The 144179-nt window shown below is 32.9% G+C and overlaps 2 protein-coding genes and 2 long non-coding RNA genes across 5 annotated transcripts; all 4 read left to right on the plus strand.

Annotated features, from left to right (window-relative positions):
• The first annotated feature begins 20634 nt into the window (after window positions 1–20634).
• Window positions 20635–88421, plus strand: LOC114387425. 2 transcript variants are annotated; one of them, XR_003661309.1, is made up of 5 exons: window positions 20635–20696; window positions 21094–21186; window positions 21286–21405; window positions 87888–87947; window positions 88345–88421. It is a non-coding gene; the product is annotated as an uncharacterized LOC114387425 (long non-coding RNA). The 2 variants fall into 2 exon arrangements; XR_003661308.1 differs by lacking the exons at window positions 20635–20696; window positions 21094–21186; window positions 21286–21405 and adding an exon at window positions 87643–87761.
• On the plus strand, window positions 29318–30137 carry LOC114387424. Its single transcript, XM_028347613.1, has 2 exons — window positions 29318–29676; window positions 29758–30137. Exons 1-2 carry the CDS (start codon window positions 29423–29425, stop codon window positions 29819–29821), a joined length of 318 nt encoding a protein of 105 aa, XP_028203414.1. The 5' UTR covers window positions 29318–29422; the 3' UTR covers window positions 29822–30137.
• A 6605-nt stretch (window positions 88422–95026) lies between the features above and the next one.
• On the plus strand, window positions 95027–95634 carry LOC114386862. The gene is made up of 2 exons (XM_028346918.1): window positions 95027–95338; window positions 95422–95634. The coding sequence occupies exons 1-2, from the start codon at window positions 95027–95029 to the stop codon at window positions 95494–95496; spliced, it is 387 nt and encodes a 128-aa protein (XP_028202719.1). The 3' UTR covers window positions 95497–95634.
• A 107-nt stretch (window positions 95635–95741) lies between these two features.
• Window positions 95742–97471, plus strand: LOC114386760. Its single transcript, XR_003661179.1, has 3 exons — window positions 95742–95998; window positions 96836–97074; window positions 97156–97471. It is a non-coding gene; the product is annotated as an uncharacterized LOC114386760 (long non-coding RNA).
• The last annotated feature ends 46708 nt before the right edge of the window (window positions 97472–144179 follow it).

A 144179-nucleotide genomic window follows, 5' to 3' on the forward strand; every position in this document is an offset into this window, starting at 1 on the left:
CCATTCATGAGACCATTTGTGTATTTCGAGTAATATTTTCAAATTCAGAAAAACAATTAACTAAACATTCTTTACCTTGGTTGGGTTTAGAAATCATGTTTTCTTATAATGTTTTGTTGTGTTATGCATTACCATGCATGTTTCTCCTTCTCTTTGACACATATAGATGTATGATACTAATGATGAGATTCAAAATGACTTGACTTGAATGGCTTAAGCACTATTTTCTATTATATTATTTTTTTAGTTGTACACTACATTATAAGAGTAGTATAAATTATCTTTTCAATCAAATAGATTGCATCAGTTGATCTAAGTTTAGTAAATATGGTGTGCACAAGCATGTAAAAGCTTGGAGATGCAATAGTGCTAAGGTTTCTGGTTTTAGTTACTCCATATTGTCGACAATTAACTTGGGGTCCTGTCTTTATGATATTTAAGTTTAATGTGCCAACCTGTTTCAATTAACTTAGGCATGAAACAACACTAGCAATAATAACACAATTTTAGTAAAAGGCTATGTCAGTTTTTAAGAGTGTTACTTTGTTACTATGAAAAATGTTGTCTTTGGGCGCAGTGATGCCCACACACTACTTAGAAACCAAATATCAATAAATGAGGCATGGAACGCCACTAGAAATAACACAGTGTTGGCAAAAGACCAACTCAGTTTTAATTATTGTTGTTCTTTTAAAGGGAGGTCAAATGGCAGATGCACAAAAAATAATAAATTTAAATGTCTTTTATTTAATAATTATTTAATTTTTAGAAAAATTATTTCAAATCAAATATATAATGTATGAAATTTTAATACTTAGTTGGCCTTCAGCCAACAATGCGTAATTCTAAGAGTCATTTCAAGCACAAGTTACAGGTCTTTGCTTTCAAAGTAACATGGGGATCACTGCTCTCAACAAAAACATTATTGCATAATGATAACACATGAAAAAGGATATAGTAAGCATGGAAATTAACTAAACTTGGTTATTCATTAATCAAAACAAAATTGGCTTCAAGAAAATGAGCTCTCCCACAAGGCCATACGTAACTACCTTCAACATCTACTCAAACAACCAACCTATCCGTAAAGCCTCCTAAACTATTTAAAAATTAACATATTAAAGAATTGAAACTTTCAGTTTTCATAGTGAGGTCTGAACAACCAAAAATATATAAAGTGATAGGAACTAACAAAAAAGAATCGACCTTTTTATTTGAATTCTTCAATGTAAGAGACAATACAATTATTTGAAGATAAGTGTCTCTTTTCTTCTTGTTTATTGGAATCTTTATAGAACCATGATATTAAGGAAATAAACCTTTCAATATTTGAATTTTTTTAAGCAAAACCCCTCAATTTCCCAAGACTCTATATCATTGATATTGGAGTAGACATCATTGAGTTAGCCTTGCATCATATTAAGAAATCAGCAATTTAGCAATACACCAAAAGTCTCTTCATATCCTATAGGTGTTGAATCTTTCCTATTAATCAGCGGGTCATGAATATCTTTGTACACACTTGCCAAAGACCAAACTTGAAACAACTTAGCACATTAAACTTAAAAATCATGAAGACAGGACCCCAAGTTAATTGTCGACAATATGGAGTAACTAAAACCAGAAACCTTAGCACGATTGCATCTCCAAGCTTTTACATGCATGTGCACACCATATTTACTATACTTTGATCAACTGATACAATCTATTTGATTGAAAAGATAATATATACTACACTTCTAATGTAGTGGACAACTAAAATTAAAATAATATAATAGAAAATACTGCTTAAGCCATTCAAATCAAGTCATTTTGAATCTCACCATTAGTATCATGCATGTCAAAGAGAAGGAGAATCAGACATCGTAATGCATAACACAACAAAACATTAAAAGAAAACATGCTTCCTAAAGCCAACCAAGGTAAAAATGTATTCATATTTCATGAACTTTTTCAAAATTATAAGACACATATAACCATATATAAAAACATGGTGGAACAATCTCACCACATGCACTACATAGACCACACATTATTTCAGAAAATGTGTGGTAAGGAAAAATAATAAAGCACTGTTAATAAAACCGTAGGTACACTAAGATAACAAGGGTGTCATGACAAAAGGAACACATTGTGATTTTTAAAATTAGAAAACCCAAAGTTTATTAGGGCATTTCACCAAACATACAACTCGCAATCGATCTGGCAAAAGAAATAGTGAGTAGAAAATGGAACTTGTAGACAAAAAACAAATAAAAGAAAGATGATTTTCTCTTTATCATTCACAGAAAAGAAAAATTGAGGAAACACACTGCAAACAAATGTTTAGATTTCCTTATGTGACATTATACTAACTAGTGAAAATTTAGTAGTTAATTTAAAGTTAATAGAGATGCAGAATGTAAATAATTAAAAAAGGAATTATGCGGCTTTGATGGTGTTGTTATTTTCACCAAAAAGAATCTAAGTGAAAATTCCATGGGACCTCCATTCCACGATGCATACCTTCATGAAAACTAAAGAAGATTAAGAGTGAAGTAGTAACATAATGAAACTACTTCAAAAAATGCCAAGTCGATCTGTTGCAAAAATATTGTCCATACATACTTTTCAATAATTAGAAAGTTCTTGAATAACAATTAAAAAAATTAGTTTGAATATAATGGATGGGCTTCGTATGCTAAGAAATAAGAGCAGAAACACCAGAACTTAACCACAATTACATTGATGATCTCCTGTCTTCTTTTATATTATTGTCTGCAACTTTTTCTTTATCATTGCATATTTTAATTTGTTTTCTTCCATTACAAAATGCAAGGTTGAGAAGAGGTTTTTTATTTTTTAACACATTACTAGTTAGTTTTTGTAGTTAATCTAATTTTTGTTTACTTAGCAAAAAAATCTTAGAGTACATTGAAGAATTTTGAGCCTTTGTTCTCAATTATCAAGTTGGTAATATCAGAGAGGTGGTCTTTATACTTTCTTCAAGAATTGACAATCGATTTTGTAAGTAGAATAACCTTCCTAAAGATATGATAGAGAGGGTTCACATCAATAATGTGGACTTATCATATGCTAAAAGTTTTAGGATTCCATACAATCATATACATCTTGGATACATGTGGCCATGTACATTTGAATTTTGCTTTAAAAAAAACTTATTTTTTATCAAGAAGTCCCATATATGCAATACAATTTTCCCAAAGAAAAATCATATTTTTGTTATATTAGTTTACTAAAAGAAACTTTCTTATAAACTATTATGAATAAATCAAAATGGAGATTATTGTGTTTATCTATTTTTTTATTTTTCAAAATCCTTTATGTTGAATAGAATGAATGAATGACTAAAGATCAGTAAGTCATTGGAAAAAGCCAAATGTACTATGATAAAAATCCTAAGAATGATAAACATGACTTTACTAAGCCAAATGAACCAATTTTGCACAATAAATGAACATGGAGATGTACCCACTTGTAGAGGTTCTATATGCATGTACATTATTTCCATTTTAATTTATTGTGCAAAAATTCATTCTTCAACATCAGCGAAGCTATGTTTATACCCTTAGGATTTTTATCAAAGTATATTTGGCTTTTTCCAATAACTCAGATCTTGAGCGATTCTCTCATTTTTATTTAGCATGAATGATTTTGAAAAATGAAAAAATAGTTAAACACAATCTCCATATAGATTCATGCATAATATTTTATATGGAAGTTTCTATTTGAAAAAAAAAAATACAAGCATGTAACTTTTGTGTGGCTTGCATTGCACATCTAAGACATCTAGGCTGAAAAATAGTCTTTGAAAATTGAAAGTCAAATGCGCACCAAACCACATGCATCCGAGATGTAATATGGTGGTAATTTTTTCATGTACGGAATCCTCACACTTTCAACCAATGATAAGTCCACATTATTGATGTGAACATTCTCTACACACTTTCATGTATGGAAACCATTGTACTTACAAAATAGTTTGTCAATTTTTGAAGAAAGTATAAAGACTCCTTTCATCATATTAGCGGCTTAATCGTTGAACCAAAGCCTGAAAATTTTTCCCATGTCTCTATGTCTTTTCCTATGAAAATAATATAATTGAGATTAACTGCAACCTAACTGACAATATTTTAAAATAATCCCTTCTCAACCTTCCATTTTGTAATGGAAGAAAAGAAATCAAAATATGCAATGATATAAATCAAGGAAAACAACAACTCCATATAGTCTTAATTAAATTAAAATCAATCAATCTCTGCAAAATAATGTTTTGGTGCAAACAATAAAAAATACAAAAGAAGTTTGATTCATATGCTTTGAAGCAAAGGAACTATGTATGGTTCTGTAACAATGAAAGGAAGGGCAGAAAGGACAATTGGCCAAGGAAAAGGGTGAAGAGCACATGATGGAAGAAGCAAGGGAATTAAGGAGAGGGGCCCAGCCCAAAATACCAAATTCCAAATTGAAGGATTTCTATTGGCATGAGGAGTAGTATTTATATTAGGCATTTATAGCAGAGTGGGGGTGGAAGAATTATCGAATTCTCTCTCTGGATCATCCTTCTTTTTAGCATTCTGTTCCCTTTTGGGGCGGTTACTGTTTTTTTTTTCTTTTGGTGGCTGTAATCCGTGGTTTCTTATGTTAATGGAGGATAATTCCTAACTATCTCTTGTATTTGTTTTCCTCTGCTACTAAATTCCTTCCATTCTTGCCTTCATTAATTTGCCTCCATTACATTGGTGCTTTCATTGCTTCATGGCGGACAACACACGCATGAAGGAGCTTACAGGGGATGTCAAAAGGATCCTGGAGATGATGGAAAACCGCAATAAAGAATATGCTGCTCGGTTTGAGACCTTAGAAACAACACTGGAGATGACACTCAAGGATAAAACTTGAGATCCTGGGAGTATATCACTGGCTATGAACAATCACCCTTTTCAGGTTAGGAATGTTAAGATTGATTTTCCCATATTTGATGGATCAGATATTTTACAATGGATATTCAAGGCTGAATAGTTTTTTAACTATCATAAAACACCGGGTGAACAACGATTGATTATTGCTTCAATTCACATGGATAAAGAGGTTGTGCCCTGGTACCAAATGATGACTCGTGAAAATTCATTCAAAACATGGATTGCTTTTACGCGAGCCTTAGAGACAGAATTTGACCCATCACCGTATGAATGTCCTAGATCTCAGTTGTTTAAACTCACTCAAATTGGTTCAGTTCAGTCATATTATGTGCAGTTCACGGCTTTAGCTAATCGAGTACAAGGGATTACACAAGAAGCTCTATTGGATTTCTTTGTGGGAGGATTAAAACCTGATATCAAAAGGGATGTCATTGCACAATCACCTACATCACTCCTCAGAACAATTTCGTTGGCCAAACTCTATGAAGAGAAATATACACCAAAACCCAAACCTTTTTCTTCGAGTTTTTCTTCCAAAACACAAACCTCAAACACAAACTCAAACCTAAAAACAAACCAAAACAGCCCACAATCCCTAAAATCCACAAGCTTACCCCCACTATTACCCACAACCACCCACCAAACCTATCAATGTTAAGAAAATGACATCGGCAGAATTGCAGTTGAGAAGAGAAAGGGGCCTATGCATTACTTGTGATGACAAGTTTTCCCCTAGCCATCATTGTCCTAATAAGCAATATTTTGTTCTACAGTGGGAAGAAGAGGATGAACCTGCATTACAACCAGATCCACCAGACGAGGTTGAGACAGCTGATGACCCCAGTTTGCAAAATCATCATTTGTCTTATAATGCTTGAAAATGCTCATCAGGTCTTGGAACAATGAAGTTTCAAGGATCAATAAATGGATTGGGAGTGCAGATTCTACTAGATAGTGGGAGTTCAGATAACTTCCTCCAGCCTAGACTAGCTTAATGCCTGAAGTTACCTGTAGAACCAATTCCTAATTTGTAGGTTTTGGTTGGAAATGGAAATGCCTTGACTGCTGAAGGATTAATTCAAGACTTGGAGGTGAAAATCCAAGGTCATACACTGAAGCTACCAGTGTACCTACTTCCAATTTCTGATGCTGATCTGGTGCTCGGGGCTGCATGGTTGGCAACAATTGGGCCTCATTTTTCTGATTATAGTAGTCTGACATTGAAGTTTTACTTGGGTAATCAATTTATCACCTTACATGGCGAGAGACCCTCCCTACGACAACAGGCTCAATTTAATCACATGAGAAGAATGCAGCATACGCATGCCATTGCAAAACTATTTACTTTACAACACTCAAGGTTGGATGGTCCACAGGATCAGTTATTAGATATACCGGTTGATATGGAACCAAAACTGGCCATGATACTTTACACTTATAGAACAGTCTTTGATGTGCCATCAGGATTACCCCCTAGCAGAACTCACAATCATTCAATCCCATTGGTTGAAGGTGCTGGACCAGTAAAAGTCATATAGGTATCCTCACAGGCGGAAGGATCAGATTGAAGTAATTAATGATAGCTGACATGCTCAAGGAAGGGATTATTGCCCCTAGCACAAGCCCTTTTTCAAATCCAATCATTCTTGTCAAGAAGAAGGATGACACTTGGAGATTTTGCACAGATTACAGGGCCTTGAATGCCATCACAATCAAAGATAGCTTTCCTATTCCCACTGTTGATGAACTAATTGATGATCTACATGGGGCAGTATATTTATCAAACTTGATTTGAGATCTGGTTATCACCAAATACTAGTAAATGAGGAGGACAGGCATAAAACAGCTTTCAGGACACATCAAGGGCATTATGAATGGCTTGTCATGCCATTTGGGCTCACTAATGCCCCTACTACATTTCAGTCTCTCATGAATGAGGTATTTTAGTGCTATTTAAGGAAATTTGTACTAGTCTTTTTTGATGACATACTTATATACAGTCCAAACTGGTCAGCTCATTCACAACATTTGGAAACAGTGCTGAAAGTGTTACAACAACATAAGTTGTATGCCAAATTATCCAAATGTTCATTTGGGTTACAAGAGATCAATTACTTGGGCCACACAATATCAGGCAAGGGAGTAACAATAGATCAACACCCCCCCCCCCCTTCCCCCCTAATATACAGGTATTGTGTTTTTCCTTACCTTGGTGCGATCACCATTGGAAGCAGCAAGAACCATTGCTTGGGATTTAATGCCATTCCTGGTTGCTGGCTTTAGGTCGCAAAGAACACAGACTTTTCGGTTCCGAGGAAAGTTATTAGCATTAATTAATCAGTAGTTAAAATAGTACCTGCACAACTTTATATCAACAGAATATGGAATTTCTGATTATACAAAAACATGCACAGCCAATCAGTACACACTTGAACAGAGAACTGATGAAAGAGTTCAACCAACCTGCAGGTTTGGCAATAAAGCTCAAAACTCGGTTGATGAAGTTGCCCAAATTATTCAGTAATTCACCATTTAGTTTTGCTTGCTAGTCAGGCCACATAAATAACGTATCTGATACCTACATTGCATAATCATATTCAAAGATTTAATAAATGGGGAGAGAATAGAATATCCATTGATGTTCAACAAGAGACAAGACAGGTAAAATAGAATTGATAAAGTATGTCTAAAATAGAATTACCTCAGGCCTGTTTGTGAGCAAGTAATATCTCTATACTTCAACTGGAATATTAGTATCTTTTGCATCATTACCAAATTGCTATATGTAATTGCAGGTTCCACTCCCTACATATAATTTAATCAGCTTCTTTGCTGATATAAAAAGACTAAACAACATAAAGATGTGAGGTACACCATCTAAGAATTTACAACAACTAATTCTGTAGGTTATTGCTCACTAACACAAATTAGAATCTTTTATATGCATGCACAGCCACATCATGTTCAAATCGTTAATGTTGGTATAAGAACATGCAACTAACAGTGTAAACTGGATTAAATTAAATTACCATGAAAACTCACCTATCAGCTTCATCCAGTATCACTATCTTGTGCCTCCCCGGGCTCAGCGTGACTTTCTTCTGAGCAAACATCTTTGATATCCCAGAAGCAATTTCCAGAGCAAAACAAGACATCGTGAAAAAGAGCCGTGTGCCTCAAAGCGGAACGAGTTCAATAGCATAGTACAAAAAGCCAAAAAAGCAAAACAAAAATATGGTACTTGTGCCAGCTCCCCCTCTCCCTGATCAGGAACACAGATAGAGCAAATCTTAAAAGCGCCATTCCTTCAGCACAAGAACGGGGAAAATAGGAAGAAGTGTGGGACAGGTTCAGCTGAAACCATAATAAAACACACCAACATTGGTTAGTCCATACAGTACCAAACTGCCAATGCATGCCTTTCCTCTTCATAAACATCGCTGACAAGCAAAACTAAAAATCATTGAAACAAACGGTGTATACTTAATAAATAGCTCTGCCAGGGTAAATTTTTAATTGTAATGTAACCTGAAGATACAACTTACTAAATAATCAACAAGTTCGAAGAATCCGCAATTGCAAGAGTGGCAGCTACGTCTGGAGTTCAATCACAATTGCTTCCCATCACTTGCATTGCAATCTGAGAGCTTGATAATAATCAGTGCTGTGTCCATTGAATGTCCTTGATGTTGATTCCATCCTTGACAAATTCATAAAGTGGACCCATTTCCCTCAACTTCTCCACCTGTTGAACAGTGAGTTCAACCATGGAGCAAATCATCTATAACCAAAAGTGAAAGGATAAATTAACAGAAAATAGTCCAGAATTGAAAACTGAATCGAGAAATTACAAAAACGTACCTATCATCGGAAGCATTTAGTTTGAGAACAGCTTGCTTTCAATTTGGTCCTCCAAGAAGCTCGTGCATGAGAGCGAGAATGCTAGTGGTTTTGCTGGTTCTGGGAGGACCCTAAAATGGGAGGGTTAGAAATTAAGATAAAAAATTGAGAAAGTGGAAATAGTTAGTTTAAGGGGTGAAATGAGAGACGTACAGATAAAATGAGATTGGGCATGTTGTTGTTGCGAGCGATGACTTGGAGCCTGGAGACGGCATCCTTGTTGACGACAATGTCGGTGACCTTGATGGGACGATACTTTTCTACCCATGGCACGTTGTAGGCATTGCTTGATGATGACAATGACATGCTTCTGCCGACGATGAACAAAGGGTTTCAGGTTTCAGACGAGAGCGGAGAATAAACCTTCTAAAGCCCAAACCCGATTTGCCTAAAACCACTTCAAAGGTTCATCACTTGTTATTTCAAACGGCATGTTCGCTACTGGTTTCTTTGCCATTGGCGAAAATCCATATTCCTTTGGGTCCTCAGCTTTCTACTCTGTTCTTCGACAATGACAACATTCTCCGTGTTCTTTACGATGGTCCTGAAGTTTCTGCCTTTACTGGCCACATCCATGGCTGGCATCTTGGAAAGCTCATTAGGACGCAGTGCATGCTCGACGGAGTAGTTAAGTGAGCCTTACAACTCTTGTGACATTTCTTCTCTCTCCCTTTCACTCTCTATGACGCAATGAGAATGGAAGAATGAGCGAGGGTAGAAGAAAAACTGAGATTTAGGGTTTTCCAAGCTAGCCCAATTAAAACGTGTCACGTCAGCATGAGAGAGTGGGAAAACACATGTTTTCTAAAATGGTTTTTAAAAACCGATGTAGTAAAGCATTTTTAAAGTAATTTTTGAGAAAACCGCCTTTAAAAGGTTACAATTATTTACAAAAATGTCACCACTTTACTTACGACATCGGTTTTTGTATAACCATCGTAAAACCAGTGTCGTAGAAGGCTTTTTTCCAGTAGTGCAAACATGAAATCATAGTTTACCATTTTAATATTCCCGAGAAACTAAAAACTTTCCATTTATCAAACTTCACCTAACAAAATAGAAATAGCTAAACAATTAGTATTTTTTTTACATTTTTAACATCAGGGACATGTCTTCTCAAATATATTCATTCATAATGTTTCTAAGGATATACTAATAGAAATTTTGGTAAATAATTCTTTTTAATTTAATATTTTAAAATATAAGAGGTATTCACTTCTTTCATCATTAAATATTTGATTTGAAAGAATTTTTCTAAAAATTAAATAATTATTAAATGAAAGACTTTTAAATATCTGATGTCGTTTATTGCATGAGTTATTTATCCCTCCTTTCTAAGTACCGCATGAGGGTCACCACTCCCAATGACAACATTTTTTCATAATAACATTTGACGTTAATTTGATATGGAGTATGAACACATTTTCTTACATAGTTGTACTAAACATAATTTTATTGGTAAAAATTAATTAAAAAATATAAAAGTATGTATATGGTTTAACTAATAAGGAATGACATTCACATTATTTTGAAATGGCAATAAATTTCAATTAATTTTAAAAAATTTATTAACATGAATGTATTTAGTATTTTGCTATTATTTTTAAGATTTGAAATGTGTCTTCTTCAAACAAGTTCATTTGTGATGTTTTTTCTTGCTACTTTAATAGGAATTTTTGAAAATAAAAATTATTAAATTTATTATATTAATATATAAAAGGTATTTATGATTTTGATCATTAAATATTTTATCTGAAACAATTTTTCCAAAAATTAAATAATTATAAAATGAAAGACATTTAAATTTAGTGTTTTTCGAGTATTTACCATTTTAGTTTTCCTTAACGGGGAGTTTGGTATAGGATAATTTTTTTCATTCCTAGGGCATATAATTCCTTGGAGACATGTTTCCTAGGAATGTGTAAAATACATTCAATTAGTCTTAATAAGTTTCTTGAAAATTAAAGATTCATGCAAAATATGTAACTAAAACTTTCCCTCCACTTTGCAAAGTTGATTGCCTGCCCCCTCTTTGGCAATGTTTTTGTGAAAAAATGAGCTATCGGGAATCACAGTTTCCTGGTAATATTTTTTTATTAATTGCATAACAAACATGAAAATGATAGTTTACCATTTTAATATTCATGAGAAACTAAAAACTTTCCGTTTTATCAAACTTCCCCCAATAAAATAGAAATAACTAAACAACAACTATTTTTTTTACCTTTTTAACATTAGGGATATGTCTTCTCCAAAATATTCATTCTTAATGTTTCTAAGGATACACTTATAGAAATTTTGGTAAATAATTCTTTTGAATTTAATATTTTAAAATATGAGAGGTATTCACTTTTTTCATCATTAAATATTTGATTTGAAAGAATTTTTTTAAAAATTAAATAATTATTAAATGAAAGACATTTAATTTTATTATTTTTTGTGTATCTGTCATTTCACCTCCCTTTAAAAGAACAACAATAATTAAAACTGAGTTGGTCTTTTGCCAACGCTGTATTTTTTGTTTCTAAGTATTGTGCGAGTATCACTGCTCTCAAAGAACACATTTTTCATAGCAATAAAGTAACACTGTTAAAAACTGACATAGCCTTCTACTAAAAACTGACATAGCCTTCAAGAAAATGAGCTCTCCCACAAGGCCAGACGTAAGTACCTTCAACATCTACCTCCAAAAATATTTAAAAACTAACATATTAAAGACTTGAAACTTTTAGTCTTCATAGTGAGGTCTGAACAACAAAAAATATAGAAAGTGATAGGTACTAACTTTGTACACACTTGCCAAAGACCAAACTTGAAACAACTTAGCACATTAAACTAAGAGATCACAAAGGTAGGAACCCAAGTTAATTGTCAACAATATGCAGTAACTAAAACAAATAAAAGAAAGATGATTTTCATTTTTTCATTCACAGAAAATAAAAATTGAAGAAACACACTACAAACAAAAGTTTGGATTTCCTTTTGTGACATTATACTAACTAGTGAAAATTTAGCCCTTAATTTAAAGCTAAATGGAGATCCAGAATTTAAATAACTAAAAAAGGAATGATAGATCTTTGATGGTGTGGACATTTTCACCATAAAGAATGCAAGTGAAATTCCACGGGACCTGCATCCCCCAATATATACCTTCATGAAAACTAAAGAAAATTAAGAGTGAAGTAGTAACATAATGAAACTACTTCAAAAAATGCCAAGTAGATCTATTACAAAAATATGTGCCCTTACATACTTTTCAATAATTAGAAAGTTCTTGAATAACAATTAAAAAATTAATTTGTATATAATGAAAATTTGATGTAGTATAATAAATCTAACACGACACAATGATAATAATTTGGTAAGTAAGTCTACAGAAAGTTGAGTTAATTGTTTTTTTAATTTGAGAATATTATTACTTGAAAAACACCAATGGTCTGATAAAATGAATGGACTTCCTATGCTAAGAAATAAGAGTTGAAACACCACTACTTTACCACAATTATGATGATGATCTCCTGTCTTCTATTATATTATTAGCTGCAACTTTTTCTTTATCATTGGATATTTTAATTTGTTTTCTTCCATTACAAAATGCAAGGTTGAGAAGAGTTTGTTTTTTCAACACATTACTAGTTAGCTTTTGTAGTTGATCCAAGTTGTGTTTACATAGCAAAAAAAAAAATCAAAAATAAAAAGTTAGTTAAGCACAATCTCCGTATAACGCAGATCTTGAACCATTCTCTCACTTTTATTTAGCATGAAAGGTTTTTATTCAGTTATTGAAAAATCAAAAAATAGTTAAGCACAATCTCCATATAGATTCATCCATAATATTTTATATGAAAGTTTCTATTTGGAAAAAAAATACAAGCATGTCACTCTTGTATGGCTTGCATTGCACATCTAAGACATCTAGCCAGAAAAATAATCTTTGAAAATTACAAGTCAAATGCACACCGAACCACATGCATCCAAAATGTAATATGGTGGTAAATTTTTCATGTATGGAATCCTCACACTTTCAACCAATGATAAGTCCACAATATTGATGAAAACCTTCTCTACACACTTTCATGTACTGAAACCATCGTACTCACAAAATGGTTTGTCAATTCTTGAAGAAAGCATAAAGACTCCTTTCATGATTTTAGCAGCTTGATCGTTGAACCAAATACTCAATATTTTTTCATTGTCTCTATGTTTTATCCTATGAAAATACAATTGAGATTAACTGCAAGCTAACTGACAATATGTTAAAAAACCCATTCTCAACCTCCCATTTTTTAATGCAAGAAAAGAAATTGAAATATGCAATGATATAAAACAAAGAAAACAACAACTCCATGTAGTCTTAGTTAAATTAAATTCAATCAATCTCTGCAAAATCATGTTCGGGTGCAAACAATAGAAAATAAAAAAGAAGTTCAATCCATATGCATTGAAGCAATGGAACTATGTATGGTTCATAGAAGAAATAAGCAATCTTAAATATCGTGTGCGATATTTGTACATATAAATGTAAAGAAATAGAGAATCTTTTAGTTTTATGCTTCAAAATGTGATTATATACAAAATATTATATATAATCTTAGAGTTTAAGTTTGAGTTATCCTTCAATATGATTCCAATGAAATGGAATGAGAGAAAAAAAAAACACAACAAAATAAAACATCTAAATTATCTGGAAGAACGAAGGAGTGAGGAAAGAGAAACAAACTTAAGTTTGGAGGCACAGTTAGTTGTTTTCTTCACCATGAATGAATCAAAAGAGAATGAGGTGAGAAAGTAATGAAGAGATTAAATTAAACAAAGACACTAAATAAGTGTAAGGCTCTTTGGAAGTGAGTCTGCCTTCTTCTAGCACTGCAACATTTATAGTGTCATGTCATAACACAAGATGTATATGGTGATAATTTTTCCCGGTAAGTACAATAACTCTCCTAAATATATGATAGAGAGTGTTCACATCAATAACTTGGACTTCTCATTTTCCAAAAGTATTAGGATTTCATACAAGGAAAAATTACCACCATATACATCTTGTGTTCAACCTTCTTTGATACCACTAAATGTGACATTCTCTATCCCGACATACATATAAATAAGAAAAACATATATTAATGTAGAATTTAATTGAACCAATTTTATTTAAATCACATACACAAATTCATGTGGGTAAAAGGATCACATCGGCTTCACCATTACCAAATAAAACTTATTAAAAATGTATCCGGCTCAGAATAAGGCCGTCAAAGTTAACAAAAGAACTCATGTTAAGCAGTGGAATAAAATAAATTAAAATAACATCACTAATTGAAATAAAAACTTATGCCCCAATGTCACATCCTATTAGAGCATTGTGTCTCAGTGTTCTCAAGCAAGAGATTCTTTAAAGCCATCCACCTAACCATCTGCTCCCACGAACACAAAGTTTGAGATAAATATAAATGAAAACACACACACACGCACAATATAAGTATAACAGGCTGAACTTAGCATAATTCACAACATTTTACCATTCATTGCATAACATCACTTGTCCCAAAGATTTAATCACAAAATCATATTCCACATCTTCACATTAATCATGTGTTCAAAACAACACATCTCAAGCAGAACACAACATCTCACACTCATACCATTCATTACACATTATCACGAACAAGTCACAGATATCATTGCACATACGTTATGCAACAAATACGCTAAGACTCAATTGTATATGTAACATGGTGCAATGTCAATGAAAAACCTCATCGAGTGCCTAGGAGTACATGACAGGAAACACCACATGGGGTAAATCTTGTAAATCCCAATTTGATCCTCTAAGGATCCCTACAGATGTTCATTCTAAACCCAATTGCGATAAACTCATCCCTTACATCTAAGTGGACTCTCGTGTGTAGTCCAACAACAATAGTAGTGTCTCTAGTTGTTTCTTATGTTTTCTGAAACTTTTGCTCTGATTGTTCTGCTAGGGTTTTCAACCATTAGAGAGTAGGAGAAGGGATATGAGGCATGTTTGAGTATTCCGGAAAAAGAGAGGGATTTGAAAGGGGGGTAGGAAAAACGAATTTGAGAGCATGATAGAGCGTAGAGACATATGGTAAATGTAAAACTGACCTAGTATATCTCTATTTAGAACTATTATACTCTCAACCTATTATTTTCTCTATTTTCCTTATTTTAATATTTTATAAAAAGAAATATATTTTACTCCCTATCAAATAAATAAATAAAATATTCATATTATTTTATAAGAACATATAATTATTTTATTAACCTTAAATTCATTATTTTAATTAATAAAATTATTTTTTCTTATTTATTTAATTACGAAAATCTCATTATTTTCCTAAAACTATATTTATTTTTAAATAGAATCTTTTTTAATTTATATTGTGCAAAAATTGGGTGTTACACAAGATGTATATGGTGGTAATTTTTCCTTGTCTGGAATCCTAGTACTTTTAGTAAATGATAAGTCCGCATTATTGATGTGAAGCCTTGATCATATCTTTAGGAAAAACATTGTACTTACAAAATGGATTCTCAATATTTGAAGAAAGCATAAAGGCCACCTCTATGATAAGACCAACTTAATCATTGAGAACAAAGGCTCAAGATTCTAGAATATAGTCTAAGCTTTTGTTTTTGCTATGTAAACACAACTTAGATCAACTACCAAGGGTAACTAGTTATGTGCTAAAAAAACAAACTCTTCTCAACCTTGCATTTTATAATGGAATAAAACAAATTAAAATCTGCAATGGTAAAGAAAAAGTTACCTTCAATACTATAATAGAAGAAAGGAGGTCATCATGGTAATTGTGGTAAAGTAGTGGTGTTTCTACTCTTATTTCTTAGCATAGGAAGCCATTCCATTCATGAGACCATTTGTGTATTTCGAGTAATATTTTCAAATTCAGAAAAACAATTAACTAAACATTCTCAAGACTTACTCACCAAATTAATATCATTGTTCCACCATAGGAAGCCATGCTATTTCATGAAATATGAAAACATTTTTACCTTGGTTGGGTTTAGAAAGCATGTTTTCTTATAATGTTTTGTTGTGTTATGCATTACCATTCATGTTTCTCCTTCTCTTTGACACATATAGATGCATTACCATTCATGTTTCTCCTTCTCTTTGACACCTGTGGGGATCACTGCTCTCAACAAAAACATTATTGCATAATAATAACACATGAAAAAGGATATAGTAAGAATGGAAATTAACTAAACTTGGTTATTCATTAATCAAAACAAAATTGGCTTCAAGAAAATGAGCTCTCCCACAGGGCCAGACGTAACTACCTTCAACATCTACTCAACCAACCAACCTATCCGTAAAGCCTCCTAAACTATTTAAAAATTAACATATCAAAGAATTGAAACTTTCAGTTTTCATAGTGAGGTCTGAACAACCAAACATATATAAAGTAATAGGAACTAACAAAAAAGAATCGACCTTTTTATTTGAATTCTTCAATGTAAGAGACAATATAATTATTTGAAGATAAGTGTCTCTTTTCTTCTTGTTTATTGGAATCTTTATAGAACCAAGATATTAAGGAAAGAAAACTTTCAGTATTTGAATTTTTTTAAGCAAAAACCCTCAATTTCCCAAGACTCTATATCATTGATATTGGAGTAGACATCATTGAGTTAGCCTTTCATCATATTAAGAAATCAGCAATTTAGCAATACACTAAAAGTTTCTTCATATCCTATAGGTGTTGAATCTTTCCTATTAATTAGCGGGTCATGAATATCTTTATACACACTTGCCAAAGACCAAACTTGAAACAACTTAGCACATTAAACTTAAAAATCATGAAGACAGGACCCCAAGTTAATTGTCGACAATATGGAGTAACTAAAACCAGAAACCTTAGCACTATTGCAACTCCAAGCTTTTACATGCATGTGCACACCATATTTACTATACTTTGATCAACTGATACAATCTATTTGATTGAAAAGATAATTTATACTACTCTTCTAATGTAGTGGACAACTAAAATCAAAATAATATAATAGAAAATACCGCTTAAGCCATTCAAGTCAAGTCATTTTGAATCTCACCATTACTATCATGCATGTCAAAGAGAAGGAGAATCAGGCATCGTAATGCATAACACAACAAAACATTAAAAGAAAACATGCTTCCTAAAGCCAACCAAGGTAAAAGTGTATTCATATTTCGTGAACTTTTTCAAAACTATAAGACACATATAACCATATATAAAAACATGGCGGAACAATCTCAACACATGCACAACACAGACCACACATTATTTCAGAAAATGAGTGGTAAGGAAAAATAATAAAGCACTGTTAATAAAACCGTAGGTGCACTAAGATAACAAGGGTGTGATGACAAAAGGAACACATTGTGATTTTGAAAATTAGAAAACCCAAAGTTTATTAGGCCATTTCACCAAACATACAACTCGCAACTGATCTGGCAAAAGAAATAGTGAGTAGAAAATGGAACTTGAAGACAAAAAACAAATAAAAGAAAGATGATTTTCTCTTTATCATTCGCAGAAAAGAAAAATTGAGGAAACACACTGCAAACAAATGTTTAGATTTCCTTATGTGACACTATACTAACTAGTGAAAATTTAGCAGATAATTTAAAGTTAATAGAGATGCAGAATGTAAATAATTAAAAAAGGAATTATGCGGCTTTGATGGTGTTGTCATTTTCACCAAAAAGAATCCAAGTGAAAATTCCATGGGACCTCCATTCCACGATGCATACCTTCATGAAAACTAAAGAAAATTAAGAGTGAAGTAGTAACATAATGAAACTACTTCAAAAAATGCCAAGTAGATCTGTTGCAAAAATATGTGTCCATATATACTTTTCAATAATTAGAAAATTCTCGAATAACAATTAAAAAATTATTTTGAATATAATGGATGGGCTTCGTATGCTAAGAAATAAGAGCAGAAACCCTAGAACTTAACCACAATTACATTGATGATCTCTTGTCTTCTTTTATATTATTGTCTGCAACTTTTTCTTTATCATTGCATATTTTAATTTGTTTTCTTCCATTACAAAATGCAAGGTTGAGAAGAGTTTTTTTTTTAAAAACATTACTACACTACTACAAAAAGCAGTTTTAACATTGGCTTATTAACATCGGTTTTGGACAAAACTTATGTTAAGTTAAACGCGGTGGCCTATTTGTAAATAAAGTATCCTTCTAAACATCGGTTTTTCAAAAATTGATGTTAACTAATGATGTTAACATCGTCTTTTCAAAAACCGATGTTAACGTATGATATGTTAACATCGGTTTTCCAAAAAACTGATGTTAATGCATACACGTTAACATCGGTTTTTCAAAAACCGATGTTAACGTATGATATGTTAACATCGATTTTTCAAAAAACCGATGTTAATATAAACTTTTTTTAATTATTTATATATTTTTAAAAAAATCATATATTGCGTTATTAATTATATTTTAATTAAAAAAATATAATAATTAATAAACAATTATAAATTCAAAAGGTAAGCATTTAAAAATTAAAGTAAATTTTTAAAATGAATTTCGTAATTTTAATTTTATTATTTCATGATTATCATTTAAATATAACACACATTTATATAAATTATTTGATATTAGTTAATTTGAAAAAAAAAAAACTGTTTTTAATAATTGAGTTTAACTTTTATAGAATGTTGGTAAAATTAATTATATCGTAAAAAAATTAAAATTTATTATTAATATATTTTTATTTAATTATTATAAAAATAAAAAAATTATATTTCTTTTGATTGTTTTACATATATTTGTAGGATTTAAAAAAAATGATATTTTCATTATTTTTAAACAAATTTTTTAGAACAAAAATAAAAATATTTTCATGACACGAAAATTATGTTTTAAGTCTTTAAATTTAGAGTTAATTATAATCCACATTTAATTTATTTTTATTACATTTGTCATTATTATTATTATTTTTAACCTCATTTGTTAATTATGTGAATTTTTTGTTAATAAATTTAATAAAAAAAATATTTAGGAATAAGAAACAAAGAAAAAGAATTATATTTAAATAGTGATGAATTTTTTTTGTCAAAAGTTATTTTAATACTCAATTAAATATATTTTAATACTCATTTAGGAAAGAAGAAACAAAGAAAAAACATTTCGAATTAATTATTTTCAGTCTCTATTTTTTTTAAAATTCTAATTTTAATATTTGAACAAATATTTGGCTTGTCAAAGTCTTCAAACTTTTCTTTATTATCTTTAGATTTTGCCGTCAACTTTATTTGTGTGACAAAATGATGTTATGATAAACATTGAGACTATCACATGTTAGATAAAAAAAATATATATTGAATTTTATTATTAACTTGTGTGAAAAATAAAAATCTCTAAACATGAATTATATCACCCAAAATCAAAATCAAATATGCAAAACCAATTCCATTTAAAATTAATTTTGTAAATGCTGATCCAAATTACTATCTAAAAATTGATTATGTTGTGATGAAAATTCTGCATAAAGTTAACTCAAGGATACGTTGCAAATAATGGTTAAAGTCGGTCAACTTTTCATACACATACACGAAATTTTATAATTAAATGACAATATAAAATTTTAACAAATTCATTAAAAATCATCAATTTTTTATGACTTATTTTTCATCACGTAATGATTTTTTCTTTTTCTTTCAATAAATTTTTTGAGTCTCACTTGTCTCCTTCTTTAAAAGTGAGACCTACTAAAATTATAAATTTTAACTAATTATAAAAAAAGGGTATGGAAGAATGTGACTAGCATTTCTCCCTTCCTCTATTCAAACTACATTTAATTTTTACATTTTATCAATACTATTTTATTCATTCAGTAAAACCACCGGCTACTTTTTGTTATAATTTTTTGTGTCAAATTAATTATATTAAGATTTTTAAATAAAACATGTTAAAAATTAATTTTAAAATTTTTATATAAAAAATAAAATACTACACTTGTAGTATGTGGGTTATACAAACACGTAGTAACTAAGTTTCCCTAGTATTCTATAAAAAAAAGTATGAAAAAAGAAAATACATTTAATGTGTTTAAAACAATCTTTTTAATTTAACAAGTATTTTAATATGTGCATTACGTGAGATGAATATTTATTGTTACATAATTAAAAGTCATAATGATTAAATAAATATATATTTTTATATATAATTTATAGTAATTAATTTTATTAAAGAATAAAGTACTTTTAATATGCTTTGATAATATCCTCAACATAAATTTTAATAAAAATATTTATCAATTACTTGACTTACGCTTACTTTCGTGAAAGAAAAAACAATACGCTGACATAGTTTGTTGGCAACATAATTTTATAAAATTGATTTATTAATTTTATCAAATTAAACTATTGAAGTATGCAAACCGAAAAAAAATCAAGGTAAAAGAGAAAAAATCATATTTTTTTTGTAAAAGAAGAAAAAAAGTGCAGATAGAGAATTAATTTTAAGAGGATAAATTTATTTTCAATAATACTTTCTCTACTTTGATTGGAAATTCAAAATTCAAAATCACAAAATTATCCCTTAAGTCCTTACAAAGGAATCGCTTCTTCTTCTCTTCATCTGTCTCACTCTCACTTTTAATTTTTTGCCCTAAAACCCTCGCGTGGCCACCCAAGGTAAGTCTTCGTCTTCGCTGAACTGCATCGTTGCTATTGTCATCTAAATTTCTGCATTTTTATATTAATTTGTGCAAAAGAAAATTTTCACTTTTTTTTTTCTTCTTCTCTATATTGCTTCACAGAAAAGAGAATAGAGAGGGCAACCGAGTCTTCATCTTCGACTCACCATGAAGCTCATCAAGGTTGACTGTTTATATATGTTTTTCATTTCTTAGTTTAAAAACAAAGAACACATTTAAATTTAGATTTTTTCATTTTCGTTCTTTCTTGGTGTCTTTGCCGGCCCCAAAGGAAGGATAGTGGAATACAGTGTTAGAAGTTTGAATGATGAAGCATTAGGCCACATTGTCCTCTGGTAGAGCTATTATTGGCTTATCGATTTGAATGATGAAGCATTAGGCCACATCTAATTGGAACTGAATTTAAAAGTCTTAATCCTTTCCTAAACTCTGTTCAAAGCATAGTCTTGTTACTCGTCATGGGTTACTCGTCGTGGGTGATTACGACTTCCTTGAATGAATATGTATTCTTTTCTATGAAAGTATTTTCTATTAAACTCGATATTATATTTTTGCACAGTTCAATTCTAGCAACATTACGCTCATTTGTCAAAGTGTATTTTACTGATTAAGATGGGGGCTACTTAGTACCAGGTTGCCCTCCTATTCTCAGGTAAGCTCTAAACAAGTCAAAATTGTGGTACCAAAAAATCAAATTGAATGCAATAAATGAAGTTTCTGACTTGTGAAACCAACTGTGTTGCACTTGCAGCCTCATCAACTACACGTGTTCATCTAACAAACATCTCAATGTGACCAATACGGGTTTCCTCTGCAGCCTACACCTGTCATCACTGCCAATGAATTAATACAGTGAGCATATCTATATAAGGTGCGTTTGGACTTTGGATCATGTCTTATCTTGAACTTAGGATGGGTTAAACATTATTTTTTATTAACTATGATATTTAATTTAACATTGTTTTAAAAACATGATTCTAAGTTTTAGACTTTTCATTGAATATAAAGCTCTTAGAAATAGCTTTTGAATCAACACTAACTTGAGTCGTATTATTAGTCATGCTATTTGTTCAATGTGTACTCTTGAACTCAAGTCATTTTAGTAATTGCCCACAAAATCAGTTTTGGTAGCAAATTTCTAAACAATAATCATATTATATACTACAAACTTATGTTTACTTACAATCAATTCTATAGAACCATGTTAATTCAAAATTAATTCTACAAACACCTCAATTCACTTTTAATATGAATAAATGCGCAGTTATTGTTATTTGGGATTTTTTTAAGAGAATAAAATAGAAAATGCCGAAAATATATGGAACAAAGTTGAAACGTAAATAATGACTAGAACTTCAAAGCTTAACCACCTAATAAATGTATAAGTTATCAAAGTTTAACCATCAACAATAAATCACTCTAGACAAAAGCTGAAACCAGAAGTCCAATGATTAACCACCATATAAGGCAGAAATTAAAACTATTAAAGTCAACAAGCAAAACTTAACCACTAAACAAAAGCCACATCTTAGCACTTAACCACTTAACAAAAGAAAAACATGCCTAAAAGAAAGAAGAAAAATAGCTTAATGTATCGTATATTTTAACAATATTTTTTAATGTATGAAAATGAAAGCAAGTAATTTTGGCGATAAAAAAAAAAAAATTGTTTTTGTTTTTATTTGAGCAATCAAACCAGAATATGAAGCTATCATTACGCCCTGTTTCATCTTACTATTGTCCATTATTACTTCCTAAATCTTAACAGAAAAATTCAAATGAATTTTGCATACAAATGGCGTGCTACCTTCATGAAGTCAATATGATCAAATTAATTCGTCATATTTCACATCTTTCATATTATTTCGTCGAGTTAATAACGATAACCAGCAACGTAGGGTATACTAGCTTGAATGCATGTACGTACGTTTTGTCCTCCCTCCATTTCTTTTCTCCAACTTTTTTTATAATACTTTGTTTATAACATATCTTTACTTTATTTTTTTTCACTTTTTATCTTTCTCCTTAATTAACATCATATTTTATTTTTCAAGTCATTATAAACATACATTTTACTTTTTTTATAGTTCAGTTATATCTCATTTTTTTTTACCTCTATTTACATTTCTTATTATATGATTTATTTATTTCACATATCATATCAATTATATTCTTTCTCTTTCCTTTGCTCCCTATCCCCTCCAACATGGGGTGGACATTTATATATTTTTTTCTTTTCTCTTTTCATGTCTTATTAGAATTGTTGTAAAATATTATGCGATATTATGTAACATTCAAAAGAAAAGGTCATGAGGTTTATATTATACCACCGACAAGCAACCCAGATATGCTGTAATTAAATTGGACCATCATTAGCAGTAGAGAAAGGGAATATACAGGGAAAAACACAGGTAAATTAGAGAGCCCAATAAAATTATACTGCGTCACGTACAATACAACCTTCAATAACCCAATTAAATAATTTAACGAAATTGCAGTTGAATGGTTCCTTGAATTCATTTCCAAGTTAGGTAAATAGACTAGGCAATTAAAATTTAGAGCATCGATCTTATTTTTTTTTTATTTTAATGAGATAATTTAACAAAGGTTGGAGACAGGCCAATTCCAAGTCAAAAATTGTGAAGTAATGTACTTGTAACTCTATCACAAAGCCAACGACTCAGCCATATCAAAACTACAAAGTCCACCATTATAACCTTCACAAGATGGAGCGGTTTAACAAACATCGTACACTGCCCCTCAATATAAGTCAATTCACATTCTCTGTCGTGGGAAACTTTACAATTGCAAAACCAAATACAATATAAAATTAACCTTGAATAGAAAACAGAAACCACACATAAACTCTCTGATGGAAAACCAAATAGCAAGAGATGCAACTGGGAAAATCGTTATTGTTATTTGGGATTTTTTTAAGAATAAATGTTTACTTACAATCAATTATACTAGTATATACTATGAATCGTTATTTGGGATTTTTTTAAGAATAAATGTGTAGAATTGTAAAAGTTTTTTACATAATTTTTTTATAATAATAACTTAAAAATTAAATGTATTAAAAAAACTTAAAAATTAAATTAAACATGAATTTAATAGATTGACAATGTAAAATCTTACACTAACCATACATATTTACTAAACTCTGTTTTTGGATACTAAAAAAAGAGTACTGGTTGGGCCATAACAAATTAGTGTATTTCCTTTAGACTTAGATAATAGTAAAAAATAAATAAAATTTATTTTGATCAGCACCTATTTATTAGTTTTGCTTCTGAGTGTAGCATTCATATCGATATTTGATTTTCGGAATGATGATTGATGTAGGTGTTCATTCAGTTATTTCTTTGATTCTTGCTTTCATTTTGGACCATACTGCTCATCATCACAGGTACAAATGTTTGTTACCAATAAATATTTTTATTACGTGTTCACTGCCATTAATGACAATTGATATATGCTATATAAATTGTGTTCATGATGAGTGAACCTTAGATTCCCGTTTGAGATTAGATGCAATGATTCTTGCGGACAGTTCGCATTAATCATTGTATTCAATCTTGAATTGTCCATTTGGACAGTTTGGGGAGACTAATATTTTTACGGTAGATTCATGTGTTAAGGTTAAAATTATTTTGTTTAATTTGATGAAATTTCGGTAATGCATTTCTAGTTGTTCTCTGAGTGCATACTTGATTATCGGGAAATTAATTTCACTGATTTCATGTCGTGTACTTGGAGACCAATGCGAAATGCTGCCAAAATTTTGTCAAATTTAACAAAATAGAATTAACCCTGATGTATGAAGCTACCATAAAAGACGGTCTTCCCGAATGGGATAGGGCCACACCTATAATAAAAAGTGAGATTTTCATGCTTCGAATAACTTTGAGAGTATGACCGAGTTATTACTTAGATGGATCGAAGTTGGATGAATGAAAGTGGCATTAGCCTAGAATATGAGGAAGGCGTCGAACAATTCTTACAATTTGCTTCAGAAAGAGGTCAACCGGATGAAGATGGAAAATATTATTGTCCTTGCATCAATTGTTTGAACGGAAGACGACAAATACTGGATGACATATGAGAGCATCTGTTGTGTTACGGAATTAAGAGAAATTATACGACGTGGATATGGCATGGTGAAATGACAGACATGTAGAGTGGGCAACAATCCGAACCGTTTGATGTAGAAATGGGAGATCGCTTGGAGGATATGATTCGTGACCTTGGACAAGAGTCTTTCCAGCAAGCACATGCCCCTGTGTATGAAAGATTGCAGAGTGACTCAACGAAGCCTTTGTATCCGGCGTGCAACAATTCCTTGACGCTATTGTCAGCGGTGTTAAGTCTGGTTAATTGTCAATGCCAGATATGGATGGAGTGACAAAAGCTTTACTTCATTGCTTCAAATAATGCACGATCTGCTTCCACAGGATAACACATTGCCTAAAAGCTACTATCAGGCCAAGAAGATATTGTGTCCGATGGGTATTGAGTATCAGAAGATTCATGCTTGCCCTAATAATTGCATACTGTACAGACATGAATTTGAAGAAATGTCGAAATGCCCTAGGTGTGGGGCGTCACGGTACAAGGTGAAGGATGATGAGGACTGCAGTTCTGATGAAAACTCAAAGAAGGGCCCTCCAGCGAAGGTGTTGTGGTATCTTGCCATCATTCCAAGGTTTAAGCGTTTATTTGCTAATGAGGATGACGCAAAAGATCTTACGTGACATGCAAATGGGAGAAAATTTGATGGAATGGTCCGTCATCCAACTGATTGCTCCCAATGGAAGAAAATTGATAGTTTGTATCCAGATTTCGGCAAAGAGGCAAGAAATCTGAGGCTTAGACTAGCCAGTGATGGAATGAATCCATATGGCAATTTAAGAACTCAACACAGTTCATGGCCACTTCTACTAGTAATTTACAATTTTCTGCCTTGGTTGTGCATGAAACGAAAATACATGATGTTGTCTATGATGATATCGGGCCCAAGATAACCAGGAAATGACATTGATGTTTATCTAAGTCCGTTGATTGAAGACCTGAGAAAGTTGTGTGATGAGGGGGTTTTAGTGTTTGATTGGTTTAGCAAGGAGACTTTTCAAATGCGTGCAATGCTTTTTTGTACCATTAATGACTTTCCAGCATATGAGAATCTTAGCGGTTACAGTGTTAAGGGTCATCATGCATGGCCCATCTGTGAAGAAGACACAAGCTACATACAACTAAAACATGGTAGAAAAATAGTGTACACTAGACATCGCCGTTTTCTAAAAGCTCATCACCCTTACAGAAGATTGAAAAAAACTTTTAATGGAAGTCAAGAGCACGAAACTGCGTGGATACCATTAACTAGTGAGCAGGTCTTCCAGCGGGTTGAACACCTTAATACTATATTTGGAAAGACCCAAAAGAAGGATAAAAGTAAGAGTTGCATATGGAAGAAGAGGTCCATTTTCTTTGATCTTCCGTACTGGTCTGATCTAGATGTTAGACATTGTATTGATGTTATGCATGTAGAGAAAAATGTATGTGACAGTGTCATTGGGACACTCCTTAACATTCAGGGCAAGACGAAAGATGGTCTAAATACCCGTCAAGATCTAGCTGACATGGGCATACAATCGTTGTTGCATCCAAGGTCTGATGGTAAAAAAATATACTTGCCTCCAGCTTGTCATATTTTATCCAGAAAGGAGAAGATCAGTTTGTTCCAGTGTCTGCACCGGGTTAAAGTCCCACAAGGATACTCTTCAAATATTAAGAGCCTTGTGCTGTTCAAGGAGCTTAAGCTGGTGGGGTTAAAGTCTCATGATTGTCACGTGTTGATGCAACAATTGTTAGCCGTGGCCATACGAGAAATTTTTCCTAACAAAGTTAGGTTAGCCATAACTCGCCTGTGCTTTTTCTTCAATGCCATATGAAGCAAAGTCCTTGATCCGGTCAAGTTTGATGACCTGGAAAACGAGGCTGCAATTATACTATGCCAGTTGGAGATGTATTTTCCTCGTGCTTTCTTTGACATCATGGTCCACTTAATTGTTCACCTGGTCAGAGAAATCAAATGTTGTGGTCCTGTTTATCTGTGCTGGATGTACCCGGTTGAGCGCTACATGAAGATCTTAAAAGGGTATACCAAGAATCTACATCGTCCAGAAGCATCTATTATTGAAAGGTAAATCGCAGAAGAAGCCGTTGAATTTTGTTCAGAGTACATTGAAAAGGCTAAACCTGTTGGCCTTCCTGAGTCTCGCCATAATGACAGAGTGGGCGGTAAAGGTTCAAGAGAACTGCATGTTATCACTCCAAGTGCAGAAGATTTGTTACAAGCTCACTTGTATGTGTTGAACAACAACAATGAAGTTTTGCCATACATAGTTCAGCATGAATGTTTAGTCAAACAAAGTAATCCAAAAATGTCAAAGAACTGGGTCTTGAAAAATCATAACAAGACTTTCTCTGATTGGTTTAAAGATACAATCTTTGCTGACAAAAATGCTTCTAAAACATTAAGAAAGCTAGCTCATGGGCCTAAGAGAAATGTTATAACTTGGCAAGGATACGACATAAACAAGTATTCCTTTTACACAAAAGCACAAGACGACAAAAGTACAATGCAAAACAGGGGGGGTCACCCTAAGGGCTAAATCTCAACACTTTGCAATTGTACATGATGACAATCCCTATGTAGCTTCAATCCCTTACTTTGGCTTCATTGATGAAATATGGGAGCTTAACTATGTCAAATTTACTGTTTGTGTTTTCAAATGTAAGTGGGTTGACAGCAACACCAGTGTGCGGACTGATGATAGAGGATTTACGTTGGTAGACCTAAAGAAACTAGTTTACCAGAATGACCCTTTCATCATGGCAGAACAAGCTAAGCAAGTATTTTATGTGCAAGACCCTTGTGATGAAAGGTGGTTTGTGGTTCTACACGGGAAAACAATTGGTGTTAATGTAGAAGATGATAATTCATACATAGACACTTAGGTTAGTCCTTTGTCTACACAAATGACTTCTAACAACATTGGAGAAGAAGCCGACGACGTTCATGCTAATCATAATGATCATGATGAAGGAGAATTAATTAACATCGTCTAACGTAATTTTCTAATATAGTATTTCATTTCGGAACATTCATTTACATAACTCATACAATGGTTTTTGATAATATTAACTAACTCAACTTTTTCTCTTTAAAGGACCATGGCTACTCCACCTACCTCGCCTCCTCCTCCTCTTCCTCTTCCTCCTCCTCCTATAGACGCATCAGTGTCTCTATTTACGTTGAAGCGGACACGCAAGGCGACACAGCTACGATCATTGGTCACTAGGCCACCTGGGGCAAAAGAATTTGATATGGGAGGATATTCAGGTATTCGAGTTTCTTCGTTAATTTTCTTTAATAGTCTAAATTTGTTATTTACTTACAATAAAACCTAATTTATTGTTTGTCAGACAGAATTTGAAATCCCTGAACATTCTGACAGTAGGACAAAGAAGAAAATTCTTCAGACTGTCGGCGAGCACTGGAGGCAGTTTAAATCTGACTTGACTTGGAAATAGGCACTTGCAGCCGACAAGGATGGTGTGGACGACATTGTCTGTGAAAAATATGGCATTAGCAAGAAGAAATGGACCTAGTTTTGTCAGACCCGCAGAGACCCCTCATGGGAGGTATGTACTTTGTCATTTTAGTTGTTTTCCACAACAAAATCACTTCTTATAATTCATTGTAATAATCATTTTCATTAATGTTAAACTTTTGCAGGATGTGCGGAAAAAGGCATAAGCCATCCAGAAGCAAAACACTGCCCCCCACATATTGTCTTGTGGGGGTTATAAATATTTAGAACAAAAGCTCATGGCTGAGAAGACAAAGAAAAGATTGGAAGAAGCTGCCCAGTCTGGAAGCACTGAGGGCATCATTGACCCTCCATCTCCCATCAGGCGCCGCGTGAAGTGGAAGATGACCCGCACGAGGAAAACTGGACAGATGACGTCTAAGGCAGCAAAAGAAATAGCTAATAGGATTGTAAGTCATTTTTAATTAATAATTATACTTATCTTTTTGTATTCTGTGAATTCCTTGGACAAATATGTGTTCTGTAAAAGATTCTTTGGACGAGCAGGCGTCACAGGGATTGTTCGTCCCCCATGGACATCAAGATATCCTGACTGCTGCCATTGGGCGACCAGAGCACCCTGGCTGTGCTCGTGCTGCTGGAGCTGGTGTCACCATAAAGCAATACTTTGGATCGGCTTCACGAATGTCCCACAGTTCTTCCTCCATGCCTCCTGAAGACCTACAACAGCTGACCCAACAAATAAGAGACCAACTAAAGGAGTCAATCACAGAAAAAGTGAATCGAAAGCTGATGGCATCCTTCAGCCAGATGTAGTCCCAATTTTAGTCTCAGATGCAATCACAGGGACTTGCACTACCTCTAGAGCTAGAGGTTGGTCCCTCCGGTCCTCGTGTCAGCACAAAGGAGAGTTGTGTTACTCCCTCAGGGATCGATCCAGGGACAGGTGACTCAGACAAATGCGGGCTATACATTGAAGAAAATCTTTCCCGCCTGGTTGCCCTAGGAAGACTTTATGAGGGATCCACAACAATTCACAACATCCCTTTGTTGCATGGCCAAGTCAAGGTTGGTGTTGAGGAGGTTAAAGATGCAGAGGCTTTCGTTCCTGTACCCACTGACGAGGTTACCTTAGTGGGGCAGACACTTAACACCTTCCTTGCTTGGCCAACACATCTTGTGAAGTGTTTATCAGAATAGGTGTTTTACTCTGATTATATGTTTATTTTTTCAATTAATTTGTTCACTGTAATCAAAACTTGTTAATTAACTATGTTTGATCAACAGGCAGCTGTGTCTCCAGCAAAACCTCCAGAAAACCCAGATGAAAAGGTCAATGATCCCCTGTACCTGATGACATTGACCATCCCACAACTGTTTTTGAAGCCTCTCCAAGTTATGTGGGATGCTACCATATTCGGGGTGTTTAATCAAAACTTCCCGTTGTATATAAAGCACGAAGATCTCTCTGAAATTGCACATGGTGGTCAATGTCTCAGCATATCTGTTATACAGTTGTGGATTCTGTAAGTCATTTTAGATTATTGTTAATTACCAAAGTAATTGTTTTAAATTCATACATAATTAAGTTTGGCTTAACAACACAGCCATCTGATTGAGACAAGTGTGCGAGCGGGGAATTCTGATGTGTATGGATTCCTCGAGCCATAGTCCATTCAGAGATCAGGGCAATCACAATTTGAATCCGAAAGTTACATCAAGAGTTGGATACAAAGTTCAAAATGAGATGCTTACCTTGGAGCCTACTTGAATGGGTAAGTCAAACACAACAATTGAATTTAAATAATCTATACTACTACAATAACCCATATTCGTCTCTACTGCAACGGACACTGGCAAATGGTCGTCATTCTGCCTAAGGAAAACCTAGTTGTCTGATTTTGTTCTTTACATAACAGGCTAGACAGCTACCTTAAGGGAATAATTAACAGTCAGTATTGTTTTCAATACATTTTCATTGGCATAACTCAACAACATCAATATTTTAATGTTCCTCATATTCAACACTAGTGCTTTGAAAGGACTTATTGATACTCCACAACCTAAATTCAAGGCTGCTGCTAGGTGGATTGTTGTTAAGGTACGTGATTTAAATAAAACTTCTACTTATATATATTTTATGTGTGTGTACACTAATTGTAGTTAACGTTTAATTAATATCCAAATTTCATTATGTATTTAGTGTAATAGACAAAAAGGAATCACTGAATGTGACTACTACGTGATGCACTGGATGTCCACGATAATCTTAGGATCTTTCAGGAATAATTGGGAGACGGTAATTGTTTATTTCAAACAAAGTTGGTTTTCTTATAATTGTTATTACATTATTAATTTATTTTTTTATTTGATCATGCAGTATTTTAATGAAGTTAGACCATTGGAAGTAGAGAGATTCAAGGCGCTTCGCATCCAGTGGGCACAGTATTATCTAAAAGTTAGAAATCAAACATAGGATGTTAGGCAACTATGTAACTTTAGGTTACTTAATTAGTTTACATACTTTGCATTACATTTTTTACAATTGTTGTTTCATTTTAACATTGAATAACCTTTGTTGATAGCTAGTTTTTTGCTAAAACCTATTTGAAAGCAGAATGCAAATGATATATGTTGTGTGCTGTGTGGTCTGATTTTAAATTTACAGGTTAAATTTTGGTTTTTTTTGTAAAAACAGAGACATTATTTTAAAAAAAATTCCTGAAAACAACATCGGTTTTTTACAGAAGACCGATGTTAATTGTCAATAGTAACACATTCGTTAACATCGATTTTTTTACAGAAAACCGATGTTGACTAACGCTAACATTGATTTTTTTACAAAAAAACAATGTTAACTAACGTTAACATCGGTTTTTTTAAAAAACTGTTGTTAACTGTCAATAGTAACACATTCGTTAACATCGGTTTTTTTTAACTGTCAACATTAACAAATTCGTTAACATCGGTTTTTTAACTAACGTTAACATCATTTTTTTGAAAAAACTGATGTTAACTGTCAACATTAACACATTCGTTAACATCAGTTTTTTTTACAAAAAACCGATGTTAACTGTCAACATTAACACATTCGTTAACATCGGTTTTTTTGTAAAAACCGATGTTAACTTTCAACATTAATATACATTTTTTGGGTGTAATTCATATTAGCAACATCGGTTATTTATATAACCACCGATGTTGGTAATTTTACGTTAACATCGGTTTTTTAAAAACCGATGTTAACGATAATACTATCAACGTCGGTACTTTCAACATCGGTTCAAAAACCGATGTTGAAAGTCATAAATAACCGATGTAGAAAGCATATTTTCCAATAGTGCTAGTTAGCTTTTGTAGTTAATCTAATTTCTATTTACTTAGCAAAAAAATCTTAGAGTACATTGAAGAATCTTGCGCCTTTGTTCTGAATTATCAAGTTGGTAATATCAGAGAGGTGGTCTTTATACTTTCTTCAAGAATTGACAATCGATTTTGTAAGTAGAATAAACTTCCTAAAGATATGATAGAGAGGGTTCACATAAATAATGTGGACTTATCATATGCTAAAAGTTTTAGGATTCCATACAATCATATACATCTTAGATACATGTGGCCATGTGCATTTGACTTTTGCTTAAAAAAAACTTATTTTCTATCAAGAAGTCCCATGTGCAATACAATTTTCCCAAAGAAAAATCATATTTTTGTTATATTAGTTTACTTAAAGAAACTTTCTTATAAACTATTATGAATAAATCAATATGGAGATTATGGTGTTTATCTATTTTTTTATTTTTCAAAATCCTTTATGTTGAATAGAATGAATGAATGGCTAAAGATCAATCAGTCATTGGAAAAAGCCAAATGTACTATGACAAAAATCCTAAGAATGATAAACATGACTTTACTAAGCCAAATGAACCAATTTTGCACAATAAATGAACATGGAGATGTACCCACATGTAGAGGTTCTATATGGATGTACATTATTTACATTTTAATTTATTGTGCAAAAATTCATTCTTCAACATCAGCGAAGCTATGTTTATACCCTTAGGATTTTTATCAAAATATATTTGGCTTTTTCCAATAACTCATAGATCTTGAGCGATTCTCTCATTTTTATTTAGAATGAAAAATTTTGAAAAATCAAAAAATAGTTAGACACAATCTCCATATAGATTCATGCATAATATTTTATATGGAAGTTTCTATTTGAAAAAAAAATACAAGCATGTAACTTTTGTGTGGCTTGCATTGCACATCTAAGACATCTAGGCTGAAAAATAGTCTTTGAAAATTGAAAGTCAAATGCGCATCAAACCACATGCATCCGAGATGTAATATGGTGGTAATTTTTTCATGTATGGAATCCTCACACTTTCAACCAATGATAAGTCCACATTATTGATGTGAACATTCTCTACACACTTTCATGTATGGAAACCATTGTACTTACAAAATAGTTTGTCAATTTTTGAAGAAAGCATAAAGACTCCTTTCATGATATTAGCGGCTTAATCGTTGAACCAAAGCCTCAAAATTTTTCCAATGTCTCTATGTCTTTTCCTATGAAAATAATATAATTGAGATTAACTGCAACCTAACTGACAATGTTTTAAAATAATCCCTTCTCAACCTTCCATTTTGTAATGGAAGAAAAGAAATCAAAATTATGGAATGATATAAATCAAGGAAAACAACAACTCCATATAGTCTTAATTAAATTAAAATCAATCAATCTCTGCAAAATAATGTTTTGGTGCAAACAATAAAAAATAAAAAAAGAAGTTTGATTCATATGCTTTGAAGCAAAGGAACTATGTATTTATATTAGGCAGTTATAGTAGAGTGGGGGTGGAAGAATTATCGAATTCTCTCTCTGGATCTTCCTTCTTTTTAGCATTTTGTTCCCTTTTGAGGTGGTTACTGTTTTTTTTCTTTTGGTGGCTGTAATACGCGGTTTCTTATGTTAATGGAGGATAATTCCTAACTATCTCTTGCATTTGTTTTCCTCTGCTACTAAATTTTTTCCATTCTTGCCTTCATTAATTTGCCTCCTTTACATTGGTGCTTTCATTGCTTCATGGCAGACAACACACGCATGAAGGAGCTTACAGGGGATGTCAAAAGGATCCTGGAGATGATGGAAGACCGCAATAAAGAATATGCTGCTCGGTTTGAGACCTTAGAAACAACACTGGAGATGACACTCAAGGATAAAACTTGAGATCCGGGGAGTATATCACAGGCTATGAACAATCACCCTTTTCAGGTTAGGAATGTTAAGATTGATTTTCCCAGATTTGATGGATCAGATGTTTTACAATGGATATTCAAGGCTGAACAGTTTTTTAACTATCATAAAACACCGAGTGAGCAACGATTGATTATTGCTTCAATTCACTTGGATAAAGAGGTTGTGCCCTGGTACCAAATGATGACTCGTGAAAATTCATTCAAAACATGGATTGCTTTTACGCGAGCCTTAGAGACAGAATTTGGCCCATCACCGTATGAATGTCCTAGATCTCAGTTGTTAAAACTCGCTCAAATTGGTTTAGTTCAGTCATATTACGTGCAGTTCACGGCTTTAGCTAATCGAGTACAAGGAATTACACAAGAAGCTCTATTGGATTGCTTTGTGGGAGGATTAAAACCTGATATCAGAAGGGATGTCATTGCATAATCACCTACATGACTCCTCAGAACAATTTCATTGGCCAAACTCTATGAAGAGAAATATATACCTAAACCCAAACCTTTTTTTTCTTCGAGTTTTTCTTCCAAAACACAAACCTCAAACACAAACTCAAACCTAAACACAAACCAAAACAGCCCTCAATCCCTAAAATCCACAAGCTTTCCCCCACTATTACCCACACCCACCCACCAAACCTATCAATGTTAAGAAAATGACATCGGCAGAAATGCAGTTGAGAAGAGAAAGGGGCCTATGCTTTACTAAGCCAAATGTGCTATGATAAAAATCCCCAGAATGATGAACATGACTTTACTAAGCCAAATGAACCAATTTTGCACAATAAATGAACATGGAGATGTACCCACATGTAAGATTTTGTATGGAAGTTTCTATTTGAAAAAACAAAAATACAAACATGTAACTTTTGTGTGGCTTGCATTGCACATCTAAGACATCTAGGCTGAAAAATAGTCTTTGAAAATTGAAAGTCAAATGCGCACCAAACCACATGGATCCGAGATGTAATATGGTGGTAATTTTTTCATGTACGGAATCCTCACACTTTCAACCAATGATAAGTCCACATTATTGATGTGAACATTCTCTACACACTTTCATGTATGGAAACCATTATAGTTACAAAATAGTTTGTCAATTTTTGAAGAAAGCATAAAGACTCCTTTCATGATATTAGTGGCTTAATCGTTGAACCAAAGGCTCAAAATTTTTCCCATGTCTCTATGTCTTTTCCTATGAAAATAATATAACTGAGATTAACTGCAACCTAACTGACAATATTTTAAAATAATCCCTTCTCAACCTTCCATTTTGTAATGGAAGAAAAGAAATCAAAATATGCAATGATATAAATCAAGGAAAACAACAACTCCATATAGTCTTAATTAAATTAAAATCAATCAATCTCTGCAAAATAATGTTTTGGTGCAAACAATAAAAAATAAAAAAGAAGTTTTTTAACTATCATAAAACACCGGGTGAACAACAATTGATTATTGCTTCAATTCACATGGATAAAGAGGTTGTGACCTGGTACCAAATGATGACTCGTGAAAATTCATTCAAAACATGGATTTCTTTTACGCGAGCCTTAGAGACAGAATTTGTCCCATCACCGTATGAATGTCCTAGATCTCAGTTGTTTAAACTCACCCAAATTTGTTCAGTTCAGTCATATTACGTGCAGTTCACGGCTTTAGCTAATCGAGTACAAGGAATTACACAAAAAGCTCTATTGGATTGCTTTGTGGGAGGATTAAAACCTGATATCAGAAGGGATGCCATTGCACAATCACCTACATCACTCCTTAGAACAATTTCGTTGGCCAAACTCTATGAAGAGAAATATACACCTAAACCCAAACCTTTTTCTTCGAGTTTTTCTTCCAAAACACAAACCTCAAACACAAACTCAAACCTAAACACAAACCAAAACAGCCCTCAATCCCTAAAATCCACATGCTTACCCCCACTATTACCCACAACCACCCGCCAAACCTATCAATGTTAAGAAAACGACATCGGCATAAATGCAGTTGAGAAGAGAAAGGGGCTTATGCATTACTTGTGATGACAAGTTTTCCCCTAGCCATCGTTGTCCTAATAAGCAATATTTTGTTCTACAGTGGGAAGAAGAGGATGAACCTGCATTACAACCAGATCCACCAGACGAGGTTGAGACAGCTGATGACCCCAGTTTGCAAGATCATCATTTGTCTTATAATGCTTTAAAAGGCTCATCAGGTCTTGGAACAATGAAGTTTCAAGGATCAATAAATGGATTGGGAGTGCAGATTCTACTAGATAGTGGGAGTTCAGATAACTTCCTCCAGCCTAGACTAGCTCAATGCCTGAAGTTACCTGTAGAACCAATTCCTAATTTGCAGGTTTTGGTTGGAAATGGAAATGCCTTGACTGCTGAAGGATTAATTCAAGACTTGGAGATGAAAATCCAAGGTCATACACTAAAGCTACCAATGTACCTACTTCCAATTTCTGGTGCTGATCTAGTGCTCGGGGCTACATGGTTGGCAACAATTGGGCCTCATCTTTCTGATTATAGTACTCTGACATTGAAGTTTTACTTGGGTAATCAAATTATCACCTTACATGGCGAGAGACCCTCCCTACAACAACTGGCTCAATTTAATCACATGAGAAGAATGCAGCATACGCATGCCATTGCGGAACTGTTTACTTTACAATACTCAAGGTTGGATGGTCCACAGGATTAGTTATTAGATATACCGGTTGATATGGAACCAGAACTGGCCATGATACTTTACACTTATAGAACAGTCTTTGATGTGCCATCAGGATTACCCCCTAGCAGAACTCACAATCATTCAATCCCATTGGTTGAAGGTGCTGGACCAGTAAAAGTCAAGCCATATAGGTATCCTCACAGCCGGAAGGATCAGATTGAAGTAATTAATGATAGCTGACATGCTCAAGGAAGGGATTATTGCCCCTAGCACAAGCCCTTTTTCACCTCCAATCATTCTTGTCAAGAAGAAGGATGACACTTGGAGATTTTGCACAGATTACAGGGCCTTGAATGCCATCACAATCAAAGATAGCTTTCCTATTCCCACTGTTGATGAACTAATTGATGATCTACATGGGGCTGTATATTTCTCAAAGCTTGATTTGAGATCTGGTTATCACCAAATACTAGTAAATGAGGAGGACAGGCATAAAACAGCTTTCAGGACACATCAAGGGCATTATGAATGGCTTGTCATGCCATTTGGGCTCACTAATGCCCCTGCTACATTTCAGTCTCTCTTGAATGAGGTATTTCAGTGCTATTTAAGGAAATTTGTACTAGTCTTTTTTGATGACATACTTATATACAGTCCAAACTGGTCAGCTCATTCACAACATTTGGAAACAGTGCTAAAAGTGTTACAACAACATAAGTTGTATGCCAAATTATCCAAATGTTCATTTGGGTTACAAGAGATCGATTACTTGGGCCACACAGTATCAGGCAAGGGAGTAACAATAGATCAACACACCCCCCCACCCCTGCCCCCCTAATATACAGGTATTGTGTTTTTCCTTACCTTGGTGCGATCACCATTGGAAGCAGCAAGAACCGTTGCTAGGGATTTAATGCCATTCCTGGTTGCTGGCTTTAGGTCGCAAAGAACACAGACTTTTCGGTTCCGAGGAATGTTATTAGCATTAATTAATCAGTAGTTAAAATAGTACCTGCACAAATTTATATCAACAGAATATGGAATTTCTGATTATACAAAAACATGCACTGCCAATCAGTACACACTTGAACAGAGAAATGATGAAAGAGTTCAACCAACCTGCAGGTTTGGCAATAAAGCTCAAAACGCGGTTGATGAAGTTGCCCAAATTATTCAGTAATTCACCATTTAGTTTTGCTTGCTAGTCAGGCCACATAAATAACGTATCTGATACCTACATTGCATAATCATATTCAAAGATTTAATAAATGGGGAGAGAATAGAATATCCATTGATGTTCAACAAGAGACAAGACAGGTAAAATAGAATTGATAAAGTATGTCTAAAATAGAATTACCTCAGGCCTGTTTGTGAGCACGTAATATCTCTATACTTCAACTGAAATATTAGTATCTTTTGCATCATTACCAAATTGCTATATGTAATTGCAGGTTCCACTCCCTAACATATAATTTAATCAGCTTCTTTGCTGATATAAAAAGACTAAACAACATAAAGATGTGAGGTACACCATCTAAGAATTTACAACAACTAATTCTGTAGGTTATTGCTCACTAACACAAATTAGAATCTTTGATATGCATGCACAGCCACATCATGTTCAAATCGTTAATGTTGGTATAAGAACATGCAACTAACAGTGTAAACAGGATTAAATTAAATTACCATGAAAACTCACCAATCAGCTTCATCCAGTATCACTATCTTGTGCCTCCCCAGGCTCAGCGTGACTTTCTTCTGAGCAAACATCTTTGATATCCCAGAAGCAATTTCCAGAGCAAAACTAGACATCGTGAAAAAGAGCCGTGTGCCTCAAAGCGGAACGAGTTCAATAGCATAGTACAAAAAGCCAAAAAAGAAAAACAAAAATATGGTACTTGCGCCAGCTCCCCCTCTCCCTGATCAGGAACACAGATAGAGCAAAACTTAAAAGCGCCATTCCTTCAGCACAAGAACGGGGAAAATAGGAAGAATTGTGGGACAGGTTCAGCTGAAACCATAATAAAACAATCCAACATTGGTTAGTCCATACAGTACCAAACTGCCAATGCATGTTTTTCCTCTTCATAAACATCGCTGACAAGCAAAACTAACAATCATTGAAACAAACGGTGTATACTTAATAAATAGCTCTGCCAGGGTAAATTTTTAATTGTAATGTAACCTCAAGATACAAATTACTAAATAATCAACAAGTTTGAAGAATCCGCAATTGCAAGAGTGGCAGCTACGTCTGGAGTTCAATCACAATTGCTTCCCATCACTTGCATTGCAATCTGAGAGCTTGATAATAATCAGTGCTGTGTCCATTGAATGTCCTTGATGTTGATACCTTCCTTGACAAATTCATAAAGTGGAAATAGTTAATTTAAGGGGTGAAATGAGAGACGTACAAATAAAATGAGATTGGGCATGTTGTTGGTGCGAGCGATGACTTGGAGCCTGGAGACGGCATCCTCGTTGACGACAATGTCGGCGACCTTGATGGGACGATACTTTTCTACCCATGGCACATTGTAGGCATTGCTTGATGATGACAATGACATGCTTCTGCCGACGATGAACAAAGGGTTTCAGGTTTCAGACGAGAGCGAAGAATAAACCTTCTAAAGCCCAAACCCTATTTGCCTAAAACCACTTCAAAGGTTCATCACTTGTTATTTCAAACGGCATGTTCTCTACTGGTTTCTTTGCCGTTGGCGAAAATCCATATTCCTTTGGGTCCTCAGCTTTCTACTCTCTGTTCTTCGACAATGACAACATTCTCCGTGTTCTTTACAATGGTCCTGAAGTTTCTGCCTTTACTGGCCACATCCATGGCTGGCATCTTGGAAAGCTCATTAGGACGCAGTGCATGCTCGACGGAGTAGTGAAGTGAGCCTTACAACTCTTGTGACATTTCTTCTCTCTCCCTTTCTCTCTCTATGACGCAATGAGAATGGAAGAATGAGCGAGGGTAGAAGAAAAACTAAGATTTAGGGTTGTCAAAGCTAGCCCAATTTAAACGTGTCACGTCAGCATGAGAGAGTGGGAAAACACATGCTTTCTAAAACGGTTTTTAAAAACCGATGTCGTAAAGCATTTTTAAAGTCATTTTTGAGAAAACTGCCTTTAAAAGGTTACAATTATTTACAAAAATGTCACCACTTTACTTACGACATCAGTTTTTGTATAACCATCGTAAAACCAGTGTCGTAGAAGGCTTTTTTCCAGTGGTGCAAACATGAAAATCATAGTTTACCATTTTAATATTCCCGAGAAACTAAAAACTTTCCATTTATCAAACTTCACCTAACAAAATAGAAATAGCTAAACAATTAGTATTTTTTTTTACATTTTTAACATGAGGAACGTGTCTTCTCAAAAATATTCATTCATAATGTTTCTAAGGATACAGTAATAGAAATTTTGGTAAATAATTCTTTTTAATTTAATATTTTAAAATATAAGAGGTATTCACTTCTTTCATCATTAAATATTTGATTTGAAAGAATTTTTCTAAAAATTAAATAATTATTAAATGAAAGACTTTTAAATATCCGTTATTTCGCACTGTATTGTACAATTCCTTTATTTGTAGGATTTATTTCTCACACGATAATTCATTAAATTATAGAATGGATTTTTACCTATGTCTAGATCTCGGATAAATGAAAATTTTATTGATAAAACCTTTTCAATTGTAGCCAATATCTTATTACGAATAATTCCGACAACTTCGGGAGAAAAAAGGGCATTCACTTATTACAGAGATGGTGCGATTTGATTCTATTTTTTTACCGAAATCGGTAAAAAGTGGAAAAAACCCACGCTTGCTGAAGGTGAAATTTGTAAATATAAAGGATTAATTCCTTCTGTCGTGTATCCTCGATTAATGCAGCCTCATATGCTTAAACTTTAGGTTTATAGTATTAAGCGAAAGGTTATACCTATACTTATGTGGTTAGGTCAACCCTAACCTACTAGTAGTACTGATAGGCAGCATTGGGAAAGAAGCACTACGCTTGGGAATCAAGAACACGAAAACTTTGTATCTATATATAGAGAGATAGATATCCATGTCTTATCGAGATTGCGACAAACAAGAATGGTTGGGTGCATGAGTTACTTATCCCTCCTTTCTAAGTACCGCATGAGGGCCACCACTCCCAATGACAACATTTTTTCATAATAACATTTGACGTTAATTTGATATGGAGTATGAACACATTTTCTTGCATAGTTGTACTAAACATAATTTTATTGGTAAAAATTAATTAAAAAATATAAAAGTATGTATATGGTTTAACTAATAAGGAATGACATTCACATTATTTTGAAATGGCAATAAATTTCAATTAATTTTAAAAAATTTATTAACATGAATGTATTTAGTATTTTGCTATTATTTTTAAGATTTGAAATGTGTCTTCTTCAAACAAGTTCATTTGTGATGTTTTTTCTTGCCACTTTAATAGGAATTTTTTAAAATAACAATTATTAAATTTATTATATTAATATATAAAAGGTATTTATGATTTTGATCATTAAATATTTTATCTGAAACAATTTTTCCAAAAATTAAATAATTATAAAATGAAAGACATTTGAATTTAGTGTTTTTCTAGTATTTACCATTTTAGTTTTCCTTAATGGGGAGTTTGGTATAGGATAATTTTTTTCATTCCTAGGTCATATAATTCCTGGGAGACATGTTTCCTAGGAATGTGTAAAATACATTCAATTAGTCTTAATAAGTTTCTTGTAAATTAAAGATTCATGCAAAATATGTAACTAAAACTTTTCCTCCACTCTGCAAAGTTGATTGCCTGCCCCCTCTTTGGCAATGTTTTTGTGGAAAAATGAGCTATCGGGAATCATAGTTTCCTGATAATATATTTTTATTAATTGCATACCAAACATGAAAATGATAGTTTACCATTTTAATATTCGTGAGAAACTAAAAACTTTCCGTTTATCAAACTTCCCCCAACAAAATAGAAATAACTAAACAACAACTATTTTTTTTTTTACCTTTTTAACATTAGGGATATGTCTTCTCCAAAATATTCATTCTTAATGTTTCTAAGGATACACTTATAGAAATTTTGGTAAATAATTCTTTTGAATTTAATATTTTAAAATATGAGAGGTATTCACTTTTTTCATCATTAAATATTTGATTTGAAAGAATTTTTTTTAAAATTAAATAATTATTAAATGAAAGACATTTAATTTTATTATTTTTTGTGTATCTGTCATTTCACCTCCCTTTAAAAGAACAACAATAATTAAAACTGAGTTGGTCTTTTGCCAACACTGTATTTTTTCTAGTGTCGTTCCATACATGATTTATTGATATATACTTTGTTTCTAAGTATTGTGCGAGTATCACTGCTCTCAAAGACAACATTTTTCATAGCAATAAAGTAACACTGTTAAAAACTGACATAGCCTTCAAGAAAATGAGCTCTCCCACAAGGCCGGACGTAAGTACCTTCAACATCTACCTCCAAAAATATTTAAAAACTAACATATTAAAAACTTGAAACTTTTAGTCTTCATAGTGAGGTCTGAACAACAAAAAATATAGAAAGTGATAGGTACTAACTTTGTACACACTTGCCAAAGACCAAACTTGAAACAACTTAGCACATTAAACTAAAAGATCACAAAGGTAGGAACCCAATTAATTGTCAACAATATGGAGTATCTAAAACAAATAAAAGAAAGATGATTTTCATTTTTTCATTCACAGAAAATAAAAATTGAAGAAACACACTGCAAACAAAAGTTTGGATTTTCTTATGTGACATTATACTAACTAGTGAAAATTTAGCCCTTAATTTTAAGCTAAATGGAGATCCAGAATTTAAATAACTAAAAAAGGAATGATAGATCTTTGATGGTGTGGACATTTTCACCAAAAAGAATCCAAGTGAAATTCCACTCAGATCTTGTACCATTCTCTCACTTTTATTTAGCATGAAAGGTTTTTATTCAGTTATTGAAAAATCAAAAAATAGTTAAGCACAATCTCCATATAGATTCATCCATAATATTTTATATGAAAGTTTCTATTTGGAAAAAAAATACAAGCATGTCACTCTTGTATGGCTTGCATTGCACATCTAAGACATCTAGGCAGAAAAATATTCTTTGAAAATTACAAGTCAAATGCACACCGAACCACATGCATCCAAAATGTAATATGGTGGTAAATTTTTCATGTATGGAATCCTCACACTTTCAACCAATGATAAGTCCACAATATTGATGTAAACCTTCTCTACACACTTTCATGTACTGAAACCATCGTACTTACAAAATGGTTTGTCAATTCTTGAAGAAAGCATAAAGACTCCTTTCATGATTTTAGCAGCTTGATCGTTGAACCAAAGACTCAATATTTTTTCATTGTCTCTATGTTTTCTCCTATAAAAATACAATTGAGATTAACTGCAAGCTAACTGACAATATGTTAAAAAATCCATTCTCAACCTTCCATTTTTTAATGCAAGAAAAGAAATTGAAATATGCAATGATATAAAACAAAGAAAACAACAACTCCATGTAGTCTTAGTTAAATTAAATTTAATCAATCTCTGCAAAATCATGTTCGGGTGCAAACAATAGAAAATAAAAAAGAAGTTCAATCCATATGCATTGAAGCAATGGAACTATGTATGGTTCATAGAAGAAATAAGCAATCTTAAATATCGTGTGTGATATTTGTACATATAAATGTAAAGAAATAGAGAATCTTTTAGTTTTATGCTTCAAAATGTGATTATATACAAAATATAATATATAATCTTAGAGTTTAAGTTTGAGTTATCCTTCAATATGATTCCAATGAAATGGAATGAGAGAAAAAAAAAACACAACAAAATAAAACATCTTAATTATCTAGAAGAACCAAGGAGTGAGGAAAGAGAAACAAACTTAAGTTTGGAGGCACAGTTAGTTGTTTTCTTCACCATGAATGAATCAAAAGAGAATGAGGTGAGAAAGTAATGAAGAGATTAAATTAAACAAAGACACTAAATAAGTGTAAGGCTCTTTGGAAGTGACTCTGCCTTCTTCTAGCACTGCAAAATTTATAGTGTCATGTCATTACACAAGATGTGTATGGTGATAATTTTTCCCAGTAAGTACAATAACTCTCCTAAAGATATGATAGAGAGTATTCACATCAATAACGTGGACTTCTCATTTTCCAAAAGCATTAGGATTTCATACAAGGAAAATTACCACCATATACATCTTGTGTAACAACACATTTTTGGTAAAATAAATTAAAAAGGACTTTATTTAAAAGTAAATAGAGTTTTAGGAAAATAATGATGTTTTTGTTATTAAATAAATAAAAAGAAATAATTTTATTAATCAAAAAAATGATTTTAAGGTAAATAAATTAAATCATGTTCTTATAAAATAAAATTAATGTTTTATTTATTCATTTGATAGGGAGTAAAATATAGCTGTTTTTTATAAAATAATAAAATAAAGAAAAATAGAGTAAATAATAGGATGAAAGTATCATTGCTATAAATAGAGATATATTAGGTTAATTTTACATTTACCATATGTTTTTATGCTCCGCCATCCTCTAGCTCAAGTTCACTTTCCTTTCAACCTCTTCGAAAATCCTCTTTTTTTCACGCATACATTCAAACATGTCTCAGTAAAACTACGATCCCAAACTTATTTACCGTTGGATCATTGTGAAATTTGAACAACAACTTCGAAACTTTTTGTGATTTGCGAAATAATGTCTATGGTGAGAGACATTGCCCTCGCGTGTAGCTCTTCTCCCTCACGCGTAGCTCTCTTTTTCCCGCGTAACTTGTTTTGAACACATGACTAATGTGAAGGTATGGAATGTGATTTTGTGATTAAATCCTTAGGACAAGTGATATTGTGCAATGAATGGTAAAATGATGTGAATTGTGATATGATAACTGCGACAATTTGTGTTAATTTGATAGTCAATTTTGGCTAGGAATGATTGAAACTTCTTTACTTTACTATTGTGTTTAATGAAATAATAAAGAAATTAATATATTTGCAGTTTTTGATTAGCAGAAGTTAAAAGAAAAAGATCTCAAGTAGTGTAGAGGGAAATTGATGCAAAAATTGGAAGTAAAAACAAGATAGGCTCAGTGCGCACTCTCACTTAGTGTGTAGTCTCGCTCAATGCGCAACCCAGGCTTAGTGTGAAGAAGCCTGAATGCGCGTTTATCGTGAAAGCCCGCACTAAGCGCGATGTTGCGTGAAAATTAAGCTATCCTAGGCCTATAAAAAGAGTAGGAAGTAGAAGGGAAGGCCATAACCCATACACCGAGATAACACCACGCCCAAAGACTTAGAGTTCTCTAATGAATACATCCTAAGCCTGAGTATCTCCAACATGGAAAACCCTCTTTCTATGTCCATTATCCTCTTTTCGTCCTCTATCCATCCATCTTCTTCCATCCATATCAACCCCCTAAAGTGTAAAAGTCTCTCATGACAATGAAAGGCTAAACCCCTTTAGTTAGGGCCTGACAGTCCTAAAATGCCAACAAATGTATTATATGCTTCATATCTATCAATACAAATAAGTGTTTTCTTTCTTATTATCTTTTCTTGTTTTATTTCATGTATCATTCATCCTTGCATCATCTTTAGGGGTCTGGCGCTTGAAAGAGGGTAATCCTTAGTAGAAATACATTGAAGGTTTTATATGCATCAGTTTTAGGGATTAGTCGCTCGAAAGAGGATAATTTTTAATAGAACTCAAAGGTAGGGACATCTTAATAAAATCATTGCTAGACATAGAGTGATTGCATTATGCCCATGCAACAAAGAAAACATCTTGAATTAGAACATCATGTTTTTTATCTATTGAATCTTTGCAAAGACATTTGGGAGATAGATAGGTAAGATAAGCTTGTCATCATGAGACATCAGAGGCTAGTATTTTAATAAATGTGGGTAGGAAAAATTCACCAAATTGATAGAGAAAAATCTAAAATCATACATCCTAGGCAAATAAGGCATGTTAGCCCCAACATTATTGCATTTTGATTCCATCTTTTCATATTCAAATTGTTGTTTATTTTTCCTGTTATCTTTTCCTCTACCTTAGTCTAAATTTCAAACTTACAATTCGGTATCTCTTTCTTCTTTTGTTTCTCCTCATTGCTTAATAATTGGATTTGCATCACTTAAGTACAACCAAAGTCCCTCTGGATTCAACAGTTGAACTTCTATTTCAATCTTTACTACTTGTGATAAAATTAGGACACTTGTAAATCTATTAACAAGTTTTTGGCGCTGTTGCTAGGGACTTTGGTTTTCGTACTTGGTTGTTACAAATCTCAATTTGAGAGCAATCATTCTTTATTTTTCATCTTTTAATTTTTTTTTCAAAAAAAAATGGTTATCATTTTTTCTTTACTCACTCTTATTTTATTCTTTTTTTAAAATTAATAATAGTAATAATGATAATAATAATAATAATAATAATAATAATAATAATAATAATAATTTAAGTTTTAATTTTTATTCTGTGATAACCGGCAAGGTAGTTGTTTCCTTTGTGTGTATGCGAGGAAACAAACTAGTTCCTTTGGAAGAACGCATCATGGCAGAAGAAAACCCACAGAGGATGACGCTAGAGGACTACTCTAGCTTTGCTACACCTCAGTACTTCACCAGCATAGCCAGACCAGATGTGCAAGCGACCAACATTTCATATCCACATTCCCTCATCCAGCTAATTCAATGGAATCTATTTCATGGTCTGCCGAGTGAAGATCCATACATACGCACACCTGGCCACATACATTGAGACTTGCAACACAGTGAAGATAGCAGGAGTACCAGAAGATGCCATTCACCTCAACCTATTTTCTTTCTCTTTGGCAAGTGAAGCGAAAAGATGGCTTCACTCATTCAAGAGGAATAGCCTACGCACGTGGGAAGAGATGGTGGAGAAGTTCCTGAAGAAGTACTTCCCGAAGTCCAAGACCGCTGAGGGGAAGGTGGAAATCTCATTTATTCATGTAAAAGAAAATACAAATAATAATTCAAGCATGCTCAACAAAAGTGTTCATAAGTAATCACATAGAGGTTCAACCTTCTTTGATACCACTAAATGTGACATCCTCTATCCCGACATACATATAAATAAGAAAAACATATATAAATGTGCCATCTGCTCCCACGAACACAAAGTTTGAGATCATCACACGATCCAAACACAAGCAACACACAGGGAGTGAGTTATCATATTCCTAAAAGGGTAAATATAAATGAAAACATACACTCACACAATATAAGTATAACAGGCTGAACTTAGCATAATTCATTGCATAACATCACCTGTCCCAAAGATTTAATCACAAAATCATATTCCATATCTTCAAATTAGTCATGTGTTCAAAACAATACATCTCAAGCAGAGCACAACATCTCACACTCATACACAACATCTTCACGAACAAGTCACAAATATCCTTACACATACGTTATGCAACAGATACACTAAGACTCAATTGTATATGCAATATGGTACAATGTCAGTGAAAAACCTCATCGAGCGCCTAGGAGTACATGACAGGAAACACCACATGGGGTAAATATTGTAAATCCCAATTTGATCCTCTAAGGATCCCTACATATGTTCATTCTAAACCCAATTGCGATAAACTCATCCCTTACATCTAAGTGGACTCCCGTGTGTATTCCGACAGCTGTAGTGGCATCTCTAGTTGTTTCTTAAGTTTCCTCAAACTTTTGCTCTGGTTGTTCTGCTAGGGTTTTCAAGCATTAGAGAGTAGCAGAAGGGATTTGAGCCTCCATTTCCCTGTCTCTATGCGAGGGACGTTTCTCTCTCCACATACAATTTTGACTAATCCCAACGGTGTAGATATGCGCAGATGAATTCCGAACACGGTGTTCGAATGTTTTGACGATCCAACGGTTAACAAGTACGAAATTAAATTTTTGCTAAGATAGATTTTGGTATATGCAGGAAAAAGATAGCTACATGTGAGGGAAGTTTCTCTTACCAAAGATATTATTTCACAAATCCCAATTTTAGGGATGTGCATAAATAAGTTTCAAATTGGGTGTTCCAATTTCACAATGATCAAACGGTTATCAAATTTGGAATTATAGTTTTACTAAGACATGTTTGAGTGTTCGGGAAAAAGAGAGGGTTTTGAAAGGGGGGAAGGAAAAATGAATTTGAGAGCATGATAGAGCGTAAAGACATATGGTAAATGTAAAACTGACCTAGTATATCTCTATTTAGAACTATTATACTCTCAACCTATTATTTACTCTATTTTTCTTTATTTTATTATTTTATAAAAATAAACTATATTTTACTCCCTATCAAATGAATAAATAAAATATTCATTTTATTTTATAAGAACATATAATTATTTTATTTACCTTAAAATCATTATTTTAACTAATAAAATTATTTTTTCTTATTTATTTAATTACGAAAATCTCATTATTTTCCTAAAACTCCATTTATTTTTAAATAGAATCTTTTTTAATTTATATTACGCAAAAATTGGGTGTTACACAAGATGTATATGGTGGTAATTTTTCCTTGTATGGAATCCTAATACTTTTAGTAAATGATAAGTCCACATTATTGGTGTGAAGCCTCGATCATATCTTTAGGAAAAACATTGTACTTACAAAATGGATTCTCAATATTTGAAAAAATCATAAAGACCACCTCTATGATAAGACCAACTTAATCATTGAGAACAAAGGCTCAAGATTCTACAATATAGTCTAAGCTTTTGTTTTTGCTATGTAAACACAAATTAGATCAACTACAAAGGCTAACTAGTTATGTGCTAAAAAAACAAACTCTTCTCAACCTTGCATTTTGTAATGGAATAAAACAAATTAAAATCTGCAATGGTAAAGAAAAAGTTACCTTCAATACTAGTTATGTCTCCTACATTGAAGAATTCAAATAAAAAGGTCGATTCTTTTTTGTTAGTTCCTATCACTTTATATATTTTTGGTTGTTCAGACCTCACTATGAAAACTGAAAAGTTTCAATTCTTTAATATGTTAACTTTTAAATATTTTTGGAGGTTGTAGGTATAGGTTGCTTGGTTGAGTAGATGTTGAAGGTAATAACGTCTGGCCTTGTAGGAGAGCTCATTTTCTTGAAGCCAATTTTGTTTTGATCTATAAATAACCAAATTTAGTTAATTTCCATCCTTATTAATTCCTTTTGCATGTGTTATTATTATGCAATAACGTTTTGATTGAGAGTGGTGATCCCCATATGTAACTAATTAGAATGCAAAAATCTGTAACTCGCGCGCATGAAATGATGCCTGGAAGTACGCACTGTTGGCTGAAGGCCAACTAAGTATTAAAATTTTGTACGTTATTATTATGAAAAAACATTTTTGTTGAGAATAGTGCTGCTCACATGGTTCTTAGAAAAGAGGGATTAGTAACTTAGGCATGAAACGCCACTAGCAATAATAACACAATTTTAGAAAAAGGCAATGTCAGTTTTTAAGAGTGTTACTTTATTACTATGAAAAATGTTGTCTTTGGGAGCAGTGGTGCCCACACACTACTTAGAAACCAAATATCAATAAATGAGGCATGGAACGCCACTAGAAATAACACAGTGTTGGCAAAAGACCAACTCAGTTTTAATTATTGTTGTTCTTTTAAAGGGAGGTCAAATGGCAGATGCACAAAAAATAATAAATTTAAATGTCTTTTATTTAATAATTATTTAATTTTAAGAAAAATTATTTCAAATCAAATATATAATGTATGGACTTTTAATACTTAGTTGGCCTTCAATTCATTGCTTCAATTCTCTCTCTGGATCTTCCTTCTTTTTAGCATTATGTTCCCTTTTGGGGCGGTTACTGTTTTTTAACTATCATAAAACACCGGGTGAGCAACAATTGATTATTGCTTCAATTCACTTGGATAAAGAGGTTGTGCCCTGGTACCAAATGATGACTCGTGAAAATTCATTCAAAACATGGATTGCTTTTACGCGAGCCTTAGAGACAGAATTTGGCCAATCACCGTATGAATGTCCTAGATCTTAGTTTTTTAAACTCGCTCAAATTGGTTCAGTTCAATCATATTACGTGCAGTTCACGGCTTTAGCTAATCGAGTACAAGGAATTACACAAGAAGCTCTATTGGATTGCTTTGTGGGAGGATTAAAACCTGATATCAGAAGGGATGTCATTGCACAATCACCTACATGACTCCTCAGAACAATTTCATTGGCCAAACTCTATGAAGAGAAATATACACCTAAACCCAAACCTTTTTTTTCTTCGAGTTTTTCTTCCAAAACACAAACCTCAAACACAAACTCAAACCTAAACACAAACCAAAACAGCCCTCAATCCCTAAAATCCACAAGCTTTCCCCCACTATTACCCACAACCACCCACCAAACCTATCAATGTTAAGAAAATGACATCGGCAGAAATGCAGTTGAGAAGAGAAAGGGGCCTATGCTTTACTAAGCCAAATGTACTATGATAAAAATCCTAAGAATGATAAACATAACTTTACTAAGCCAAATGAACCAATTTTTCACAATAAAGGAACATGGAGATGTACCCACATGTAGAGGTTCTATATGCATGTACATTATTTCCATTTTAATTAATTGTGCAAAAATTCATTCTTGAACATCAACGAAGCTATGTTTATACCCTTAGGATTTTTATCAAAATATATTTGGCTTTTTCCAATAACTCATAGATCTTGAGCGATTCTCTCATTTTTATTTAGCATGAAAAATTTTGAAAAATCAAAAAATAGTTAAACACAATCTCTATATAGATTCATGCATGATATTTTATATGGAAGTTTCTATTTGAAAAAACAGAAATACAAGCATGTAACTTTTGTGTGGCTTGCATTGCACATCTAAGACATCTAGGCTGAAAAATAGTCTTTGAAAATTGAAAGTCAAATGCGCACCAAACCACATGCATCCGAGATGTAATATGGTGGTAATTTTTTCATGTACGGAATCCTCACACTTTCAACCAATGATAAGTCCACATTATTGATGTGAACATTCTCTACACACTTTCATGTATGGAAACCATTATACTTACAAAATAGTTTGTCAATTTTTGAAGAAAGCATAAAGACTCCTTTCATGATATTAGTGGCTTAATCATTGAACCAAAGGCTCAAAATTTTTCCCATGTCTCTATGTCTTTTCCTTTGAAAATAATATGACTGAGATTAACTGCAACCAAACTGACAATATTTTAAAATAATCCCTTCTCAACCTTCCATTTTGTAATGGAAGAAAAGAAATCAAAATATGCAATGATATAAATCAAGGAAAACAACAACTCCGTATAGTCTTAATTAAATTAAAATCAATCAATCTCTGCAAAATAATGTTTTGGTGCAAACAATAAAAAATAAAAAAGAATTTTGATTCATATGCTTTGAAGCAAAGGAACTATGTATGGTTCTGTAAAAATGAAAGGAAGGGCAGAAAGGACATTGGCCAAGGAAGAGGGTGAAGAGCACGTGATGGAAGAAGCAAGGGAACTAAGGAGAGGGGCCCGGCCCAAAATACCAAATTCCAAATTGAAGGATTTCTATTGGCATAAGGAGTAGTATTTATATTAGGCAGTTATAGCAGAGTGGGGGTGGAAGAATTATCGAATTCTCTCTCTGGATCTTCCTTCTTTTTAGCATTATGTTCCCTTTTGGGGTGGTTACTGTTTTTTAACTATCATAAAACACCGGGTGAACAACAATTGATTATTGCTTCAATTCACATGGATAAAGAGGTTGTGCCCTGGTACCAAATGATGACTCGTGAAAATTCATTCAAAACATGGATTGCTTTTACGCGAGCGTTAGAGACAGAATTTGGCCCATCACCGTATGAATGTCCTAGATCTCAGTTGTTTAAACTCACTCAAATTTGTTCAGTTCAGTCATATTACGTGCAGTTCACGGCTTTAGCTAATCGAGTACAAGGAATTACACAAGAAGCTCTATTGGATTGCTTTGTGGGAGGATTAAAACCTGATATCAAAAGGGATGCCATTGCACAATCACCTACATCACTCCGTAGAACAATTTCGTTGGCCAAACTCTATGAAGAGAAATATACACCTAAACCCAACCCTTTTTCTTCGAGTTTTTCTTCCAAAACACAAACCTCAAACACAAACTCAAACCTAAACACAAACCAAAACAGCCCTCAATCCCAAAAATCCACATGCCTACCCCCACTATTACCCACAACCACCCACCAAACCTATCAATGTTAAGAAAATGACATCGGCAGAAATGCAGTTGAGAAGAGAAAGGGGCCTATGCATTACTTGTGATGACAAGTTTTCCCCTAGCCATCGTTGTCCTAATAAGCAATATTTTGTTCTACAATGGGAAGAAGAGGATGAACCTGCATTACAACCAGATCCACCAGACTAGGTTGAGACAGCTGATGACCCCAGTATGCAAGATCATCATTTGTCTTATAATGCTTTAAAAGGCTCATCAGGTCTTGGAACAATGAAGTTTCAAGGATCAATAAATGGATTGGGAGTGCAGATTCTACTAGATAGTGGGATGGCTTTTTTCAAGAAGCCCTTTTTCACCTAGCAGAGGCCCTTTTTCACCTCCAATCATTCTTGTCAAGAAGAAGGATGGCACTTGGAGATTTTGCACAGATTACAGGGCCTTGAATGCCATCACAATCAAAGATAGCTTTCCTATTTCCACTGTTGATGAACTAATTGATGAACTACATGGGGCAGTATATTTCTCAAAGCTTGATTTGAGATATCTGGTTGTCACCATATACTAGTAAATGAGGAGGACAGGCATAAAACAGCTTTCAGGACACATCAAGGGCATTATGAATGGCTTGCCATGCCATTTGGGCTCACTAATGCCCCTGCTACATTTAAGTCTCTCATGAATGAGGTATTTCATTGCTATTTAAGGAAATTTGTACTAGTCTTTTTTGATGACATACTTATATACAGTCCAAACTGGTCAGCTCATTTACAACATTTGGAAACAGTGCTGAAAGTGTTACAACAACATAAGTTGTATGCCAAATTATCCAAATGTTCATTTGGGTTGCAAGAGATCAATTACTTGGGCCACACAGTATCAGGCAAGGGAGTAACAATGGATCAAGAAAAGGTTCAAGCAGTCCTGAATTGGCCATATCCTATAAATCTGAAGCAATTAAGAGGCTTCCATGGTCGGACTGGATACTACAGGAAATTTATCAAAGGTTATGTGTCAATCCCAACTCCTTTATCCAATCCGTTGAAGAAGGAAAACTTTCATTGGAATGACCACACTTCCATGGCTTTTGACAATTTGAAAGCTGCAATTACCAAGGCACCAGTACTGGCATTGCCTGATTTTTCTAAAGCCTTTAGATTGGAAACTGATGCCTCTGGTATAGGCATTAGGGCTGTATTGAGTCAGGAACAACACCCAATAGCTTTTTTCTCTAAGAAGCTCACACCTAGGATGCAAAGACAGTCAGCTTATATAAGGGAGTCCTATACTATCATAGAAGCAATTGCAAAATTCAGACATTATTTACTTGGGCACCGATTTGTGATCAAAACTGACCAAAGAAGCCTCAAGTCACTCTCACTGAGTAAGCAATCCGAACACCAGAACAACAGAAATGGCTACATAAATTGCTAGGATATGACTTCTCTATTGAATACAAACCGGGCAAAGAGAATTTAGTTGCAGATTCCTTGTCTAGATCATTTTTCATGGCATGGTCTAAACCAAAACTCAAGTTAATTCAGTTGTCGAAAGAGGCAATACAAGCTGACTCTCAGTTGTAGGCCTTAAGGGAGCTATGCTTACAGAACAAAGCACCTGATCCTCACTATTCAATTCAGGATCAACTGCTGTATTGGAAGGGCAGGTTGGTGATTCCTAGTAATCATGAGTTGGTGAAGCGGATTTTGCATGAATTTCACACTTCTTTAATTGGTGGACAATTTAAGGGGGGTCACAAATATACAACACACTCCTCAGAACTCAGAAGTTATACTTACAATTTAAGGGGCCTCAATTACTCTCAAATGAAATTATTCATACAAGGAGCTTACATCTGAAGAATGATCAATCACATGATTTTTTTATGGCAAGTATCAAGTTGCTTAAAATTTATTTAGCAGGTATATTCTGCAATGTCTCAAGATATATTTTATACCCTACCAGTAAACACAGCCTACATTTTGATACCACCATGTTCAGGGATTTAATTAGTTTTTTTTTTTTTTAGGATAGGCCAGAGATTTAATTACAAAGATAGCCCAAGAAATAAGCGAATGAAGTCTGTATATTAAATTAAGAATTTAGTACTTGACTAGTCTTGCCTCAGTCAGAGATGAAAAGGGATCAGTACAAATTATAATCTTGGAGAACCCTATTGTCTTTCAATTATCACTTAACAAGTGTGATCATGCAATATATTTATAATCACAAACACTCAACACATTCAATCATACTACATCTTATAATCAAAACATTAGCTATACTAACGCCATTTAGTTTAGCTTGCTAGTCAGGCCACATAAATAACGTATCTGATACCTACATTGCATAATCATATTCAAAGATTTAATAAATGGGGAGAGAATAGAATATCCATTGATGTTCATCAAGAGACAAGACAGGTAAAATAGAATTGATAAAGTATGTCTAAAATAGAATTACCTCAGGCCTGTTTGTGAGATAGTAATATCTCTATACTTCAACTGGAATATTAGTATCTTTTGCATCATTACCAAATTTCTATATTTAATTGCAGGTTCCACTCCCTAACATATAATTTAATCAGCTTCTTTGCTGATATAAAAAGACTAAACAACATAAAGATGTGAGGTACACCATCTAAGAATTTACAACCACTAATTCTGTAGGTTATTGCTCACTAACACAAATTAGAATCTTTGATATGCATGCACAGCCACATCATGTTCAAATCGTTAATGTTGGTATAAGAACATGCAACTAACAGTGTAAACTGGATTAAATTAAACTACCATGAAAACTCACCTATCAGCTTCATCAAGTATCACTATCTTGTGCCTCCCCGGGCTCAGCGTGACTTTCTTCTGAGCAAACATCTTTGATATCCCAGAAGCAATTTCCAGAGCAAAACTAGACATCGTGAAAAGAGCCGTGTGCCTCAAAACAGAACGAGTTCAATAGCATAGTACAAAAAGCCAAAAAAGCAAAACAAAAATATGGTACTTGCGCCAGCTCCCCCTCTCCCTGATCAAGAACAGAGATAGAGCAAAACTTAAAATCGCCATTCCTTCAGCACAACAAGGGGGAAAATAGGAAGAAGTGTGGGACAGGTACAGCTGAAACCATAATAAAACACACCAACATTGGTTAGTCCATACAGTACCAAACTGCCAATGCATGTCTTTCCTCTTCATAAACATTGCTGACAAGCAAAACTAACAATCATTGAAACAAACGGTGTATACATAATAAATAGCTCTGCCAGGGTAAATTTTTAATTGTAATGTAACCTCAAGATACAAATTACTAAATAATCAGAAAGTTCGAAGAATCCGCAATTGCAAGAGTGGCAGCTATGTCTGGAGTTCAATCACAATTGCTCCCATCACTTGCATTGCAATCTGAGAGCTTGATAATAATCAGTGCTGTGCCCATTGAATGTCCTTGATGTTGATACCTTCCTTGACAAATTCATAAAGTGGACTCATTTCCCTCAACTTCTCCACCTTTTGAACAGTGAGTTCAACCATGGAGCAAATCATCGATAACCAAAAGTGAAAGGATAAATTAACAGAAAATCGTCCAGAATTGAAAACTGAATCGAGAAATTACAAAAACGTACCTATCATCGGAAGCGTTTAGTTTGAGAACAGTTTCCTGGAGACGGCGTCCTCGTTGACGACAATGTCGGCGACCTTTATGGGACGATACTTTTCTACCCATGGCACGTTGTAGGCATTGCTTGATGATGACAATGACATGCTTCTGCCGACGATGAACAAAGGGTTTCAGGTTTCAGACGAGAGCGGAGAATAAACCTTCTTAAGCCCAAACCCTATTTGCCTAAAACCACTTCAAAGGTTCATCACTTGTTATTTCAAACGGCATGTTCTCTACTGGTTTCTTTGCCGATGGCGAAAATGCATATTCCTTTGGGTCCTCGGGTTTCTACTCTCTGTTCTTCGACAATGACAACATTCTCCGTCTTCTTTATGATGATCTTGAAGTTTCTGCCTTTACTTGCCACATCCATGGCTGGCATCTTGGAAAGCTCATTAGGACGCAGTGCATGCTCGACGGAGTAGTGAAGTCAGCCTTACAACTCTGGTGACATTTCTTCTCTCTCCCTTTCTCTCTCTATGACGGCAATGAGAATGTAAGAATGAGCGAGGGTAGAAGAAAAACTGAGATTTAGGGTTGTCCAAGCTAGCCCAATTAAAACGTGTCATGTCAGCATGAGGGAGTGGGAAAACACATGCTTTCTAAAACGGTTTTTAAAAACCGATGTCGTAAAGCATTTTTGAAGTCATTTTTGAGAAAACTGCCTTTAAAAGGTTAAAATTATTTACAAAAATGTCACCACTTTACTTACGACATTGGTTTTTGTACAACCATCGTAAAACCAGTGTCGCAGAAGGCTTTTTTTTCCAGTAGTGCAAACATGAAAATCATAGTTTACCATTTTTATATTCCCGAGAAACTAAAAACTTTCCATTTATCAAACTTCACCTAACAAAATAGAAATAGCTAAACAATTAGTATTTTTTTACATTTTTAACATCAGGGACGTGTCTTCTCAAAAATATTCATTCATAATGTTTCTAAGGATACACTAATAGAAATTTTGGTAAATAATTCTTTTTAATTTAATATTTTAAAATATAAGAGGTATTCACTTCTTTCATCATTAAATATTTGATTTGAAAGAATTTTTCTAAAAGTTAAATAATTATTAAATGAAAGACTTTTAAATATCTGATGTCGTTTATTGCATGAGTTACTTATCCCTCCTTTCTAAGTACCGCATGAGGGCCACCACTCCCAATGACAACATTTTTTCGTAATAACATTTGACATTAATTTGATATGGAGTATGAACACATTTTCTTACATAGTTGTACTAAACATAATTTTATTGGTAAAAATTAATTAAAAAAATATAAAAGTATGTATATGGTTTAACAAATAAGGAATGACATTAACATTATTTTGAAATGCCAATAAATTTCAATTAATTAAAAAAAATTTATTAACATGAATGTATTTAGTATTTTGCTATTATTTATAAGATTTGAAATGTGTCTTCTTCAAACAAGTTCATTTGTGATGTTTTTTCTTGCTACTTTAATAGGAATTTTTGAAAATAAAAATTATTAAATTTATTATATTAATATATAAAAGGTATTTATGATTTTGATCATTAAATATTTTATGTGAAACAATTTTTCCAAAAATTAAATAATTATAAAATGAAAGACTTTTAAATTTAGTTTGGTATAGGGTAATTTATTTTCATTCCAAGGGTATATAATTCCTGGGAGACATGTTCCCTAGCAAAGTGTAAATACGTTCAATTAACTTCATAAGTTTCCTGAAAATTAAAGATTCATGCAAAATATGTAACTAAAACTTTTCCTCCACTCTGCAAAGTTGATTGCCTGCCCCCTCTTTGGCAATGTTTTTCTGGAAAAATGAGCTATCGGGAGTCATAGTTTTCCTGATAATATTTTTTATTAATTGCATACCAAACATGAAAATCATAGTTTACCATTTTAATATTCGTGAGAAACGAAAAACTTTCCGTTTATCAAACTTCCCCTAACAAAATAGAAATAACTAAATAATAACTATTTTTTTACCTTTTTAACATTAGGGACATGTCTTCTCCAAAATATTCATTCTTAATGTTTCTAAGGATACACTTATAGAAATTTTGGTAAATAATTCTTTTGAATTTAATATTTTAAAATATGAGAGGTATTCACTTTTTTCATCATTAAATATTTAATTTGAAAGAATTTTTCTAAAAAATAAATAATTATTAAATGAAAGACATTTAATTTTATTATTTTTTGTGTATCTGCCATTTCACCTCCCTTTAAAAGAACAACAATAATTAAAACTGAGTTGGTCATTTGCCAACACTGTATTTTTTCTAGTGTCGTTCCATACATGATTTATTGATACTTTGTTTCTAAGTATCTTTGTACACACTTGCCAAAGACCAAACTTGAAACAACTTAGCACATTAAACTTAAAAATCATGAAGATAGAACCCCAAGTTAATTGTCGACAATATGGAGTAACTAAAACCAGAAACCTAAGCACTATTGCAACTCCAAGCTTTTACATGCATGTGCACACCATATTTACTATACTTTGATCAACTGATACAATCTATTTGATTGAAAAGATAATTTATACTACTCTTCTAATGTAGTGGACAACTAAAATTAAAATAATATAATAGAAAATACTGCTTAAGCCATTCAAATCAAGTCATTTTGAATCTCACCATTAGTATCATGCATGTCAAAGAGAAGGAGAATCAGGCATTGTATTGCATAACACAACAAAACATTAAAAGAAAACATGCTTCCTAAAGCCAACCAAGGTAAAAATGTATTCATATTTCGTGAATTTTTTCAAAATTATAAGACACATATAACCATATATAAAAACATGGTGGAACAATCTCACCACATGAACAACATAGACCACACATTTCAGAAAATGAGTGGTAAGGAAAAATAATAAAGCACTGTTAATAAAACCGTAGGTACATTAAGATAGCAAGGGTGTCATAACAAAAGGAACACATTGTGATTTTCAAAATTAGAAAACCCAAAGTTTATTAGGGCATTTCACCAAACATACAACTCGCAACCGATCTGGCAAAAGAAATAGTGAGTAGAAAATGGAACTTGCAGACAAAAAACAAATAAAAGAAAGATGATTTTCTCTTTATCATTCGCAGAAAAGAAAAATTGAGGAAACACACTGCAAACAAATGTTTAGATTTCCTTATGTGACATTATACTAACAAGTGAAACTTTAGCAGTTAATTTAAAGTTAATAGAGATGCAGAATGTAAATAATTGAAAAAGGAATTATGCGGCTTTAATGGTGTTGTCATTTTCACCAAAAAGAATCCAAGTGAAAATTCCATGGGACCTCCATTCCACGATGCATACGTTCATGAAAACTAAAGAAAATGAAGAGTGAAGTATTAACATAATGAAACTACTTCAAAAAATGCCAAGTAGATCTGTTGCAAAAATATGTGTCCATACATACTTTTCAATAATTAGAAAGTTCTTGAATAACAATTAAAAAATTTATTTTGAATATAATGGATGGGCTTTGTATGCTAAGAAATAAGAGAAAAAACACCAGAACTTAACCACAATTACATTGATGATCTCCTGTCTTCTTTTATTTTATTGTCTGCAACTTTTTCTTTATCATTGCATATTTTAATTTGTTTTCTTCCATTACAAAATGCAAGGTTGAGAAGAGGTTTTTTTTCTTTAACACATTACTAGTTAGCTTTTGTAGTTAATCTAATTTTTGTTTACTTAGCAAAAAAGTCTAAGAGTACATTGAAGAATCTTGAGCCTTTGTTCTCAATTATAATGTTGGTAATATCAGAGAGGTGGTCTTTATACTTTCTTCAAGAATTGACAATCGATTTTGTAAGTAGAATAACCTTCCAAAAGATATGATAGAGAGGGTTCACATCAATAATGTGGACTTATCATATTCTAAAAGTTTTAGGATTCCATTCAACCATATACATCTTGGATACATGTGGCCATGTGCATTTGACTTTTGCTTTAAAAAAAAAAACTCATTTTGTATCCAGAAGTCTCATATGTGCAATACAATTTTCCCAATGAAAAATAATATTTTTATTATATTAGTTTACTAAAAGAAACTTTCTTAAAAACTATTATGAATAAATCAATATGGAGATTATTGTGTTTATCTATTTTTTTATTTTTCAAAATCCTTTATGTTGAATAGAATGAATGAATGGCTAAAGATCAATCAGTCATTGGAAAAAGCCAAATGTACTATGATAAAAATCCCAAGAATGATAAACATGACTTTACTAAGCCAAATGAACCAATTTTGCACAATAACTGAACATGGAGATGTACCCACATGTAGAGGTTTCTTATGTTAATGCAGGATAATTCCTAACTATCTCTTGCATTTGTTTTCCTCTGCTACTAAATTCCTCCCATTCTTGCTTCATTAATTTGCCTCCATTACATTGGTGCTTTCATTGCTTCATGGCGGAAAACACACGCATGAAGGAGCTTACAGGGGATGTCAAAAGGATCCTGGAGATGATGGAAAACCGCAATAAAGAATATGCTGCTCGGTTTGAGACCTTAGAAACAACACTGGTGATGACACTCAAGGATAAAACTTGAGATCCTGGGAGTATATCACTGGCTATGAACAATCACCCTTTTCAGATTAGGAATGTTAAGATTGATTTTCCCAGATTTGATGGATCAGATGTTTTACAATGGATATTCAAGGCTGAATAGTTTTTTAACTATCATAAAACACCGGGTGAACAACGATTGATTATTGCTTCAATTCACTTGGATAAAGAGGTTGTGCCCTGGTACCAAATGATGACTCGTGAAAATTCATTCAAAACATGGATTGCTTTTACGCGAGCCTTAGAGACAGAATTTGGCCCATCAACGTATGAATGTCCTAGATCTTAGTTGTTTAAACTCGCTCAAATTGGTTCAGTTCAGTCATATTACTTGCAGTTCACGGCTTTAGCTAATCGAGTACAAGGAATTACACAAGAAGCTCTATTGGATTGCTTTGTGGGAGGATTAAAACCTGATATCAGAAGGGATGTCATTGCACAATCACCTACATGACTCCTCAGAACAATTTCGTTGGCCAAACACTATGAAGAGAAATATACACCTAAACCCAAACCTCTTTTTTCTTCGAGTTTTTCTTCCAAAACACAAACCTCAAACACAAACTCAAACCTAAACACAAACCAAAACAGCCCTCAATCCCTAAAATCCACAAGCTTACCCCCACTATTACCCACAACCACCCACCAAACCTATCAATGTTAAGAAAATGACATCGGCAGAAATGCAGTTGAGAAGAGAAAGGGGCCTATGCTTTACTTGTGATGACAAGTTATTCCCTAGCCATCGTTGTCCTAATAAGCAATATTTTGTTCTACAGTGGGAAGAAGAGGATGAACCTGCATTACAACCAGATCCACCAGACGAGGTTGAGACAGCTGGTGACCCCAGTTTGCAAGATCATCATTTGTCTAATAATGCTTTAAAAGGCTCATCAGGACTTGGAACAATGAAGTTTCAAGGATCAATAAATGGATTGGGAGTGCAGATTCTACTAGATAGTGGGAGTTCAGATAACTTCCTCCAGCCTAGACTAGTTCAATGCCTGAAGTTACCTGTAGAACCAATTCCTAATTTGCAGGTTTTTGTTGGAAATGGAAATGCCTTGACTGCTGAAGGATTAATTCAAGACTTGGAGGTGAAAATTCAAGGTCATACACTGAAGCTACCATTGTACTTACTTCCAGTTTCTGGTGCTGATCTAGTGCTCGGGGCTGCATGGTTGGCAACAATTGGGCCTCATCTTTCTGATTATAGTACTCTGACATTGAAGTTTTACTTGGGTAATCATTTTATAGTACTCTGAGAAGAATGCAGCATATGCATGCCATTACGGAACTGCTTACTTTACAATACTCAAGGTTGGATGGTCCACAGGATCAGTTATTAGATATACCAGTTGATATGGAACCAGAACTGGCCATGATACTTTACACTTATATAACAGTCTTTGATGTGCCATCAGGATTACCCCCTAGCAGAACTCACAATCATTCAATCCCATTGGTTGAAGGTGCTGGACCAGTAAAAGTCAAGCCATATAGGTATCCTCACATCCGGAAGGATCAGATTGAAGTAATTAATGATAGCTGACATGCTCATGGAAGGGATTATTTCCTCTAGCACAAGCCCTTTTTCACCTCCAATCATTCTTGTCAAGAAGAAGGATGGCACTTGGAGATTTTGCACAGATTACAGGGCCTTGAATGCCATCATAATCAAAGATAACTTTCCTATTCCCACTGTTGATGAACTAATTGATGAACTACATGGGGCAGTATATTTCTCAAAGCTTGATTTGAGATCTGGTTATCACCAAATACTAGTAAATGAGGAGGACAGACATAAAACAGATTTTAGGACACATCAAGGGCATTATGAATGGCTTGTCATGTCATTTGGGCACACTAATGCCCCTGCTACATTTAAGTCTCTCATGAATGAGGTATTTCAGTGCTATTTAAGGAAATTTGTACTAGTCTTTTTTGATGACATACTTATATACAGTCTAAACTGGTCAGCTCATTTACAACATTTGGAAACAGTGCTGAAAGTGTTACAACAACATAAGTTGTATGCCAAACTATCCACACTTCCATGGCTTTTGACAATTTGAAAGCTGCAATTACCAAGGCACCAGTACTGGCATTGCCTGATTTTTCCAAAGCCTTTACATTGGAAACTGATGCCTCTGGTATAGGCATTAGGGCTGTATTGAGTCAGGAACAACACCCAATAGCTTTTTTCTCTAAGAAGCCCACACCTAGGATGCAAAGACAGTCAGCTTATATAAGGGTATCCTATGCTATCATAGAAGCAGTTGCAAAATTCAGACATTATTTACTTGGGCACCGATTTGTGATCAAAACTGACCAAAGAAGCCTCAAGTCACTCACTGAGTAAGCAATCCGAACACCAGAACAACAGAAATGGCTACATAAATTGCTAGGATATGTCTTCTCTATTGAATACAAACCGGGCAAAGAGAATTTAGTTGCAGATTCCTTGTCTAGATCATTTTTCATGGCATGGTCTGAACCAAAACTCAAGTTAATTCAGTTGTTGAAAGAGGCAATACAAGCTGACTCTCAGTTGTAGGCCTTAAGGGAGCTATGCTTACAGAACAAAGCACCTGATCCTCACTATTCAATTCAGGATCAACTGCTGTATTCGAAGGGCAGGTTGGTGATTCCTAGTAATCATGAGTTGGTGAAGCGGATTTTGCATGAATTTCACACTTCTTTAATTGGTGGACAATTTAAGGGGGGTCACAAATATACAACACACTCCTCAGAACTCAGAAGTTATACTTACAATTTAAGGGGCCTCAATTACTCTCAAATGAAATTATTCATACAAGGAGCTTACATCTGAAGAATGATCAATCACATGATTTTTTTATGGCAAGTATCAAGTTGCGTAAAATTTATTTAGCAGGTATATTCTGCAATGTCTCAATATATATTTTATACCCTACCCGTAAACACAACCTACATTTTGATACCACCATGTTCCGGGATTTAATTAGTTTTTTTTTTTTTTGGACAGGCCAGGGATTTAATTAGTGATTGACACATCATGTGTTTATAGAACACATATACAAAATCACTTACAAACTGAACATCAGCTTCCATGAGCTTTGGCATTGCCAACCGAATCAGGTTCCTAAATAGAAAAAATTACAAAGATACCCCAAGAAATAAGCTAATGAAGTCTGTATATTAAAGTAAGAATTTAGTACTTGACTAGTCTTGCCTCAGTCAGAGATGAAAAGGGAACAGTACAAATTATAATCTTGGAGAACCCTATTGTCTTTCAATTATCACTTAACAAGTGTGATCATGCAATATCTTTATAATCACAAACACTCAACACATTCAATCATACTACATCTTATAATCAAAACATTAGCTATACTAACACCATAACAATAATTTAAAGAGCTGTCAGAGTAGATCAACACCCCCCACCTCCCCTTCCCCCCTAATATCAACATAATATGGAATTTCTGATTATACAAAAACATGCACAGCCAATCAGTACACACTTGAACAGAGAAATGATGAAAGAGTTCAACCAACCTGCAGGTTTGGAAATAAAGCTCAAAACTCGGTTGATGAAGTTGCCCAAATTATTCAGTAATTCACCATTTAGTTTAGCTTGCTAGTCAGGCCACATAAATAAAATATCTGATACCTACATTGCATAATCATATTCAAAGATTTAATAAATGGGGAGAGAATAGAATATCCATTGATGTTCAACAAGAGACAAGACAGGTAAAATAGAATTGATAAAGTATGTCTAAAATAGAATTACCTCAGGCCTATTTGTGAGCGAGTAATATTTCTATACTTCAACTGGAATATTAGTATCTTTTGCATCATTACCAAATTGCTATATGTAATTGCAGGTTCCATTCCCTAACATATAATTTAATCAGCTTCTTTGCGGATATAAAAAGACTAAACAACATAAAGATGTGAGGTACACCATCTAAGAATTGACAACAACTAATTCTGTTGGTTATTGCTCACTAAAACAAATTAGAATCTTTGATATGCATGCACAGCCACATCATGTTCAAATCGTTAATGTTGGTATAAGAACATGCAACTAACAGTGTAAACTAGATTAAATTAAATTACCATGAAAACTCACCTATCAGCTTCATCCAGTATCACTATCTTGTGCCTCCCCGGGCTAAGCGTGACTTTCTTCTGAGCAAACATCTTTGATATCCCAGAAGCAATTTCCAGAGCAAAACTAGACATCGTGAAAAAGAGCCGTGTGCCTCAAAGCGGAAAGAGTTCAATAGCACAGTACAAAAAGCCAAAAAAGCAAAACAAAAATATGGTACTTGCGCCAGCTCCCCCTCTCCCTGATCAGGAACAGAGATAGAGCAAAACTTAAAATCGCCATTCCTTCAGCACATGAAGGGGGAAAATAGGAAGAAGTGTGAGAGGTTCAGCTGAAACCATAATAAAACACACCAACATTGGTTAGTCCATACAGTACCAAACTTCCAATGCATGTCTTTCCTCTTCATAAACATCGCTGACAAGCAAAACTAACAATCATTGAAACAAATGGTGTATACTTAATAAATGGCTCTGCCAGGGTAAATTTTTAGTTGTAATGTAACCTCAAGATACAAATTACTAAATAATCAGCAAGTTCGAAGAATACGCAATTGCAAGAGTGGCAGCTACGTCTGGAGTTCAATCACAATTGCTTCCCATCACTTGCATTGCAATCTGAGAGCTTGATAATAATCAGTGCTGTGCCCATTGAATGTCCTTGATGTTGATACCTTCCTTGACAAATTCATAAAGTGGAATCATTTCCCTCAACTTCTCGACCTGTTGAACAGTGGGTTCAACCATGGAGCAAATCATCTATAACCAAAAGTGAAAGAATAAATTAACAGAAAATCGTCCATAATTGAAAACTAAATCGAGAAATTACAAAAACGTACCTATCATCGGAAGCGTTTAGTTTGAGAACAGTTTCCTGGAGACGGCGTCCTCGTTGACGACAATGTCGGCGACCTTGATGGGGCGGTACTTTTCTACCCATGGCACGTTGTAGGCATTGCTTGATGATAACAATGACATGCTTCTGCCGACGATGAACAAAGGGTTTCAGGTTTCAGAAGAGAGTGGAGAATAAACCTTCTAAAGCCTAAACCCTATTTGCCTAAAACTACTTCAAAGGTTCATCACTTGTTATTTCAAACGGCATGTTCTCTACTGGTTTCTTTGCCGATGGCGAAAATGCATATTCCTTTGGGTCCTCGGGTTTCTACTCTCTGTTCTTCGACAATGACAACATTCTCCGTCTTCTTTACGATGGTCTTGAAGTTTCTTCCTTTACTGGCCACATCCATGGCTGGCATCTTGGAAAGCTCATTAGGACGCAGTGCATGCTCGACGGTGTAGTGAAGTGAGCCTTACAACTCTGGTGACATTTCTTCTCTCTCCCTTTCTCTCTCTATGACGGCAATGAGAATGGAAGGATGAGCGAGGGTAGAAGAAAAACTGACATTTAGGGTTGTCCAAGCTAGCCCAATTAAAACGTGTCACGTCAGCATGAGGGAGTGGGAAAACACATGCATTCTAAAACGGTTTTTAAAAACCGATGTCGTAAAGCATTTTTAAAGTCATTTTTGAGAAAACTGTCTTTAAAAGGTTAAAATTATTTACAAAAATGTCACCACTTTACTTACGACATCGATTTTTGTATAACCATCGTAAAACCAGTGTCGTAGAAGGCTTTTTTCCAGTAGTGCAAACATGAAAATCATAGTTTACCATTTTTATATAACCGAGAAACTAAAAACTTTTCATGTATCAAAATTCACCTAACAAAATAGAAATAGCTAAACAGTTAGTATTTTTTTTACATTTTTAACATTAGGGACGTGTCTTCTCAAAAATATTCATTCATAATGTTTCTAAGGATACACTAATAGAAATTTTGGTAAATAATTCTTTTTAATTTAATATTTTAAAATATAAGAGGTATTCACTTCTTTCATCATTAAATATTTGATTTGAAAGAATTTTTCTAAAAATTAAATAATTATTAAATGAAAGACTTTTAAATTTCTGATGTCGCTTATTGCATGAGTTACTTATCCCTCCTTTCTAAGTACCGCATGAGGGTCACCACTCCCAATGACAACATTTTTTCGTAATAACATTTGACGTTAATTTGATATGGAGTGTGAACACATTTTCTTACATAGTTGTACTAAACATAATTTTATTGGTAAAAATTAAGTAAAAAAATATAAAGTATGTACATGGTTTAACAAATAAGGAATGACATTAACATTATTTTGAAATGCCAATAAATTTCAATAAATTTAAAAAATTTATTAACATGAATGTATTTAGTATTTTGCTATTATTTTTAAGATTTGAAATGTGTCTTCTTCAAACAAGTTCATTTGTGATGTTTTTTCTTGCTACATTAATAGGAATTTTGAAAATAAAAATTATTAAATTTATTATATTAATATATAAAAGGTATTTATGATTTTGATCATTAAATATTTTATGTGAAATTTTTTTTCCAAAAATTAAATAATTATAAAATGAAAGACATTTAAATTTAGTGTTTTTCCAGTATTTACCATTTTAGTTTTCCTTAACGGGGAGTTTTCTATAGGGTAATTTTTTTTCATTCCTAGGGTATATAATTCCCGGGAGACATGTTTCCTAGGAAAGTGTAAATACGTTCAATTAGTCTTAATAAGTTTCCTGAAAATTAAAGATTCATGCAAAATACGTGACTAAAACTTTCCCTCCACTCTGCAAAGTTGATTGCCTGCCCCCTCTTTGGCAATGTTTTTCTGGAAAAATGAGCTATCGGGGGTCATAGTTTCCTCATAATATTTTTTTATTAATTGCATAACAAACATGAAAATCATAGTTTACCATTTTAATATTCGCGAGAAACTAAAAACTTTCCATTTATCTAACTTCCCCTAACAAAATAGAAATAACTAAATAATAACTATTTTTTTACCTTTTTAACATTAGGGACATGTCTTCTCCAAAATATTCATTCTTAATGTTTCTAAGGATACACTTATAGAAATTTTGGTAAATAATTCTTTTGAATTTAATATTTTAAAATATGAGAGGTATTCACTTTTTTCATCCTTAAATATTTGATTTGAAAGAATTTTTGTAAAAAATAAATAATTATTAAATGAAAGACATTTAATTTTATTATTTTTTGTGTATCTGCCATTTCACCTTCCTTTAAAAGGATAACAATAATTAAAACTGAGTTGGTCTTTTGCCAACACTGTATTTTTTCTAGTGTCTTCCATACATGATTTTTTGATACTTTGTTTCTAAGTATTGTGCGAGCATCACCACTCTCAAAGACAACATTTTTCATAGCAATAAAGTAACACTGTTAAAAACTTACATAGCCTTTTACTAAAAACTGACATAGCCTTCAAGAAAATGAGCTCTCTCACAAGGCCAGACGTAAGTACTTTCAACATCTACCTCCAAAAATATTTAAAAACTAACATATTAAAGACTTGAAAATTTTAGTCTTCATAGTGAGGTCTGAACAACAAAAAATATAGAAAGTGATAGGTACTAACTTTGTACAGACTTGCCAAAGACCAAACTTGAAACAACTTAGCACATTAAACTAAAAGATCACAAAGGTAGGAATCCAAGTTAATTGTCAACAATATGGAGTAACTAAAACCAGAAACCTTAGCACTATTGCAACTTCAAGCTTTTACATGCATGTTCACACCATATTTACTATACTTCGATAGACTGATGCAATCTATTTGATTGAAAAGATAATTTATATTACTCTTCTAATGTAGTCGACAACTAAAAAAAAATATAACAGAAAGTAATGCTTAAGCCAATCTAATCAAGTCATTTTGAATCTCATCATTACTATCATGCATCTCAAAGAGAAGGAGAATCAGGCATCGTAATGCATAGCACAACAAAACATTAAAAGAAAACATGCCTTCTGAAGCCAACCAAGGTAAAAATGTATTCATATTTCGTGAAATTTTTCAAAATAATAACAGATATATAACCATATATAAAAACATGGTGGAACAATCTGACCACATGCACAACACATTCCACACATTATTTCTGAAAATGAGTGGCAAGGGAATATAATAAAGCATTGTTATTAAGACTGTACGTGCACTAAGATAACAAGGGTGTCAAGACAAAAGGAACACATTGTGATTTTGAAAATTAGAAAATCCAAAGTTTTTTAGGGCATTTCACCAAACATACAACTTGCAACCGATTTGGCAAAAGAAATAGTGAGTAGAAAATGGAACTTGCAGACAAAAAACAAATAAAAGAAATATGATTTTCTCTTTTTCGTTCACAGAAAAGAAAAATTGAAGAAACACACTGCAAACAAAAGTTTGGATTTCCTTATGTGACATTATACTAACTAGTGAAAATTTAGCCCTTAATTTAAAGCTAAATAGAGATCCAGAATTTAAATAACTAAAAAAGGAATGATAGGGCTTTGATGGTGTGGACATTTTCACCAAAATGAATCCAAGTGAAAATTGCACGGGACCTCCATCCCCCAATGCATACCTTCATGAAAACTAAAGAAAATTAAGAGTGAAGTTGTAACATAATGAAACTACTTCAAAAAATGCAAAGTAGATCTATTACAAAAATATGTGCCCTTACATACTCTTCAATAATTAGAAAGTCCTTGAATAACAATTAAAAAATTAATTTGTATATAATGAAAATTTTATGTAGTATAATAAATCTAACACGAGACAATGATAATAATTTGGTGAGTATGTCTACAGAAAGTCGATTTAATTGTTTTTTTTTTAACTTGAGAATATTATTACGTGAAATACACCAATGGTCTGATAAATGGATGGGCTTCCTATGCTAAGAAATAAGAGTAGAAACACCACTACTTTACCACAATTATGATGATGATCTCCTGTCTTCTATTATATTATTGGCTGCAACTTTTTCTTTATCATTGGATATTTTAATTTGTTTTCTTCCATTATAAAATGCAAGGTTCAGAAGAGTTTGTTTTTTCAACACATTACTAGTTAGCTTTTGTAGTTGATCTAAGTTGTGTTTACATAGCAAAAAAAAAAATCAAAAATAAAAAGTTAGTTAAGCATAATCTCCATATAACTCAGATCTTGAACCATTCTCTCACTTTTATTTAGCATGAAATGTTTTTATTCAGTTATTGAAAAATCAAAAAATAGTTAAGCACAATCTCCATATATATTCATACATAATATTTTATATGAAAGTTTCTATTTGGAAAAAAAAAATACAAGCATGTCACTCTTGTATGGCTTGCATTGCACATCTGAGACATCAAGGCAGAAAAATAATCTTTGAAAATTACAAGTCAAAATGTAATATGGAGGTAAATTTTTCATGTATGGAATCCTCACACTTTCAACCAATGATAAGTCCACAATATTGATGTAAACCTTCGCTACACACTTTCATGTAGTGAAACCATCGTACTTACAAAATGGTTTGTCAATTCTTGAAGAAAGCATAAAGACTCCTTTCATGATTTTAGCAGCTTGATCGTTGAACCAAAGACTCAATATTTTTTCATTGTCTCTATGTTTTCTCCTATGAAAATACAATTGAGATTAACAGCAAGCTAACTGACAATATGTTAAAGAAATCCATTCTCAACCTTCCATTTTTTAATGCAAGAAAAGAAATTGAAATATGTAATGATATACAACAAAGAAAACAACAACTCCATGTGGTCTTAGTTAAATTTAATTTAATCAATCTCTGCAAAATCATGTTCCGGTGCAAACGGTAGAAAATAAAAAAGAAGTTCAATCCATATGCATTGAAGCAATGGAACTATGTATGGTTCATAAAAGAAATAAGCAATCTTAAATATCGTGTACGATATTTGTACATATAAATGTAAAGAAATAGAGAATCGTTTAGTTTTATGCTTCAAAATGTGATTATATACAAAATATTATATATAATCTTAGAGTTTAAGTTTGAGTTATCCTTCAATATGATTCCAATGAAATGGAATGAGAGAAAAAAACAACACAACAAAAAGAAAACATCTAAATTATCTTGAAGAACGAAGGAGTGAGGAAAGAGAAACAAACTTAAGTTTGGAGGCACAGTTAGTTGTTTTCTTCACCATGAATGAATAAAAAGAGAATGAGGTGAGAAAGTAATGAAGAGATTAAATTAAACAAAGAAATTAAATAAGTGTAAGGCTCTTTGGAAGTGAGTCTGCCTTCTTCTAGCACTGCAAAATTTATTGTGTCATGTCATTACACAAGATGTATATGGTGATAATTTTTCCAAGTAAGTACAATAACTCTCCTAAGTACACAAGATGTCCTAATTTTATTAATCAAAAAAATGATTTTAAGGTAAATAAATTAAATCATGTTCTTATAAAATAAAATTAATGTTTTATTTATTCATTTGATAGGGAGTAAAATATAGCTGTTTTTTATAAAATAATAAAATAAAGAAAAATAGAGTAAATAATAGGATGAAAGTATCATTGCTATAAATAGAGATATATTAGGTTATTTTTACATTTACCATATGTTTTTATGCTCCCCCATCCTCTAGCTCAAGTTCACTTTCCTTTCAACCTCTTCGAAAATCCTATTTTTTTCACGCATACATTGAAACTTGTCTCAGTAAAACTACGATCCCAAACTTATTTACCGTTGGATCATTGTGAAATTTGAACAACAACTTCGAAACTTTTTGTGATTTGCAAAATAATGTCTATGGTGAGAGACATTGCCCTCGCGCGTAGCTCTTCTCCCTCACCCGTAGCTCTCTTTTTCCCGCGTAACTTGTTTTGAACACATGACTAATGTGAAGGTATGGAATGTGATTTTGTGATTAAATCCTTAGGACAAGTGATGTTGTGCAATGAATGGTAAAATGATGTGAATTGTGATATGATAACTGCGAAATTTGTGTTAATTTGCTAGTGAATTTGGCTAAGAATGATTGAAACTTCTTTACTTTACTATTGTGTTTAATGAAATAATAAAGAAATTAATATATTTGCAGTTTTTGATTAGCAGAAGTTAAAAGAAAAAGATCTCAAGTAGTTTAGAGGGAAATTGATGCAAAAATTGGAAGTAAAAACCTCGAAGAAAAATTGGAAGTATTAGACAGGCCGCTTAGCACACAAGACAGGCTCAGTGCGCACTCTCGCTTAGTGGGCAAGTTCAGACTTAGTGTGTAGTCTCGCTCAATGTGCAACCCAGGCTTAGCATGAAGAAGCCTGAAGGCGCGATTAGCGCGAAAGCCCGCACTAAGCGCGATGTTGCGTGAAAATTAAGCTATCCTAGGCCTATAAAAAGAGTAGGAAGTAGAAGGGAAGGCCATAACCCATACACCGAGATAACACCACGCCCGAAGACTTAGAGTTCTCTAATGAATACATCCTAAGCCTGACTATCTCCAACATGGGAAACCCTCTTTCTATGTCCATTATCCTCTTTTCTTCCTCTATCCATCCATCTTCTTCCATCCATATCAACCCCCTAAAGTGTAAAAGTCTCTCATGACAATGAAAGGCTAAACCCCTTTAGTTAGGGCTTGGCAGGCCTAAAATGCCAACAAATGTATTATATGCTTCATATCTATCAATACAAATAAGTGTTTTCTTTCTTATTATCTTTTCTTATTTTATTTCATGTATCATTCATCCTTGCATCATCTTTAGGGGTTTGGTGCTTGGAAGAGGGTAATCCTTAGTAGAAATACATTGAAGGTTTTATATGCATCAGTTTTAGGGATTAGTCGCTCGAAAAAGGATAATTTTTAATAGAACTCAAAGGTAGGGACATCTTAATAAAATCATTACTAGACATAGAGTGATTGCATTATACCCATGCAACAAAGAAAACATCTTGAATTAGAACTTCATGTTTTTTATCTATTGAATCTTTGCAAAGACATATGGGAGATAGATAGGTAAGATAAGCTTGTCATCATGAGACATCAGAGGCTAGTATTTTAATAAATGTGGGTAGGAAAAATTCAACAAATTGATAGAGAAAAATCTAAAATCATACATCTTAGGCAAATAAGGCATGCTAGCCCCCAACATTATTGCATTTTGATTCCATCTTTTGACATTCAAATTGTTGTTTATTTTTCCTATTATCTTTTCCTCTGCCTTAGTCTAAATTTCAAACTTACAATTCGGTATCTCTTTCTTCTTTTGTTTCTTCTCATTTCTTAATAATTGGATTTGCATCACTTAAGTACAACCAAAGTCCCTCTGGATTCAACAGTTGAACTTCTATTTCAATCTTTACTACTTGTGATAAAATTAGGACACTTGTCAATCTATTAACAAGTTTTTGGCACTGTTGCTGGGGACTTTGGTTTTTGTACTTGGTTGTTACAAATCCAAATTTGAGAGCAATCATTCTTTATTTTTCATCTTTTAATTTTTTTTTTCAAAAAAAACGGTTATAATAATAATAATAATAATAATAATAATAGTATGATAATAATAATAATAATAATAATGATAATAATAATAATAATAATTTAAGTCTTAATTTTTATTCTGTGATAACTGGCAAGGTAGTTGTTTCCTTTGTGTGTATGCGAGGAAACAAACTAGTTCCTTTGGAAGAACGCATCATGGCAGAAGACGACCCACAGAGGATGACGCTAGAGGACTACTCTAGCTTTGCTACACCTCAGTACTTCACCAGCATAGGCAGACCAGATGTGCAAACGACCAACATTTCATATCCATATTCCCTCATCTAGATAATTCAAGGGAATCTATTTCATGGTCTGCCGAGTGAAGATCCATACATACGCACACCTGGCTATATACAATGAGACTTGCAACACGGTGAAGATAGCAGGAGTACCAGAAGACGCCATTCACCTCAACCTATTTTCTTTCTCTTTGGCAAGTGAAGCGAAAAGATGGCTTCACTCATTCAAGGGGAATAGCCTGTGGACGTGGGAAGAGATGGTGGAGAAGTTCCTGAAGAAGTACTTCCCGAAGTCCAAGACCGCTGAGGGGAAGGTGGAAATCTCATTTAATCATGTAGAAGAAAATACAAATAATAATTCAAGCATGCTCAACAAAAGTGTTCATAAGTAATCACATAGAGGTTCAACCTTCTTTGATACCACTAAATGTGACATCCTCTATCCCGACATACATATAAATAAGAAAAACATATATAAATGTAGAATTTAATTGAACCAATTTTATTTAAATCACATACACAAATTCACGTGGGTAAAAGGATCACATCGGCTTCACCATTACCAAATAAAACTTATTAAAAACGTATCCAGCTCAGAATAAGGCCTTCAAAGTTAACAAAAGAACTCAGGTTAAGCAGTGGAATAAAATAAACTAAAATAACATCACTAATTGAAATAAAAACTTATGCCTCAATGTCACATGCTTTTATAGCATTGTGTCTTAATGTTCTCTAGCACGAGATTCTTTAAAGCCATCCACCTAACCATCTGCTCCCACGAACACAAAGTTTGAGATCATCACACGATGCAAACAAAAGCAACACACAGGGAGTGAGTTATCATATTCCTAAAAAGGTAAATATAAATGAAAACATACACACACACAATATAAGTATAATAGGCTGAACTTAGCACAATTCACATCATTTTACCATTCATTGCATAACATCACTTGTCCCTAAGATTTAATCACAAAATCATATTCCACATCTTCAAATTAGTCATGTGTTCAAAACAATACATCTCAAGCAGAACACAACATCTCACACTCATACACAACATCTTCACGAACAAGTCACAGATATCATTACACATACGTTATGCAACAGATACGCTAAGACTCAATTGTATATGCAATATGGTACAATGTCAGTGAAAAACCTCATCGAGCACCTAGGAGTACATGACAGAAAACACCACATGGGGTAAATCTTGTAAATCCCAATTTGATCCTCTAAGGATCCCTACAGATGTTCATTATAAACCCAATTGCGATAAACTCATCCCTTACATCTAAGTGGACTCCCGTGTGTAGTCCGACAACAGTAGTGACATCTCTAGTTGTTTCTTAAGTTTCCTCAAACTTTTACTCTGGTTGTTCTGCTAGGGTTTTCAAGCATTAGAGAGTAGAAGAAGGGATTTGAGCCTCCATTTCTCTGTCTCTATGCGAGGGACGTTTCTCTCTCCACATACAATTTTGACTAATCCCAACGGTGGATATATGCGCAAATGAATTCTGAACACGATGTTTGAATATTTTGACGATCCAACGGTTAACAAGTACGGAATCAAATTTTTGCTAAGATAGATTTTGGTATATGCAGGAAAAAGATAGCTACATGTGAGGGAAGTTTCTCTTACCAAAGATATTTCACAAATCCCAATTTTAGGGATGTGCATAAATAAGCTTCAAATTGGGTGTTCCAATTTCACAATGATCAAACGGTTATCAAATTTGGAATCATAGTTGTACTAAGACATGTTTGAGTGTTCGGGAAAAAGAGAGGGTTTTGAAAGAGGGTAAGAAAAAATGAATTTGAGAGCATGATAGAGCGTAAAGACATATGGTAAATGTAAAACTGACCTAGTACATCTCTATTTAGAACTATTATACTCTCAACCTATTATTTACTTTATTTTTCTTTAATTTATTATTTTATAAAAATAAACTATATTTTACTCCCTATCAAATGAATAAATAAAATATTCGTTTTATTTTATAACAACATATAATTATTTTATTTACCTTAAAATCATAATTTTAATTAATAAAATTATTTTTTCTTATTTATTTAATTATGAAAATCTCATTAATTTCCTAAAACTCTATTTATTTTTAAATAGAATCTTTTTTAATTTATATTACGCAAAAATTGGGTGTTACACAAGATGTATATGGTGGTAATTTTTCCTTGTATGGAATCCTAATACTTTTAGTAAATGATAAGTCCACATTATTGGTGTGAAGCCTCGATCATATCTTTAGGAAAAACATTGTACTTACAAAATGGATTCTCAATATTTGAAGAAAGCATAAAGACCACCTCAATGATAAGACCAACTTAATCGTTGAGAACAAAGGCTCAAGATTCTACAGTATAGTCTAAGCTTTTGTTTTTGCTATGTAAACACACCTTAGATCAACTACAAAGGCTAACTAGTTATGTGCTAAAAAAACAAACTCTTCTCAACCTTGCATTTTGTAATGGAATAAAACAAATTAAAATCTGCAATGGTAAAGAAAAAGTTACCTTCAATACTATAATAGAAGAAAGGAGGTCATGATGGTAATTGTGGTAAAGTAGTGGTGTTTCTACTCTTATTTCTTAGCATAGGAAGCCATTCCATTCATGAGACCATTTGTGTATTTCGAGTAATATTTTCAAATTCAGAAAAACAATTAACTAGACATTCTCAAGACTTACTCACCAAATTAATATCATTGTTCCGCCATAGGAAGCCATGCTATTTCATGAAATATGAAAACTTTTTTACCTTGGTTGGGTTTAGAAAGCATGTTTTCTTATAATGTTTTGTTGTGTTATGCATTACCATGCATATTTCTCCTTCTCTTTGACACATATAGATGTATCATACTAATGATGAGATTCAAAATGACTTGACTTGAATGGCTTAAGCACTATTTTCTATTATATTATTTTTTTAGTTGTACACTACATTATAAGAGTAGTATAAATTTTCTTTTCAATCAAATAGATTGCATCAGTTGATCTAAGTTTAGTAAATATGGTGTGCACATGCATGTAAAAGCTTGGAGATGCAATAGTGCTAAGGTTTCTGGTTTTAGTTACTCCATATAGTCGACAATTAACTTGGGGTCCTGTCTTTATGATATTTAAGTTTAATGTGCCAACCTGTTTCAAGTTTGGTCTTTGGCAAATGTGTAAAAAGATATGCATGTTGATTAATAGGAACGATTCAACACCTATAAGATATGAAGAGACTATAATTTTGGTGTATTGCTAAACTACTGATTTCTGAATCTGATGCAAGGCTAACTCGATGATATCTACTCCAATATCAATGATATAGAGTCCTCGAAAATAGAGGGTTTTTGGTTATAAAAAATTCAAATATTGAAATTTTATTTCATTAATATCTTGGTTCAGTGAAGATTCTATTAAACAAGAAGAAAAGAGACACTTATCTTCAAATAATTGTAGTGTCTCCTACATTGAAGAATTCAAATAAAAAGGTCGATTCTTTTTTGTTAGTTCCTATCACTTTATATATTTTTGGTTGTTCAGACCTCACTATGAAAACTGAAAAGTTTCAATTCTTTAATATGTTAACTTTTCAATATTTTTGGAGGTTGTAGGTATAGGTTGCTTGGTTGAGTAGATTTTGAAGGTACTAACGTCTGGCCTTGTAGGAGAGCTCATTTTCTTGAAGCCAATTTTGTTTTGATCTATAAATAACCAAGTTTAGTTAATTTCCATCCTTATTAATTCCTTTTGCATGTGTTATTATTATGCAATAACGTTTTGATTGAGAGTGGTGATCCCCATATGTAACTAATTAGAAAGCAAAAATCTGTAACTTGCTCACGAAATGATGCCTGGAAGTACGCACTGTTTGCTGAAGGCCAACTAAGTATTAAAATTTTGTACGTTATTATTATGAAAAAACATTCTCTACACACTTTCATGCATCCGAGATGATTTTCATTTTTTCATTCACAGAAAATAAAAATTGAAGAAACACACTGCAAACAAAAGTTTGGATTCCTTATGTGACATTATACAAACTAGTGAAAATTTAGCCCTTAATTTAAAGCTAAATGGAGATCCAGAATTTAAATAACTAAAAAAGGAATGATAGATCTTTGATGGTGTGGACTGTTTCACCAAAAAGAATCCAAGTGAAATTCCACGGGACCTGAATCCCCCAATACATACCTTCATGAAAACTAAAGAAAATTAAGAGTGAAGTAGTAACATAATGAAACTACTTCAAAAAATGCCAAGTAGATCTATTACAAAAATATGTGCCCTTACATACTTTTCAATAATTAGAAAGTTCGTGAATAACAATTAAAAAATTAATTTGTATATAATGAAAATTTGATGTAGTATAATAAATCTAACACGACACAATGATATTAATTTGGTGAGTAAGTCTACAGAAAGTTGAGTTAATTGTTTTTTTAATTTGAGAATATTATTACTTGAAAAACACCAATGGTCTGATAAATGGATGGACTTCCTATGCAAAGAAATAAGAGTAGAAACACCACTACTTTACCACAATTATGATGATGATCTCCTGTCTTCTATTATATTATTGGCTGCAACTTTTTCTTTATCATTGGATATTTTAATTTTTTTTCTTCCATTAAAAAATGCAAGGTTGAGAAGAGTTTGTTTTTTCAACACATTACTAGTTAGCTTTTGTAGTTGATCTAAGTTGTGTTTACATAGCAAAAAAAAAATCAAAAATAAAAAGTTAGTTAAGCACAATCTCCATATAACTCAGATCTTGAACCATTCTCTCACTTTTATTTAGCATGAAAGGTTTTTATTCAGTTATTGAAAAATCAAAAAATAGTTAAGCACAATCTTCATATAGATTCATCCATAATATTTTATATGAAAGTTTCTATTTGGAAAAAAAATACAAGCATGTCACTCTTGTATGGCTTGAATTGCACATCTAAGACATCTAGCCAGAAAAATAATCTTTGAAAATTACAAGTGTAATGCACACCGAACCACGTGCATACAAAATGTAATATGGTGGTAAATTTTTCATGTATGGAATCCTCACACTTTCAACCAATGATAAGTCCACAATATTGATGTAAACCTTCTCTACACACTTTCATGTACTGAAACCATCGTACTTACAAAATGGTTTGTCAATTCTTGAAGAAAGCATAAAGACTCCTTTCATGATTTTAGCAGCTTGATCGTTGAACCAAAGACTCAATATTTTTTCATTGTCTCTATGTTTTCTCCTATGAAAATACAATTGAGATTAACTGCAAGCTAACTGAGAATATGTTAAAAAATCCATTCTCAACCTTCCATTTTTTAATGCAAGAAAAGAAATTGAAATATGTAATGATATACAACAAAGAAAACAACTCCTCCATGTAGTCTTAGTTAAATTAAATTTAATCAATCTCTGCAAAATCATGTTCGGGTGCAAACAATAGAAAATAAAAAGAAGTTCAATCCATATGCATTGAAGCAATGGAACTATGTATGGTTCATAGAAGAAATAAGCAATCTTAAATATCGTGTGCGATATTTGTACCTATAAATGTAAAGAAATAGAAAATCTTTTAGTTTTATGCTTCAAAATGTGATTATATACAAAATATTATATATAATCTTAGAGTTTAAGTTTGAGTGATCCTTCCATATGATTCCAATGAAATGGAATGAGAGAAAAAAAAAACACAACAAAATAAAACATCTAAATTATTTGGATGAACGAAGGAGTGAGGAAAGAGAAACAAACTTAAGTTTGGAGGCACAGTTAGTTGTTTTCTTCACCATGAATGAATCAAAAGAGAATGAGGTGAGAAAGTAATGAAGAGATTAAATTAAACAAAGACACTAAATAAGTGTAAGGCTATTTGGAAGTGAGTCTGCCTTCTTCTAGCACTGCAAAATTTATAGTGTCATGTCATTACACAAGATGTATATGGTGATAATTTTTCCCAATAAGTACAATAACTCTCCTAAAGATATGATAGAGAGTGTTCACATCAATAACGTGTACTTCTCATTTTCCAAAAGTATTAGGATTTCATACAAGGAAAAATTACCACCATATACATCTTGTGTTCAACCTTCTTTGATACCACTAAATGTGACATTCTCTATCCCGACATACATATAAATAAGAAAAACATATATTAATGTAGAATTTAATTGAACCAATTTTATTTAAATCACATACACAAATTTACGTGGATAAAAGGATCACATCGGCTTCACCATTACCAAATAAGACTTATTAAAAACGTATCCGGCTCAGAATAAGGCCATCAAAGTTAACAAAAGAACTCAGGTTAAGCAATGGAATAAAATAAACTAAAATAACATCACTAATTGAAATAAAAACTTATGCCCCAATGTCACATCCTATTAGAGCATTGTGTCTCAGTATTCTCAAGCACGAGATTCTTTAAAGTCATCCACCTAACCATCTGTTCCCACGAACACAAAGTTTGGGATAAATATAAATGAAGACATACACACACACACAATATAAGTATAACAGGCTGAACTTAGCATAATTCACATCATTTTACCATTCATTGCATAACATCACTTGTCCCAAAGATTTAATCGCAAAATCATATTCCACATCTTCACATTAATCATGTGTTCAAAACAACACATCTCAAGCAAAACACAACATCTCACACTCATACCATTCATTACACATTATCACGAACAAGTCACAGATATCATTGCACATACGTTACGCAACAAATATGCTAAGACTCAATTGTATATGCAACATGGTGCAATGTTAGTGAAAAACCTCATCGAGTGCTAGGAGTACATGACAGGAAACACCACATGGGGTAAATCTTGTAAATCCCAATTTGATCCTCTAAGGATCCCTACAGATGTTCATTCTAAACACAATAACGATAAACTCATCCCTTGCATCTAAGTGGACTCTCGTGTGTAGTTCAACAAAAATAGTAGCATCTCTAGTTGTTGCTTATGTTTTCTCAAACTTTTGCTTTGATTGTTCTGGTAGGGTTTTCAAGCATTAGAGAGTAGGAGAAGGGATATGAGGCTCCATTTCTTTGTCTCTATGCGAGGGACGTTTCTCTCTCCACATTCAATTTTGACTAATCCCAACGGTGGAGATATGCGCATATGAATTCCGAACACGGTGTTCGAATGTTTTAACGATCCAACGGTTAACAAGTACGGAATCAAATTTTTGCTAAGATAGATTTTGGTATATGCAGGAAAAAAATAGCTACATGTGAGGGAAATTTCTCTTACCAAAGATATTATTTCACAAATCCCAATTTTAGGGACGTGCATAAATAAGCTTCCAATTGGGTGTTCCAATTTCACAATGATCAAACGGTTATCGAATTTGGAATCACAGTTTTACTGAGACATGTTTGAGTGTTCCGGAAAAAGAGAGTGTTTTGAAAGGGGGGAAGGAAAAACGAATTTGAGAGCATGATAGATCGTAGAGACATATGGTAAATGTAAAACTGACCTAGTATATCTCTATTTAGAACTATTATACTCTCAACCTATAATTTTCTCTATTTCCTTTATTTTAATATTTTATAAAAAGAAATATATTTTACTCCCTATCAAATGAATAAATAAAATATTCATATTATTTTATAAGAACATATAATTATTTTATTAACCTTAAAATCATTATTTTAAGTAATAAAATTATTTTTTCTTATTTATTTAATTACGAAAATCTCATTATTTTCCTAAAACTCTATTTATTTTTAAATAGAATCTTTTTTAATTTACATTATGCAAAAATTGGGTGTTACACAAGATGTATATGGTGGTAATTTTTCCTTGTCTGGAATCCTAATAGTTTTAGTAAATGATAAGTCCACATTATTGATGTGAAGCCTCGATCATATCTTTAGGAAAAACATTGTACTTACAAAATGGATTCTCAATATTTGAAGAAAGCATAAAGACCACCTCTATGATAAGACCAACTTAATCATTGAGAACAAAGGCTCAAGATTCTACAATATAGTCTAAGCTTTTGTTTTTGCTATGTAAACACAACTTAGATCAACTACCAAGGGCAACTAGTTATTTGTTGAAAAAACAAACTCTTCTCAACCTTGCATTTTATAATGGAATAAAACAAATTAAAATCTGCAATGGTAAAGAAAAAGTTACCTTCAATACTATAATAGAAGAAAGGAGGTCATCATGGTAATTATGGTAAAGTAGAGGTGTTTCTACTCTTATTTCTTAGCATAGGAAGTCGTTCCATTCATGAGACCATTTGTGTATTTCGAGTAATATTTTCAAATTCAGAAAAACAATCAACCAAACATTCTCAAGACTTACTCACCAAATTAATATCATTGTTCCACCATAGGAAGCCATGCTATTTCATGAAATATGAAAACATTTTTACCTTGGTTGGGTTTAGAAAGCATGTTTTCTTATAATGTTTTGTTGTGTTATGCATTACCATGCATGTTTCTCCTTCTCTTTGACACGTATAGATGTATGATACTAATGATGAGATTCAAAATGACTTGACTTGAATGGCTTAAGCACTATTTTCTATTATATTATTTTTTTTAGTTGTACACTACATTATAAGAGTAGTATAAATTATCTTTTCAATCAAATAGATTGCATCAGTTGATCTAAGATTAGTAAATATGGTGTGCACATGCATGTAAAAGCTTCGAGATGCAATAGTGCTAAGGTTTCTGGTTTTAGTTAATCCATATTGTCGACAATTAACTTGGGGTCCTGTCTTTATGATATTTAAGTTTAATGTGCCAACCTGTTTCAAGTTTGGTCTTTGGCAAATGTGTAAAAAGATATGCATGTTGATTAATAGGAACGATTCAACACCTATAGGATATGAAGAGACTTTTGGTGTATTGCTAAACTACTGATTTCTGAATCTGATGCAAGGCTAACTCGATGATATCTACTCCAATATCAATGATATAGAGTCCTCGAAAATAGAGGGTTTTTTCTTATAAAAAAATTCAAATATTGAAATTTTTATTTCATTAATATCTTGGTTCAGTGAAGATTCTATTAAACAAGAAGAAAAGAGACACTTATCTGCAAATAATTGTAGTGTCTCCTACATTGAAGAATTCAAATAAAAATGTTGATTCTTTTTTGTTAGTTCCTATCACTTTATATATTTTTGGTTGTTCAGACCTCACTATGAAAACTTAAAAGTTTCAATTCTTTAATATGTTAACTTTTCAATATTTTTGGAGGTTTTAGGTATAAGTTGCTTGGTTGAGTAGATGTTGAAGGTACTAACATCTGGCCTTGTGGGAGAGCTCATTTTCTTGAAGCCAATTTTGTTTTTATCTATAAATAACCAAGTTTAGTTAATTTCCATCCTTATTAATTCCTTTTGCATGTGTTATTATTATGCAATAACGTTTTGATTGAGAGTGGTGATCCCCATATGTAACTAATTAGAAAGCAAAAATCTGTAACTCGCGCATGAAATGATGCTTGGAAGTACGCACTGTTGGCTGAAGGCCAACTATGTATTAAAATTTTGTACATTATTATTATGAAAAAACATTGTTGTTGAGAATAGTGCTGCTGTTAGGAAGAAGATGCTCTGCCATGGAAACCTGTCATAGGGGTAGTTATCATTCTAGTAGCGGTTATTGTAGTGGGGGTGTGATTATTGTAGTGGTTATTATAGTGGTTATTGTAGTGGTTATTGTAGTGGTTATTGTAGTAGTTATTGTAGTGGGACTACATACATGCAATTGTGTAATAAAAGCTCTAGGAATCAATGAATAAGGCAGAGAGAGAAGAATTTAGAAAATTAGTTTGTAAGGAGGTCTTGGTCCTCGAAACCAAGTAGTGTAGTTTTCTCCCCCTCCCTCTGCTCCTAACAATTGGTCCGACCTGCCGCTCTTCAATGGCGGACACCGAACTTTTTGCCACCTGCGTGGATCACCTCGAGGCAACCATGGCCAAAATCGTTGTAGCCCAAACTTCCATTACTTCCAAACTTGATGCCATTATTCGGATACTGAATACCATGGTACCCAAACTTCCATTACCCAAACTTGATGCCATTATTCGTCGCTGCCAAAGGGCTCTGTCTCCGCAATCATCTTCAGGCACTAATTCTTACACCCATTTTCATTTGGGATCCAGGTTCTGTTTTCTACACCCAACACCTTGAGGACAAGGTGTTTTTGATGGGCTAGGGAATATTAGGAAGAAGATGCTCTGCCATGAAAACCTGTCATAGGGGTAGTTATAATTCTAGTAGTGGTTATTGTAGTGGGGGTGCGGTTATTGTAGTGATTATTATAGCGGTTATTGTAGTGGTTATTGTAGCAGTTATTGTAGTGGGACTGTAGACATGCAATTGTGTATAAAAGCTCTAGGAATCAATGAATAAGGCAGAGAGAGAAGAATTTAGAAAATTAGTTTGTAAGGAGGTCTTGGTCCTCGAAACCAAGTAGTGTAGTTTTCTCCCCCCTCCTTTTGCTCCTAACAGCTGCTCACATGGTTCTTAGAAAAGAGGGATTAGTAACTTAGGCATGAAACGACACTAGCAATAATAACACAATTTTAGTAAAAGGCTATGTCAGTTTTTAAGAGTGTTACTTTATTACTATGAAAAATGTTGTCTTTGGGAGCAGTGGTGCCCACACACTACTTAGAAACCAAATATTAATAAATGAGGCATGGAACGCCACTAGAAATAACACAGTGTTGGCAAAAGACCAACTCAGTTTTAATTATTGTTGTTCTTTTAAAGGGAGGTCGAATTGAAAAACACAAAAAATAATAAATTTAAATGTCTTTTATTTAATAATTATTTAATTTTTAGAAAAATTATTTCAAATCAAATATATAATGTATGAAATTTTAATACTTAGTTGGCCTTCAGCCAACAATGCGTAATTCTAAGAGTCATTTCAAGCACAAGTTACAGGTCTTTGCTTTCAAAGTAACATGGGGATCACTGCTCTCAACAAAAACATTATTGCATAATAATAACACATGAAAAAGGATACAGTAAGCATGGAAATTAACTAAACTTGGTTATTCATTAATCAAAACAAAATTGGCTTCAAGAAAATGAGCTCTTTTCATAGTAAGGTCTGAACAACCAAAAATATATAAAGTGATAGGAACTAACAAAAAAGAATCGACCTTTTATTTGAATTCTTCAATGTAAGAGACAATATAATTATTTGAAGATAAGTGTCTCTTTTCTTCTTGTTTATTGGAATCTTTATAGAACCAAGATATTAAGGAAATAAAACTTTCAGTATTTGAATTTTTTTAAGCAAAAACCCTCAATTTCCCAAGACTCTATATCATTGATATTGGAGTAGACATCATTGAGTTAGCCTTGCATCATATTAAGAAATCAGCAATTTAGCAATACACTAAAAGTCTCTTCATATCCTATAGGTGTTGAACGTTTCCTATTAATCAGCGGGTCATGAATATCTTTGTACACACTTGCCAAAGACCAAACTTGAAACAACTTAGCACATTAAACTTAAAAATCATGAAGACAGGACCCCAAGTTAATTGTCGACAATATGGAGTAACTAAAACCAGAAACCTTAGCACTATTGCAACTCCAAGCTTTTACATGCATGTGCACACCATATTTACTATACTTTGATCAACTGATACAATCTATTTGATTGAAAAGATAATTTATGCTACTCTTCTAATGTAGTGGACAACTAAAATTAAAATAATATAATAGAAAATACTGCTTAAGCCATTCAAATCAAGTCATTTTGAATCTCACCATTAGTATCATGCATGTCAAAGATAAGGAAAATCAGGCATCGTAATGCATAACACAACAAAACATTAAAAGAAAACATGCTTCCTAAAGCCAACCAAGGTAAAAATGTATTCATATTTCGTGAACTTTTTCAAAATTATAAGACACATATAACCATATATAAAAACATGGTGGAACAATCTCACCACATGCACAACACAGACCACACATTATTTCAGAAAATTAGTGGTAAGGAAAAATAATAAAGCACTGTTAATAAAACCGTAGGTGCACTAAGATAACAAGGGTGTCATGACAAAAGGAACACATTGTGATTTTGAAAATTAGAAAACCCAAAGTTTATTAGGGCATTTCACCAAACATACAACTCGCAACCGATCTGGCAAAAGAAATAGTGAGTAGAAAATGGAACTTGAAGACAAAAAACAAATAAAAGAAAGATGATTTTCTCTTTATCATTCGCAGAATAGAAAAATTGAGGAAACACACTGCAAACAAATGTTTAGATTTCCTTATGTGACACTATACTAACTAGTGAAAATTTAGCAGATAATTTAAAGTTAATAGAGATGCAGAATGTAAATAATTAAAAAAAGAATTATGCGGCTTTGATGGTGTTGTCATTTTCACCAAAAAGAATCAAGTGAAAATTCCATGGGACCTCCATTCCACGATGCATACCTTGTTGAAAACTAAAGAAAATTAAGAGTGAAGTAGTAACATAATGAAACTACTTCAAAAAATGCCAAGTAGATCTGTTGAAAAATATGTGTCCATACATATTTTTCAATAATTAGAAAGTTCTTGAATAACAATTAAAAAATTATTTTGAATATAATGGATGGGCTTCGTATGCTAAGAAATAAGAGCAGAAACCCTAGAACTTAACCACAATTACATTGATGATCTCCTGTCTTCTTTTATATTATTGTCTGCAACTTTTTCTTTATCATTGCATATTTTAATTTGTTTTCTTCCATTACAAAATGCAAGGTTGAGGAGAGTTTTTTTTTTAAAACATTACTACACTACTACAAAAAGCAGTTTTAACATCGGCTTATTAACATCGGTTTTGGACAAAAATTATGTTAAGTTAAACGCGGTGACATATTTGTAAATAAAGTATCCTTCTAAACATCGATTTTTTCAAAAATCGATGTTAACTAATGATGTTAACATCGGTTTTCCAAAACACCGATGTTAATGCATACACGTTAACATCGGTTTTTGAAAAACCGATGTTAACATCATTAGTTAACATCGGTTTTTGAAAAACCGATGTTAACGTATGATATGTTAACATCGGTTTTTCAAAAAACCGATGTTAACATAAACTTTTTTTAATTATTTATATATTTTTAAAAAAATCATATATTGCGTTATTAATTATATTTTAATTAAAAAAATATAATAATTAATAAGCAATTATAAATTCAAAAGGTAAGCATTTAAAAATTAAAGTAAATTTTTAAAATGAATTTCGTAATTTTAATTTTATTATTTCATGATTATCATTTAAATATAACACACATTTATATAAATTATTTGATATTAGTTAATTTGAAAAAAAAACTGTTTTTAATAATAGAGTTTAACTTTTATAGAATTTTTATAGAATGTTGGTAAAAATAATTATATCGTAAAAAAATTAAAATTTATTATTAATTTATTTTTATTTAATTATTATAAAAATAAAAAAATTATATTTCTTTTGATTGTTTTACATATATTTGTAGGATTTATAAAAAATTATATTTTCATTATTTTTAGACAAATTTTTTAGAACAAAAATAAAAATATTTTCGTGACACGAAAATTATGTTTTAAGTCTTTAAATTTAGAGTTAATTATAATCCACATTTAATTTATTTTTGTTACATCTGTCATTTTTTTAAGTATTTTTAACCTCATTTGTTAATTATGTGAATTTTTTGTTAATAAATTTAATAAAAAAATTATTTAGGAAAGAAGAAACAAAGAAAAAGAATTATATTTAAATAGTGATGAATTTTTTTTGTCAAAAGTTATTTTAATACTCTATTAAATATATTTTAATACTCATTTAGGAAAGAAGAAACAAAGAAAAAGCATTTCGGATTAATTATTTTCAGTCTCTATTTTTTTTAAATTATAATTTTAATATTTGAACAAATATTTTGCTTGTCAAAGTCTTCAAACTTTTCTTTATTATCTTTAGATTTTGCCGTCAACTTTATTTGTTTGACAAAATGATGTTATGATAAACATTGAGACTATCACATGTTAGATAAAAAAATATATATTGAATTTTATTATTAACTTGTGTTAAAAATAAAAATCTCTAAACATGAATTATATCACCCAAAATCAAAATCAAATATGCAAAACCAATTCCATTTAAAATTAATTTTGTAAATTCTGATCCAAATTACTATCTAAAAATTGATTATGTTGTCATGAAAATTATGCATAAAGTTAACTCAAGGATACGTTGCAAATAATGGTTAAAGTCGGCCAACTTTTCATACAGATACATGAAATTTTATAATTAAATGACAATATAAAATTTTAACAAATTCATTAAAAATCACCAATTTTTTATGACTTATTTTTCGTCATGTAATGATTTTTTCTTTTTCTTTCAATAATTTTTTTATGAGTCTCACTTGTCTCCTTCTTTAAAAGTGAGACCTACTAAAATTATAAATTTTAACTAATTATAAAAAAAGGGTATGGGAGAATGTGGCTTACATTTCTCCCTTCATCTATTCAAACTACATTTAATTTTTACATTTTATCAATAGTATTTTATTCCTTCAGTAAAACCACCGGTTACTTTTTCTTATAATTTTCTGTGTCAAATTAATTATATTAAGATTTTAAAATAAAACATGTTAAAAATTAATTTTAAAATTTTCATATAAAAAATAAAATACTACACTTGTAGTATGTGGGTTATACAAGCACGTAGTAACTAAGTTTCCCTAGTATTCTATAAAAAAAAGTATGAAAAAAGAAAATACATTTAATGTGTTTAAAACAATCTTTTTAATTTAACAAGTATTTTAATATGTGCATTACGTGAGATGAATATTTATTGTTACATAATTAAAAGTCATAATGATTAAATAAATATATATTTTTATATATAATTTATAGTAATTAATTTTATTAAAGAATAAAGTACTTTTAATATGCTTTGATAATATCCTCAACATAATTTTTAATAAAAATATTTATCAATTACTTGATTTACGCTTACTTTCGTGAAAGAAAAAACAATACGCTGACATAGTTTGTTGGCAACATAATTTTATAAAATTGATTTATTAATTTTATCAAATTAAACTATTGAAGTATGCAAACCGAAAAAAAATTAAGGTAAACGAGAAAAAATCATATTTTTTTGTAAAAGAAGAAAAAAAGTGCAGATATAGAATTAATTTTAAGACAATAAATTTATTTTCAATAATACTTTCTCTACTTTGATTGGAAATTCAAAATTCAAAATCACAAAATTATCCCTTAAGCCCTTACAAAGGAACCGCTTCTTCTTCTCTTCATCTGTCTCACTCTCACTTTTAATTTTTTGCCCTAAAACCCTCACTGCCATCGTGGTGGCCACCCAAGGTAAGTCTTCGTCTTTGCTGAACTGCATCATTGCTATTGTCATCTAAATTTCTGCATTATTATATTAATTTGTGCAAAAGAAAATTTTTACACTTTTTTTTTCTTCTTCTCTATATTGCTTCACAGAAAAGAGAATAGAGAGCGCAACCAAGTCTTCATCTTCGACTCACCATGAAGCTCGTCAAGGTTGACTGTTTATATATGTTTTTTATTTCTTAGTTTAAAAACAAAGAACACATTTAAATTTAGATTTTTGCATTTTCGTTCTTTCTTGGTGTCTTTGCCGGTCCCAAAGGAAGGATAGTGGAATACGGTGTTAGAAGTTTGAATGATGAAGCATTAGGCCACATTGTCCTCTGGTAGAGCTATTATTGGCTTATCGATTTGAATGATGAAGCATTAGGCCACATCTAATTGGAACTGAATTTAAAAGTCTTAATCCTTTCCTAAACTCTGTTCAAAGCATAGTCTTGTTACTCGTCATGGGTTACTCGTCGTGGGTGATTACGACTTCCTTGAATGAATATGTATTCTTTTCTATGAAAGTGTTTTCTATTAAACTCGATATTATATTTTTGCACAGTTCAATTCTAGCAACATTACGCTCATTTGTCAAAGTGTATTTTACTACTTAGTACCAGGTTGCCCTCCTATTCTCAGGTAAGCTCTAAACAAGTCAAAATTGTGGTACCAAAAAATCAAATTGAATGCAATAAATGAAGTTTCTGACTTGTGAAACCAACTGTGTTGCACTTGCAGCCTCATCAACTACACGTGTTCATCTAACAAACATCTCAATGTGATCAATAAGTGTTTCCTCTGCAGCCTACACCTGTCACCACTGCCAATGAATTAATACAGTGAGCATATCTATATAAGGTGCGTTTGGACTTTGGATCATGTCTTATCTTGAACTTAGGATGGGTTAAACATTATTTTTTATTAGCTATGATATTTAATTTAACATTGTTTTAAAAACATGATTCTAAGTTTTAGACTTTTCATTGAATTTGAAGCTCTTAGAAATAGCTTTTGAATCAACACTAACTTGAGTCGTATTATTAGTCATGCTATTTGTTCAATGTGTACTCTTGAACTCAAGTCATTTTAGTAATTGCCCACAAAATCAGTTTTGGTAGCAAATTTCCAAACAATAATCATATTATATACTACAAACTTATGTTTACTTACAATCAATTCTATAGAACCATGTTAATTCAAAATTAATTCTACAAACACCTCAATTCACTTTTAATATGAATAAATGTGTAGTTATTGTTATTTGGGATTTTTTTAAGAGAATAAAATAGAAAATGCCGAAAATATATGGAACAAAGTTGAAACGTAAATAATGACTAGAACTTCAAAGCTTAACCACCTAATAAATGTATAAGTTATCAAAGTTTAACCATCAACAATAAATCACTCTAGACAAAAGCTGAACCAGAAGTCCAATGATTAACCACCATATAAGGCAGAAATTAAAACTATTAAAGTCAACAAGCAAAACTTAACCACTAAACAAAAGCCACATCTTAGGACTTAACCACTTAACAAAAAAAAAACATGCGTAAAAGAAAGAAGAAAAATAGCTTAATGTATCGTATATTTTAACAATATTTTTTAATGTATGAAAATGAAAGCAAGTAATTTTGGCGATAAAAAATATTTTTTTTCAAAAAATTTTGTTTTTGTTTTTATTTGAGCAATCAAACCAGAATATGAAGCTATCATTACGCCCTGTTTCATCTTACTATTGTCCATTATTACTTCCTAAATCTTAACAGAAAAATTCAAATGAATTTTGCATACAAATGGCGTGCTACCTTCATGAAGTCAATATGATCAAATTAATTCGTCATATTTCACATCTTTCATATTATTTCGTCGAGTTAATAATGATAACCAGCAACGTAGGGTATACTAGCTTGAATGCATGTACGTACGTTTTGTCCTCCCTCCATTTCTTTTCTCCAACTTTTTTTATAATACTTTGTTTATAACATATCTTTACTTTATTTTTTTTCACTTTTTATCTTTCTCCTTAATTAACATCATATATTATTTTTCAAGTCATTATAAACATACATTTTACTTTTTTTATAGTTCAGTTATATCTCATTTTTTTTTACCTCTATTTACATTTCTTATTATATGATTTATTTATTTCACATATCATATCAATTATTTTCTTTCTCTTTCCTTTGCTCCCTATCCCCTCCAACATGGGGTGGACATTTATATATTTTTTTCTTTTCTCTTTTCATGTCTTATTAGAATTGTTGTAAAATATTATGCGATATTATGTAACATTCAAAAGAAAAGGTCATGAGGTTTATATTATACCACCGACAAGCAACCCAGATATGCTGTAATTAAATTGGACCATCATTAGCAGTAGAGAAAGGGAATATACAGGGAAAAACACAGGTAAATTAGAGAGCCCAATAAAATTATACTGCGTCACGTACAATACAACCTTCAATAACCCAATTAAATAATTTAACGAAATTGGAGTTGAATGGTTCCTTGAATTCATTTCCCAGTTAGGTAAATAGACTAGGCAATTAAAATTTAGAGCATCGATCTTATTGTTTTTTTATTTTAATGAGATGATTTAACAAAGGTTGGAGACAGGCCAATTCCAAGTCAAAAATTGTGAAGTAATGTACTTGTAACTCTATCACAAAGCCAACGACTCAGCCATATCAAAACTACAAAGTCCACCATTATAACCTTCACAAGATGGAGCGGTTTAACAAACATCGTACACTGCCCCTCAATGCCCCTCAATATAAGTCAATTCACATTCTGTGTCGTGGGAAACTTTACAATTGCAAAACCAAATACAATATAAAATTAACCTTGAATAGAAAACAGAAACCACACATAAACTCTCTGATGGGAAACCAAATAGCAAGAGATGCAACTCGGAAAATCGTTATTGTTATTTGGGATTTTTTTAAGAATAAATGTTTACTTACAATCAATTATACTAGTATATACTATGAATTGTTATTTGGGATTTTTTTAAGAATAAATGTGTAGAATTGTAAAAGTTTTTTACATAATTTTTTATAATAATAACTTAAAAATTAAATGTATTAAAAAAAACTTAAAAATTAAATTAAACATGAATTTAATAGATTGACAATGTAAAAACTTACACTAACCATACATATTTACTAAACTCTGTTTTTGGATAGTAAAAAAAGAGTACTGGTTGGGCCATAACAAATTAGTGTATTTCCTTTAGACTTAGATATAAGTAAAAAATAAATAAAATTTATTTTGATCAACACCTATTTATTAGTTTTGCTTCTGAGTGTAGCATTCATATTGATATTTGATTTTCGGAATGTTGATTGATGTAGGTGTTCATTCAGTTATTTCTTTGATTCTTGCTTTCATTTTGGACCATGCTGCTCATCATCACAGGTACAAATGTTTGTTACCAATAAATATTTTTATTACGTGTTCACTGTCATTAATGACAATTGATATATGCTATATAAATTGTGTTCATGATGAGTCAACCTTAGATTCTCGTTTGAGATTGGATGCAATGATTCTTGCGGACAGTTCGCATTAATCATTGTATTCAATCTTGAATTGTCCGTTTGGACAGTTTGGGAAGACTAATATTTTTATGGTAGATTCATGTGTTAAGGTTAAAATTATTTTGTTTAATTTGATGAAATTTCGGTAATGCATTTCTAGTTATTCTCTGAGTGCCTACTTAATTATCGGGAAATTAATTTCACTGATTTCATGTCGTGTACTTGGAGACCAATGCGAAATGCTGCCAAAATTTTGTCAAATTTAACAAAATAGAATTAACCCTGATATATGAAGCTACCATAAAAGACGGTCTTCCCGAATGGGATAGGGCCACACCTATAATAAAAAAGTGAGATTTTCATGCTTCAAATAACTTTGAGAGTATGACCGAGTTATTACTTAGATGGATCGAAGTTGGATGAATGAAAGTCGCATCAGCCCAGAATATGAGGAAGGCGTCGAGCAATTCTTACAATTTGCTTCAGAAAGAGGTCAACCGGATGAAGATGGAAAATATTATTGTCCTTGCATCAATTGTTTGAACAGAAGACGACAAATACTGGATGACATAGGAGAGCATCTGTTGTGTTATGAAATTAAGAGAAATTATACGACGTGGATATGGCATGGTGAAATGACAGACATGCAGAGTGGGCAACAATCCGAACCGTTTGATGTAGAAATGGGAGATCGCTTGGAGGATATGATTCGTGACCTTGGACAAGAGTCTTTCCAGCAGGCACATGCCCCTGTGTATGAAAGATTGCAGAGTTACTCAACGAAGCCTTTGTATCCGGGGTGCAACAATTCCTTGACGCTATTGTCGGTGGTGTTAAGTTTGGTTAATTGTCAAGGCCAGATATGGATGGAGTGACAAAAGCTTTACTTCATTGCTTCAAATAGTGCACGATCTGCTTCCACAGGATAACACATTGCCAAAAAGCTACTATCAGGCCAAAAAGATATTGTGTCCGATGGGTATGGAGTATCAGAAGATTCATGCTTGCCCTAATGATTGCATACTGTACAGACATGAATTTGAAGAAATGTTGAAATGCCCTAGGTGTGGGGTGTCACGGTACAAGGTGAAGGATGATGAGGACTGCAGTTCTAATGAAAACTCAAAGAAGGGCCCTCCAGCGAAGGTGTTGTGGTATCTTGCCATCATTCCAAGGTTTAAGCGTTTATTTGCTAATGAGGATGACGCAAAAGATCTTACCTGGCATGCAAATGGGAGAAAATCTGATGGAATGGTCCGTCATCCAACTGATTGCCCCCAATGGAAGAAGATTAATAGTTTGTATCCAGATTTCGGCAAAGAGGCAAGAAATTCTAGGCTTGGACTAGCCAGTGATGGAATGAATCCATATGGCAATTTAAGAACTCAACACAGTTCATGGCCACTTCTACTAGTAATTTACAATTTTCCGCCTTGGTTGTGCATGAAGCGAAAATACATGATGTTGTCTATGATGATATCGGGCCCAAGACAACCAGGAAATGACATTGATGTTTATCTAAGTCCGTTGATTGAAGACCTGAGAAAGTTGTGGGATGAGGGGGTTTTAGTGTTTGATGGGTTTCGCAAGGAGACTTTTCAAATGCGTGCAATGCTTTTTTGTACCATTAATGACTTTCCAGCATATGGGAATCTTAGCGGTTACAGTGTTAAGGGTCATCATGCATGCCCCATCTGTGAAGAAGACACAAGCTACATACAACTGAAACATGGTAGAAAAATAGTGTATACTAGACATCGCCATTTTCTAAAAGCTCATCACCCTTACAGAAGATTGAAAAAAACTTTTAATGGAAGTCAAGAGCACGAAACTGCGCGGATACCATTAACTGGTGAGCAGGTCTTCCAGCGGGTTGAACACCTTAATACTATATTTGGAAAGACCCAAAAGAAGGATAAAAGTAAGAGTTGCATATGGAAGAAGAGATCCATTTTCTTTGATCTTCCGTACTGGTTTGATCTAGATGTTAGATATTGTATTGATGTTATGCATGTAGAGAAAAATGTATGTGACAGTGTCATTGGGACACTCCTTAACATTCAGGGCAAGACGAAAGATGGTCTAAATATCCGTCAAGATCTAGCTGACATGGGCATACAATCGCAGTTGCATCCAAGGTCTGATGGTAAAAAAATATACTTGCCTCCAGCTTGTCATATTTTATCCAGAAAGGAGAAGATCAGTTTGTTCTAGTGTCTGCACCGGGTTAAAGTCCCACAAGGATACTCTTCAAATATTAAGAGCCTTGTGCAGTTCAAGGAGCTTAAGCTGGTGGGGTTAAAGTCTCATGATTGTCACATGTTGATGCAACAATTTTTAGTCGTGGCCATACGAGAAATTTTTCCTTACAAAGTCAAGTTAGCCATAACTCGCCTGTGCTTTTACTTCAATGCCATATGTAGCAAAGTCCTTGATCCGGTCAAGTTTGATGACCTGGAAAACGAGGCTGTAATTATACTATGCCAGTTGGAGATGTATTTTCCTCCTGCTTTCTTTGACATCATGGTCCACTTAATTGTTCACCTGGTCAGAGAAATCAAATGTTGTGGTCCTGTTTATCTGTGCTGGATGTACCCGGTTGAGCGCTACATGAAGATCTTAAAAGGGTATACCAAGAATCTACATCTTCTAGAAGCATCTATTATTGAAAGGTAAATCGCAGAAGAAGCCGTTGAATTTTGTTCAGAGTACATTGAAAAGGCTAAACCTGTTGGCCTTCCTGAGTCTCACCACAGCGACAGAGTGGGCGGTAAGGGTTCAAGAGAACTGCATGTTATCACTCCAAGTGTAGAAGATTTGTTACAAGATCACTTGTATGTGTTGAACAACAACAATGAAGTTTTGCCATACATAGTTCAGCATGAACGTTTAGTCAAACAAAGTAATCCAAAAATGTCAAAGAACTGGGTCTTGAAAAATCATTACAAGACTTTCTCTGATTGGTTTAAAGATACAATCTTTGCTGACAAAAATGCTTCTAAAACATTAAGAAAGCTAGCTCATGGGCCTAAGAGAAATGTTATAACTTGGCAAGGATACGACATAAACAAGTATTCCTTTTACACAAAAGCACAAGACGACAAAAGTACAATGCAAAACAGGGGGGTCACCCTAAGGGCTGAATCTCAACACTTTGCAATTGTACATGATGACAATCCCTGTGTAGCTTCAATCCCTTACTTTGGCTTCATTGATGAAATATGGGAGCTTAACTATGTCAAATTTACTGTTTGTGTTTTCAAATGTAAGTGGGTTGACAACAACACCGGTGTGCGGACTTATGATAGAGGATTTACGTTGGTAGACCTAAAGAAACTAGTTTACCATAATGACCCTTTCATCATGGCAGAACAAGCTAAGCAAGTATTTTATGTGCAAGACCCTTGTGATGAAAGGTGGTTTGTGGTTCTACACGAGAAAACAATTGGTGTTAATGTAGAAGATGATGATTCATACATGGACACTTATGTTAGTCCTTTGTCTACACAAATGACTTCTAACAACGTTGGAGAAGAAGCTGATGACGTTCATGCTAATCATAATGATCATGATGAAGGAGAATTAATTAACATCGTCTAACGTAATTTCCTAATATAGTATTTCATTTCGGTACATTCATTTACATAACTCATACAATGGTTTTTGATAATATTAACTAACTCAACTTTTTCTATTTAAAGGACCATGGCTACTCCACCTGCCTCGCCTCCTCCTCCTCTTCCTCTTCCTCCTCCTCCTGCAGACGCATCAGTGTCTCTATTTACGTTGAAGCGGACACGCAAGGCGACACAGCTACGATCATTGGCCACTAGACCACCTGGGGCAAAAAGACCTATGGTCAACGTCGATCCTGCTACCGGCAAGGCCGACGGTCCCCACAAGAAGAAATTCAGAACATATTTGGGGATTGTCGCTCGTGATAAGGTCGACGTGACATATGACACCTGGAAGGAAGTCCCTACTGGTCAGAAGGATTTGATATGGGAGGATATTCAGGTATTTGAGTTTCTTCATTGATTTTCTTTAATAGTCTAAATTTGTTATTTACTTACAATAAAACCTAATTTATTGTTTGTCAGGCAGAATTTGAAATCCCTGAAGCTTCTGACATTAGGACAAAGAAGAAAATTCTTCAGACTGTCGGCGAGCACTAGAGGCAGTTTAAATCTGACTTGACTTGAAAATAGGCACTTGCAGCCGACAAGGACGGTGTGGACGACATTGTCTGTGAAAAATATGGCATTAGCAAGGAGAAATGGGCCCAGTTTTGTCAGACCCACAAAGATTCCTCATGGGAGGTATGTACTTTGTCATTTTAGTTGTTTTCCACAACAAAATCACTTCTTATAATTCATTGTAATAATCATTTTCATTAATGTTAAACTTTTGCAGGATGTGCGGAAAAAGGCACAAGCCATCCAGAAGCAAAACACTGCCCCCCACGTATTGTCTCGTGAGGGTTATAAATATTTAGAACAAAAGCTCATGGCTGAGAAGACAAAGAAAAGACTGGAAGAAGCTGCCCAGTCTGGAAGCACTGAGAGCATCATTGACCCTCCATCTCCCATCAGACGCCACGTGAAGTGGAAGATGGCCCGCACGAAGAAAACTGGACAGATGACGTCTAAGGCAACAAAGGAAATAGCTGACAGGATTGTAAGTCATTTTTAATTAATAATTATAATTATCTTTGTGTATTCTGTGAATTCCTTGGACAAATATGTGTTCGGTACAAGATTCTTTGGACGAGCAGGCGTCACAGGGATCATTCGTCCCCCATGGACGTCAAGATATCCTGATTGCTGCCATTGGGCGACCAGAGCACCCTGGCCGTGCTCGTGCTGTTGGAGCCGGTGTCACCATAAAGCAATACTTTGGATCGGCTTCACGAACGTCCCATAGTTCTTCCTCCATGCATCCTGAAGACCTACAACAGTTGACCCAACAAATCAGAGACCAACTAAAGGAGTCAATCACAGAAAAAGTGACTTGAAAGCTGATGGCATCCTTTAGCCAGATGTAGTCCCAATTTCAGTCTCAGATGCAATCACAGGGACTTGCACTACCTCTAGAGCCAGAGGTTGGTCCCTCAGGTCCTCGTGTCAGCACAAACGAGAGTTGTGTTACTCCCTCAGGGATCGATCCTGGGACGGGTGACTCAGACAAATGCGGGCTATACATTGAAGAAAATCCTTCCCGCCTGGTTGCCCTAGGAAGACTTTATGAGGGATCCACAACAGTTCACAACATCCCTTTGTTGCATGGCCAAGTGAAGGTTGTGTTGAGGAGGTTAAAGATGCAGAGGCTCTCGTTCCTGTACCCACTGACGAGGTTACCTTAGTGGGGCAGGCACTTAACACCTTCCTTGCTTGGCCAACACATCTTGTGAAGCGTTTATCAGAAAATATATTTTACTTTGATTATATGTTTATTTTTTCAATTAATTTGTTCATTGTAATCAAAACTTGTTAATTAACTATGTTTGATCAACAGGAAGCTGTGTCTCCAGCAAAACCTCCAGAAAGCCCGAATGAAGAGGTCGATGATCCCCTGTACCTGATGACATAGACCATCCCACAACTGTTTTTGAAGCCTCTCCAGGTTATGTGGGATGCTACCATATTCGGGGTGTTTAATCAAAATTTCTCGTTGTATATAAAGCACGAAGATCTCTCTGAAATTGCACACGGTGGTCAATGTCTCAGCATATCTGTTATACAATTGTGGATTCTGTAAGTCATTTTAGATTATTGTTAATTACCAAAGCAATTGTTTTAAATTCATACATAATTAACTTTGGCTTAACAACACAGCCATCTGATTGAGACAAGTGTGCGAGCGGGGAATTCTGATGTGTATGGATTCCTCGAGCCATAGTCCATTCAGAGATCTGGACAATCACAATTTGAATCCAAAAGTTACATCAAGAGTTGGATACAAAGTTCAAAATGAGATGTTTATCTTGGAGCCTACTTAAATGGGTAAGTCAAACACAACAATTGAATTTAAATAATCCATACTACTACAATAACCCATATTCGTCTCTACTACAACGGACACTGGCAAATGGTCGTCATTCTGCCTAAGGAAAACCTAGTTGTCTGGTTTTGTTCTTTACATAACAGGCCAGACAACTACCTTAAGGGAATAATTAACATGTCAATATTGTTTTCAATACATTTTCATTGGCATAACTCAACAACATCAATATTTTAATGTTCCTCATATTCAACACTAGTGCTTTGAAAGGACTTATTGATACTCCATAACCTAAATCCAAGGCTGCTGCTAGGTGGATTGTTGTTAAGGTACGTGATTTAAATAAAACTTTTACTTATATATATTTTATGTGTGTGTACACTAATTGTAGTTAATGATTAATTAATATCCAAATTTCATTATGTATTTAGTGTAATAGACAAAAAGGAATCACTGAATGTGGCTACTACGTGATGCACTGGATGTCCACGATAATCTTAGGATCTTTCAGGAATAATTGGGAGACGGTAATTGTTTATTTCAAACAAAGTTGGTTTTCTTATAATTGTTATTACATTATTAATTTATTTTTTTATTTGATCATGCAGCATTTTAATGAAGTTAGACCATTGGAAGTAGAGAGATTCAAGGCGCTTCGCATCCAGTGGGCACAGTATTATCTAAAAGTTAGAAATCAAACATAGGATGTTAGGCAACTATGTAACTTTAGGTTACTTAATTAGTTTACATACTTTGCATTACATTTTTTACAATTGTTGTTTCATTTTAACATTGAATAACCTTTGTTGATAGCTAGCTTTTTGCAAAAACCTATTTGAAAGCAGAATGCAAATTATATATGTTGTGTGCTGTGTGATCTGATTTTAAATTTATAGGTTAAATTTTGGTTTTTTTGTAAAAACAGAGACATTATTTTAAAAAAATTCCTGAACATCGGTTTTTTACAGAAAACCGATGTTGACTAACGTTAACATTGATTTTTTTACAGAAAACCGATGTTAACTGTCAACATTAACACATTCGTTAACATCAGTTTTTTTTTTACAGAAAACCGATGTTAACTGTCAACATTAACACATTCGTTAACATCGGTTTTTTGTAAAAATCGATGTTAACTTTCAACATTAATATACATCTTTTGGGTTTAATTCAAATTAGCAACATCGGTTATTTATATAACCGATGTTGGTAATTTTACGTTAACATCGGTTTTTTAAAAACCGATGTTAACGATAATACTATCAACGTCGGTACTTTCAACATCGGTTCAAAAACAAATGTTGAAAGTCATAAATAACCGATGAAGAAAGCATATTTTCTAATAGTGCTAGTTAGCTTTTGTAGTTAATCTAATTTTTGTTTACTTAGCAAAAAAATCTTAGAGTACATTGCAGAATCTTCAGCCTTTGTTCTCAATTATCAAGTTGGTAATATCAGAGAGGTGGTCTTTATACTTTCTTCAAGAATTGACAATCGATTTTGTAAGTAGAATAACCTTCCTAAAGATATGATAGAGAGGGTTCACATCAATAATGTGGACTTATCATATGCTAAAAGTTTTAGGATTCCATGCAACCATATACATCTTGGATACATGTGGCCATGTGCATTTGACTTTTGCTTAAAAAAAACTTATTTTCTATCCAGAAGTCCCATATGTGCAATGCAATTTTCCCAAAGAAAAATCATATTTTTGTTATATTAGTTTACTAAAAGAAACTTTCTTATAAACTATTATGAATAAATCAATATGGAGATTATTGTGTTTATCTATTTTTTTATTTTTCAAAATCCTTTATGTTGAATAGAATGAATGGACGGCTAAAGATCAATCAGTCATTGGAAAAAGCCAAATGTACTATGACAAAAATCCTAAGAATGATAAACATGACTTTACTAAGCCAAATGAACCAATTTTGCACAATAAATGAACATGGAGATGTACCCACATGTAGAGGTTCTATATGCATGTACATTATTTCCATTTTAATTTATTGTGCAAAAATTCCTTCTTCAACATCAGCGAAGCTATGTTTATACCCTTAGGATTTTTATCAAAGTAAATTTGGCTTTTTCCAATAACTCATAGATCTTGAGCGATTCTCTCATTTTTATTTAGCATGAAAGATTTTGAAAAATAAAAAAAATAGTTAAACACAATCTCCATATAGATTCATGCATAATATTTTATATGGAAGTTTCTATTTGAAAAAAATAATACAAGCATGTAACTTTTGTGTGGCTTGCCTTGCACACCTAAGACATCTAGGCTGAAAAATAGTCTTTGAAAATCGAAACAACTTAGCACATTAAACTTAAAAATCATGAAGACTGGACCCCACATTAATTGTCAACAATATGGAGTAACTAAAACCAGAAACCTTAGCACTATTGCAACTCCAAGCTTTTACATGCATGTGCACACCATATTTACTATACTTTGATCAACTGATACAATCTATTTGATTGAAAAGATAATTTATACAACTCTTCTAATGTAGTGGACAACTAAAATTAAAATAATATAATAGAATATAGTGCTTAAGCCATTCAAGTCAAGTCATTTTGAATCTCATCATTAGTATCATGCATGTCAAAGATAAGGAGAATCAGGCATCGTAATGCATAACACAACAAAACATTAAAAGAAAACATGCTTCCTAAAGCCAACCAAGGTAAAAATGTATTCATATTTCGTGAACTTTTTCAAAATTATAAGACACATATAACCATATATAAAACATGGTGGAACAATCTCACCACATGAACAACATAGACCACACATTTCAGAAAATGAGTGGTAAGGAAAAATAATAAAGCACTGTTAATAAAACCGTAGGTACACTAAAATAACAAGGGTGTCATGACAAAAGGAACACATTGTGATGCAATCCTACCCCGCAAGGGCATTGGTTAGAAGACTCCAAGTAGATTGGGCTAGAGATCCAAGGAAAGGCCCTAGGGTTCTCATGAGCCTTAGTGTAGATTTCGAGCCCATGGGCTAAGTATGAGCCCGCTTGTCTTTGTAAATATTAGAATAGGTTTTTCCTTCGTCAAGGTCTTGTATTTTGGCCATTCTAGTAGTATAGGGTTTTAGCCTTGTATTTCGGGGCATTTTGAGTTGTCTTTGTAATAAGGACTTTTTTTTTTATTTTCATGTTTTTTGTCATGGGGGTGAGCTTAGCTATTATAGGGGGTGTGTAGCTAAGCTGTAGCTTCTCATCTCAAGGAGGTGAGCTTAGCTATTAGAGAGGTATGTGTAGCTAAGCTCTAGCTACTTTACGAATCTTCTTAAGGAAGCTTCTCAAGGAGGTGAGCTTAGTTATGAGAGGGGTGTGTGTAGCTAAGCTCTAGCTTCTCAAGGAAGTTTTCTCAAAGAAGCTTCTCAAGGAAGTTTTCCCACGAAAGCTTCTCAAGGAAGCTACCTAGTCTATAAATAGAAGCATGTGTAACACTTGTTGTAACTTTGATGAATGAAAGTCTTATGAGATACACTTCAAAGTTCCACTTCTTTCCTTCTTTTATTCCTTCAATTTCGTGCTCCCCCCTTCTCTCTTTCTTTTCCTCCATTAAAGGATCCTCTTCAAGCTTCTTATCCAAGGCAATTCTTGGTGGTGAAGCTCCTTCTTCCTTGGCTTATTCCCTAGTGGATGGTGCCTCCCCTATCCTCTTCTCCTTTGCCTTCCGCTGCATCTCCATGGTGAAAAATCACCATTGAAGGACCTCATTGAAGCTCAAAGATCCAGCCTCCATAGAAGCTCCACAAGCAAACTTCCATCACATTGTGATTTTGAAAATTAGAAAACCCAAAGTTTATTAGGGCATTTCACCAAACATACAACTCGCAACCGATCTGGCAAAAGAAATAGTGAGTAGAAAATGGAACTTGCAGACAAAAAACAAATAAAAGAAAGATGATTTTCTCTTTATGATTCGCAGAAAAGGAAAATTGAGGAAACACACTGCAAACAAATGTTTAGATTTCCTTATGTGACATTATACTAACTTGTGAAAATTTAGCAGTTAATTTAAAGTTAATAGAGATGCAGAATGTAAAGAATTAAAAAAGGAATTATGCGGCTTTGATGGTGTAGTCATTTTCACCAAAAAGAATCCAAGTGAAAATTCCATGGGACCTCCATTCCACGATGCATACGTTCATGAAAACTAAAGAAAATTAAGAGTGAAGTAGTAACATAATGAAACTACTTCGAAAAATGGCAAGTAGATCTGTTGCAAAAATATGTGGCCATACATACTTTTCAATAATTAGAAAGTTCTTGAATAACAATTAAAAAATTTATTTTGAATATAATGGATGGGCTTCGTATGCTAAGAAATAAGAGCAGAAACACCAGAACTTAACCACAATTACATTGATGATCTCCTGTCTTCTTTTATATTATTGTCTGCAACTTTTTCTTTATCATTGCATATTTTAATTTGTTTTCTTCCATTACAAAATGCAAGGTTGAGAAGAGGTTTTTTTTTTTTAACACATTACTAGTTAGCTTTTGTAGTTAATCTAATTTTTGTTTACTTAGCAAAAAAATCTTAGAGTACATTGAAGAATCTTGAGCCTTTGTTCTCAATTATCAAGTTGGTAATATCAGAGAGGTGGTCTTTATACTTTCTTCAAGAATTGACAATCGATTTTGTAAGTAGAACAACCTTCCTAAAGATATGATAGAGAGGGTTCACATCAATAATGTGGACTTATCATATGCTAAAAGTTTTAGGATTCCATTCAACCATATACATCTTGGATACATGTGGCCATGTGCATTTGACTTTTGCTTAAAAAAAACTTATTTTCTATCCTGAAGTCCCATATGTGCAATACAATTTTCCCAAAGAAAAATCATATTTTTGTTATATTAGTTTACTAAAAGAAACTTTCTTATAAACTATTATGAATAAATCAATATGGAGATTATTGTGTTTATCTATTTTTTTATTTTTCAAAATCCTTTATGTTGAATAGAATGAATGGACGGCTAAAGATCAATCAGTCATTGGAAAAAGCCAAATGTACTATGACAAAAATCCTAAGAATGATAAACATGACATTACTAAGCCAAATGAACCAAATTTGCACAATAAATGAACATGGAGATGTACCCACATGTAGAGGTTCTATATGCATGTACATTATTTCCATTTTAATTTATTGTGCAAAAATTCATTCTTCAACATCAGCGAAGCTATGTTTATACCCTTAGGATTTTTATCAAAGTATATTTGGCTTTTTCCAATAACTCATAGATCTTGAGCGATTCTCTCATTTTTATTTAGCATGAAAGATTTTGAAAAATCAAAAAAATAGTTAAACACAATCTCCATATAGATTCATGCATAATATTTTATATGGAAGTTTCTATTTGAAAAAAATAATACAAACATGTAACTTTTGTGTGGCTTGCCTTGCACATCTAAGACATCTAGGCTGAAAAATAGTCTTTGAAAATTGAAACAACTTAGCACATTAAACTTAAAAATCATGAAGACTGGACCCCAAGTTAATTGTCGACAATATGGAGTAACTAAAACCAGAAACCTTAGCACTAATGCAACTCCAAGCTTTTACATGCATGTGCACACCATATTTACTATACTTTGATCAACTGATACAACCTATTTGATTGAAAAGATAATTTATACAACTCTTCTAATGTAGTGGACAACTAAAATTAAAATAATATAATAGAAAATAGTGCTTAAGCCATTCAAGTCAAGTCATTTTGAATCTCATCAATAGTATCATGCATGTCAAAGATAAGGAGAATCAGGCATCGTAATGCATAACACAACAAAACATTAAAAGAAAACACGCTTCCTAAAGCCAACCAAGGTAAAAATGTATTCATATTTTGTGAACTTTTTCAAAATTATAAGACACATATAACCATATATAAAAACATGGTGGAATAATCTCACCACATGAACAACATAGACCACACATTTCAGAAAATGAGTGGTAAGGAAAAATAATAAAGCACTGTTAATAAAACCGTAGGTACACTAAGATAACAAGGGTGTCATGACAAAAGGAACACATTGTGATTTTGAAAATTAGAAAACCCAAAGTTTATTAGGGCATTTCACCAAACATACAACTCGCAACCGATCTGGCAAAAGAAATAGTGAGTAGAAAATGGAACTTGCAGACAAAAAACAAATAAAAGAAAGATGATTTTCTCTTTATGATTCGCAGAAAAGAAAAATTGAGGAAACACACTGCAAACAAATGTTTAGATTTCCTTATGTGACATTATACTAACTTGTGAAAATTTAGTAGTTAATTTAAAGTTAATAGAGATGCAGAATGTAAATAATTAAAAAAGGAATTATGCGGCTTTGATGGTGTTGTCATTTTCACCAAAAAGAATCCAAGTGAAAATTCCATGGGACCTCCATTCCACGATGCATACGTTCATGAAAACTAAAGAAAATTAAGAGTGAAGTAGTAACATAATGAAACTACTTCGAAAAATGCCAAGTAGATCTGTTGCAAAAATATGTGTCCATACATACTTTTCAATAATTAGAAAGTTCTTGAATAACAATTAAAAAATTTATTTTGAAAATAATGGATGGGCTTCATATGCTAAGAAATAAGAGCAGAAACACCAGAACTTAATCACAATTACATTGATGATCTCCTGTTTTCTTTTATATTATTGTCTGCAACTTTTTCTTTATCATTGCATATTTTAATTTGTTTTCTTCCATTACAAAATGCAAGGTTGAAAAGAGGTTTTTTTTTTTTAACACATTACTAGTTAGCTTTTGTAGTTAATCTAATTTTTCTTTACTTAGCAAAAAAATCAGAGAGTACATTGAAGAATCTTGAGCCTTTGTTCTCAATTATCAAGTTGGTAATATCAGAGAGGTGGTCTTTATACTTTCTTCAAGAATTGACAATCGATTTTGTAAGTAGAATAACCTTCCTAAAGATATGATAGAGAGGGTTCACATCAATAATGTGGACTTATCATATGCTAAAAGTTTTAGGATTCCATTCAACCATATACATCTTGGATACATGTGGCCATGTGCATTTGACTTTTGCTTAAAAAAAACTTATTTTCTATCCTGAAGTCCCATATGTGCAATACAATTTTCCCAAAGAAAAATCATATTTTTGTTATATTAGTTTACTAAAAGAAACTTTCTTATAAACTATTATGAATAAATCAATATGGAGATTATTGTGTTTATCTATTTTTTTATTTTTCAAAATCCTTTATGTTGAATAGAATGAATGGACGGCTAAAGATCAATCAGTCATTGGAAAAAGCCAAATGTACTATGACAAAAATCCTAAGAATGATAAACATGACATTACTAAGCCAAATGAACCAAATTTGCACAATAAATGAACATGGAGATGTACCCACATGTAGAGGTTCTATATGCATGTACATTATTTCCATTTTAATTTATTGTGCAAAAATTCATTCTTCAACATCAGCGAAGCTATGTTTATACCCTTAGGATTTTTATCAAAGTATATTTGGCTTTTTCCAATAACTCATAGATCTTGAGCGATTCTCATTTTTATTTAGCATGAAAGATTTTGAAAAATCAAAAAATAGTTAAACACAATCTCCATATAGATTCATGCATAATATTTTATATGGAAGTTTCTATTTGAAAAAAATAATACAAGCATGTAACTTTTGTGTGGCTTGCCTTGCACATCTAAGACATCTAGGCTGAAAAATAGTCTTTGAAAATTGAAACAACTTAGCACATTAAACTTAAAAATCATGAAGACTGGACCCCAAGTTAATTGTCGACAATATGGAGTAACTAAAACCAGAAACCTTAGCACTAATGCAACTCCAAGCTTTTACATGCATGTGCACACCATATTTACTATACTTTGATCAACTGATACAACCTATTTGATTGAAAAGATAATTTATACAACTCTTCTAATGTAGTGGACAACTAAAATTAAAATAATATAATAGAAAATAGTGCTTAAGCCATTCAAGTCAAGTCATTTTGAATCTCAACATTAGTATCATGCATGTCAAAGATAAGGAGAATCAGGCATCGTAATGCATAACACAACAAAACATTAAAAGAAAACACGCTTCCTAAAGCCAACCAAGGTAAAAATGTATTCATATTTTGTGAACTTTTTCAAAATTATAAGACACATATAACCATATATAAAAACATGGTGGAATAATCTCACCACATGAACAACATAGACCACACATTTCAGAAAATGAGTGGTAAGGAAAAATAATAAAGCACTGTTAATAAAACCGTAGGTACACTAAGATAACAAGGGTGTCATGACAAAAGGAACACATTGTGATTTTGAAAATTAGAAAACCCAAAGTTTATTAGGGCATTTCACCAAACATACAACTCGCAACCGATCTGGCAAAAGAAATAGTGAGTAGAAAATGGAACTTGCAGACAAAAAACAAATAAAAGAAAGATGATTTTCTCTTTATCATTCGCAGAAAAGAAAAATTGAGGAAACACACTGCAAACAAATGTTTAGATTTCCTTATGTGACATTATACTAACTTGTGAAAATTTAGTAGTTAATTTAAAGTTAATAGAGATGCAGAATGTAAATAATTAAAAAAGGAATTATGCGGCTTTGATGGTGTTGTCATTTTCACCAAAAAGAATCCAAGTGAAAATTCCATGGGACCTCCATTCCACGATGCATACGTTCATGAAAACTAAAGAAAATTAAGAGTGAAGTAGTAACATAATGAAACTACTTCGAAAAATGCCAAGTAGATCTGTTGCAAAAATATGTGTCCATACATACTTTTCAATAATTAGAAAGTTCTTGAATAACAATTAAAAAATTTATTTTGAATATAATGGATGGGCTTCGTATGCTAAGAATTAAGAGCAGAAACACCAGAACTTAACCACAATTACATTGATGATCTCCTGTCTTCATTTATATTATTGTCTGCAACTTTTTCTTTCTCATTGCATATTTTATTTTGTTTTCTTCCATTACAAAATGCAAGGTTGAGAAGAGGTTTATTTTTTTAACACATTACTAGTTAGCTTTTGTAGTTAATCTAATTTTTGTTTACTTAGCAAAAAAATCTTAGAGTACATTGAAGAATCTTGAGCCTTTGTTCTCAATTATCAAGTTGGTAATATCAGAGAGGTGGTCTTTATACTTTCTTCAAGAATTGACAATCGATTTTGTAAGTAGAATAACCTTCCTAAAGATATGATAGAGAGGGTTCACATCAATAATGTGGACTTATCATATGCTAAAAGTTTTAGGATTCCATGCAACCATATACATCTTGGATAAATGTGGCCATGTGCATTTGACTTTTGCTTAAAAAAAAACTTATTTTCTATCCTGAAGTCCCATATGTGCAATACAATTTTCCCAAAGAAAAATCATATTTTTGTTATATTAGTTTACTAAAAGAAACTTTCTTATAAACTATTATGAATAAATCAATATGGAGATTATTGTGTTTATCTATTTTTTTATTTTTCAAAATCCTTTATGTTGAATAGAATGAATGGACGGCTAAAGATCAATCAGTCATTGGAAAAAGCCAAATGTACTATGACAAAAATTCTAAGAATGATAAACATGACATTACTAAGCCAAATGAACCAAATTTGCACAATAAATGAACATGGAGATGTACCCACATGTAGAGGTTCTATATGCATGTACATTATTTCCATTTTAATTTATTGTGCAAAAATTCATTCTTCAACATCAGCGAAGCTATGTTTATACCCTTAGGATTTTTATCAAAGTATATTTGGCTTTTTCCAATAACTCATAGATCTTGAGCGATTCTCATTTTTATTTGGCATGAAAGATTTTGAAAAATCAAAAAATAGTTAAACACAATCTCCATATAGATTCATGCATAATATTTTATATGGAAGTTTCTATTTGAAAAAAAAAATACAAGCATGTAACTTTTGTGTGGCTTGCATTGCACATCTAAGACATCTAGTCTGAAAAATAGTCTTTGAAAATTGAAAGTCAATTGCGCATCAAACCACATGCATTCGAGATGTAATATGGTGGTAATTTTTTCATGTAGGGAATCCTCACACTTTCAACCAATGTTAAGTCCACATTATTGATGTGAGCATTCTCTACACACTTTCATGTATGGAAACCATTGTACTTACAAAATAGTTTGTCTATTTTTGAAGAAAGCATAAAGACTCCTTTCATGATATTAGCGGCTTAATCGTTGAACTAAAGCCTCAAAATTTTTCCCATGTCTCTATGTCTTTTCCTATGAAAATAATATAATTGAGATTAACTGCAACCTAACTGACAATGTTTTAAAATAATCCCTTCTCAACCTTCCATTTTGTATTGGAAGAAAAGAAATCAAAATTATGCAATGATATAAATCAAGGAAAACAACAACTCGATATAGTCTTAATTAAATTAAAATCAATCAATCTCTGCAAAATAATGTTTTGGTGCAAACAATAAAAAATAAAAAAAGAAGTTTGATTCATATGCTTTGAAGCAAAGGAACTATGTATTTATATTAGGCAGTTATAGCAGAGTGGGAGTGGAAGAATTATCGAATTCTCTCTCTGGATCTTCCTTCTTTTTAGCATTTTGTTCCCTTTTGGGGTGGTTACTGTTTTTTTTCTTTTGGTGGCTGTAATTCGTGGTTTCTTATGTTAATGGAGGATAATTCCTAACTATCTCTTGCATTTGTTTTCCTCTGCTACTAAATTCCTTCCATTCTTGCCTTCATTAATTTGCCTCCATTACATTGGTGCTTTCATTGCTTCATGGTTGACAACACACGCATGAAGGAGCTTACAGGGGATGTCAAAAGGATCCTGGAGATGATGGAAAACCGCATTAAAGAATATGCTGCTTGGTATGAGACCTTAGAAACAACACTGGAGATGACACTGAAGGATAAAACTTGAGATCCTGGGAGTATATCACGGGCTATGAACAATCACCCTTTTCAGGTTAGGAATGTTAAGATTGATTTTCCCAGATTAGATGGATCAGATGTTTTACAATGGATATTCAAGGCTGAACAGTTTTTTAACTATCATAAAACACTGGGTGAGCAACGATTAATTATTGCTTCAATTCACTTGGATAAAGAGGTTGTGCCCTGCAACTAAATGATGACTCGTGAAAATTCATTCAAAACATGGATTGCTTTTACGCGAGCCTTAGAGACAGAATTTGGCCCATCACCATATGAATGTCCTAGATCTCAGTTGTTTAAACTCGCTCAAATTGGTTCAGTTCAGTCATATTACGTGCAGTTCACGGCTTTAGCTAATCGAGTACAAGGAATTACACAAGAAGCTCTATTGGATTGCTTTGTGGGAGGATTAAAACCTGATATCAGAAGGGATGTCATTGCATAATCACCTACATGACTCCTCAGAACAATTTCGTTGGCCAAACTCTATGAAGAGAAACATACACCTAAACCCAAAACTTTTTCTTCGAGTTTTTCTTCCAAACCATAAACCTCAAACACAAACTCAAACCTAAACACGAACCAAAACAGCCCTCAATCCCTAAAATCCACAAGCTTACCCCCACTATTACCCACAACCACCCACCAAACCTATCAATGTTAAGAAAATGACATCGGCAGAAATGCAGTTGAGAAGAGAAAGGGGCCTATGCTTTACTTGTGATGACAAGTTTTCCCCTAGCCATCGTTGTCCTAATAAGCAATATTTTGTTCCACAGTGGGAAGAAGAGGATGAACCTGCATTACAACCAGATCCACCAGACGAGGTTGAGACAGCTGGTGACCCTAGTTTGCAAGATCATCATTTGTCTTATAATGCTTTAAAAGGCTCATCAGGTCTTGGAACAATGAAGTTTCAAGGATCAATAAATGGATTGGGAGTGCAGATTCTACTAGATAGTGGGAGTTCAGATAACTTCCTCCAGCCTAGACTAGCTCAATGCCTGAAGTTACTTGTAGAACCAATTCCTAATTTGCAGGTTTTGGTGGGAAATGGAAATGCCTTGACTGCTGAAGGATTAATTCTAGACTTGGAGGTGAAAATCCAAGGTCATACACTGAAGCTACCAGTGTACCTACTTCCAGTTTCTGGTGCTGATCTAGTGCTCGGGGCTGCATGGTTGGCAACAATTGGGCCTCATCTTTCTGATTATAGTACTCTGACATTGAAGTTTTACTTGGGTAATCAATTTATCACCTTGCATGGCGAGAGACCCTCCCTACGACAACAGGCTCAATTTAATCACATGAGAAGAATGCATCATACGCATGCCATTGCGGAACTGTTTACTTTACAATACTCAAGGTTGGATGGTCCACAGGACCAGTTATTAGATATACCGGTTGATATGGAACCAGAACTTGCCATGATACTTTACACTTATAGAACAGTCTTTGATGTGCCATCAGGATTACCCCCTAGCAGAACTCACAATCATTCAATCCCATTGGTTGAAGGTGATGGACCAGTAAAAGTCAAGCCATATAGGTATCCTCACAGCCGGAAGGATCAGATTGAAGTAATTAATGATAGCTGACATACTCAAGGAAGGGATTATTGCCCCAAGCAGAAGCCCTTTTTCACCTTCAATCATTCTTGTCAAGAAGAAGGATGGCACTTGGAGATTTTGCACAGATTACAGGGCCTTGAATGCCATCACAATCAAAGATAGCTTTCCTATTCCCACTGTTGATGAACTAATTGATGAACTTCATGGGGCAGTATATTTCTCAAAGCTTGATTTGAGATATCTGGTTATCACCAAATACTAGTAAATGAGGAGAACAGGCATAAAACAGCTTTCAGGACACATCAAGGGCATTATGAATGGCTTGCCATGCCATTTGGGCTCACTAATGCCCCTGCTACATTTCAGTCTCTCATGAATGAGGTATTTCAGTGCTATTTATGGAAATTTGTACTAGTCTTTTTTTATGACATACTTATATACAGTCCAAACTGGTCAGCTCATTTACAACATTTGGTAACAGTGCTGAAAGTGTTACAACAACATAAGTTGTATGCCAAATTATCCAAATGTTCATTTGGGTTACAAGAGATCGATTACTTGGGCCACACAGTATCAGGCAAGGGAGTAACAATGGATCAAGAAAAGGTTCAAGAAGTCCTGAATTGGCCATATCCTATAAATCTGAAGCAATTGAGAGGCTTCCTTGGTCTGACTGGATACTACAGGAAATTTATCAAAGGTTATGTGTCAATCGCAACTCCTTTATCCAATCTGTTGAAGAAGGAAAACTTTCATTGGAATGACCACACTTCCATGGCTTTTGACAATTTGAAAGCTGCAATTACCAAGGCACCAGTACTGGCATTGCCTGATTTTTCCAAAGCCTTTACATTGGAAACTGATGCCTCTGTTATAGGCATTAGGGCTGTATTGAGCCAGGAACAACACCCAATAGCTTTTTTCTCTAAGAAGCTCACACCTAGGATGCAAAGACAGTCAGCTTATATAAGGGAGTCCTATGCTATCATAGAAGCAGTTGCAAAATTCAGACATTATTTACTTGGGCAACGATTTGTGATCAAAACTGACCAAAGAAACCTCAAGTCACTCACTGAGTAAGCAATCCAAACACCAGAACAACAGAAATGGCTACATAAATTGCTAGGACATGACTTCTCTATTGAATACAAACCGGGCAAAGAGAATTTAGTTGCAGATTCCTTGTCTAGATCATTTTTCATGGCATCGTCTGAACCAAAACTCAAGTTAATTCAGTTGTTGAAAGAGGCAATACAAGCTGACTCTCAGTTGTAGGCCTTAAGGGAGCTATGCTTACAGAACAAAGCACCTGATCCTCACTATTCAATTCAGGATCAACTGCTGTATTGGAAGGGCAGGTTGGTGATTCCTAGTAATCATGAGTTGGTGAAACGGATTTTGCATGAATTTCACACTTCTTTAATTGGTGGACAATTTAAGGGGGGTCACAAATATACAACACACTCCTCAAAACTCAGAAGTTATACTTACATCCATCAATTACAATTTAAGGGGCCTCAATTACTCTCAAATGAAATTATTCATACAAGGAGCTTACATCTAAAGAATGATCAATCACATGATTTTTTTATGGCAAGTATCAAGTTGCTTAAAATTTATTTAGCAGGTATATTCTGCAATGTCTCAAGATATATTTTATACCCTACCAGTAAACACAGCCTACATTTTGATACCACCATGTTCAGGGATTTAATTAGTTTTTTTTTTTTTTTTGGATAGGCCAGGGATTTAATTAGTGATTGACACATCATGTGTTTATAGAACACATATACAAAATCACTTACAAACTGAACATCAGCTTCCATGAGCTTTGGCATTGCCAACCGAATCAGGTTCCTAAATAGAGAAAATTACAAAGATAGCCCAAGAAATAAGCTAATGAAGTCTGTATATTAAATTAAGAATTTAATACTTGAGTAGTCTTGCCTCAGTCAGAGATGAAAAGGGATCAGTACAAATTATAATCTTGGATAACCCTATTGTCTTTCAATTATCACTTAACAAGTGTGATCATGCAATATCTTTATAATCACAAAGACTCAACACATTCAATCATACTACATCTTATAATCAAAACATTAGCTATACTAACGCCATTTAGTTTAGCTCGCTAGTCAGGCCACATAAATAACGTATCTGATACCTACATTGCATAATCATATTCAAAGATTTAATAAATGGGGAGAGAATAGAATATCCATTGATGTTCAACAAGAGACAAGACAGGTAAAATAGAATTGATAAAGTATGTCTAAAATAGAATTACCTCAGGCCTGTTTGTGAGATAGTAATATCTCTATACTTCTTTGCTGATATAAAAAGACTAAACAACATAAAGATGTGAGGTACACCATCTAAGAATTTACAACAACTAATTCTGTAGGTTATTGCTCACTAACACAAATTAGAATCTTTGATATGCATGCACAGCCACATCATGTTCAAATCGTTAATGTTGGTATAAGAACATGCAACTAACAGTGTAAACTGGATTAAATTAAACTACCATGAAAACTCACCTATCAGCTTCATCCAGTATCACTATCTTGTGCCTCCCCGGGCTCAGCGTGACTTTCTTCTGAGCAAACATCTTTGATATCCCAGAAGCAATTTCCAGAGCAAAACTAGACATCGTGAAAAGAGCCGTGTGCCTCAAAGCGGAATGAGTTCAATAGCATAGTACAAAAAGCCAAAAAAGCAAAACAAAAATATGGTACTTGCACCAGCTCCCCCTCTCCCTGATCAGGAACAGAGATAGAGCAAAACTTAAAATCGCCATTCCTTCAGCACAAGAAGGGGGAAAATAGGAAGAAGTGTGGGACAGGTTCAGCTGAAACCATAATAAAACACACCAACATTGGTTAGTCCATACAGTACCAAACTGCCAATGCATGTCTTTCCTCTTCATAAACATCGCTGACATGCAAAACTAACAATCGTTGAAACAAACGGTGTATACATAATAAATAGCTCTGCCAGGGTAAATTTTTAATTGTAATGTAACCTCAAGATACAAATTACTAAATAATCAGAAAATTCGAAGAATCCGCAATTGCAAGAGTGGCAGCTACGTCTGGAGTTCAATCACAATTGCTTCCCATCACTTGCATTGCAATCTGAGAGCTTGATAATAATCAGTGCTGTGCCCATTGAATGTCCTTGATGTTGATACCTTCCTTGACAAATTCATAAAGTGGACTCATTTCCCTCAACTTCTCCACTTGTTGAACAGTGAGTTCAACCATGGAGCAAATCATCTATAACCAAAAGTGAAAGGATAAATTAACAGAAAATCGTCCAGAATTGAAAACTGAATCGAGAAATTACAAAAACGTACCTATCATCGGAAGCGTTTAGTTTGAGAACAGTTTCCTGGAGATGGCGTCCTCGTTGACGAGAATGTCGGCGACCTTGATGGGACGATACTTTTCTACCCATGGCATGTTGTAGGCATTGCTTGATGATGACAATGACATGCTTCTGCCGATGATGAACAAAGGGTTTCAGGTTTCAGACGAGAGCGGAGAATAAACCTTTTAAAGCCCAAACCCTATTTGCCTAAAACCACTTCAAAGGTCCATCACTTGTTATTTCAAATGGCATGTTCTCTACTGGTTTCTTTGCTGATGGCGAAAATGCATATTCCTTTGGGTCCTCGGGTTTCTACTCTCAGTTCTTCGACAATGACAACATTCTCCGTCTTCTTTACGATGGTCTTGAAGTTTCTGCCATTACTGGCCACATCCATGGCTGGCATCTTGGAAAGCTCATTAGGACACAGTGCATGCTCGACGGAGTAGTGAAGTGAGCCTTACAACTCTGCTGACATTTCTTCTCTATCCCTTTCTCTCTCTATGACGGCAATGAGAATGTAAGAATGAGCGAGGGTAGAAGAAAAACTGAGATTTAGGGTTGTCCAAGCTAGCCCAATTAAAATGTGTCACGTCAGCATGAGGGAGTGGGAAAACACATGCTTTCTAAAACGGTTTTTAAAAATCGATGTCGTAAAGCATTTTTAAAGTCATTTTTGAGAAAACTTCCTTTAAAAGGTTAAAATTATTTACAAAAATGTCACCACTTTACTTACGACATCGATTTTTGTACAACCATCGTAAAACTAGTGTCGCTGAAGGCTTTTTTCCAGTAGTGCAAACATGAAAATCATAGTTTACCATTTTTATATTCCCGAGAAACTAAAAACTTTCCATTTATCAAACTTCACCTAACAAAATAGAAATAGCTAAACAATTAGTATTTTTTTACATTTTTAACATCAGGGACGTGTCTTCTCAAAAATATTCATTCATAATGTTTCTAAGGATACACTAATAGAAATTTTGGTAAATAATTCTTTTAAATTTAATATTTTAAAATATAAGAGGTATTCACTTCTTTCATCATTAAATATTTGACTTGAAATAATTTTTCTAAAAATTAAATAATTATTAAATGAAAGACTTTTAAATATCTGATGTCGTTTATTGCATGAGTTACTTATCCCTCCTTTCAAAGTACCGCTTGAGGGCCACCACTCCCAATGACAACATTTTTTCGTAATAACATTTGGCGTTAATTTGATATGGAGTACGAACACATTTTCTTACATAGTTGTACTAAACATAATTTTATTGGTAAAAATTAATTAAAAAAATATAAAAGTATGTATATGGTTTAACAAATAAGGAATGACATTAACATTATTTTGGAATGCCAATAAATTTCAATTAATTTAAAAAAATTTATTAACATGAATGTATTTAGTATTTTGCTATTATTTATAAGATTTCAAATGTGTCTTCTTCAAACAAGTTCATTTGTGATGTTTTTTCTTGCTACTTTAATAGGAATTTATTAAAATAAAAATTATTAAATTTATTATATTAATATATAAAAGGTATTTATGATTTTGATCATTAAATATTTTATGTGAAACAATTTTTCCAAAAATTAAATAATTATAAAATGAAAGACATTTAAATTTAGTGTTTTTCCAGTATTTACCATTTTAGTTTTCCTTAACAGGGAGTTCGGTATAGGGTAATTTTTTTTTCATTCCAAGGGTATATAATTCCTGGGAGACATGTTTCCTAGGAAAGTGTAAATACGTTCAATTAGTGTTAATAAGTTTCCTGAAAATTAAAGATTCATGCAAAATATGTAACTAAAACTTTCCCTCCACTCTGCAAAGTTGATTGCCTGCCCCCTCTTTGAAAATGTTTTTCTGGAAAAATGAGCTATCGAGAGTCATAGTTTTCCTGATAATATTTTTTTATTAATTGCATACCAAACATGAAAATCATAGTTTACCATTTTAATATTCGTGAGAAACTGAAAACTTTCCGTTTATCAAACTTCCCCTAACAAAATAGAAATAACTAAATAATAACTATTTTTTTACCTTTTTAACATTAGGGACATGTCTTCTCCAAAATATTCATTCTTAATGTTTCTAAGGATACACTTATATAAATTTTGGTAAATAATTCTTTTGAATTTAATATTTTAAAATATGAGAGGTATTCACTTTTTTCATCATTAAATATTTAATTTGAAAGAATTTTTCTAAAAAATAAATAATTATTAAATGAAAGACATTTAATTTTATTATTTTTTGTGTATCTGCCATTTCACCTCCCTTTAAAAGAACAACAATAATTAAAACTGAGTTGGTCTTCTGCCAACACTGTATTTTTTCTAGTGTCGTTCCATACACGATTTATTGATACTTTGTTTCTAAGTATTGTGTGAGCATCACCGCTCTCAAAGACAACATTTTTCATAGCAATAAAGTAACACTGTTAAAAACTGACATAGCCTTTTACTAAAAACTGACATAGCCTTCAAGAAAATGAGCTCTCCCACAAGGCCAGACGTAAGTACCTTCAACATCTACCTCCAAAAATATTTAAAAACTAACATATTAAAGACTTGAAACTTTTAGTCTTCATAGTGAGGTCTGAACAACAAAAAATATAGAAAGTGATAGGTACTAACTTTGTACACACTTGCCAAAGACCAAACTTGAAACAACTTAGCACATTAAACTAAAAGATCACAAAGGTAGGAACCCAAGTTAATTGTCAACAATATGGAGTAACTAAAACCAGAAACCTGAGCACTATTGCAACTTCAAGCTTTTACATGCATGTTCACATCATATTTACTATACTTCGATCAACTGATGCAATCTATTTGATTGAAAAGATAATTTATATTACTCTTCTAATGTAGTCGACAACTAAAAAAAAATATAACTCAAAGTAATGCTTAAGCCGATCAAATCAAGTCATTTTGAATCTCATCATTACTATCATGTATCTCAAAGAGAAGGAGAATCAGGCATCGTAATGCATAGCACAACAAAACATTAAAATAAAACATGCCTTCTAAAGCCAACCAAGGTAAAAATGTATTCATATTTGGTGAACTTTTTCAAAATAATAACACATAAAAACATGGTGGAACAATCTGACCACATGCACAACACATTCCATACATTATTTCTGAAAATGAGTGGCAAGGGAATATAATAAAGCATTGTTATTAAAACTGTACATGCACTAAGATAACAAGGGTGTCATGACAAAAGGATCACATTGTGATTTTGAAAATTAGAAAACCCAAAGTTTTTTAGGTCATTTCACCAAACATACAACTTGCAACCAATCTGGCAAAAGAAATAGTGAGTAGAAAATGGAACTTGCAGACAAAAAACAAATAAAAGAAAGATAATTTTCTCTTTTTCATTCACAGAAAAGAAAAATTGAAGAAACACACTGCAAACAAAAGTTTGGATTTCCTTATGTGACATTATACTAACTAGTGAAAATTTAGCCCTTAATTTAAAGCTAAATAGAGATCCAGAATTTAAATAACTAAAAAAGGAATGATAGGGCTTTGATGGTGTGGACATTTTCACCAAAATGAATCCAAGTGAAAATTGCACGGGACCTCCATCCCCCAATGCATACCTTCAAAAAATGCCAAGTAGAGATCTATTACAAAAATATGTGCCCTTACATACTCTTCAATAATTAGAAAGTCCTTGAATAACAATTAAAAAATTATAATTTGTATATAATGAAAATTTTATGTAGTATAATAAATCTAACACGACACAATGTTAATAATTTGGTGAGTAAGTCTACAGAAAGTTGATTTAATTGTTTTTTTGAATTTGAGAATATTATTACTTGAAATACACCAATGGTCTGATAAATGGATGGACTTCCTATGCTAAGAAATAAGAGTAGAAACACCACTACTTTACCACAATTTTGATGATGATCTCCTGTCTTCTATTATATTATTGGCTGCAACTTTTTCTTTATCATTGGATATTTTAATTTGTTTTCTTCCATTACAAAATGCAAGGTTCAGAAGAGTTTGTTTTTTCAACACATTACTAGTTAGCTTTTGTAGTTGATCCAAGTTGTGTTTACATAGCAAAAAAAAAATCAAAAATAAAAAGTTAGTTAAGCACAATCTCCATATAACTCAGATCTTGAACCATTCTCTCACTTTTTATATTAGCATGAAACTTTTTTATTCAGTTATTGAAAAATCAAAAAATAGTTAAGCACAATCTCCATATAGATTCATACATAATATTTTATATGAAAGTTTCCATTTGGAAAAAAACAAATACAAGCATGTCACTCTTGTATGACTTGCATTGCACATCTCAGACATCTAAGCAGAAAAATAATCTTTGAAAATTACAAGTCAAATGCACACCGAACCACATGCATCCAAAATGTAATATGGAGGTAAATTTTTCATGTATGGAATCCTCACACTTTCAACCAATGATAAGTCCACAATATTGATGTAAACCTTCGCTACACACTTTCGTGTAGTAAAACCATCGTACTTACAAAATGGTTTGTCAATTCTTGAAGAAAGCACAAAGACTCCTTTCATGATTTTAGCAGCTTGATCGTTGAACCAAAGACTCAATATTTTTTCATTGTCACTATGTTTTCTCCTATGAAAGTACAATTGAGATTAACTGCAAGCTAACTGACAATATGTTAAAGAAATCCATTCTCAACCTTCCATTTTTTAATGCAAGAAAAGAAATTGAAATATGCAATGATATAAAACAAAGAAAACAACAACTCCATGTAGTCTTAGTTAAATTTAATTTAATCAATCTCTGCAAAATCATGTTCCGGTGCAAACGCTAGAAAATAAAAAAGAAGTTCAATCCATATGCATTGAAGCAATGGAACTATGTATGGTTCATAAAAGAAATAAGCAATCTTAAATATCGTGGGCGATATTTGTACATATAAATGTAAAGAAATAGAGAATCGTTTAGTTTTATGCTTCAAAATGTGATTATATACAAAATATTATATATAATCTTAGAGTTTAAGTTTGAGTTATCCTTCAATATGATTCCAATGAAATGGAATGAGAGAAAAAAAAACACAACAAAAGAAAACATCTAAATTATCTGGAAGAACGAAGGAGTGAGGAAAGAGAAACAAACTTAAGTTTGGAGGCATAGTTAGTTGTTTTCTTCACCATGAATGAATCAAAAGAGAATGAGGTGAGAAAGTAATGAAGAGATTAAATTAAACAAAGACATTAAATAAGTGTAAGGCTCTTTGGAAGTGAGTCTGCCTTCTTCTAGAACTGCAAAATTTATTGTGTCATGTCATTACACAAGATGTATATGGTGATAATTTTTCCCAGTAAGTACAATAACTCTCCTAAAGATATGATAGAGAGTGTTCACATCAATAACGTGGACTTCTCATTTTCCAAAAGTATTAGGATTTCATACAAGGAAAAATTACCACCATATACATCTTGTGTAACAACACATTTTTTGTAAAATAAATTAAAAAGGACTTTATTTAAAAATAAATAGAGTTTTAGGAAAATAATGATGTTTTTGTAATTAAATAAATAAAAAGAAATAATTTTATTAATCAAAAAAATGATTTTAAGGTATGGAATGTGATTTTGTGATTAAATCCTTAGGACAAGTGATGTTGTGCAATGAATGGTAAAATGATGTGAATTGTGTTATGATAACAGCGAAATTTGTGTTAATTTGATAGTCAATTTTGATTAAGAATGATTGAAACTTCTTTACTTTACTATTGTGTTTAATGAAATAATAAAGAAATTAATATATATGCAGTTTTTTATTAGCGGAAGTTAAAAGAAAAAGATCTCAAGTAGTTTAGAGGGAAATTGATGCAAAAATTGGAAGTAAAAACCTTGAAGAAAAATTGGAAGTATTAGACAGGCCGCTTAGCACACAAGACAGGCTCAGTGCGCACTCTCACTTAGTGGGCAAGTTCAGGCTTAGTGTGTAGTGTCGCTCAATGCGCAACCCAGGCTTAGCGTGAAGAAGCCTGAAGGCGCGTTTAGCGCGAAAGCCCGCACTAAGCGCGATGTTGCGTGAAAATTAAGCTATCCTAGGCCTATAAAAAGAGAAGGAAGTAGAAAGGAAGGCCATAACCCATACACTGAGATAACACCACGCCCGAAGACTTAGAGTTCTCTAATGAATACATCCTAAGCCTAACTATCTCCAACATGGGAAACCCTCTTTCTTCCTCTATCCATCCATCTTCTTCCATCCATATCAACCCCCTAATGTGTAAAAGTCTCTCATGACAATGAAAGGCTAAACCCCTTTAGTTAGGGCTTGGCAGGCCTAAAATGCCAACAAATGTATTATATGCTTCATCCTTGCATCATCTTTAGGGGTTTGACGCTTGAAAGAGGGTAATCCTTAGTAGAAATACATTGAAGGTTTTATATGCATCAGTTTTAGGGATTAGTCGCTCGAGAGAGGATAATTTTTAGTAGAACTCAAAGGTAGGGACATCTTAATAAAATCATTGCTAGACATAGAGTGATTGCATTATGCCCATGCAACAAAGAAAACATCTTGAATTAGAACTTCATGTTTTTTATCTATTGAATCTTTGCAAAGACATCTGGGAGATAGATAGGTAAGATAAGCTTGTCATCGTGAGACATCAGAGGCTAGTATTTTAATAAATGTGGGTAGGAAAAATTCACCAAATTGATAGAGAAAAATCTAAAATCATACATCTTAGGCAAATAAGGCATGCTAGCCCCCAACATTATTGCATTTTGATTCCATCTTTGGACATTCAAATTGTTGTTTATTTTTCCTGTTATCTTTTCCTTTGCCTTAGTCTAAATTTCAAACTTACAATTCGGTATCTCTTTCTTCTTTTGTTTGTCCTCATTTCTTAATAATTGGATTTGCATCACTTAAGTACAACCAAAGTCCCTCTGGATTCAACAGTTGAACTTCAATTTCAATCTTTACTACTTGTGATAAAATTAGGACACTTGTCAATCTATTAACAAGTTTTTGGCGCTGTTGATGGGGACTTTGGTTTTCATACTTGGTTGTTACAAATCCCAATTTTAGAGCAATCATTCTTTATTTTTCATCTTTTAATTTTTTTTTCAAAAAAAAACGGTTATAATTTTTTTTCAAAGATTAAATAAATGGGGAGAGAATAGAATATCCATTGATGTTCAACAAGAGACAAGACAGGTAAAATAGAATTGATAAAGTATGTCTAAAATAGAATTACCTCAGGCCTGTTTGTGAGATAGTAATATCTCTATACTTCAACTGGAATATTAGTATCTTTTGCATCATTACCAAATTTCTATATTTAATTGCAGGTTCCACTCCCTAACATATAATTTATTCAGCTTCTTTGCTGATATAAAAAGACTAAACAACATAAAGATGTGAGGCTGTTAGAAAAATAAAATAAAAATGAAGGAAAATAATATACGAAGAAGATGCACAGTCTTAAATTAAATAACAAAATAACAGTAGCAAAATAAATTTAATTGACAATACATCAATAATGCATTATATCATACAATGAGCACAAAGGAAAAATTAAATCAAGGGAAAGAATTAAATAGCCTGGGTTGAAGCGCGTAAACGCTATCCTTAGAGAGAAAATGCCCCCACTGCACGGGTAAGAAATTCTGATTGCGCTCCTCTCCCAAGATACGACAACCCGTTGGTTCCGATCGTGTGCAGCGAAAGGATCCCCGAACCTTATGAACACCAATGCTCTTACTCTCACAAAAATTAAGTTTTGTATTGGAAAAGAAAGAGATAAATTTTTGGCAGAAAGAAACCAGAGCTCTCAGTCTGTCTTTTCTAGAAAAGAGGAAAGAGATATATATAGGCATTTTGCAACAACAAAATATGACCGTTAGAAATATGACCGTTGGAAAATCAACCTACAGTTGTCACAACAAATATAATAAACTAGTTTGACTCATTAAAACAAAATCTTAAGAGAATCTAAAATAAATATTATTTTATAAAATAGAATTAATATATATTTATAAATTTTAAATTAAAACACAAATATTTACCAACATTCCCCCACATAATTTAAAATTTTAAAATATATTTTCTAAAAGATAATTTGTATAAAAACATAAGAGTAAGAGCATGTGATATTATATTCGGTATAAGGAACCTTCCGGGTTTGAGCCTTATACCTAGTGTTTATGAACTTCCATCCGAGAAAAATGTAGTGACTTGATTGTCTTGAACTACATATTCTTTAACCGGACTTTAGTACACAACCCCTACAATATTGGTGTTCAATTAAGTTCTAATCAGTGGTAGCGCGTTACACGGCCTTGCGCTTATATCTTGTTTCGTGAGTGTCACTTAGAGATTAGCCCATATCTCACAGTGGCGGCCCCACCACCACACTCACTAGGTGAATCCTCAAAGAGTGGGTTGTGACCCCCACCCCTACAATAATTGTCATCGGATTCATTAAGAGGTATTTTGTTTTTTTTTTTACCAAAAATACACATATATAAATACCTCAACCTTAATATTGCCACAATTTATAATACACCTCCTCATAGGAATGAGAAACGGAACAGCTCCGCCAAATTTCATTTTGGTGTACTTTAGTCAACAAACAATTTCGTTGTTACCCGTTGAACTCCATTCATGGGATCACCAATCACACGGAGATGGGTGTCCATTGTTGTAACTAAATAATGGGCTTTAATCCCATTCCCCTCGACGACTCAAGTACTTGTTGACATGTCAACCTTTTTGTAAGCGGATCCGCAATATTATTTTTTGACCTGACAAAGTCAAGAGAAATGACACCATGAGAAATCAAATTTCTTATAGACTTATGTCTCACTCTTAAGTGTCTTCTTTTTTTCATTAAAATTTTGCTTGTCACTTTAGATATAGCAATTTGACTATCACAATGCATTGGAATTGGAGGTATAGGCTTATTCAACAATGGTAGATCACATAACAAATTTTTAAGAAATTCAGCCTCACTGGTAGCAGTATTTAAAGCAATAATTTTTGCTTTCATGTGAAATAATAATTTGTCTAGTAGATTTTTAGGATACTGCACAACCAGCTAAAGCAAAAACATAACCACTTGTCAATTTTATTTCATCAAAATCAGAACTTCAAGTTAGTATCACTAAATCTCTCAATTACTTTCCAATCTACCAACTGCATATGCAATATCAGACAAGTCTAGAGAAGTTTGTCAAATGTAATAAAGAATCGATACTTTGAGAATATTTATGTGAAGAAAATCCTTTACTCAAATTTTTATTTAACTTGATGGATGAGTCATAAGGAGTAGAAACATGTTTCACATCAAAATAATTAAACTTTTTCAACAGCTTTTCAACATAGTGTGATAGGGTTAAAATCATGCCATCATTTTTCTTTATAAGCTTAATACCCAAAATCCCATCTACAGGACCAAGGTCCTTCATGTCAAAATTTCTAGACAAGAAAAACTTCACATCATTTATAAAATTCATTTACTACCAAATATCAATAGGTTATCCAGATACAAACATAAAATGACACGTTCATTATTATTAAATTGTTTCACATACACACATTTATCACTATCATTAATTTGAAAATCATACAAAAGAATAACTTAATCAAACTTTTGTGTCAATGCTTTGGAGCTTGTTTCAAACCATACAAAGATTTAATAATTTATTTTTCAAGAAAAAATATTTTCAAAGAAAGTCACATCTCTAGACTCCATAATAATACCATTAGAAATTTCAAATACTTCTGAATTAATAACTAAGAATCTATAAGTAGTATTATATAAAAAATATCCAACAAAATATAATTAATATTTTTTTTTCAATTTTCCTTTTCTTATTAATAGGGGTATTAACCTTTACTAGACACCCCCACACTTTAAGATATTTCAGATTTGGTTCTCCTTTTCTCCATAGCTCATAAAGATTTTTTTTAATTTTTTTTATAAGCTACTTTATTAAGAATACGACAAACAAAATATAAAACTTCATGTTTATGTTTTAGGCTTCGAGCAAAATCAGTCCACGAAGGAGGCAATTTTGAAATCATGAAAGTCACAAGCATAATGTCAGGCAAAACAATTCCTTTCAATATCCACATTCCCTCATCCAGCTAATTCAAGGGAATCTATTTCATGGTCTCCCGAGTGAAGATCCATACATACGCACACCTGGCCACATACATTGAGACTTGCAACACGATGAAGATAGCAGTAGTACCAGGTGACGCCATTCACCTCAACCTATTTTCTTTCTCTTTGGCAAGTGAAGCGAAAAGATGGCTTCACTCATTCAAGGGGAATAGCCTGTGGACGTGGGAAGAGATGGTGGAGAAGTTCCTGAAGAAGTACTTCCCGAAGTCCAAGACCGCTGAGGGGAAGGTGGAAATCTCATTTAATCATGTAGAAGAAAATACAAATAATAATTCAAGCATGCTCAACTAAAGTGTTCATAAGTAATCACATAGAGGTTCAACCTTCTTTGATACCACTAAATGTGACATCCTCTATCCCGACATATATATAAATAAGAAAAACATATATAAATGAAGAATTTAATTGAACCAATTTTATTTAAATCACATACACAAATTCACGTGGGTAAAAGGATCACATCGGCTTCACCATTACCAAATAAAACTTATTAAAAACGTATCCGGCTCAGAATAAAGCCGTCAAAGTTAACAAAAGAACTCAGGTTAAGCAGTGGAATAAAATATACTAAAATAACATCACTAATTGAAATAAAAACTTATGCCTCAATGTCACATCCTATTAGAGCATTGTGTCTTAGTGTTCTCTAGCACGAGATTCTTTAAAACCATCCACCTAACCATCTGCTCCCATGAACACAAAGTTTGAGATCATCACACGATCCAAACACAAGCAACACCCAGGGAGTGAGTTATCATATTCCTAAAAATGTAAATATAAATTAAAACATACACACACACACAATATAAGTATAACAGGCTGAACTTAGCACAATTCACATCATTTTACCATTCATTGCATAACATCACTTGTCTCAAAGATTTAATCACAAAATCATATTCATCATCTTCAAATTAATCATGTGTTCAAAACAATACATCTCAAGCAGAACACAACATCTCACACTCATACACAACATCTTCACGAACAAGTCACAGATATCATTACACATACGTTATGCAACAGTAGTGGCATCTCTAGCTGTTTCTTAAGTTTCCTCAAACTTTTGCTATGGTTGTTCTGCTAGGGTTTTCAAGCATTAGAGAGTAGCAGAAGGGATTGGAGCCTCCATTTCTCTGTCTCTATGCGAGGGGCGTTTCTCTCTCCACATACAATTTTGACTAATCCCAACGGTGGAGATATGCGCAAATGAATTCCGAACACGGTGTTCGAATGTTTTGACGGTCCAACGGTTAACAAGTACGGAATCAAATTTTTGCTAAGATAGATTTTGGTATATGCAGGAAAAAGATAGCTACATGTGAGGGAAGTTTCTCTTACCAAAGATATTATTTCACAAATCCCAATTTTGGGGATGTGCATAAATAAGCTTCAAATTGGGTGTTCCAATTTCGCAATGATCAAACGGTTATCAAATTTGGAATCATAGTTTTACTAAGACATGTTTGAGTGTTCGGGAAAAAGAGAGGGTTTTGAAAGGGGGGAAGGAAAAACGAATTTCAGAGCATGATAGTGCGTAAAGACATATGTTAAATGTAACACTGACCTAGTATATCTCTATTTAGAACTATTATACTCTCAACCTATTATTTACTCTATTTTTCTTTATATTATTATTTATAAAAATAAACTATATTTTACTCCCTATCAAATGAATAAATAAAATATTCATTTTATTTTATAAGAACATATAATTATTTTATTTACCTTAAAATCGTTATTTTAATTAATAAAATTATTTTTTCTTATTTATTTAATTATGAAAATCTCATTATTTTCCTAAAACTCTATTTATTTTTAAATAGAATCTTTTTTAATTTATATTACGCAAAAATTGGGTGTTACACAAGATGTATATGGTGGTAATTTTTACTTGTATGGAATCCTAAAACTTTTAGTAAATGATAAGTCCACATTATTGGTGTGAAGCCTCGATCATATCTTTAGGAAGAACATTGTACTTACAAAATGAATTCTCAATATTTGAAGAAAGCATAAAGACCACCTCTATGATAAGACCAACTTAATCATTGAGAACAAAGGCTCAAGATTCTACAATATAGTCTAAGCTTTTGTTTTTGCTATGTAAACACAACTTAGATCAACTACCAAGGCTAACTAGTTATGTGCTAAAAAAACAAACTCTTCTCAACCTTGCATTTTGTAATGCAATAAAACAAATTAAAATTTGCAATGGTAAAGAAAAAGTTACCTTCAATACTATAATAGAAGAAAGGAGGTCATCATGGTAATTGTGGTAAAGTAGTGGTGTTTCTACTCTTATTTCTTAGCATAGGAAGCCATTCCATTCATGAGACCATTTGTGTATTTCGAGTAATATTTTCAAATTCAGAAAAACAATTAACTAGACATTCTCAAGACTTACTCACCAAATTAATATCATTGTTCCGCCATAGGAAGCCATGCTATTTCATGAAATATGAAAACTTTTTTACCTTGGTTGGGTTTAGAAAGCATGTTTTCTTACAATGTTTTGTTGTGTTATGCATTACCATGCATGTTTCTCCTTCTCTTTGACACATATAGATGTATCATACAAATGATGAGATTCAAAATGACTTGACTTGAATGGCTTAAGCACTATTTTCTATTATATTATTTTTTTAGTTGTACACTACATTATAAGAGTAGTATAAATTTTCTTTTCAATCAAATAGATTGCATCAGTTGATCTAAGTTTAGTAAATATGGTGTGCACATGCATGTAAAAGCTTGGAGATGCAATAGTGCTAAGGTTTCTGGTTTTAGTTACTCCATATTGTCGACAATTAACTTGGGGTCCTGTCTTTATGATATTTAAGTTTAATGTGCCAACCTGTTTCAAGTTTGGTCTTTGGCAAATGTGTTAAAAGATATGCATGTTGATTAATAGGAACGATTCAACACCTAAAGGATATGAAGAGACTTTAATTTTGGTGTATTGCTAAACTACTGATTTCTGAATCTGATGCAAGGCTAACTCGATGATATCTACTCCAATATCAATGATATAGAGTCCTCGAAAATAGAGGGTTTTTGGTTATAAAAAATTCAAATATTGAAATATTATTTCATTAATATCTTGGTTCAGTGAAGATTCTATTAAACAAGAAGAAAAGAGACACTTATCTTCAAATAATTGTAGTGTCTCCTACATTGAAGAATTCAAATAAAAAGGTCGATTTTTTTTTTGTTAGTTCCTATCACTTTATATATTTTTGGTTGTTCAGACCTCACTATGAAAACTGAAAAGTTTCAATTCTTTAATATGTTAATTTTTAAATAGTTTCGGAGGCTTTACGGATAGGTTGGTTGGTTGAGTAGATGTTGAAGGTAGTTACGTCTGGCCTTGTAGGAGAGCTCATTTTCTTGAAGAAAATTTTGTTTTGATTAATGAATAACCAAGTTTAGTTAATTTCCATGCTTACTATATCCTTTTTCATGTGTTATTATTATGCAATAATGTTTTTGTTGAGAGCTGTGATCCCCATGTTACTTTGAAAGCAAAGACCTGTAACTTGTGCTTGAAATGACTCTTAGAATTAAGCACTGTTGGCTGAAGGCCAACTAAGTATTATAATTCCATACATTATATATTTGATTTGAAATAATTTTCTAAAAATTAAATAATTATTAAATAAATGACATTTAAATTTATTATTTTTTGTGCATCTGGCATTTGACCTCCCTTTAAAAGAATAACAATAATTAAAACTGAGATTGTCTTTTGCCAACACTGTGTTATTTCTAGTGGCGTTCCATGCCTCATTTATTGATATTTGGTTTCTAAGTAGTGTGTGGGCACCACTGCTCCCAAAGACAACATTTTTCATAGTAATAAAGTAACACTCTTAAAAACTGACATAGCCTTTTACTAAAATTGTGTTATTATTGCTAGTGTCGTTTCATACCTAAGTTACTAATCCCTCTTTTCTAAGAACCATGTGAGCAGCACTATTCTCAACAACAATGTTTTTTCATAATAATAATGTACAAAATTTTAATACTTAGTTGGCCTTCAGCCAACAGTGCGTACTTCCAGGCATCATTTCATGTGCGAGTTACAGATTTTTGCTTTCTAATTAGTTACATATGGGGATCACCACTCTCAATCAAAACGTTATTGCATAAACTTGGTTATTTATAGATCAAAACAAAATTGGCTTCAAGAAAATGAGCTTTCCTACAAGGCCAGACGTTAGTACCTTCAACATCTACTCAACCAAGCAACCTATACCTACAACCTCCAAAAATATTTAAAAGTTAACATATTAAAGAATTGAAACTTTTCAGTTTTCATAGTGAGGTCTGAACAACCAAAAATATATAAAGTGATAGGAACTAACAAAAAAGAATCGACCTTTTTATTTGAATTCTTCAATGTAAGAGACAATACAATTATTTGAAGATAAGTGTCTCTTTTCTTCTTGTTTATTGGAATCTTTATAGAACCAAGATATTAAGGAAATAAAACTTTCAATATTTGAATTTTTTAAAGCAAAAACCTTCAATTTCCAAAGACTCTATATCATTGATATTGGAGTAGACATCACTGAGTTAGCCTTGCATCATATTAAGAAATCAGCAATTTAGCAATACACCAAAAGTCTCTTCATATCCTATAGGTGTTGAATCTTTCCAATTAATCAGCGGGTCATGAATATCTTTGTACACACTTGCCAAAGACCAAACTTGAAACAACTTAGCAAATTAAACTTAAAAATCATGAAGATAGAACCCCAAGTTAATTGTCGACAATATGGAGTAACTAAAACCAGAAACCTTAGCACTATTGCAACTCCAAGCTTTTACATGCATGTGCACACCATATTTACTATACTTTGATCAACTGATACAATCTATTTGATTGAAAAGATAATTTATACTACTCTTCTAATGTAGTGGACAACAAAAATTAAAATAATATAATAGAAAATACTGCTTAAGCCATTCAAATCAAGTCATTTTGAATCTCACCATTAGTATCATGCATGTCAAAGAGAAGGAGAATCAGGCATCGTAATGCATAACACAACAAAACATTAAAAGAAAACATGCTTCCTAAAGCCAACCAAGGTAAAAATGTATTCATATTTCGTGAATTTTTTCAAAATTATAAGACACATATAACCATATATAAAAACATGGTGGAACAATCTCACCACATGAACAACATAGACCACACATTTCAGAAAATGAGTGGTAAGGAAAAATAATAAAGCACTGTTAATAAAACCGTAGGTACACTAAGATAGCAAGGGTGTCATAACAAAAGGAACACATTGTGATTTTCAAAATTAGAAAACCCAAAGTTTATTAGGGCATTTCACCAAACATACAACTCGCAACCGATCTGGCAAAAGAAATAGTGAGTAGAAAATGGAACTTGCAGACAAAAAACAAATAAAAGAAAGATGATTTTCTCTTTATCATTCGCAGAAAAGAAAAATTGAGGAAACACACTGCAAACAAATGTTTAGATTTCCTTATGTGACATTATACTAACTAGTGAAACTTTAGCAGTTAATTTAAAGTTAATAGAGATGCAGAATGTAAATAATTGAAAAAGGAATTATGCGGCTTTAATGGTGTTGTCATTTTCACCAAAAAGAATCCAAGTGAAAATTCCATGGGACCTCCATTCCACGATGCATACGTTCATGAAAACTAAACAAAATTAAGAGTGAAGTATTAACATAATGAAACTACTTCAAAAAATGCCAAGTAGATCTGTTGCAAAAATATGTGTCCATACATACTTTTCAATAATTAGAAAGTTCTTGAATAACAATTAAAAAATTTATTTTGAATATAATGGATGGGCTTTGTATGCTAAGAAATAATAGCAAAAACACCAGAACTTAACCACAATTACATTGATGATCTCCTGTCTTCTTTTATATTATTGTCTGCAACTTTTTCTTTATCATTGCATATTTTAATTTGTTTTCTTCCATTACAAAATGCAAGGTTGAGAAGAGGTTTTTTTTTTCTTTAACACATTACTAGTTAGCTTTTGTAGTTAATCTAATTTTTGTTTACTTAGCAAAAAAGTCTTAGAGTACATTGAAGAATCTTGAGCCTTTGTTCTCAATTATAAAGTTGGTAATATCAAAGAGGTGGTCTTTATACTTTCTTCAAGAATTGACAATCGATTTTGTAAGTAGAATAACCTTCCAAAAGATATGATAGAGAGGGTTCACATCAATAATGTGGACTTATCATATTCTAAAAGTTTTAGGATTCCATTCAACCATATACATCTTGGATACATGTGGCCATGTGCATTTGACTTTTGCTTTAAAAAAAAAACTCATTTTCTATCCAGAAGTCTCATATGTTCAATACAATTTTCCCAATGAAAAATAATATTTTTATTATATTAGTTTACTAAAAGAAACTTTCTTATAAACTAATATGAATAAATCAATATGGAGATTATTGTGTTTATCTATTTTTTTATTTTTCAAAATCCTTTATGTTGAATAGAATGAATGAATGGCTAAAGATCAATCAGTCATTGGAAAAACCCAAATGTACTATGATAAAAATCCTAAGAATGATAAACATGACTTTACTAAGCCAAATGAACCAATTTTGCACAATAACTGAACATGGAGATGTACCCACATGTAGAGGTTTCTTATGTTAATGCAGGATAATTCCTAACTATCTCTTGCATTTGTTTTCCTCTGCTACTAAATTCCTCCCATTCTTGCTTCATTAATTTGCCTCCATTACATTGGTGCTTTCATTGCTTCATGGTGGACAACACACGCATGAAGGAGCTTACAGGGGTTGTCAAAAGGATCCTGGAGATGATGGAAAACCGCAATAAAGAATATGCTGCTCGGTTTGAGACCTTAGAAACAACACTGGAGATGACACTCAAGGATAAAACTTGAGATCCTGGGAGTATATCACTGGCTATGAACAATCACCCTTTTCAGATTAGGAATGTTAAGATTGATTTTCCCAGATTTGATGGATCAGATGTTTTACAATGGATATTCAAGGCTGAATAGTTTTTTAACTATCATAAAACACCGGGTGAACAACGATTGATTATTGCTTCAATTCACATGGATAAAGAGGTTGTGCCCTGGTACCAAATGATGACTCGTGAAAATTCATTCAACACATGGATTGCTTTTACGCGAGCCTTAGAGACAGAATTTGGCCCATCAACGTATGAATGTCCTAGATCTTAGTTGTTTAAACTCGCTCAAATTGGTTCAGTTCAGTCATATTACGTGCAGTTCACGGCTTTAGCTAATCGAGTACAAGGAATTACACAAGAAGCTCTATTGGATTGCTTTGTGGGAGAATTAAAACCTGATATCAGAAGGGATGTCATTGCACAATCACCTACATGACTCCTCAGAACAATTTCGTTGGCCAAACACTATGAAGAGAAATATACACCTAAACCCAAACCTTCTTTTTCTTCGAGTTTTTCTTCCAAAACACAAACCTCAAACACAAACACAAACCTAAACACAAACCAAAACAGCCCTCAATCCCTAAAATCCACAAGCTTACCCCCACTATTACCCACAACCACCCACCAAACCTATCAATGTTAAGAAAATGACATCGGCAGAAATGCAGTTGAGAAGTGAAAGGGGCCTATGCTTTACTTGTGATGACAAGTTTTTCCCTAGCCATCGTTGTCCTAATAAGCAATATTTTATTCTACAGTGGGAAGAAGAGGATGAACCTGCATTACAACCAGATCCACCAGACGAGGTTGAGACAGCTGGTGACCCCAGTTTGCAAGATCATCATTTGTCTTATAATGCTTTAAAAGGCTCATCAGGTCTTGGAACAATGAAGTTTCAAGGATCAATAAATGGATTGGGAGTGCAAATTCTACTAGATAGTGGGAGTTCAGATAACTTCCTCCAGCCGAGACTAGCTCAATGCCTGAAGTTACCTGTAGAACCAATTCCTAATTTGCAGGTTTTTGTTGGAAATGGAAATGCCTTGACTGCTGAAGGATTAATTCAAGACTTGGAGGTGAAAATTCAAGGTCATACACTGAAGCTACCAGTGTACTTACTTCCAGTTTCTGGTGCTGATCTAGTGCTCGGGGCTGCATGGTTGGCAACAATTGGGCCTCATCTTTCTGATTATAGTACTCTGACATTGAAGTTTTACTTGGGTAATCAATTTATAGTACTCTGAGAAGAATGCAGCATACGCATGCCATTACGGAACTGCTTACTTTACAATACTCAAGGTTGGATGGTCCACAGGATCAGTTATTAGATATACCAGTTGATATGGAACCAGAACTGGCCATGATACTTTACACTTATATAACAGTCTTTGATGTGCCATCAGGATTACCCCCTAGCAGAACTCACAATCATTCAATCCCATTGGTTGAAGGTGCTGGACCAGTAAAAGTCAAGCCATATAGGTATCCTCACATCCGGAAGGATCAGATTGAAGTAATTAATGATAGCTGACATGCTCATGGAAGGGATTATTTCCCCTAGCACAAGCCCTTTTTCACCTCCAATCATTCTTGTCAAGAAGAAGGATGGCACTTGGAGATTTTGCACAGATTACAGGGCCTTGAATGCCATCATAATCAAAGATAGCTTTCCTATTCCCACTGTTGATGAACTAATTGATGAACTACATGGGGCAGTATATTTCTCAAAGCTTGATTTGAGATCTGGTTATCACCAAATACTAGTAAATGAGGAGGACAGACATAAAACAGATTTTAGGACACATCAAGGGCATTATGAATGGCTTGTCATGCCATTTGGGCACACTAATGCCCCTGCTACATTTAAGTCTCTAATGAATGAGGTATTTCAATGCTATTTAAGGAAATTTGTACTAGTCTTTTTTGATGACATACTTATATACAGTCTAAACTGGTCAGCTCATTTACAACATTTGGAAACAGTGCTGAAAGTGTTACAACAACATAAGTTGTATGCCAAATTATCCAAATGTTCATTTGGGTTACAAGAGATCGATTACTTAGGCCATACAGTATCAGGCAAGGGAGTAACAATGGATCAAGAAAAGGTTCAAGCAGTCCTGAATTGGCCATATCCTATAAATCTGAAGCAATTGAGAGGCTTCCTCGGTCTAACTGGATACTACAGGAAATTTATCAAAGGTTATGTGTCAATCGCAACTCCTTTATCCAATCTGTTGAAGAAGTAAAACTTTCATTGGAATGACCACACTTCCATGGCTTTTGACAATTTGAAAGCTGCAATTTCCAAGGCACCAGTACTGGCATTGCCTGATTTTTCCAAAGCCTTTACATTGGAAACTGATGCCTCTAGTATAGGCATTAGGGCTGTATTGAGTCAAGAACAACACCCAATAGCTTTTTTCTCTAAGAAGCTCACACCTAGGATGCAAAGACAGTCAGCTTATATAAGGGAGTCCTATGCTATCATAGAAGCAGTTGCAAAATTCAGACATTATTTACTTGGGCACCGATTTGTGATCAAAACTGACCAAAGAAGCCTCAAGTCACTCACTAAGTAAGCAATCCGAACACCAGAACAACAGAAATGGCTACATAAATTGCTAGGATATGACTTCTCTATTGAATACAAACCGGGCAAAGAGAATTTAGTTGCAGATTCCTTGTCTAGATCATTTTTCATGGCATGGTCTGCACCAAAACTCAAGTTAATTCAGTTGTTGAAAGAGGCAATACAAGCTGACTCTCAGTTGTAGGCCTTAAGGGAGCTATGCTTACAGAACAAAGCACCTGATCCTCACTATTCAATTCAGGATCAACTGCTGTATTGGAAGGGCAGGTTGGTGATTCCTAGTAATCATGAGTTGGTGAAGCGGATTTTGCATGAATTTCACACTTCTTTAATTGGTGGACAATTTAAGGGGGGTCACAAATATACAACACACTCCTCAGAACTCAGAAGTTATACTTACAATTTAAGGGGCCTCAATTACTCTCAAATGAAATTATTCATACAAGGAGCTTACATCTGAAGAATGACCAATCACATGATTTTTTTATGGCAAGTATCAAGTTGCTTAAAATTTATTTAGCAGGTATATTCTGCAATGTCTCAATATATATTTTATACCCTACCAGTAAGCACAACCTACATTTTGATACCACCATGTTCCGGGATTTAATTAGTTTTTTTTTTGGACAGGCCAGGGATTTAATTAGTGATTGACACATCATGTGTTTATAGAACACATATACAAAATCACTTACAAACTGAACATCAGCTTCCATGAGCTTTGGCATTGCCAACCGAATCAGGTTCCTAAATAGAAAAAATTACAAAGATACCCCAAGAAATAAGCTAATGAAGTCTGTATATTAAATTAAGAATTTAGTACTTGACTAGTCTTGCCTCAGTCAGAGATGAAAAGGTAACAGTACAAATTATAATCTTGGATAACCCTATTGTCTTTCAATTATCACTTAACAAGTGTGATCATGCAATATCTTTATAATCACAAACACTCAACACATTCAATCATACTACATCTTATAATCAAAACATTAGCTATACTAACACCATAACAACACAGTGTAATGTAATTTAAAGAGCTGTCAGAGTAGATCAACACCCCCCCCCCCCTTCCCCCCTAATATCAACAGAATATGGAATTTCTGATTATACAAAAACATGCACAGCCAATCAGTACACACTTGAACAGAGAAATGATGAAAGAGTTCAACCAACCTGCAGGTTTGGCAATAAAGCTCAAAACTCGGTTGATGAAGTTGCCCAAATTATTCAGTAATTCACCATTTAGTTTAGCTTGCTAGTCAGGCCACATAAATAACATATCTGATACCTACATTGCATAATCATATTCAAAGATTTAATAAATGGGGAGAGAATAGAATATCCATTGATGTTCAACAAGAGACAAGACAGGTAAAATAGAATTGATAAAGGATGTCTAAAATAGAATTACCTCAGGCCTGTTTGTGGGCGAGCATCATTACCAAATTGCTATATGTAATTGCAGGTTCCACTCCCTAACATATAATTTAATCAGCTTCTTTGCTGATATTAAAAGACTAAACAACATAAAGATGTGAGGTACACCATCTAAGAATTTACAACAACTAATTCTGTTGGTTATTACTCACTAAAACAAATTACAATCTTTGATATGCATGCACAGCCACATCATGTTCAAATCGTTAATGTTGGTATAAGAACATGCAACTAACAGTTTAAACTGGATTAAATTAAATTACCATGAAAACTCACCTATCAGCTTCATCCAGTATCACTATCTTGTGCCTCCCCGGGCTCAGCGTGACTTTCTTCTGAGCAAACATCTTTGATATCCCAGAAGCAATTTCCAGAGCAAAACTAGACATCGTGAAAAAGAGCCGTGTGCCTCAAAGCGGAACGAGTTCAATAGCACAGTACAAAAAGCCAAAAAAGCAATGAGAATGGAAGGATGAGCGAGGGTAGAAGAAAAACTGAGATTTAGGGTTGTCCAAGCTAGCCCAATTAAAACGTGTCACGTCAGCATGAGGGAGTGGGAAAACACATGCATTCTAAAACGGTTTTTAAAAACCGATGTCGTAAAGCATTTTTAAAGTCATTTTTGAGAAAACTGTCTTTAAAAGGTTAAAATTATTTACAAAAATGTCACCACTTTACTTACGACATCTATTTTTGTATAACCATCGTAAAACCAGTGTCGTAGAAGGCTTTTTTCCAGTAGTGCAAACATGAAAATCATAGTTTACCATTTTTATATAACCGAGAAATTAAAAACTTTCCATGTATCAAACTTCACCTAACAAAATAGAAATAGCTAAACAATTAGTATTTTTTTACATTTTTAACATTAGGGACGTGTCTTCTCAAAAATATTCATTCATAATGTTTCTAAGGATACACTAATAGAAATTTTGGTAAATAATTCTTTTTAATTTAATATTTTAAAATATAAGAGGTATTCACTTCTTTCATCATTAAATATTTGATTTGAAAGAATTTTTCTAAAAATTAAATAATTATTAAATGAAAGACTTTTAAATTTCTGATGTCGCTTATTGCATGAGTTACTTATCCCTCCTTTCTAAGTACCGCATGAGGGTCACCACTCCCAATGACAACATTTTTTCGTAATAACATTTGACGTTAATTTGATATGGAGTGTGAACACATTTTCTTACATAGTTGTACTAAACAAAATTTTATTGGTAAAAATTAAGTAAAAAAATATAAAGTATGTACATGGTTTAACAAATAAGGAATGACATTAACATTATTTTGAAATGCCAATAAATTTCAATTAATTTAAAAAATTTATTAACATGAATGTATTTGGTATTTTGCTATTATTTTTAAGATTTGAAATGTGTCTTCTTCAAACAAGTTCATTTGTGATGTTTTTTCTTGCTACATTAATAGGAATTTTGGAAAATAAAAATTATTAAATTTATTATATTAATATATAAAAGGTATTTATGATTTTGATCATTAAATATTTTATGTGAAAAAATTTTCCCAAAAATTAAATAATTATAAAATGAAAGACATTTAAATTTAGTGTTTTTCCAGTATTTACCATTTTAGTTTTCCTTAACGGGGAGTTTTGTATAGGGTAATTTTTTTTCATTCCTAGGGTATATAATTCCTGGGAGACATGTTTCCTAGGAAAGTGTAAATACGTTCAATTAGTCTTAATAAGTTTCCTGAAAATTAAAGATTCATGCAAAATATGTGACTAAAACTTTCCCTCCACTCTGCAAAGTTGATTGCCTGCCCCCTCTTTGGCAATGTTTTTCTGGAAAAATGAGCTATCGGGAGTCATAGTTTCCTCATAATATTTTTTTATTAATTGCATACCAAACATGAAAATCATAGTTTACCATTTTAATATTCGCGAGAAACTAGAAACTTTCCGTTTATCTAACTTCCCCTAACAAAATAGAAATAACTAAATAATAACTATTTTTTTACCTTTTTAACATTAGGGACATGTCTTCTCCAAAATATTCATTCTTAATGTTTCTAAGGATACACTTATAGAAATTTTGGTAAATAATTCTTTTGAATTTAATATTTTAAAATATGAGAGGTATTCACTTTTTTCATCATTAAATATTTGATTTGAAAGAATTTTTCTAAAAAATAAATAATTATTAAATGAAAGACATTTAATTTTATTATTTTTTGTGTATCTGCCATTTCACCTCCCTTTAAAAGGATAACAATAATTAAAACTGAGTTGGTCTTTTGCCAACACTTTATTTTTTCTAGTGTCTTCCATACACGATTTTTTGATACTTTGTTTCTAAGTATTGTGCGAGCATCACCACTCTCAAAGACAACATTTTTCATAGCAATAAAGTAACACTGTTAAAAACTTACATAGCCTTTTACTAAAAACTGACATAGCCTTCAAGAAAATGAGCTCTCCCTCAAGGCCAGACATAAGTACTTTCAACATCTACCTCCAAAAATATTTAAAAACTAACATATTAAAGACTTGAAACTTTTAGTCTTCATAGTGAGGTCTGAACAACAAAAAATATAGAAAGTGATAGGTACTAACTTTGTACAGACTTGCCAAAGACCAAACTTGAAACAACTTAGCACATTAAACTAAAAGATCACAAAGGTAGGAACCCAAGTTAATTGTCAACAATATGGAGTAACTAAAACCAGAAACCTTCGCACTATTGCAACTTCAAGCTTTTACATGCATGTTCACACCATATTTACTATACTTCGATAGACTGATGCAATCTATTTGATTGAAAAGATAATTTATATTACTCTTCTAATGTAGTCGACAACTAAAAAAAAAATATAACAGAAAGTAATGCTTAAGCCAATCTAATCAAGTCATTTTGAATCTCATCATTACTATCATGCATCTCAAAGAGAAGGAGAATCAGGCATCGTAATGCATAGCACAACAAAACATTAAAAGAAAACATGCCTTCTGAAGCCAACCAAGGTAAAAATGTATTCATATTTGATGAACATTTTCAAAATAATAACACATATATAAAAACATGGTGGAACAATCTGACCACATGCACAACACATTCCACACATTATTTCTGAAAATGAGTGGCAAGGGAATATAATAAAGCATTGTTATTAAGACTGTACGTGCACTAAGATAACAAGGGTGTCAAGACAAAAGGAACACATTGTGATTTTGAAAATTAGAAAATCCAAAGTTTTTTAGGCCATTTCACCAAACATACAACTTGCAACCGATTTGGCAAAAGAAATAGTGAGTAGAAAATGGAACTTGCAGACAAAAAACAAATAAAAGAAAGATGATTTTCTCTTTTTCATTCACAGAAAAGAAAAATTGAAGAAACACACTGCAAACAAAAGTTTGGATTTCCTTATGTGACATTATACTAACTAGTGAAAATTTAGCCCTTAATTTAAAGCTAAATAGAGATCCAGAATTTAAATAACTAAAAAAGGAATGATAGGGCTTTGATGGTGTGGACATTTTCACCAAAATGAATCCAAGTGAAAATTGCACGGGACCTCCATCCCCCAATGCATACCTTCATGAAAACTAAAGAAAATTAAGAGTGAAGTTGTAACATAATGAAACTACTTCAAAAAATGCAAAGTAGATCTATTACAAAAATATGTGCCCTTACATACTCTTCAATAATTAGAAAGTCCTTGAATAACAATTAAAAAATTAATTTGTATATAATGAAAATTTTATGTTGTATAATAAATCTAACACGACACAATGATAATAATTTGGTGAGTAAGTCTACAGAAAGTTGATTTAATTGTTTTTTTTTTTGAATTTGAGAATATTATTACGTGAAATACACCAATGGTCTGATAAATGGATGGGCTTCCTATGCTAAGAAATAAGAGTAGAAACACCACTACTTTACCACAATTATGATGATGATCTCCTGTCTTCTATTATATTATTGGCTGCAACTTTTTCTTTATCATTGGATATTTTAATTTGTTTTCTTCCATTATAAAATGCAAGGTTCAGAAGAGTTTGTTTTTTCAACACATTACTAGTTAGCTTTTGTAGTTGATCTAAGTTGTGTTTACATAGCAAAAAAAAAATCAAAAATAAAAAGTTAGTTAAGCATAATCTCCATATAACGCAGATCTTGAACCATTCTCTCACTTTTATTTAGCATGAAATGTTTTTATTCAGTTATTGAAAAATCAAAAAAATAGTTAAGCACAATCTCCATATAGATTCATACATAATATTTTATATGAAAGTTTCTATTTGGAAAAAAAAAATACAAGCATGTCACTCTTGTATGGCTTGCATTGCACATCTGAGACATCAAGGCAGAAAAATAATCTTTGAAAATTACAAGTCAAATGCACACCGAACCACATGCATCCAAAATGTAATATGGAGGTAAATTTTTCATGTATGGAATCCTCACACTTTCAACCAATGATAAGTCCACAATATTGATGTAAACCTTCGCTACACACTTTCATGTAGTGAAACCATCGTACTTACAAAATGGTTTGTCAATTCTTGAAGAAATCATAAAGACTCCTTTCATGATTTTAGCAGCTTGATCGTTGAACCAAAGACTCAATATTTTTTCATTGTCTCTATGTTTTCTCCTATGAAAATACAATTGAGATTAACTGCAAGCTAACTGACAATATGTTAAAGAAATCCATTCTCAACCTTCCATTTTTTAATGCAAGAAAAGAAATTGAAATATGTAATGATATACAACAAAGAAAACAACAACTCCATGTGGTCTTAGTTAAATTTAATTTAATCAATCTCTGCAAAATCATGTTCCGGTACAAACGGTAGAAAATAAAAAAGAAGTTCAATCCATATGCATTGAAGCAATGGAACTATGTATGGTTCATAAAAGAAATAAGCAATCTTAAATATCGTGTGCGATATTTGTACATATAAATGTAAAGAAATAGAGAATCGTTTAGTTTTATGCTTCAAAATGTGATTATATACAAAATATTATATATAATCTTAGAGTTTAAGTTTGAGTTATCCTTCAATATGATTCCAATGAAATGGAATGAGAGAAAAAAAAACACAACAAAAAGAAAACATCTAAATTATGTTGAAGAACGAAGGAGTAAGGAAAGAGAAACAAACTTAAGTTTGGAGGCACAGTTAGTTGTTTTCTTCACCATGAATGAATAAAAAGAGAATGAGGTGAGAAAGTAATGAAGAGATTAAATTAAACTAAGACATTAAATAAGTGTAAGGCTCTTTGGAAGTGAGTCTGCCTTCTTCTAGCACTGCAAAATTTATTGTGTCATGTCATTACACAAGATGTATATGGTGATAATTTTTCCAAGTAAGTACAATAACTCTCCTAAGTACACAAGATGTCCTAATTTAATTAATCAAAAAAATGATTTTAAGGTAAATAAATTAAATCATGTTCTTATAAAATAAAATTAATGTTTTATTTATTCATTTGATAGGGAGTAAAATATAGCTGTTTTTTATAAAATAATAAAATAAAGAAAAATAGAGTAAATAATAGGATGAAAGTATCATTGCTATAAATAGAGATATATTAGGTTATTTTTACATTTACCATATGTTTTTATGCTCCCCCATCCTCTAGCTCAAGTTCACTTTCCTTTCAACCTCTTCGAAAATCCTAATTTTTTCACGCATACATTGAAACATGTCTCAGTAAAACTACGATCCCAAACTTATTTACCGTTGGATCATTGTGAAATTTGAACAACAACTTCGAAACTTTTTGTGATTTGCAAAATAATGTCTATGGTGAAAGACATTGCCCTCGCGCGTAGCTCTTCTCCCTCACCCGTAGCTCTCTTTTTCCCGCGTAACTTGTTTTGAACACATGACTAATGTGAAGGTATGGAATGTGATTTTGTGATTAAATCCTTAGGACAAGTGATGTTGTGAAATGAATGGTAAAATGATGTGAATTGTGATATGATAACTGCGAAATTTGTGTTAATTTGCTAGTGAATTTGGCTAAGAATGATTGAAACTTCTTAACTTTACTATTGTGTTTAATGAAATAATAAAGAAATTAATATATTTGCAGTTTTTGATTAGCAGAAGTTAAAAGAAAAAGATCTGAAGTAGTTTAGAGGGAAATTGATGCAAAAATTGGAAGTAAAAACCTTGAAGAAAAATTGGAAGTATTAGACAGGCCGCTTAGCACACAAGACAGGCTCAGTGCGCACTCTCACTTAGTGGGCAAGTTCAGGCTTAGTGTGTAGTCTCGCTCAATGCGCAACCCAGGCTTAGCATGAAGAAGCCTGAAGGCGCGATTAGCGCAAAAGCCCGCACTAAGCGCGATGTTGCGTGAAAATTAAGCTATCCTAGGCCTATAAAAAGAGTAGGAAGTAGAAGGGAAGGCCATAACCCATACACCGAGATAACACCACGCCCGAAGACTCAGAGTTCTCTAATGAATACATCCTAAGCTTGACTATCTCCAACATGGGAAACCCTCTTTCTATGTCCATTATCCTCTTTTCTTCCTCTATCCATCCATCTTCTTCCATCCATATCAACCCCCTAAAGTGTAAAAGTCTCTCATGACAATGAAAGGCTAAACCCCTTTAGTTAGGGCTTGGCAGGCCTAAAATGCCAACAAATGTATTATATGCTTCATATCTATCAATACAAATAAGTGTTTTCTTTCTTACTATATTTTCTTATTTTATTTCATGTATCATTCATCCTTGCATCATCTTTAGGGGTTTGGTGCTTGAAAGAGGGTAATCCTTAGTAGAAATACATGGAAGGTTTTATATGCATCAGTTTTAGGGATTAGTCGCTCGAAAAAGGATAATTTTTAATAGAACTCAAAGGTAGGGACATCTTAATAAAATCATTGCTAGACATAGAGTGATTGCATTATGCCCATGCAACAAAGAAAATATCTTGAATTAGAACTTCATGTTTTTTATCTATTGAATCTTTGCAAAGACATTTGGGAGATAGATATGTAAGATAAGCTTGTCATCGTGAGACATCAGAGGCTAGTATTTTAATAAATGTGGGTAGGAAAAATTCACCAAATTGATAGAGAAAAATCTAAAATCATACATCTTAGGCAAATAAGGCATGCTAGCCCCCATCATTATTGCTTTTTGATTCCATCTTTTGACATTCAAATTGTTGTTTATTTTTCCTGTTATCTTTTCCTCTGCCTTAGTCTAAATTTCAAACTTACAATTCGGTATCTCTTTCTTCTTTTGTTTCTTCTCATTTCTTAATAATTGGATTTGCATCACTTAAGTACAACCAAAGTCCCTCTGGATTCAACTGTTGCTGGGGACTTTGGTTTTTGTACTTGGTTGTTACAAATCCCAATTTGAGAGCAATCATTCTTTATTTTTCATCTTTTGATTTTTTTTTTCAAAAAAAAAACGATTATCATTTTTTCTTTACTCACTCTTATTTTATTCTTTTTTTAAAAATAATAATAGTAATAATGATAATAATAATAATAATAATAATTTAAGTATTGCTACACCTCAATACTTCACCAGCATCATGGCAGAAGACCACCCACAGAGGATGACGCTAGAGTACTACTCTAGCTTTGCTACACCTCAGTACTTCACCAGCATAGCCAGACCAGATGTGCAAGTGACCAACATTTCATATCCATATTCCCTCATCCAACTAATTCAAGGGAATCTATTTCATGGTCTCCCGAGTGAAGATCCATACATACGCACACCTGGCCACATACATTGAGACTTGCAACATGATGAAGATAGCAGTAGTACCAGATGACGCCATTCACCTCAACCTATTTTCTTTCTCTTTGGCAAGTGAAGCGAAAAGATGGCTTCACTCATTCAAGGGGAATAGCCTGTGGACGTGGGAAGAGATGGTGGAGAAGTTCCTGAAGAAGTACTTCCCGAAGTCCAAGACCGTTGAGGGGAAGGTGGAAATCTCATTTAATCATGTAGAAGAAAATACAAATAATAATTCAAGCATGCTCAACTAAAGTGTTCATAAGTAATCACATAGAGGTTCAACCTTCTTTGATACCACTAAATGTGACATCCTCTATCCCGACATACATATAAATAAGAAAAACATATATAAATGAAGAATTTAATTGAACCAATTTTATTTAAATCACATACACAAATTCACGTGGGTAAAAGGATCACATCGGCTTCACCATTACTAAATAAAACTTATTAAAAACGTATCCGGCTCAGAATAAGGCCGTCAAAGTTAACAAAAGAACTCAGGTTAAGCAGTGGAATAAAATATACTAAAATAACATCACTAATTGAAATAAAAACTTATGCCTCAATGTCACATCCTATTAGAGCATAGTGTCTTAGTGTTCTCTAGCACGAGATTCTTTAAAGCCATCCACCTAACCATCTGCTCCCACGAACACAAAGTTTGAGATCATCACATGATCCAAACACAAGCAACACACTGGGAGTGAGTTATCATATTCCTAAAAAGGTAAATATAAATTAAAACATACACACACACACAATATAAGTATAACAGGCTGAACTTAGCACAATTCACATCATTTTATCATTCATTGCATAACATCACTTGTCTCAAAGATTTAATCACAAAATCATATTCCACATCTTCAAATTAATCATGTGTTCAAAACAACACATCTCAAGCAGAACACAACATCTCACACTCATACACAACATCTTCACGAACAAGTCACAGATATCATTACACATACGTTATGCAACAGATACACTAAGACTCAATTGTATATGCAATATGGTACAATGTCAGTGAAAAACCTCATCGAGCGCCTAGGAGTACATGACAGGAAACACCACATGGGGTAAATCTTGTAAATCCCAATTTGATCCTCTAAGGATCCCTACAGATGTTCATTCTAAACCCAATTGCGTTAACTCATCCCTTACATCTAAGTGGACTCCCGTGTATAGTCCGACAGCAGTAGTGGCATCTCTAGTTGTTTCTTAAGTTTCCTCAAACTTTTGCTATGGTTGTTCTGCTAGGGTTTTCAAGCATTAGAGAGTAGCAAAAGGGATTTGAGCCTCCATTTCTCTGTCTCTATGCGAGGGACGTTTCTCTCTCCACATACAATTTTGACTAATCCCAATGGTGGAGATATGTGCAAATGAATTCCGAACACGGTGTTCGAATGTTTTGACGATCCAACGGTTAACAAGTACGGAATCAAATTTTTGCTAAGATAGATTTTGGTATATGCATGAAAAAGATAGCTACATGTGAGGGAAGTTTCTCTTACAAAAGATATTATTTCACAAATCCCAATTTTGGGGATGTGCATAAATAAGCTTCAAATTGGGTGTTCCAATTTCACAATGATCAAACGATTATCAAATTTGGAATCATAGTTTTACTAAGACATGTTTGAGTGTTCGGGAAAAAGAGAGAGTTTTGAAAGGGGGGAAGGAAAAACGAATTTGAGAGCATGATAGTGCGTAAAGACATATGTTAAATGTAAAACTGACCTAGTATATCTCTATTTAGAACTATTATACTCTCAACCTATTATTTACTCTATTTTTCTTTATTTTATTATTTTATAAAAATAAACTATATTTTACTCCCTATCAAATGAATAAATAAAATATTCATTTTATTTTATAAGAACATATAATTATTTTATTTACCTTAAAATCATTATTTTAATTAATAAAATTATTTTTTCTTATTTCTTTAATTACGAAAATCTCATTATTTTCCTAAAACTCTATTTATTTTTAAATAGAAT

Source organism: Glycine soja, chromosome 15, assembly GCF_004193775.1.
Source record: "Glycine soja cultivar W05 chromosome 15, ASM419377v2, whole genome shotgun sequence".
Lineage (NCBI taxonomy): Eukaryota > Viridiplantae > Streptophyta > Magnoliopsida > Fabales > Fabaceae > Glycine > Glycine soja.

Coding starts and splice junctions, on each gene's coding strand:
- LOC114386862 (XM_028346918.1), top strand. CDS start 95,027: ATGGCTACTCCACCTGCCTCGCCTCCTCCTCCTCTTCCTCTTCCTCCT. Junction 95,339..95,421: donor TGATATGGGAGGATATTCAG/GTATTTGAGTTT, acceptor ATTGTTTGTCAG/GCAGAATTTGAAATCCCTGA.
- LOC114387424 (XM_028347613.1), top strand. CDS start 29,423: ATGTTTGATCAACAGGCAGCTGTGTCTCCAGCAAAACCTCCAGAAAAC. Junction 29,677..29,757: donor GTTATACAGTTGTGGATTCT/GTAAGTCATTTT, acceptor TTAACAACACAG/CCATCTGATTGAGACAAGTG.